At 40.5% G+C, this 112523-nt stretch overlaps 2 protein-coding genes across 4 annotated transcripts; one reads left to right on the top strand and one right to left on the bottom strand.

Moving 5' to 3' along the window:
* Window positions 1-16219: 16219 nt before the first annotated feature.
* On the top strand, window positions 16220-55045 carry EMILIN2 (elastin microfibril interfacer 2). Its single transcript, XM_075084770.1, has 8 exons — window positions 16220-16439; window positions 16589-16711; window positions 30802-30977; window positions 33550-35484; window positions 41573-41905; window positions 42475-42513; window positions 48776-48910; window positions 49700-55045. Exons 1-8 carry the CDS (start codon window positions 16315-16317, stop codon window positions 50035-50037), a joined length of 3204 nt encoding a protein of 1067 aa, XP_074940871.1. The 5' UTR covers window positions 16220-16314; the 3' UTR covers window positions 50038-55045.
* Window positions 55046-62529: 7484 nt separating this feature from the next.
* LPIN2 (lipin 2) lies at window positions 62530-105643 on the bottom strand. 3 transcript variants are annotated; one of them, XM_075084768.1, is made up of 20 exons: window positions 105179-105643; window positions 91684-91884; window positions 88528-88623; window positions 84797-85095; window positions 80684-80791; window positions 76776-76899; window positions 75799-76120; window positions 75458-75557; window positions 74138-74325; window positions 72861-72954; window positions 72424-72493; window positions 72223-72312; window positions 71376-71458; window positions 70110-70254; window positions 69096-69244; window positions 68557-68643; window positions 66617-66769; window positions 65516-65630; window positions 64735-64838; window positions 62530-63814 (listed from the first exon to the last, which is right to left on the bottom strand). In XM_075084768.1, the coding sequence occupies exons 2-20, from the start codon at window positions 91873-91875 to the stop codon at window positions 63670-63672; spliced, it is 2664 nt and encodes an 887-aa protein (XP_074940869.1). In that variant the 5' UTR covers window positions 91876-91884; window positions 105179-105643; the 3' UTR covers window positions 62530-63669. The 3 variants fall into 3 exon arrangements, with proteins under 3 accessions (XP_074940869.1, XP_074940870.1, XP_074940868.1); XM_075084769.1 differs by lacking the exon at window positions 105179-105643 and adding an exon at window positions 101481-101560; XM_075084767.1 differs by lacking the exon at window positions 105179-105643 and adding an exon at window positions 97630-97998.
* Between the last annotated feature and the right edge of the window lie 6880 nt (window positions 105644-112523).

Below are 112523 nucleotides of genomic sequence, written 5' to 3'. Positions count from 1 at the left end.
CACTGCACAAAGCCAAAAGGGTCGCTACCTTTTCCTCTTAACTGTTATTGGGAGTAAGCTTGTGACACTTGTACAGTCTTTCTCTCCTGTACCAAACTTTGCCACTCACATGGGCCAAGATATTTCAAATACAAACAAGAGCCCTCAGAGAAGTCTGAATGGCAAAGTGTGTGGCAGGGAAGGGGGAAGTGTGGAAGCAATGGAGAAGGTGTAAAGAATCAGGCACCACTGGCTTTGAAATTTGGGTCTGAAGCTTCACATTTCCCAGAAGGAGACCTGACAGTTTGTTGGGCCTCTCTCTGTTGTTGGTCACTTACAAGACTGAAGCGGCTCAGGGTTAGAGATGAACCAGCTGTGGAGGCTACTGGCAGATGACTTCAGGAGCCCCAAGACTCAGCTCTGTGGTAGGAGTTCCCTACAATTAGATCCTGACAGTACAGAGAAGACAAGGAGAAAACCAGAAACGGCTGGAGTTCCTGAAAATAAAATCCCAGGTAAGTATGCAAGAAGTAACGTGAAAGCTGAACTGAGACAGACACATCCATCAACATGAGAGAGAGCTACTGTGGTAGATTTATGGATGACCTCACCAGTGAGGCTCCTAAAGCCTATTTCTGTTTCCACACTGACAGGCAGGCATGGATTCAGGACTCTAATGCTTATACAGTGCAAAACCTCTATGTAGTAGATTTGCAATTTATGTGAAATACCCTGTTCCAAAAGGCTTTTTATGGGTCGCTTTTCCTCATGGTTGTGATCACGTAACTTCCCTGGGTACCTGAAAGGTCACAGGGACAGAATCAATTTTAAACAAGGTTTGGTAGTACAATAAGCCATTTTTCTCATGAGAAAGAACACACTGATTTTTCAGATTTCATGTCTTACTTGTGGGGGTTTTTTGTGGCTCCCAGAGCCATCTAATCCCCAGTTACTCAACCACCCACTGAATCACAGCATGGGAACATGTGTTCTAGGCTATGCAAGTCCGAGTCATTTTTTATGGTAATATTTCAGAAGCGCAAGCAGTATTTTCTAGGAAATGAAGTTAAGTGGGCTTGGAGAAAAAGACATGACCATGGATATATGCAGATATACTTCATGTGCTTTACATACAAAATATCAGGTGTTCTGGAGAAGGGTTGCTCCTTAGGTATTGATACGCTGATTCTTAAATCCTGTAAATACATTTTAAATTATCATTTTGAATTTTTTTTTTCTGAAGTGCTTTACTTTCTCTTACCTTATAATGGTAATGTGTATGAGTTGTGGCATAAAGAAAGCTTGGAAACATTATTTTAAGCAAATGTGTTGAAGTGCAAATAACAAGTGAACTTTTGAACTCTTTTTCATTCTCTGGGGGTCTGCAGGGGTCTCTGCCAGGCTTGGAGAAAGAGCAGAACGTGGATGCTTTTGTTAGAGTTTTGGCAAATATAATTATCTGGAATTAACATGATTTATTCAGATTATATTTATTCATTTATATTCCACCTTTTACACTCGGGATGCTACTAAGGAAATTCAAACCTCATTCATGCTTCATAATGTTGAATCAGATGGTATATTTTCACACTTTTTTTCTTTTTGCTTTTTCAGATGGATCTTTTCAATAGCAAAACCATGTTTTCAAGTGGTCTCTCAGAATCGTTTCATATTTCAGACCGTCTTGTACTCAGCAGATAAGGAAACTAGCATACCCATCAAACAAAGAATATGTGCAATGTATTTGTTTTAGGGTCCAGCTTATCACTTCCAACTGGATTTCTCTTGAATAAGCGTTACTCAGTTTCTCTTCTGGAAGTTTCCTGTATGTAAGACAGTAACAGTGACCCTGTGTCAAATGCACGATAACATTATCAAAATAGAGGAATCTGGGGTGAGAGAGTTTGCTGGTTAGCTCTGTTGCCAAGACTGACTGTTCCAGAGCCTTATAAAGACATGCTGACACATCTATGTAGTGTGTCAAGGACCTGGTGATATGCAACATTTTCCACAGCACTACTTGAAATGTGAGCCTTCCCTTTGTTGAAAAACCCTCCTGCATGTGAAAAATAATAATGAAAAATATGCCATCTTTTTTGGGGGTAAGAACTGGAAAGAAATCTGGGCTCTTTTTCCGGAGTTGGCAAAGCAGAAAGCAGTTCAGTGTTCTGCATTAAAATGCAATTTTGCAAAACATTTACAATGCAGTTAGAACTCTGGAAAACAGCAACTTTACTAATTGTTACCTCATTCTTTTGTTCTCAGCTTTCAGAATGTTTCTGAATTTCAAAATCACAGCTATTGCTTTTAAGTCTGCTCTGTCTTTGGAACCTATTTATCATATTCTGCATGCACACTGCCTGCATATCTCCCTTCCCTCCTTCCAGCAGTGCTCCTGATTCCTGGGAAAGAAAGTACTTTGTGAGAACATTCCTCAGGTTTTAGGCAATGCCCATTATTGCTCTTGGAACACTTTGACAAAGGAACTACACAAAGAGAGAGAGATACAGAAGTAGTAAAATCCCGTTAAAATTCACTTAGGTGAAAAATAAATAATGCCAGCTCAGAATCCATAACATCTAAAGTTTTGTCTGCATAATTTCCTCTGACGGCTTACCTTTTAAAAAGGAACTATTTTCTAATCTTCTGAATAGATATATTTAATCAAGATTGAGAAAGATTTGCAAGTGGTAAATGTAAATTTCTTCTCAAAAGAAAAGAAGAAAACCAGAATCTTGATGATGGAAAAAAAAAGAACTATCAGATTATCTCTGCCAAAGGGTATGAAAGGCTTTGAAGATGAATTGCTGGATGTCACTTCACATGATCAATTCTTTTCTTTCCTAAACTTCAGGTTAAGTCTGCTGGTATGAACTCCTTCAGGATGGAAATTAAAGATGATTAAATAGGATTCATTCCTGTAGGCAGCGATGCAGTAGAATTCTGTGGGAGCTGCTGGCTAGTCTGTACTACTGAAAATCAAGCCAGTGGATTCCACCCTCCGAACACAATATGGTGGCTCTCTTTCAGTACCCATTTCTGTACATGATGGTGACGGCAACTAGACTTGATCTGCTCATCGTTGACTGTTATAGCTGCAGAATCTGGCTGTTTTGGATAATCTGTCATTTAGTAACCTGCATTCAAAGTTAATATTTTAAAACCAAATACTTTCTCCCTTTTTCTTTGTTTAAAATATCAGAAAAAGAACCAAGGTTCTAATAATTACTAGAGAGCAGCTGCGGATGGGTCTTGTCTTTTTCAACAGTCTGGTCCTCTACTACACTGGATAAATGTATTGACCAGAGGTAGAAGCCATCATTCATTTGGGTGTGTACAATTTTTAACGTTCCAAAAGTCTGTATTTTCAGCAGCAGCAGGTCCATGCAGCCACATCAGATGCTAACACCTTAAAATGTGGACACTGGGGGCCAGAATTCAGGCTTCTCATCTGAAATGGCTCCTAGGGTCTACCAGCCAAGACATACTCTGTACAAGTTGATTCCCTGTATTGTACAATCAAATGCACTGTCTGGTAGGAAAAACAAATACAAATTATTTTTGTTGGTATTTTGCCTGGTTTCACAGCAACTGCCCGCTTTTTCCAATACCCTGCAGACCAGTGTGCTAGTGGTCTAAGAACCACAAATGGATATATTGTGCATTATCAACAATCTCAGCTAGGGCACCAACCGCACATGCCCTCTGCAACTTCGTACTTAATGCTTTTGCTCACTTTCACAGACCGCGAATGCTTCGCACAGAGCGTGGAACTTGCAGAGGCCCCTCGGCTTCAAAAGGCTGCAGCCAACCTTGTCCTTGACAGCAGTGAGGTTTTGCTGTCAGTGTAATATCTTTTATAACCATTTTTTGCCAATTGCAAAACAGCACCAGGCCCTAGAGACAGTATGCAGAAAAGGATTGTTTTCTTTCCACCCCTGGATGTGTGTCCAACCTATGTTGCAATGTTTGGCTGTGGACTTTTGTCTCCCCCCCCCCCCCTTTTTTTTTTTGTTAACTGCCTAAAAACAAAATAGTATATCCATGCAAAGGATCTAGGCTTGAATTTTAAGCTGAGCTCCTCACACTTAGAATCACTAAAGCCTGGAAGCAATTATGAAGCCTGAACGCTTACACATCTCAGAAGAGTTTTGCAAGTCACCAAGAAATGAGTCAGGCAGGAAGCGCTGTTTGTAGATTCTGGGGGCAGCTGAAATATAAATACCCAGTTACCACCAACTGAATTGAGGGAAAAGAAGGGAAATTGCCTTTTACTCTAAGTCACAGTAAGTAAACTGTCATTGTAAAGTAAAAAGTTATTGTAAAGGAAGGCTGAACCATCAAATTGAAGAGTGAAGAACTCTGATTCCATAATTGGATAGAGAAGGTAGTTAAAGTCTTTGTTGCCTTTTAATATGCCACACAGCAAACAGTGCTTTAGAATAATCTGCATTGCCAACTCCAGAACAGCAACTCCAGAGGACTGCTGAAAGTCAGAAGCCGTTGGATAAAGAGAATAAGTTACTGCAAAGGTCCAGCAATAAAAAAAATCAGGAGACTGGCTTAAAAGTCAGGAGATTTAAAAAGTATACAATTCTTTGTACTTGCCTTTTTGTTTCTGAGCCTGTAGAATGGTTCCGAGTCAGGTTTTCAAATTACTCTCTGCAAAGGAATGCCAGAACTAACTTTTTCTTGCAATACAATCTGAAGAGCTCAAATCACACTGGAATTCCAGGAACTGGAGCTTGAATGAAAAAGCAAAATGTATGAGATGCTGCAATACTGAAAAAAACGTAAAGACAAATGAAGCACAGTAGTTGCACAAATTATTTTTGTGCCTCTATTTTTTTTAAAGAGAAGGCTGATGTTTCAAAATACATCCCATAATCTAACAATGATAAGACGTTCCTACTCCTTCAGGCTTTCACTGTTGTAACTTGTAAAGTCCGTTGAACGGATCAGACCTCTCTAGGAATAAAGGTCTTGGAAGCATTCCCACTTTCTCAGGGCAAAAAGGACAACTCATGCATGAGGCAGTGAGGTTTTGGCTGTCCCAGGATACAGACAGTGAAGTGGCTCTTCTGTGTTATCTAAAACTAATCTAAACATCTTCAGTTACACACAGTTGATGTTTCTAGACATTTGGCTTACTTTAAATGTCCTGGATAGAGATGTCTTCTTCTGTGAAAGAGAACTGTCCCCATAATTTGTGCTAATCTTCTGCAGTATACTATTTACAGTGAAATTACAGTGTAATAATTTGCAGTGACTTCCTCGACCTCCCATTAGGAAACATCCTAATGTGCTTCAGACAATTTATTTTCCCCTAGTGCAGTTTGAAAATATGTCTACAGCTTGAGGCTCTGTGGTGTTGTTTCTTTATTAATGACAAACTTCAGGGAAACAGTAGGAATGAGCTGGTGTAACTTACTGTTTGCTTTCCAGTGGCCTATTGTTGGTAACATTGGAAAACTGTTCAAACTGAATATGTAGCCTGACATGAAGTAAGGCAGCATCTCTCAGCAGAGGTTGTCCTGTTTCTCCACAATTAAATTTGAAAGGAGAGAAACTATAGCCAATATACTTCTAAACAGCAATGACAAAGGTAAGCTTTTAATTTCTTTCAGAAAGCCACACAGCATGGAAGAAAAGACCAAAACTCCCTACCCCTTCTCCTCTGCTTCCTTCCCACTGCCTCCCCCTCCATCCCAACCTCAGCTGGCCTACAGCACTTAGCGTGGGTGCTGTTATTAATGGAATATGGGGAATTTCATCTGGTACAGGGTTTAACCACTTCCCAAACTGAAATAGCCAATACTGGTTTATGCACGATAACCACATCTGTATCTGCAGATCTTTTTCTGGCTTTAATACTGTTAGTGTAACTGAAGTGGCCAAACTCTCTGTAGAGACGAGGCCTTGGCACGAAGCTTATGACTGTATAACGCTGAAGACAACAGAGATCTGACTTTGTTCAGACCCTCTAGCATCACTGACAGGTACCTATAAAACAACAGGATTCCTTCCTTAATAATGTCTCATCCTAGAGCAGTAATGACCCCACCGTGGTGTTCTGTAAATGGCCAAAGGGAATAAAAAGTCTAACACCAACAGGCACAAAAATAATTAACAATCCTTGACAGAGTTCATCCTGAAGTTTGGGTTCTCTTTTAACTGTCATAAAAAGGTATTTTAAATAACATTCTACAAGCCTGAAATTCTCCTAAAAGTAAAAGCGAATGCTGTAAACAATGCCAGATGCCCTGAACTGAGTCCATGACTGAGTTCATTCTTGAACACATGCTGCTATACATAAATTCTTCATATCTTATATTCTCTTAAGTAAATTCTGAAACCATGAGCTCATTTTACCACTACTGCATACAGTCTTGTTCTTCACTGAAAGTGTTACAGTCATTTGATCCACTGGTTTTTCAGTCCACGGCACAGGAAGCACACCAGCAACGTTCATCATTTTTAGCTTCTTCAACCATCAGCCCTGTAGATGTTACTCTTCCAAAATGATATAAAAGACACACCCTACTTTGGCAATGGATATTTCCTTTTAAGAATAAAAGACAAATTAGTACAATTCCGTGGCTGATCAAGAACACTCATCTGTACAGCCTGCAGCAGGAAGGGTGCTGAAGTCTAGGACGTGTCTGAAAGAATCAGAGGAAATGGTGTCACCACAAGGTTTTGATCTTAAGTGGAAAAAGGAAATTCACAGCTGAGCTGGATTCATCCCATAAATAACTTACAGATACTACTGAAATCCCAGAGATCTTCTAAATATTTATCAATATTAATAAATACTTAGCTAAAGGATGTTATGATGCAGAATGGAAACTTCAGTGGATAGATACAAGCCAGTTTAAATATACGTTTACATATTCCTCACTTTCTACTAATTGTTATTAACTACAAGGCCTGCTACTTGTTAGGAGGCATGTATTCAAACCTACTTACCGCTTCTCCCAGTACTGGGAAGAAACAATCAACAAGACCATAGGATGTGGGAAACACTTCTGTACAATGGGCGGGAGTGAAGTACTTACCTACTTTAAGAATCTTGCCCTTGGCTCATTTAGATTGCTTAACTGATCAAACCAGAGCACCGCTATCATCAGCTTATTGAATTGCAGCCCTGGGAAACTCAATACAAATGGTTTGCGCAGTCTGATTAACACATGATTAGATGCACAGTTAGGACTCAATGCGAAACGTATCTTGAGAATAATTTCTAGAACAATCTCTAGAATAAACACATAATTTTTGTAGACTCTGTGAACAAAATAAGATATAAACTTTCCCTTTTCTCCAGTTGAATATGCTCCTTGGTGTATTTGTCTTTGCAACCACACATCCCTTCAGAAGGTATTTAGGGTTCAATAATGGAACATTTACAGACAGCCTCTCCCCAACATACAGGGGGCCAGAGAAAGAACAAATGTTTTCTTCTCAGCCCCAACTAAGAGAAATTCATGTTAGAGTACATGAAGTACAAGAAAGTAGAATACAATAAGACATTTGTTTGAAAAATGACATTTCACAGGATTTGAGCGTATGACCAGAGCAAGATGCTGCCCATCCTTACACCATGGAGCTCACCACCTCCTCTTTCCACATCTTCTTACCTCCAATGCCTTTTTGTGTCTTATCCCCCATTACACTCTTGTGCAGCCTCTTATATTTTACTTAATCTTCTTCCTCCTTTTGTTTAACTTCTCATTGTTTAAAATTGCCTCCTCCTTTGAAACTCTCAAATTGAAAACAGAGAATCAAAAGCAACTGCAAAAAATGATCAGATACTTTCCTTTGCATTTCACATTATGACAAAAATAAGATACAGTTTGTCACAATACAATACTGGAGCTTATAGGTGTGCTGAGAAACAGGCAGCATATCATTTGCTGCCTGAGTCTGATTTGACTGTAAACTCTTTTGGGTAGAAGCTACGTGTTCATTTTTATGAGCTGGATTGTGATAGCCTTACTATTTTACAGGAATTCCTGCTCCTTTAGTAGGTCTGTGCACATAAAAGTATTACAGCCTCATCCTGAATTTCTCAGAGGTTGCCAGTGTCATTCTACATGAGAACACCTTCCGGTGCTGTGTAGGGGGAGGAAATTGCCTTGGGGAGGATTACAAGAGTGATCTGCTAAAAGGGACTCTCCTCCCCACTTCCTCCCCACGGTTTTGCATTTCTGGTGAGCAATCTCACTGGCTGCAGGCACCCGGGCCTGGAGCTGTAGTTTCTCTTTCTTCACCAGAAGCTGTAGTCATATGTTTTGAGTTGTAGTTTTTGAGATTAAGGGTAGCCACATACCATCATTGTGCTGTGAGAATATAAGATATGATTGGAGAATCACAGGATCACAGAATGGTAGGGGCTGGAAGGGAACTCTGGAGATCATCTCATCCAACCCCCCTGCTTGAGCAGGCACACCAAGAGCACGGGCACAGGAATGCGTCCAGGTGGGTTTTGAATGTCTCCAGGGAAGGAGACTCCACAGCCTCCCTGGGCAGCCTGTTCCACTGCTCTCTCACCCTCACCGTAACTAAGGTTTTTCTCAAATTGAAGTGGAACTTCCCTGTGTTCCGACTTGTGCCCGTTGCCCCTTGTGCTGTCACTGGGCACCACTGAAAGAAGTCTGGCCCCATCCTCTTGCCACCCTTCAGATATTTATAAATGTTGACAAGATCCCCCCTCAGTCTTCTCCAGGCTAAACAAACCCAGGTGTCTCAGCCTTTCCTCATAAAAGAGATGCTCCAGTCCCTTGATCATCTTTGTGACTCTCCATTGTACTCTCTCCAGTAGTTCCCTGTCTGTCTTGAACTGGGGAGCCTAGAACTGAACACAATACTCCAGATGTGGCAGATGAAAAAAGAGATTTTGGTTTTGTCTTGTCCTTTATTTGTACCTTCAAGCTGCTGTTACATTAATGAGAATTTACAGGACAAATAACGAGCAGCACCTTCTACCAGCAAGAAACGAGGGAGAAACTAGAGAAGCGGAAGGAATTTGCTCAGTGTCCAAATGGCTGAATCAGAAAAATGAACTAGCCTATATAAATCCTCTTCTACAAAGAGATTTGACTGCAGAGAGGCATGAAATATTTGCAGCCATTGCCTTTACCTAATGAAGTCTCATTTAAAATATTCCTGGCATTTTTGTGTTTTCTTAGCTCACTTTGAAACACAAAATTTCTTTAAGAACCCTAAATCTTCTTTACAGTGTGCAAGTAGAGCTGAGTTAAATTTAGCCTTGCTTTTGAATGCAAAAATAGGTAAGAATCAGAAGAAATGTAGAGAAGGCTTCCTTAAAACTGGCAATCTTTTTTTTTTTTTTGATTGGGAAATAATTAGCCAGGAGTTATTTTTTCCAAGGAAGCAAGAACGATGTTGTGAATTACAGTATTAGGTCTTACCTATATCAAGAATTGTTACTTCTTGTTTTCAGGAAGGGTTTCTTATTTTAAGTGGACTTACTGCATTTTTAATCAATTCCTTGAAATAACCCAACACCTATTATGCCTAAACTGAGATTATAATGTCTGCAAAGCAATTTACACCTGTTGTGGTTAAACTCATTTAACTTTCTTGCTTAGTTAAAACACCAGGAACTTCAGCAAGAGACTCAATAAACTGATGAACAAGGAATTAAAGCTTCAGAGTCATGCAATTTTCTATCAGGAACAATGTAATTGTTTCAAAATCTGTTGACAACTTTGTCCCAAACACTGTAAAGTCATGTGCCACTCCCTTTCTCTCCTTTCCAGCTCATCTCTAAAAAATTGTGAAAGCTGAAATCTGACACATTCAATCAGAGAGAGGCATATTAAGAAGGGCAGTGCATGCCATGAAACTCTGGAAGCTACCCTGTATTGGAGGTAAGGACTGCACAATAATTTATGCCCTCAGTTTTATTCTTTATTCTGAAATATAGCACTACCATCAAGAGGTGAGATAACCAGTATGTCTGTAACCAAATATGACAATCATTGATTTTATAACAAGCAAGATTGGAAGAAACTCTTTACAGCAAGGGTAAAGAATGCATGCAGTTTCAAACTCAGTCTTTAAGTACATTTCAGGAATTTGCCTGCAGGTTTTTTGAAGGGTCTGTGCGCAGGTAGCTTTGTATGAGCCAACTCTGTCCTGCTGTATGTGCAGGTTAGAGCAGCAGCAGCTGTGGAAAGAACAAAAGAGCATTATGCATCTTCTCCGTTGAAGTCACTTGACAATTCCACCGAATCACCAAATCAAAGATAGGCAAGCACAAAAGAAACCTCTTCCCCATACCTCTTCTAGCCTTCCAACCCAGCTCATCTGCCAGGAAATGCTGATCTCCTCTGATCTTCTTTCCAGTGCTCTTTAACTTCTTCCACCTTTGCACATGTGTTGGCCAGCCTCGGGCTCTTCTCCAAAAGGTCTTGAGGAGGACTGAAATGTTTTCTTCTGACTGTCATCCTATGCTCTAATATTTTCTCTCTGCACAAGCTCCAGACTTGCTGTGTTCAGAAATTGATGGTAACAGTGGATCATTCAGTCCTCTCGCATCATATAGTAAGTCATATGAGAGCGTGCTTCTCTTTCCTATGGAAGCAGTGTAGACCTTAATCACTATTTCTTTAGTTGTCATGACTATTCAGTACAAAGTAGATAGGACATTCCATAAGCGTGGCATAGTTGTGGTTTACGATGAGCCAACACTCAGGCAGATCATTCTTCCTGGTGGAAAACAATGTGTATTGATCTCTGCTGTCCTGCCTTGAAGCCCTGAGCAGATTGTAATAGTGTGCTCAGATAGCTGTTCCCAGGGACTAGCCCTTGTTTATTTTGTTTTCTAGCCAAAAACATAACTATGACAATAAAGATCATCAGTTTTAATACAAACACTTAACAACACTTAATGCATGCCACAACTGAGCAATGCTTGGGCTGTTTGTAATACACTGAATTGTTTTTCTGTTCAAATAAGTAAACTTAGCACAAATGTTTTCCCTCAAAGAGAAAATAACACCAAGGAAGAAAGGCTGGAGTTGCCAGGTTGCCCACCCATGCACTGAAATATCCCTGAGCCTGTTCCACGGAGCCCACACGATACCACACTGTCAGCACCTATATAGGCAAATACGGCACTTCAGCTACATGAAGATATGGCCTGAGCACTGGTCGGGACCACATTGGCTATTTCTTGCATACTCCAAAGCTGTTAAAGTGGATCTCCGCTACAGACTTTTTTTGTGGAATTGACAAAATCTTCATAGTTGTGTAACTGCTCTGGCCCTCCAAGGTGGCTCTCCAGTAAAAAGGAAATTAAAATCTTCTGCTCTCCCTCCACTCCTTTGTTAATTTATTCACTCCTGACTAGGTCTTCAATTTTTTCTTTAACATGTTTACAAATAGTAATTTTATTAACATCTGCTATTTACTTTTCATTCAGTCATTAATTTTCATCAAACATGTACAGCTAAATATCTGCCCGGCTGACTTTAGGGAGCTGATTACACATAACAATTTAAAAATTGAAACCTGACTCTTGCAGTGGAGAATAATTTTTGAAAAGATATTGTGAATATCCAGGAGTGCAGCACAGACTGGGATCCACCTGGCTGGAGAGCAGCTCTGTGGAAAGGGACCAGGGGGTCCTGGTGGACAGAAAGCTCAACATGAGCAAACAGTGTGCTGCTGCGGCCAAGAAGGCCAACAGGATGCTGGGTTGCATCAAAAAGGGCATCACCAGCAGAGATAAAGAAGTCATTATCCTGCTGTACTCCGCACTGGTCAGGCCACACCTGGAGTGCTGTGTGCAGTTCTGGTCCCCTCTATACAAAAAGGATGTGGACAGGCTGGAAGGGGTCCCAAGAAGGGCCACCAAGATTTTCAGAGGACTGGGAAGCTGCCATACGAGGATAGGCTGGGACAACTGGGTTTGTTCAGCCTTGAGAAAAGGAGGCTCAGAGGGGATCTCATCACCATGTACCAGTACTTAAGGGGCAGCTACAAAGAAGACGGAGACTCCCTTTTCACAAGGAGTCACATGAAGAGGACAAGGGGGAATGGACACAAGTTGCTCTTGGGGAGATTCCAATGGGACATGAGAGGAAAATTTTTCACAGTGAGGACAGTCACCATTGGAATAATCTCCCCAGGGAAGTGGTTGACTCGGCCACGTTGGACACCTTTAAGAGTCATCTGGACAGGGTGCTGGGCCATCTCGTCTAGACTGTGCTTTTCCTAGAAAGGTTAGACTAGATGATACCTGAGGTCCTTTCCAACCTGCGATTCGGTGATTCTGTGAATAAAGCTTATGATCTGATCTGAGAGGGGAGAAGTTGGAGGACAGCAATGCTAGACTTGAATTAGAAACATTAATGTTAATAATAATGTTAAGATTACTAAGTAGTAACATATGCACCAGGCCAAATGAATGGGAAAGGGCTGTATCATGTCTCTGCAAAACAGTATTCAAACTCCTCTTTCCCCACGGAGTGCTTTTCCTGGTATATCTGAACCAGCATGCGTCATACAACTCAGTCCAAGTTTCCCTGTTAGCCTGGAGTTTCCTACAGCTTCCTTTCAAACTTTTTCTTTGTTCCCTAATACCAGTTTCATCTTTCCAGAGGGACACTGTGACCTGCTCTGACTCATGGACGGAGTTAATACAGCACCAATTGTAAAGCCAGACTACACACAGCTGTAGGCTGGCTTCTCACGTCTGACGGCCAGGTGAGAACTAGGTGGAAGACCTTCTGTGCCACAGACAATATTCCTAGGCGAGAAAGCTTTTTTATTAAAGAGAAGAATCAAGGGAGTATAAACACGTCCCTAAAAACCACTCACCTCAAGTTATTGTGGCAATTTTTTGAGGCGGTGAACCTGAAGCAAAGGAACCTAGAATTCACAAGGCAATTTATTGCTGAAATCTACAGAAAGAGCTGATATATGAGAGGTAAATTGCAGGGAGAACACCATTTCCTCTCCATCCACCACACCATTAAAGACAAATTTCTCTTTTGGGGCTCTGCAGTAAATAATCCGATAATGTTTTTGCTACTTATTCCGCCTGCCTGCTCTGTGTACCTTTCTCTCTCTGGCAGACCCTTACACATGGCCCTAGTTGTTTCCCCATCATTATCCTGTTATGAAGTATGGAAGTGCGGTTGATCTTGGTGCAGAAAACACAGCCAGACTGCTTAGTAAAGAAACAAGAACTTTAAAACAATTTAAAAGTATTTATGGGCTCATGTCTGTGATCTCCATCTCCCAAGAACACGTGTACTGACCTCGCCTGTTGTCGAAGCCCTCCTCAGTGCACTCGCAGATTACAGGCCCCATTTGGAGGGAGGGGTGGAGGGATGCTTTCCATGCACTGTAAGAATCATCTGTCTTGGGATTTCTGTGAATTTTAGAGATGGGAGGAAATAGCACAGAAAAATAAAGTGTGAACATTGCTGTCTCCTTCAGAACACTATTAACCTTCATACTTACACTCTGAAATAAAACTAGTTACACCCATAGAAAAAATGCAGCCATAAGCAGAGCTTAGACCGCATGTTCAGTGTGCACCTGAGCTGAAGATTCTCCTGGCAGAGCCCAGTTTCTGTTCTGGTTGTTGTTGAATCAGCTGATATCATAGGCCCAGTGTGAATATCAGAGGAGTTGAGGTCAACCCTGTGCATCTGCCCAGATTCATCCATTTCTGTTCAGCACAATACTTCTCAGCACAAGTCATCCCCTCCTTACTGAGCCATCATGCAGCCACGCATAAAACCTCACTCCCTGCAACAGCGCTTGCATTTAAGTTCCCACAGAGCTCTGGTTTCAGCGAGAAGCGAATGGTCCTGCAGGATTTTGGTTTTCATTGTTATGGTTTATTTTAAATGAAACAAACTCAGAAATACACTGTGCTTTGCAGTGGAAGAAGTCTCACATACCCTTTTAAAGTAATGGCAGCAAATACTATCAAAGTCCTGTTTCATAATATTTACAAAGTAGTTGATCCAGACAGTAAAGGGACAACTTCTCTATATCAGAAAACAGGAAAGAGACTTTCTTGCATGGTTCTTGAGTGAGCAAGCATTTATCCATGGACAAAGTCCTGAAGTTACAGGCAACTCTTGACTCATTATCTGCTGTCTCCATGGGGTAAGAAAAGGCTGTATTGCCTCTCCTTACAGTGCCCCAGCTTGTGTTTGATCACACAATCGAGTCTGCAGTTTGCAGGTTAGAAACGTGCCCTCATGGCAAATCGAGTAACATCTGCTTTACCTCCCTTCACCAAGGTATAAACTCAGTTCTTTGCATATGGAAACATACCATTGCTTCATGCTCATTTTGTTTAAATCAGCCTATTAATTTTTGTACTATGCAGTCATTCTCAAGATGGGCATGACCTCAGTCTTTCATTACTTAATGACTTTCCCTTTGTGGGACAACGTACAGCTCTTCCATGTTGCTCATCACTTTTGGAAAAGGACCAACTTCATGAGTTCCTTGACTGGATGAGGAGGGGGAATAAGGAAGAAAGAGTATTCTTCATTGCTTTTTAGGGACTGAACCGTAGTCTTACTTTCTTTGGGCTGGAGAAATTCCAAATAATTTCCGCTGGCACAAATAATGACGCCTGAATGGCATGCTCTTGTAAATATAACAGTGGTACAGCAAATCGTTTAACGTTTGCCTGAAGCATAATTTCTTAGACAGTGAGGTGCTACCCTCTCCAAAGCAGCTGCAGAGTGTTAGGAGGGCACCTTTTTTTTCAAGTTAAATGGGACAGGTTGAAGTGCCAGTAATAATCTCACATTTTCCCATTGCTACTTATCACCAGTGAAGTGTTCCTACACATCTGTAATGGGACACACTTCTCTTGGGGGCAGAAAGCTTTATTGTATGTTTCCAGTGAAACTACTACTAAAAAGCAGTCTGAAAGCATAATTTTGACCTCAGCACTTAACACTTATTTCCCTGCCAGGCCCGGAGGCCGAGCGAAGTTGTTGGGCGAGACAGACTGTAGGACTGGCAGATGAAACCTGCCTGTTCAGCAGGTCGGGGCAGACAATGAGGTCCAGGTCTAGGTTCAGCTCAGGCAGGCTGCTACCTACAGCAGAAGAAAGGGCCCGGCCCTGCTGCCTGCTTTGCCTGCACGTGAGACCTAGAAAGCCTGAGTGGCTGCTGTGGCCCTGGGAGGCCCCGGGGGGCCTGTGGGCAGGGTTGGGACTGGTCAGGCTCAGCAGCAGCAGTAGGCACTGCTCCCAAATCTCCCACCCTACCTCTTCTCCACCCAAGCACCGCTCTCTCCCTTCCCTGCCTTCCCTCTCACAGGAGCAGTCCATCTTGGCCCAGCCTTGACGCTTTGCTCAGTTTTGTCTGAACCCAAAGCAATCGCTTCAAAAGAGCAGGGGCTGAGGAGGCCTGAGGGGTCTCCCTGTGCTCCAGACCATGGCGGGACCCATCACAGACAGCCTTGCACAGGCAGGTCACCCAGTCAAGGTGCCCAAGATAGATCTTACACCTGAGTGAATCTGAATACCCATTGCTCTCCCTGCCCAGCGAATGGTTCTCCTTACGCATACTGGCCTACTGTGCATTGCTTGGAGATGTAACCACCAGCAGCCCTCCCAGGCCCGGCAGTCAGGATGAGCCCTTGAGCCACGCAAGGGAGCAGTGACCAAGGCAAGGCGGTGGCGTCGAGTGGGACCATGGTGCCGCCACATGGCAGCAAGCCCGCCAAAACCTCCCTCACACGTACCCGCAGTCCATCGAGCCCACGCCAGCCCCACCTGAAGGCAAACCCGGTGCCCCGCACGGCTGCGGTTCGGGGACTGTCCTCTGCCCCAGGTCCCCGGTGAGGGTCCCCCACCCACCCCGCTCTTCCCCAGGGGCCCGGCCCTCTCTCCGACGTCCCCTTCCAATGTGAAAAACACGCAGGACGGCGGCCGGCGACCGGCTCGGGCAGGGGGACGGTGAGCGGGGGCTGCCCCCGGTGGGCCCCACTCATGGCGGCCGGGCGCCATGTGGGGCCGGCGGCTGCCCCTCCGCCTGCGCGCTGAACCGCTCCTCCCCGGCTGGGGGGCTAGAGCGGGGCGGGGGGCCGGCAGCCTCCGAGGCCGGGGCCGGGCGGGGTCGGAGGGGAGCGGCGCCTCGGCCGGAGGGGGGTGCGGAGCCGCCGTGGAGGGCGGAAACGGGGTGGGGGGGACTTGCGTCAGTGAGGGAGCTGGGAGCGGGCGGGAGCGGGCGAGGGCGGGCGGGACGGACGGAGGGACAGACGGACGGAGACAGCCCGCGGAGAGGCACCGGCCCTCCCCGCTCGCCCCGTTTCCCCCCTCCATGGAGCTGTGCCCGGGGCCCGCGGCGCCCTCGGGCTGGGCGCTGCCGCTGCTCCTCGCCCTGGGCGCCGGGCTCAGCCACGCCACCCCGCACCTGCGGTACACCCGACCGGGCTCCCGCAGCAAGTGAGTACCGCCCGCCCCGGAGGGGGTTGCGGGAGCCGCTGCCGGCGGCGGGGCGAGCCGGGGCGGGCTGCGGGTGTCGGGGGTGCCAGGGCGGGCGGGCCGCCTCATGCCCCGTTCCTGACGGGCGTCGTCTTTCCATCCCTCCTCAGGAACTGGTGCGCCTACATAGTGAACAAGAACGTGAGCTGCTCGGTGCTGGACGGGACGGAGAGCTACGTTCAGGCCCAGTACAGATGCGCCTGGAACCAGTTCCCCTGCCAGCCCACCCCGGTGTAAGTAGCCGAGGAGGCGACCTCGGGAGGGAAAGCCCTTGGCCACCCCACTGCCAAGCCCCGGTGGAGAAGTGGTGGCCACAGCTGCGCGCGGGTCGTCCCCGGCACCCCAAAAAGCATACAGCCAGGGCGGGAGGGCGTACTGCCTTGTGCTCCCCATCACGCCCCGAACAAAGCGCGCTCTCTTATTGCAAACATAAGGCTGCCGAAGCTAATTAGAGCCAGATTGAGTGTGTTGTTGGTCCGTACAGCCAGTCTGTTGCGCGCAGTGGAAAGGGAGCTGCACTGGCACACCTCGTCACGCCGCTCGGCACAGCGTGCTGGGGCTTGCGGGGAGGCGGTGAGCACGCAGGCTGCTTTCCACAGGCGGCAGGAGCACCAGCACCTGCTGGGAACGCACCTACGCACCGTGGGCCAGATTTGCCAGGGTGCAGCGGCGCTCAAAACCGGTTTTATGATTGCTGCGTGTTGCTGGATCGGTGCGTAACAGCAAGGGAGAGCCAGGAACGTGAGCCGAGTCTGTGTATCCCTGTCAGTTGTCCAGCAAGGAGAGCAGCCAGTGCAGAGATTTTTACAGGGGGTAATACAAAGTTACTTGTTTGATTTTAAGCTTCATGCTATGGAGTGTGACCACATGGTAGTCCATAGAGCGACCACCTACAGCACGGTGTGCTGTAACAAGGCTGTGTGAGACCTCAGGTACAGCAGGAGTAAGGCAACAGTTGTATCTCACTTTTGGCTAAACTCAGGCAAATCCCCTTTCCTCAGTTTCCACACTTGAAAAACAGTAATATTTGCACACTTCTGTTTGAAAGCTGTAGGTGATAAGCGCACTGTGAAACCATTTCACCTCCCCCAGAAGCTGGTGGAAGGACACCCATAGATTTTTGTGGGATTAGGGTCAGAGTTGGACTGAGGTGGTAGTGAGGATTCTTTTACAGCAAAGAATGACTAGTTTTTATTTTGACATGAAATGGTAAGGATGAGACTGATGCTGCTATGTCTTGGGTGCTACTGAAGTAGACTGTGGACATCGATGGCGCTGCCACCCTGGGGTCTGTGACAATAGGTGTTGGGCGTTTGGCATTCAAATGCACCATTTTCTGTTTGTTTGGATTGTTATTTTTGTTTAAAAAAAAAGCTTTTCGCTATTGGAATATATAAACACTGGATTTTGAGGGAAATAGCAAAGGCAGCAGACAGCTGAATAACACCATCTTGTGTAATTTGCCTTGTTTCTCTTTGGAGTGTTCAACTGGCCATTTTGGCCTTCTGAGTTTACGGGCTGTGTAATGGGTTGTGCCCTCTGTTGTGCGGAGTCTTGGTAGTGGAGCTATGGAGGAGTGGGAGAGGGTTGAAACTGAGCTCTTTGAACACATAAATCACTAAGCATTAAGCTAAGGAATTTCAGAGGTGGTAAATTAGGATTTTCTTGGACTATCTGATAGTAGATAATGAAGACAGTGCAAGGGCATTGCTTCTAGCTCAGGAAATTCCTGAACCAAGAATTGCTTGAGTGGGTGAGATCTTTGGCAGGAGTTAGAAGGGAAAGCCCAGCTTGAGCAGGGGGGCTGGACTGGATGACCTCCAGAAGTCCCATCCCTTCTAGATTACTCTGTGGTTCTGTGAAATGGCATTGTCTGTTCTTGTGCCTCTCCCAAACATCTGGAGTTGGCTGCTGGCAGACAGAGAACATGGGGCTAAACAGACATTTGGTCTTGCCTGCTGTGGCCAGTCTCATGGGGTTTTTTTGTTCTTTTGAGAATGGAATTAGATACATAAGCCTTTGTTTCCTCAATTTGGCTTTCTTTGGTGAACATCACTGTTATTTTCTTCATAACTGTAATGAAAACTCAAAATAATTCCTTATTCTGAATGTAAAATATTTTAAGTACCTATCACAGCACTAGCCAATTAACACTGAAAGCATCTGGAATATCAAGATATTGAAACGTTATTATGTTTGAAACTCTCTGTTTGTAGGCTATGACTTCTATTTTTCTTTCTGTAGCTAGTATACAGATTCTCTTAGTGGCAAAGTAATAAAGGAACTAATCCAAAGCGTTTGAAATACATGGTTCAAATCCTGCAAACCCTGTGAACAGGAGGAACTTCATTCCTGTGAAAAGTATTGTTTAATTCAGTAGGAGTAGTGGTCTGAATAACAAAGTGTGTTTATATACGTTTATTAGCTAATGTTGACAAAAATAGGACAGGAAAGAGCTATAAAAGCAACAAAGAAATGACTGTGAGGACTTTTCTGGAATTATTCTCCTTTTTCCTTTATACACTTACATAGAGAAGATAAAAATGAACTAAATAGTAGATATTCATTGGAATAAACTACAGTCCCTGTGTAGCCCTCTTCTCATACGCATGGTTCATCTTAGAGCTCATTCTGCTGCAGACAGTGGGGACAGTGAGATCCAAATCAAACAAAGAGTTTGTTAACTGTATCATAGATGTATGGGTTTTATTAGTGCTTAAGTACTATTAGGGATTTTTTATCAGTCAGTGGATTTACTGTTGGTTTAAATTAGTTTAAGACTAGGTTTAAAGAGCCCTTCTAGTGTTTAGGTACAGTCTAGGTTATGCATAGCAATTACTTAAATTAAAAAGCTCACTGCATTTTGTACGGGAGTGTTTTACTGCCTTAAACATACACTGTACTCCTGAATTCCACGTGTTCTTCACATACAAGAGAATATATATTGCAGATATGGATTATAGTCAGCACTGGTTTAAAAAAATTTTTTTTTTTAGAAATAGAAAGCTCTGGTAATTAAGCCTAAAAATGATATACATGCATGAACCTTTTTTATCTACCCTTTAGGCTGATTAAAGTATCATTTGTTTGAAAAAAAAAACCCAAAAAATCTCAAACCCAAACCAGTGTTGGAATGACTGCACTTCAAGGAGTGTTAACTGTAATTTCAGTTTGGCTACAGGGTTTATTTCCTGAAATGTTAAGTTGATATTCAGGAAATTATTACACTTCATTGTTTAAGTGTTTTATAGGTATTTGGGCTTGATAGTGCATTTTCCTACTGAAAAGTTAGTGAATGCTTTGGCTGATTAAGGTGTCAAGGATAAATGTGAGTTGAAGTGTGGCTGCTTAAGAGATAGGAAGAGAGGGAGTAGAAAGAAAAAGCAGGCGGACCCTTTGAAGTATGTTCCCTTTGAAGTATGGGGAGATCCTGATTTATTTTTCGTAAAACTGTGACTAGCAAGGGAGGGAGGAACTTTGCTATTAGTGGGTCACTGGACTGAAAGACACTTATACAAAAATATTAGTGTGTTTACCCCCTAAAAAGAATTTGTATGTTTTGAAATCTAATATTACTTAGTAAATAACTGACCCCTCCCCACTTCTTTTGTTGTGAATTTCCTTTCCTAGCTTTCTTATGAATGGTTGAGTAACTTAATTAGCATTATTCGCAATTTGTAAGTAATAGTGTTGTCTGATTCTAAAAGAAAAATGTATTGCCCTTCTGGATAGATCCTACACACTCCTTAGGGTTGTGGCTTCTCTTGGACATCCTCTGGTCAATGCCACCACTTCGGGGTAGGATGTTGTTATACCAGTTGTCTGTTTTGGTTCTTGTGCTGTAGAGTATGTTTGGACACTTGGCTGTACCATAGGTGCTCCAGTTTATGGTCCAGCATTTTTGGGCAAAGCTGCTTTCACTAGTAAGGTTTTAATTTTAAAGCTTGCAGTGAACTGAAGTGGCTGAAGCAGAGGGATGTTTCCTGGCTTTCCATATTTGATATGGAACTGGTAAATGGGACTTCCTCGTACAAGGTAGTAAACCAAATAGAAAAAAACTTAGATTGGGAAGAACCTGTGGAGCTTATGTAATCCCCCCATAGCCCCCAGCTAACAGCAGAGCCAGCTTGAAAGTTAGATCAGGTTGCTTAGGGACTTGAAGAAAGAACATTTTATCAAATCCCCTAATTCAAGTACCAGCCCCCATTAATTCTGCTCATGTGAGTAAAGATACTTGTGTGCTCAAGCGTGTAATGAGTTGGGTCACCTGTCCTTAGCTTGTGGGGAGTGGATTTCATGAGTTGGTGTGAGCTTCTGATCTTAACATTAATGTTAAATGCAAAATAAGCAAATCCATTATTTCACTAGATTGTGCACACATAGAAAATGGTCAAGAAAATGATGAATGAATGAATAGCTAAATTAACAAGCCTCTCCAAATCTCTCATTGAGCAATATTTTCCAAGTTCTTGTCATTTAATACTTTCAAATATCCGTAAATAAGCCCAGTGCCAAACTAATCACAGTTTTCATCATTGCCAAGAGGAAGACTGAGGCAAAAGACTGAAGTAACTTTAGAGACTGTTACTGCCAGTTTTCTGCAACCATAAATATCAGGATAGATGACTATATTTATGAGTAACACACCGCTTTTAATAAGCAGTATTCAGTGTTTATTAATATTGGGTAAAAGTGGAAATTTTATTACTGGAAAACAGCATATCAAACTTCCAATTCAAGTTAAATGGCTTCATCAATTTACCATTTTCTGGCAACCCCAGAACGACTGAGGTGGAGCACATCAGCCCCGGTCTAGGAACATGTAGGAGATCCACATGTAGTTTTTAGCCCTTCAACAGACCCAGTGTAGTTTTCTCTGAGACCATTCAGTTGCTAGAAATTAAGCATACAAACCAGTGTCAGAGTGCTCAGCACCAGGCAGGATCAAACCTAAGATACACAAGTCAGTGCAGATCCGAGCCTGTTTGCCACTGGCTTCTAGCAATGCATATCTCATAAGAAAAACTTTCAGGATGCACAAAAACTTGAAGGGAAAGTGAGGGCTGTTTAATGTTTCCCCTCCAAATATGTAGAAAGGTCTTCAGGATTTTTTTTTCCTGCTCAGTGTATTTTGTATGAAGCAGAATTTCTTTGTACAGGCTCCAGCTAGCTGACTACACAGGGAGGTTAGCCTAAGGGGTTGTGCATTGAAAACGGTAAGGAAACTTTAAAAACTTCAGAATGTACTTCAGTTTCCTGGAGTGCTTGTTTGAAAATCTTTGAGTGCCTGCTGGGTGTGGTAAAGTTTCCTGGCTGTCTCCCTGAGCTTGCAATTGTTCATCTCTGCCTCCCCTCCATGCACTGAACGCAACAGAGTCTTTCTTCTCTGTGAGCTGGACAGGGAATTTTCATTTCACACATCATTCGAGTTTGTTGCAATAATCCAAAAAAATCACAAAGTGCTCCTCAGTTCACCTTAATGTAAATAATTAGAGTATTTATGCTTTTCTGGTTTGAGAAATACGTGACCTGGAGGTCTGGGGCCTCTTTTGTTAAGAACCAAACTGTTTTCAAAACAACAAATAGTTAATTTTAGGGAGCTGCTGACATGTTTAAGGCCTATTTTGTCATAAGTCACCCAAATAACCAAGGAACATTCTGCACCATTAGAAAGTGAGCAATGCCAGTTTTACACATTGCAGATCATTACTCCCATCTGACTTCTTTTTTGCATTCACATATCATCTTTCCTCTCCCCTATGGTTCACTTTTGATCTGGTGTCTTGAAAAGTTCTCAGCTCTCGAAACAATGCTGCTTTTTATTCTCAAAGTTGGAGTCCCAGCTGATCCCACAGGTAGCTCTTGCATTCATGAAAGTATTGGCTATCTTTTCTCTGTGTTATGTTTTCAAATAACCTGTCAACAGGAGCTCTTTCTTGGAATGACCCTAGAAAGAAGCTTATTTCATGGGCAGAGAAGCAGAAGAGCTACTACTAGAATTCAGTTTCTCAGGCAGCTTTATCAGGGGCAGTGCTTTGCATCCTCACTTAACCTTTCCACTGGTGTAAGATGGGAAACTTGGTCCCTGCTGCTGGGCAAGGCAGGTGCGAATGTCGTTAATGCATAACCTGTTGCAAAGTCACACCTATTCCGTCACTGATAGAACACACCACAGTGCTGCTCTACAATTTTTTTCTGAAATCCTTTTGAAAGGACTGCATTTTCAGGGTTCTCCTAACCCATTTTATTTAGTGGATTTTTTGGGAGCTTACTGTTGCTCTGTCAGCATGTGGTTGACTGGTACAGGTTTATCTTGCAACAAAATGCAAGGAAGGAACCATGTAAGGTAATTCAAGATTGTCAATCCCAAGAATGAAGTTCTGCTTTTAGTCTTGCCATAGACCGACTGTGTCTGTAGGTTACTTAAATGGATCCTGTGTCTTGTTTTCTCTGCTCACAAGAAGAGGATGCCTAGCTAGCTTTCAGGAGTGGTAATTCATGAACATTAAGAGTATTAAAACTTTAAACCTGAAACTTTTTTGTTTTACATTTCCTACTGGACTTCAGTGGTCAGCTTTTAAAAAAGTAAATCCTTGGGAGCTAAGAGAGAGAGAGAGTTAGACAGATAAATAGATATGTGTGTGTGTATGAGGGGAGAGAGGGAGAGATACGCACACCCCAACTGGAAAGAACTAGTATAAGACGTGGGGGCGTGTCTCAGACTGTGCAGTCCCTTGGTTGTTTCTTCCCAAGAAGAATCATTTCTCTCCCAAGAGAGAAAATTGTATTTTGAATCTTAGTTTTCTGGATAGAAGAATTCTAACTGAGATGAGTGGCATCAAAATTCACTGTATAAGTAATGAACAATGGCACTTCTGGAGATTTTGAATGGAGCTACAAATGAAATCCTACGGCATTGTCTGAGAAGTGTTGAGCATTTTTGTCTTCTACCAGTTCCTGTAATCTTCTGCCACTCTTATTGGAAAAAAAAAACCGAACTCTGCAGTAAAATTAATCCAGATTCTCTCAGAGGTATAGAATTAATGTTTAGCAGTAAAGATGACTGTGTGAGAGAGACCAGGCCAGAGTGAGCTCATTTGGGCACCATAATTCTCTGCTCCTTCCCTAGTATCAGAAGATGAGGGGACAGTGTTCTTTAGGGGTAAAGGAAAGCAACTGTTCTCCCTCCATTCTGAGGCCTGATATGCTGGGGATGTAGTAGGAGGGAGAAATACAAGTCACCTGTGCCAGATCCCTGCCCCCTGGCAGTTTCTTCCAGATGGAAGGCAATCTCTGCTGCCATCATGCTTCCCAGGTGATGTGAATCCACAGAATAAACAATAAACACCAGAAAAAGTACTTACTCTCTAATGCTCTTTACTGTTTCATGACACATTTAGTAAAATTAGAGTGCTTTCATAGTCTGATATTAAAGCACTCTTTGCAGCAACCTGGATGGGTGATTTCTTGGTTGTGTACACAGCAGGCAGTTGTGTTCCTGCAGATGCATAGTGCTTTGACTTGTTCTCTTGCTTTCCTTCAGTGTCAGTCACTGTTAACACTCACAGCCAGTACCAGTTTTTTAATTCAGGATTTAGCTCAGAATAGATCTGGTGCAAATGTTGGCCATGCTATACATTAGTGCAAACTTTATTAGAAGTGCCCTCGTGTGTGAGCCCAGAGAAGCTGAGCCTCCTCAGTAATACGTACAGTGGGGGTCGTCAGAACTTTATGTATTCCACAGGGGTGCCTCAAAATTGTGCTTTTTCCCAGTGCAAACAGTTTTGAAACACTCTGTGCTTGCTTTTGATAATGTATATTAGGACCTGATCATTGTGTTGTATAAAGACCTGACCGCGGCTTTTCAGGAACTTCAATTGAGATGGCTGTGACTGGGCCAGGCATTGAGCTAGCTGGTAAAGTCAGTGGCAGTTTTTTTGAAGTAAAAGTAATTCTCCAGACCCCAATGCCTGCAAACACATGTACTGACCTTCTTTATATAAATTTTGGAAGGCAGAAATGCTAGCTAAAGGAAGAGTAGCAGTGGAAAGATGAGGCTATAAGTCCATCTGTAAGAAGCAGCTTAGTGTCTCTAATGCCAGATCAAAATGAAGAACTATTTTGGGGTTCACTAGAATCCTTTTTAAATAGATTTTTGCTGCAGCATATAATAGGGATTTATTACCGACTGCACGGCTTGCTTTCACTGGTCACCTAGACTTCTGTAGGCTAATCTGGTACTGTCAAAACATCTTTTCATTGCTTCCCGTAAATGCCTTAGGATATAAATTCTTAGTAAAGGCATGTTTTTCTCAAATTTAACTCATCAGTGGGCTGGAACACAAGCTAGCTGCCAACGCTGCCATGTAGTAGCAAGGTTATAAAAGAACAAAATCCAGAGGTGGGATTCGACTCACCCTAATTTCAGTTGTCTGCCATATAGAGGGATGAATGTGAGCATGGGAGCTTAGACACCTGCAGTAGTGGTGACTCAAATGCAAGTCAATGGTGTCCAGCATGCTCTTTAGGTAATCAGATGTAAATAATGACTTTAGGACGAGATTCAGCCCTTTTTGGACTCTATTGGCTATATCAACTATATTTCTGTTGGCCGTGATGGAAATACAGAAAACTAGTGCTTGTCCATACCTACACTGTAGGCACCTGAAGTTCAGGTGTGCTGAAATTCACTGTTACAGATAACAGCTAAAAGTCTCTGTGATTTCAGTGGAACTAGGATTTCTGCCTCCATTTGTAGGGGTTGCAATTAGGCCTGCACTCTTGGGAAGCAGAAAACTTGGGATCAACTGGTTCTAGTTCAGTTATTGTGTAGTATAAATGGCCAGCTTAGGTGTATTTACAGTGGAAACCTTTTGCAGCCTACAAAATAAAAAAATGCGTTGTCAAAATATGATTGCATTTAATTATATCTTCTAGGCAGTATTTTTAGGGGGTGTCTGTGTGCTGCTTCAGCACTCCCATTGCAATACATAGGAGATTTGGATGACTGGAACATGCAAGGACAGACTATATAATCTATGAAGAATGGATCTACAGTCAATAAAAGCATTAAATAGTGAAGATGTGTTATCTTCTATTCAATAAGACTGTGATTTGCAGGCTGCTAAAATTATGGGACCTATTCCAATGACTACAGAATTTTGGACCAACCTTGAAGTTTTGTGCTCAGAATAAACATTTTATACACTGCTTATGTAGAAACATATGCTGATTCTGCAGTCCCTTCCTCACAGGGAGGATGTGGTGGCACTTATCTTCTTGCATTTCCCAAAAGGCTGAATGTTAGTATCTAGTTACAGGACTGAGCCATATGTTTTCCCACCAATTTTGTCCAAATGTTTCTGATTTGTTTTATCACTATTAGGTGACATTCCAAATATCAGTGCTAACTGCTTCCTTCTGTGGTTCAGCACCATGAGAAAATTATCGCTCATTCCCTAGTCGAAATGTCTAGCATTTGCAGCAAACATGTATTTTTAATTAAGCATTTTCCCAAGAAAATACTTTTCTCTCAAAGAGGAGGAATATTTGAATGCTATTGCCACACTGTACAACTTTATTTCAGCTGTGAAATACTTAGATATTAAAAGTGGAGGATTTGCATTAGCGTTCTGAGTATGTTTTCTCATTTGATCAGCATGTTGAATTCATGGTGAAGGCAGTCGGCGTTGGTAGTTATAAGCCCGTTGTGGAGAGACTCCTATAAAACAGCTGTTCTTATTTTCTCTGTTGCAAGGAAAGATAAGACACTGTTGAACCCTTTCTAAAAGAATTATTGTAGTATTTAGCGCAAATCACCAAAAGGATATGACCATCATCTTGGGCTGGAAGACCACAAGAGGTTGGGGTGACTAGGTACGATAAATGCTGGTGTATTATATGTCACTTAACCACATAAGAATTTTTTTTTAATATCTTTGAGACTCTTGTAAAAATAATTGTGTTTATTAACACTTACTTGAATAGCAGAAATCCAAGTCAACTGGAGGAAGATTTAACCTTGTGCTATTCTTTAATTGCATTCCAGCATATGCAGGCATTAAAGCGGAGCCTCAATTCTTTAAGATACTTATGAAACTTTTGTGAACCCTTTTGACCAAATTGCCTCACTAGGTAACTGTGCAAAGATTCATACCTACAAGATAAAAGATGTGAAACTTGGGCATGTTATGTTCTGACAATGCAACTCTACCCAGCTGCTTGGAGAAGCAGCATTTCATCTCTCTGGCTACACTGAGTGCATTTTGCATGTTTTGTATCTTTGAGTTTGTATGTTTGCTGTCACTGTGAGTGAGCAATTGGATTCAGAATACTGCAAATGTAAATAAAGACATGTCTGATCTGTGTATTCTAGTAGCTCCCAGTCCTATGTCATTAAAATATGTGGAACCACAAATTATTCTCAGGATGCAGTCTCTAGCAGAAGGTTATGGTTTGTTTTGTTAGAACCGTAACCAAGAATATAATTGTGTTCAGTGCTGTTAGACTGTTGTGTCCTGGCAAAATCCTGGAAGTCTCCAGCTCCTCCACTGAAATCCACTGAGTGAGCAAAGTTCTGGCTTTAAAAAACTTGTTGTGTGGTTGAGAATCTCCCTTGGGCTGGCTGTGTGCTGGTGACTGGCATTTATCAGGGCATCTGGACGGTGCTGGCAGAGTGACACCATTCCTTCCATGGGCAACTTTAACAACTGTGTATGAAGCATATAATGGGTAGAGAAGCTGCAGCAATGAAGCTGAGGTTTTTAAGAAACTTCCATGTGACTGCATTCAAATTAGAAAAGTGTTAGGTTAAGTTCCTATTTCCTAGCCTTACACGACTAGCCTTGCTGAAGTAAATGGGACTAGCGGTGTGATTCATTCAGCTGGACTGGCGCTGTAGAGGAGCAATAGTTCTTGGTAAGTGAATCCCAGTTTAATTTCTGACCCATCCTTGAGTGTAGCCAAGTTGTTACCATAGTTCAAGATGTAAAACATGAAAGATGTTCTACATACAGATTTTGAAGCGTTTTGATACTACCTTATTTTTGCTGTAGGAGAATTGTAGTTTAGTATTCAGGTTACTCTGTATTTGATGTACCATAGCTGAAATCAAAACAGATCCAATTTGTGTATTTGCTTGAGCTCTCAGACTTGCAAGAATTTGTAAGGAATAGACTGCTGTGACATTGTAAAAGTGTAGGTACACAGTGTTTATATTTCATAATTTAGAATGGGAGGATTCTTCTGCATTTCAACTAATTTTTGTATTAAACCATATTAAAATATTTTATGCCCATTAGGATCATGAAACTATAAAATATAAAAGAGTGAGAATGTCAAATATGCTTATTTTTTATTTTTAAGATGGTGTTTGGAAAAATTTTATAATTTGCCCATATGAAAAATACTGCTTGGTTTCTTTAATTTATTTATATTCTTCTTTTGTATTTGGTTGTGTCTTGTGATTTGTCTGAATGGTGAAGTCATCTGAAGGTGTCGACATTGATGAACATGACTACAGAGAAGGTATACAAAGAGAAACTTGTCAAAAATATGATGGGAATGGCAGAAACGGTACAAGGAAAACCATCGTTCTGTAATTTGAGCAAAGTAGTGCACAATTTGCATGAAGGTGGTTCTTACTCCTTCTATAAAATTTGTTTCAGATGTATTCTTAAAACTGTTAGAGAAGTGTAATGATGTTTGAAGATAAACAAAATACTCTAATTTTCAGAAAGGAGTTCAGCCCTGAAACTATAGAGAGGAACACACACAAAGTTTGGAACCGTTAAGTGTTTTATGGAAATCAGAGAAAAGTATGTAGGACCATTTCCGGCATGTGAAAATTGATCTGGAAGTTCAAAGTTTGCGTTTCAGTAATGTGGTGGTTGTGAGAGAGGGTGTAATGACTCTCAAAACCACTTCAAAACACTAAAGCATCTAGCTAATCCTGTCACTCCTCTGACTCTGGCAGCTAGTTGGAAGGAAAGGAATCAAACCCAAATTACCTACACAAGATGTGGTTTAATACTTTAGATAAAGGAGAAGGAAGAGGAAGTTTCTGGGTGGCCGGGTTGTTGTCCTTCCCAGTGGTGCCCTCTGCATTGCACTCCTCTATTTAAGTTTTAAAGCACTTGACCTTGAGGGTGTCTGTACTTTACGTTTGTAAACAGGATTCAGCAGATGTTTCACTGAAAATTCTAAAAGAAATGATGAGCTGGAGTGCAGTCTGCAGCTGTTTCATATATGCTGTTGCGAAGGTAAAAAAGGGTTGGAAACCCACTCTGAGTTTACGTGCTCCAAGTCAGAATCTGAAAAGCTGACAGCCACAGCAAACCACTGCAGTTATAATTAGCTAACAGCCAGTGTTACAGCCTAGACTGCCCCTGCCTTCCCATGAAGATTCACAGGAGAAGGGAATCCAGAGACACCTACTGGAATAAACTACTCTTTGGCCCCAAAATAGTTGGAAAAAAAAATGATGTTGTCTCTAGTCAAAGTAACTTTTTCCCCTTAAATGAGAAGTCATAGGTAAAGCAATAATGTACAAGAATACTGAGCATTTCCCAAGTGCAAGAATTAGAATATATCGTGGCAGAATTGGGAAAGATATGGTTGGAAGAGAAAAAAATTAATAATTAGTAGTTAACATTTCGACACACCACCCGCCCCAAGTTTGCTAAGCAACTTACCAAAAAGGGACAGCAAATGGCTATCAGATGTGGGATGTTGTATTAAGATTACATCTCTGAAGGTGAAAGATGCTGAATAAAAAAACAATACAGAATTATTTCAGCAATTACTTGCATGCACGGCAGGAGAAGCTTTGAAAAGTAACAGTTAAACTCTTACTCTGTGACTTTCCATAGAAACTATTTTACAGATGGTGTAAGATTTAACGCTTTCCATTTGGTAGCTGATTACTGATTATTTTTAAACAATAAGGAATTTTGCATGTTAATACAAGACAAAGTTTAATGAAACATGTAGTTGATTGTGTGTGATAGCGTGGCTGCTTCTGGTGCCCATTCTGTACTGTATTCTCTGTGTCCCAAAATACACTCCTTATGAGCCCAGCCAGGCTATGAGTGAAATATGCCGCAGAGCTCCTCTTGAGTCCTTCACTGCTGTCCTGAATTTATTCTGCTGGTATTACTACTTCAGGGTCACCTCAGCTGTGAAGTGAGCCTGTTGTTCTTTAATGGATGCAAACTGTTCTAGTCTGAAATAATCATAAGAAAAAAAGATCTGAAAATGCCATAGGGAAGTTAGTAGTATGATACTAGTTTTAGTCAGAGAAAGGAATTCACTTGAGAAATTGGGGTAATTTTTTTGTTTCTTTGTGTTCCAAGTATACAAATTTATAGAGCTCAGGTAGCAAATCCCTGTTTTACTTATTTTCCTCATCTCTCAACTGGAAATCATTTGTACCTTAAATTGATTTAGTTTTTATAAAATAGCACAGCCTCTGCTTATGGTCTGGTGGGATACCATAGTGCCTGACCGCAGCTGAACATGTGGTACATGTACTGGAGAAAAGTTACAAAAGAAGTCTATGGTTAAAGAAGGTTGTACAAGCAGTATCAACCCATCATTTATTAACTTCTAAGTGATTAATGGGGAAACTTAAGGTTGTATGTACATAATGTGTGCATAGGTTTGTCTGCAAGACTCTCCTCAACATAACTAGTGAAGTAGGAAAGAGTTGATTCCTTCATTGATTGTAGCCTTTCATCTGACTCCTTCTTTCATGTCCTTATCTGACTCATGCTTTCAGCCTTTGTCCTTCCCTGGAATACTCCTCCTAGCTCTGACTGCTCTGTACATACAGATTCCGAGGAATGGTTTAAGTGGAGACTGTGGAAAGACAAGTGGGACAAAGCAGGCAGAGACATTTTTTGATGTCCAAAAGAGTTGCTGCCAGAGCAGCCCTGTGGGTGGGTTTGCAATGAAAAGCAGTTAGTTAGAGGAAAAAGGTTTTGGATTTATAGAGTTAATACACTGGTGGTCACTGTTAGTCTCAGCGGAGTCTGATGAGTTGAACCTTCACTTCCCACAATATCTTGTCCCTCTGCTTATACATGAAAGCTTCTGTTCTCTGGCCATATTTGCTCTCCCTGACATGACTGTGTTGAGTAGAAGTAACCTAGGCAGAATCATTTGTTCATGTGAGGTTTGAAGGAGAAAATGAATCAGGTGAAAGTAATTGATTTTCACTAGGAAAAAAAAAAACCAAAACCAAAAACCAAACAGCCCTGTTTTAGCTTTAATCTGAATAGCAGATTAGGTTATGGATTGTTTAAAATGCTTTCCGTTTTGGCAGATACCGAATGAGTTTCAGACCTCGGTACACAGTTGCGTATAAGACAGTAACAGAACTGGAATGGAGATGTTGTCCTGGGTACAAAGGGGAAGACTGCAGAGAAGGCCCGGCAGAAAAGCCAAGCACTGCTCGTCGTCCCACAACACCAGCAAAAGCTGTTGTCAAGAAAGGCTTGGGTAACTTTTTATTTGAATTTTGGTATGCATGATCATGTCTGGATTCTTGTTTTAAGTATAAGAACCATTATGGTTTCTGTTAAACTCAACTACTGGCAGGTACAACAGTCATATGGAAGACACTGCATGGTGGGAAAATAATAGCCAGGCAATAACGGTCTTGATACAGAGAATTTCCTGAAGAATAACGGAGTGGTGGCTGTAGAACACTGGCCATAAATGCCAGCTGGCTACTCAGTGTTCAGGAAAATCTTTGTGTTAAGGTTGGTTTTTTTGGTCAGAATTTACAGGGTTTTTTTGTTTTTTCTTCAATGGTCAGCAAACAAAGATATATTTGAGAGGAACTATTATTAAAACAATAAACTAATTATAATGATACGTAATGCTCCCTAGCAGTTTCACAGTATTTTGTTTGTTCACAGGTTTGTGGAGATTTTACAGATTTGTGTTAGATTAGCTGCCTTTATACTATGGGGTAAGGCAATGATAAGCCTTGATTTCTGAAAAAATATCTTAAAGAATGAATGATGTTTGTATAAGATACTGTCTTTTGAAAGGGTAAGAAGGAATGCTGTTACTGCAGTATTTCTGCATTAACAAAAAAAGATGAACAGATGTTTCCTTCTGAAGGACTTTTTCTCAACATCATTGGAGATCAGTATCATGTATAGTGCTTACTCAGATTTCCACTTCTGGCTTTTGTGTAGTGGAATGTATTAGGACTGAATACATGGTTTCAAACCAGCCCTATAAATCGTATACCTGCTTTAAAAATAAGCTTTTATAATATTGTTAGCCCACCTAAAGTATTATTTCCAAAAGATGATAATAAAACATGGTGATATATTTAAGTAAGTTGTACAGTGCTTATGTGTAGAGATTTTCTTTCTACTCTGGCCCTAAAAGAACTGTAATTCAAAGCAAAAATAGACTAGTGTGGATGTAATATCTACACTCTGTGTGTGCATACTTTTTTATTATTAAAGGAATTGGACACCCTGCCAGTCTTGAAGAGTACATTTGTGACTTCCTACTTTCTTCGTAATGTCATTAAGCTGAAGTCCAGTGCAAAACTAAGAAAAATTTCAATGGTGTGCCCTTCAGACCCTATCTCGTTGCTCTCCACTGTATATCCAGCATGCATAGCTTGGAACCAGTGCTAAAATTCTTTTGTCTGAAGATTTAACTGTTAACACCACTTGTCATCTGAAAAAGTTACTCTAATGCTAACAATTTGTGTGCCTATTTTTTGTCACGTTCATAGAAGTATATTTTCATCTTCACTTCTGCTTCTTAACTTTATTTACTTTTTTAATGTCTGCAATAGTAAGCTTTCACTGTGCAAAGGTCTTTGGATTATGCATTGTATAAAAGGTATCATACAAAATCCCAATTAGGATTTTACATGATGTATTTATAGAGTGTACCCCTCTGTGCATAATGGCAAAGACATATGGGAGTATGCAAATAAATATGGTTGTATGGATCTACACACTGAAGTGATATTAAATATTTGTTAAACTAAAACAATTGGTGGCTTAGCAGCAGGTTTCTAGCCTATTCTTCTTGTTCTGTCCCATCAGTAGCAGATACGGAAAATTGTTTATTCCCTACCAGTTAGCAGATATCTTTCAGAATATTACTCTTCATCCTCCTCTCCCCTAGCCTAAGTAACAAATTACTTTGACTTTTCCTGCAGTTAATACTGTCTTGACCTCTGATAACGTTTGTTTCTTTCTTCTGGATTTTCTGCAATTGTTACACATTTTGCTTGAAACTGAACATCCAGAATTGTACATGGCTCTGCGAATGAGATTGACAAGTGAATTGGAAGGATGGTTTCAGATCCATTAATAGATTTGTGCTAGGTAAAAAGGAGACTGTAGCTAAAAGCCTGCTTTTACTTTTTTTCATTCAGTGAAGATAATACTGGTGTTATTTTAACCTAAAGATTTTGGATGTATAAAGCTTATGCTTTTATACTCATTTTTATTGCCTACTTAAATAGGTGGCACCTAATTAAGTATTTTTGAAGCAAGTGTGATAACTGGAATATCTTGCAGAACCCCTTCCAGTATATGCATTTGGACCCTAGTTCAGCAAAATACTGGAGCACAAACACACTTTAAGCACATAAATTATTGCCACTTAAGTTTTCAATGGGAATTCAGGAGCAGCACCTCCCAAATTATTATTATAGGAGATGTAGTGGCTCTAAGGTGATTGCGTTGTGAAGTGAATGGATCTATAATGGGCTGCTATATATGCTGTAGCTTAGATTCATTGCTGAACAAGAAGGGGGAGTTCTGGTTGCTAATTTATTTATTTATTGTCATTGTATCATTGTATCTTGGCAGAAATTGGTCAACATGCCAAAACCTTTAGTTTGGAGCATTTTGATAACATTTTACTTATAAACTACTGAAAACAAGAACAGAAAAGGGAAAAAGCATTATGCAATTTAAATCATTTATTTGGCTTTAAAGGAAAGTGAAATTAGCCTCAGCTGATTAAAACAGATACCACTGGGAATACTTACATCCAGACTTTGTCTGTTTTTGTCATGAAATAGATGCAGAACCAACAGAAGTGCCGGAACCTCCACCATATGAGAAGAGAATGCAGTTTTTTGAGGACGAATTATTTAGACTTACACGGTCAGTGCTTGAACTTCAGTCCTCCGTGGCAGGTGTGAATGAAAACCTAAAGCTGACTGTCCAAGAAGATGCTAGTAAGATGTTGGTCACTTGGCTGAACAACCTTTATGACCGCCCAGAGCCTGATAGTGCGGTTGGTGGTGAAACAGACACTATTCATCTGCCTGGACTCCTCAGCAATAAAGATCAAAAAGACCCCTTTATTGATTTTGAAATGGAGGATATAAAGTCTGAGCTAGCTGAGGTCAAAGAAGCTTTGAAGATGAGGAATGACAAGCTGGAGGAACTGAATGGAAAAGTAAAAGGCTATGAAGGACAATTAAAACAACTGCAGGAGGCTGCACAAGGACCTATAATAACAATGCCCAGTGACAATATATATCGGGATTATATAGACTCAAAATTTGAGTCCCTCAGACAGGAAGTACTGGAAGGCTTTGAAAAGAAAATGGCAGATCTGAAGAACTCCTGTGAATACAAACTACAGGATATCCAACAGCAGTGTGATGACAATGAAAACAACTGTTTAGGAATAATTGATGTTATAAGAGGAAAAGAGAATGACTTGAGGAAAGAAATAAATACTCTCCGAACTCAGATTCCATCAAACAAATCCAGTTGTTGCAAGGAGGGTGAGAAAAATGACTTTGACCAACAGATAAAAGATTTAGATAGGAAGATTGACAGAGTTGTGGAAGCACACAGGATCTTGAACGTCAGAATAGATAATGAAATCAGTCGATTGTCAACTCCAGATCTAGAAGACATGTTTGGTGAGAGGTTGGAGGAGCTAGAGGCGAGGATGAATGTTACAGAACGAAATGCTGAAGAGCATTGCTTTTACGTTGAGGAAACTCTCCGCAATGCTATAGCTACTGAGGTAGATGAATTGAGAGACTTGTTTGATCAAAAGCTGCGGGCACTAGAAGACAGGCTAGGTGGCACTATTTTAGAGATAGCTAACACCACAGACCCGGATGGGATGTTTATTAATCCTGGGCCCGTCTTGCCCAGTGATGGAGGATTTGCAAATGAGCAATTTACAGCAGAGATTAATTTCCTGAAGAACAAACTACTGTCACTTGAACACCTCTGTGGGCAGAAATGTCAGCCTGCACCACAAGGTATGGAGAACCTTCAGAAAGAGCTAGAAAATTGTAACGACAAATTCAATCACTTGCTTGTGAAAACAGAGGACAACTCTCTTCTCCTGCAGTCTCTGAATAGCTCTTTTAATGAGAAACTCAACTTAATTAAGGGTAACCAACGTGACATCCAGAAAATGCAGAGAGATGTACGTGTATTCCGGTATAGTCTAAATGTCATGGATAAAGATATGAAGAATCTTCAAGACGGCTTGAGTAGCTGCAAGGAGCAGCTTCTGGGTGTCAATTCTACCTGTAGAAAAACACAAAGAGGTGTCTTCCGAAAAATCGATCAAATGCAGAGGACATTTGCGAATCAGACTGCTCATCCCAGCGATAATTGCTGTGGTGAAGTGAAAGAGAAACTAGAACAACTGAATGACCGTATCCTGAATGATCTTAGCAAGTGCAAAGAAAAGACCCAAGGTATCCAGGAGGGCGTTTCGGATGTCGAGAGCAGAGTCTCACGTGTTGAAAAAGTTTGCGGCAAGCTGGACTCTGTTTCAGGTAGCTTGCAGAAGATCAAAGAAGGTCTGAATAAGCATGTGAGCAGCTTATGGAACTGCCTCCGTGAAATGAATGGAACTATAGCATCTCATTCCACTGATATTTCTGGCCTCAAAAATTCTGTCCAACAGTTTTATAGTCGGGTCTCCAAAATCACCACGGACATTGAAGGCGTGCTGAAATCTCAGTCTGACACAAGTAAGTTTTTTTGCCTTTTTAAATTCTTTTTTTGTTTGGTTTTTTTTTTTTTTTCCAACTGGCTTCCTTTTCTGAATCATTTATAAGGGAACTAAAAATGAGAGGAAAAGTTTAATGTTACACAATTTCTAATTTGTTTTTACAGTGACTCTAATTTTGGCTCTCTGCTCTAGAACACCATAGAGGACTTACAGTGCTTTTAAACATATTCCCAGAACAAAAAAACCCAGTTATTTTATATGCTTTTATGTTTACTTTGAGACAGAATAAAGCGAGTGGGAAAACTAATATTTTTGGATAGTGAGTTTAAAGTGAGTTTTAAGTAATAATTATCTGTGGGTGTTATTCCAGTTCATTTGATTTGACTTTTTGTTTTGTTTTGTTTATTTTGTTGGGTGAGATTATTCTTGATTCCTTGGGGGAAATTGAAAAGTAAATGGAGAAAACTGAAGTCAAAGGAATTAAAATTTATGATAAGAAAGATTCCCTTCAGGTTTTATTCTTAGCATGAGGTAATGTTTATAATTCAGCACCATCTCTTTGATTTAGGAATTTCGCAAACAAGCACTGGCATATCGTGGTGTGGCAATGTAAGACTTCTGCTTCATAGCTCTCCCAGAAGTTTGCATTCCCACAACGTAGCTGGCAAGTTGGCAAGAGGTGCACACCCCAGCTGGCAGTGTGTTCACACCTCAGCTGCTTCTGTTAGTAGTCCAACATGTTAGCACAAATCTAGCTCCATAGATGGTTTAAAGTTTGCGTTAGAGTGGCTGAGAAGCAGAGGCACATTCCCTTTGGCTCAAAATGCTGTGAAATGGTAACCTCAGCATGTTGGTGAACCTTGCCATGAAGGTTTAGAGACCTTGCCGAATGCCGCTCAGTTCCCTCTGCAGCTCTTGCTTCAAATTTCAGCAATGGATTGTTTTTCTGAGAGAGTCAAAGTTTACAAAAGGAAGCTGAGTTCCTGTTTCTGTTAGCATGATGCAAAAACTTAGGACTTGGAGACCGCTTTGACACTGCACTTTTCAGTTGTTTGATGCTTCTGGTTTTAATTCTGTGCACGTATAAGATAAATAAGATTTCTGTGACTGGCCTTAAATCAGAAGAAGAGGTGCTGAGGGAAGAGCCTGTGGGCTGTTGCAGGTGATGGTTGTTGGGGGAGATCAGATGCAGGACTGAGTGCTCTTGGATGAATGGACAAGTTGTGCTTCATGAAGGGTCTGAAAGATATTTCTTCAGGAAAGAATATCCTTCTCACTCCAAGGCAGAGAGACTTGCGAAAGCCTGTGATGGATGTGTTTCTTTAGAGTGTTTAATTGTTTAAAACCAAATGTATTGCAGTACTTGACACAAAAATCCTTCTGAGGCAAGAAGCTCTTGTGTGAAATTAAAAAACCCCTTTCTCTTCCTTTAAAGGAAGAAGTGAGAGGGAATGTGGGGGATTGTAATTCTCAGATAATTCTTTTGGTGAAATCTTAACTTAAATTCAACAGGGTTAGGACCTTCATCCCTAGATCTTGCAGAAGCAGACATGGTCCCCATTAAAATGCAGTATGATGTATCTGTGTAATCCTATTTCTCATCCATCTTGCCCAAAATAAATTTGCACTAGGGACCAACATTGGAGAAAGGTCCAAGATACACACAGTAATCTTTCTTCTGCTGTTTAAAGCAAGTCTTTGAGCAGCCTCATGGGTTGCGTTTATCAGCCCCTATTACAATGCTGCAAAGCATTAAAAAGCCTCAGCACCTCCAGTTTTCCATAAAATACTGCCATTTCAGGGCAGAGCTCTCCATCCACCTTTGGGTGTTAAGAGCCTGTGGAAGGATGCTGCTGCTGGCTCTGGGGTGCAGGCTCTCTGAGCATCCCTCGCTGCTACAAGGTGCCTCTGGCCTCGGAAGGATTTACAAAGCACAGGCTTCAGCTGCATAATGTTTCCAATTACAATAACACTCTCTGGCACAGCAGTCCAAGTAGTTTTGATGGCTGGAGTTGCAGAAAGATTTTGGCAAAAGAGCCTTTTTTGGAAGTAGTTTGGGAACCCTGTTACATGAGTTGAGGTATGGCTTTAACTATTCTTACATTCATGATCTGCAGCATTGTCTCTGATACCGATGTTATTTGAAAGGAAGACTGTCAGTCCTGGCTGTAGATTGATGTAGAATTTCTTATGCACTATTTGCCAGCGTACGTAGCATTAAAATGATGTAATTTGACTTCAGAAGGGCTGAAATAGAAACAAGTTGTTACTAATGACAGTCGTTGAGGGCAGTAAGGCAAGGATACGTTGCAAGAAATAAAACACAAAACCTTATCAAGCAGTGTAAGCCCAGCGCACTGTAAACCTGAGCAAAGTCAAATGACCCTGATCTTAGGAATATGGCTGAGTTTTCTTCCAAATTTTTTATTAAGGGGTTTTAAGTCCCTCAGTCCAAACTAACAAGCCAGGTTAATGAATGATTGTACGTCAGATATGGACCCAGAGGCCAGAAATCTAGTTAATTTGTTAGAATTTGTGGTGAAGGTAGTACGGCATCCTGCTGTACACAAGGTGGTGGTGGCGGCAGGCAGTGGTCTGCTCTAAGCATGTAGGGGACCATGCACAATGTGCTCACCAAGGTAATGCAATCCAGCAGCTCTTCATGCACATTAAATGGTGACTGCCCCCAGCTCCACGTCTCGAGGGTTAAGTTGTTTGTATTGCACTCCATGGCTCTTTGCAGGCAGGTTTGCTCTTCAAATGGCGGGAAACTACAAGCCTTGTTAAAGTTAGTGGTATCTTTTAACTTAACTGCCTATTCATATAGATTCATGAAGTTTTCCAGGAATCAGAAGTGTGGTCTTGCAGCCCAATACTGTGCTGGGAGTGCAGATTGCTTTGGTTATGGTTATTTGACCTGAACTGCTATTCCTCTGGTAATTGCCTCTGTAGCAGGGTTTTGAAAGCAACAGCAAAATGTTGTCTGCTGAAGACATGGTCAAAGAAAGCAAATGTATGCTCTGCATTACAGCATCAATAAAGGGCAACATAAAATCTCAGTGTTATAGTGCAAATAGTCATACAGTTGATTCCTCTAGGCTCCCTGTGAGCTTGTGCAAAATGGTACTTTGTAACTTAATGGGTATCTGTGAGAAAATTCAAGTCAGGTCTTCTTGGCTTCTTGTGAATGCAGTCACAGACTCCTTTACTCCCTAGTTTGTTTTATGTGCTTTGTTTCTCTGTGTTTTGGGGGCTGAGAAGAGCATGGTTGGGGCAGAACAATGCTAGACACATGCATCCTCAAGATCCAGCAGCCTCATGCACCCAGGTTGCTGCTCATCTTCCTTCCCAGCAAATAATTCCTCCTTCAGTGAAGTAAACTGGAGGTTAAAGCTGCCTGGCTGACCAAACTGAATAAAATAAAATAATTTTAAGAGGGGGATGGGAACAAACGCATTCTTATTTTCAACCAAGGTGGGAAACCTTTCCTTCTGTTCCGGTTGCGGATGGGCATCTGCAAGCAGAAGCTGTTGTGTGACATGGTAACCGAGTTGTCACTTACACCAGTGATGACAACTGGAGCAGCAAGGACATTGCTGCTGAGGACAGTGTGACTGCTCTCAGCTGTGTAATGATCTCTTTGCCTTCCCAGATAGATGGGAAGATGATGGGGAAGATTTCTGTTTTGTCCGTGGCAAAGCTTAAGCAGGTCCAGCTAGATTCACCCCAGCCTTTGTCAGGGTTTCATTTTCTCATTGCCTTGTGAATTGAAAACATGTGTTATGGAATTCTGCATCAGGATAGGGTGGCTCCAGTGTTATCACCTTTATTTAGTGATTTTTTAATACTTTGTCTTGCTAAGATGCATCTCAGTAGAAGAGGCCAAAAAGGTTGGCAAAGATGGTGGACCAGATCCCTCTCAACCCACACATATCTCATCACTGATGCTTTAAGTTGAGCTTTAGGCAGATAATTTTTTATTTAGCTTTATGGACATGTAGTTGAGTAATTCTGAATATTGCAATATTGGTGTGCATGCAAGCAAGCAGTTTGCACAGGATATGGGATTTGAGCTGTTGATTGTTATTTAAAGGTTTAGAAAAGCTAGCAGAGAAATGTATTGATTTTCCTTTTGTCAGCCCAAGTCATTGTCTTACTAAAGCTTGGCTTAATTGACTAGAGAAATGGCAAGTACGTGTATCCCAAGGTAAAGTATTTTGTCAACTTGTGTTTTGAGTTAGGTTAACCTGAAGATCTTAGTTGAAGGTCTAAATCTATGCCACTGTGGACTGAAGATGTCTCACCAAGTTAACAACTCTCTTAAATAATTCGCTTTGATATTTTAAGCCTTTTTTAAAAAAAAAATTTAAAGATTTTTTTTATCCTGGGATTTTTATGAATATAATTTTAATCTGTATAAAGTGAACGTTTCACTCAATGTTTCACTCCTTAGTCCTCTGCCTTGTGGATAGAGTTACCAAGTAAGCTTCAGTCCAGCTTTGTGGTGCATTGCTTGTGTAAGTTTCAATTCTCATGACAGTTAAATTCAGCCAGCAGAGCTCAGGAAGAGCCTAAAAATGAATGCAGGTGGTGCGAGACTATGACTTCAGACAGCCTCTCGGTACTCTTGAAGGCTTATGTGGACTTTTTATGAGGCTGAAAACAAGAAACGAGATTGACAAGGGTAAAGTGCAGGTGTTGATTAGTCACGAAACAGCACATGGGTTGCCAGCGACACCGTCTGGACCCCAGCCGTGCGTCACAGACAACACCTGCATGACTGTGATTTTGTGACTTGGTTGTAAGCTCTCACCCAAATGCGCAGGGTAAGGCCTTCCTGGGGGTCCCCAGCTGTGCAGCAGAGCCAGAGGAAGTCTCACACCACACCTTCTTCTAGGCACAGCCATTTGGTTTAGCCCTGGCCTCTGATGACTTTACCCAGGCTGGTTTTGGACCGTGATGAATTGAAGTGCATTTTTCTGACCACTGACACCTCAGAATGATGGGTCTCCACTGTGGGCCGTAGTAAGCATCTCTGGTGTAACAAGTTGCATCAGATAAATTTTCAAGGGGATGTTTGTCCATTTCCCCCGAAACTCACTTCCATTCCTGCACCTAAAGCCACGCATTAGTCTGAAAATGCAACCAAAATAACCAATGCTAATGTTTAATTTAGAATGAAATTCTAATTATTCTGTGTAAAAGCTATCATTGCATCTGCTGAAATGTACACCACATTTGTAAATTCCCATTCTTAATGTACATGTAATTCAGCTTCATTCTTGGGAGGACGTTGCATCCTTAAATGTCACCTAGGACTTCATTTTTATGAATAAGCCATAATTCCTATAAAGGGCTTAGAACTGGACCAGATACACAAACGTAACCATGTCAGCGCTGTTCAGCCCTGATGTCATATGTGTTGGCCGCCCTACTGGAAAAGTCTATTAATGGTATCTCTTTAAACAATAAAGGCTTTTCTGGTAGATTATATCCTAGGGTTCTGCCTTAGTAATCAGAAAATATTAGTAATGGGAGTACTTGGAATTTTAAGTTTGTTGCTTTTCGAAGTAGGGAAAAAAATCTGTAAGTCAGTGTGCATTTACTCAGTTTTTTTGCTGTGGATACTTTTCTTTATGGTAGTGCTAAAGGGTCAGTCTTGTGCTAGGTGTTGTGTGAGTACAGAGGTGAAAATAGGAGCGATGGGTGGGAGGTGTTTAGGAGACCTGACGTGAAGGTGGAGAGAGAGCACGCAGTGGAGATGGAGGCATTGGTGGGAATAGGTGCGATACACAGCCCGCTTGGTGCAGAAAGTCAAAGCTGGACTAGTGGGTGAATGTTCACGGGTTATTTGACTGCTGCTCGTCCTGTCTCCAAGCTGTCTTCATTCCTTTCCCTGAGTCACAGGCTGGGAAAGAGGGGAGTCTGTAGTACTGCGAGAGAGGAACAGAGTTTTGCCAAGTGCAGTCTTGGGTCTGAGGGGAAAGGTGGCCTCAGATTGAGTCCTGTTTTATTTTAAAGTACATTTTTTTACAAAAATAGGCAATTTTATATACTATTTTAGGCTAATAATTCTATATCTTTCTTCTTCTCTCATCATTTCAAAGGGCGATCAGAAGTACCACGGCAGCCGTTGCCACCGAGACCACCCCTGCAGCCCCAACCTGGCATACCCCTGCTGCCATCATGGCCGAGGATACAACCCCCGCGACAGAGGACCCCCGTCCAGCCACCACAGCTGAGACCTCCTCCACACCCAGCACTGCCGGGGTCAGGAGTTGTGCCTTTTCAGCCTGGAACAACCGGGATCATCTTGGAGACTGGAGAGGCGGGGCCTCCTGGCACTGTTTTAATGTCAGGAAGAGGGCGGCTTAGAAGTGTGGATGGTCAGGCTGGTCAAAGTACCATGCCCATTGCTGAAGGCTACGCTGGAGCACCAGGTGAGAGAACCAAACTAATAGTGAAGTACCCCCGTCCGAGTGCAATGGACGTGCCAGGTCTTGCTAGAGGAGTAACACTGAGATACGCTGCGCTTTACCAGCCACCTTTCAGCCTTTTGTGGACACCCATTATAGCATTTGCTGTCGGGAATGGGCTTGCAGCAGAGATGATTTGTGAACGGGCCTTTGCAGCTTCCAGCTGGCTACAGAAGTAGGGGAAACACATTTAGTGCCAGTTTTGTTGTCTTTGCCAAGGCTGCACAAAGCATGACGTGAACGGGGCTGCTGTAAAACCTGTGGTAACTACAGCGGTCTTTGCCGCTAGGGAAGTTTAAATTATTTTTTTCTTGCCATAGTCCTTGCAGTGGATTTAGTACTTTGTAGTAAGGTTTTGGTTTTCTTTGCCATGACCACCCCAATTTAACAATAATTGATCATTTCATAGGAGATGCTATTTGGTAGCTATTTTTGTTCAGTAGCAAAGGATGCTTTTTAGAAGACTGCAGTGATATTTTGTCATAATGTATTCCATTATGTACTGTGTCACATGTACTACTTTTCCTTTTTAGGATATCCAAAGTTATCTCCTCCTACCACAGACTCGCAAGGTAAGGCAGTTGTTTCCTAGAAATTCTTTACACAGGTATTTAATGTTTATTTCAGTCCTGGAAAGTCTCGGTTGAGAGAACAAAGTGTTGATTTTTAGTATTTAAGTTTAGCATTGAGGAAATTCTGTCACATTTTTGCTATACCTAAGCATTAAAACATAAACTACATCCTTTGAAAAATAGTTCATTTTGGGTTATTGTTACTTACTTCACTGTTTTTTTTTAAATACAAAGGGGTTTCTATTTCCTAGCAAATGTCAGTACTGACCTTTTTTCTTCTTTTAAATGAGAAAATACATAATTCTTTCTATTTTAATATTTCTTTAATAAGATACTAGTAAGGCCAAGACTAAGATCTTGAAGCACTGTTAGTATCTGAGCTAGCATATGAGTTGGTCCTCCTCATGGGAGAGTTTCTGGCTCTGGTAGAATCACAAGGGCTCGTGTTCCAGACTTCAGTGAAAGCAGCAGTGCCGCCACTGACAACCACAGTTTAAAAACATTCAAAATGCAGTTTTCTTGGTTTGGTGGTCTTTTACTTTTTGTAATTATTAATATCACCATTCCTTTATGCACTTGTATGATAAACAGGTATAAATCTTGTGTGGGACATGCTAGTTGACCTTGATAAATACGTTGATTGGGTGCTGCCTGCCCTACAACCTCATACTCAAGATGATATCAGACCCTCGGGAATGGTATCCTGGATCAAAGTGAATATTCCCACACCCTCTTCAAAAAGAATTATTTCATCTAAATTTATTTGAGGAAATATGAGAAATAGATTAAAATGAAACATTAGAGCTTTATGGCATCTAAAATTCTACCCATGGGACTTAGTTTGATGTCCCTAATAAAATCACAGATACCCATCCTGAAGACTGGTGTGAGGACTGACAGAGGGAGTTGTAAAGAGGTTCACACTGTAATTCTGATATTTATACTTTCTAATTAAAAATCTGTCATAGCATTAAAGCAATCTTTTTTGCATTTGAGATTGTGGTGGTAAGAACAAGCAGCAATAGATGAGGCTGCTGGAAGAGGATGAGAAGTAAACAAATGTTCATTTATCTTCATGCCAGCAAAGCCAAGATAGATGTCTAGATTTCTGTGATAAATGGATTTCCTGGGGGTTTTCTTCCACTTTGTACAGTCTATTGCCATTTATAGCCAGCAGTATTTTAATAAGTTTATGCTAAAACTGTGAAACGGTAGGTGAATGTTAAAAGTGTTGAAAAGGCAGGGTGTGGCAGGTAGCGCACCTGTTTGCTGCTTGGTGGAACATGTTGCAAGACACGTTATTACCCTGGGATCCAGAGAGAGGTAGGCTTGACCAAGGAGTTCCTTTTCCTGATCCATGTCCCTGAAGACCTATCTAAATATAAGATACACCTGCTGATCTGTCCTTTAACTTCCCCCAAAATGCCTTGCGAATCCCAATGGTAGGTAAAGTCATAGAAAAGAGAGAGGTAAGCATGGTGCAAATAGCTAATAGCTTTCTGTGGAGTGAGAGCATTTACATCCACTGTCCCTAATTTGTCAATGTCTGCTTATAAACAGCAAAGAAAGAGCATTCTGGGGCAGAATCCAGCAGTCAACAGTGTTGTGGAAATTAACAGCTGCGTAAGGGAAGATTTTTGGCTTATTGGAGGAGGAACTTAATGCTTAAATAAGGCATCAGGGAATTCTTAATATCTGATTTGTGCAGGGCCACAGTTTATGATGTCTTTGCCAGTCTTCACCCAGTACATTTTGTGGTACTGAACTTCAAAACTGAAAGGAGAGCAGACCTCCTTGTACTAGAATTCATGAAATAGGAAGTTTGTACTATTAAATTGGCCTTTTGAGTACTCCCTTTCATTGCTGTTTCTGAATAGCTTCTGTTATATAAAAGCACTGCGCAGGAAGAAGTTGAGGGCTCCGATTCTGTCCTCTGAGATTAAACTAGCCCACTTTAGCACTCTTCTTGAATGCTGAGGCACAATTTGCATACATTCAATGCCGAAGTATTTCTTGAGTCTTTCAGATTCAATAGCTATCTGTTTGCATGCATCTCACAATATAATGTTGTAGGTGAAGATCTTCAAGGTCTTACAAGTATTAATGGAAGAGTATAAGGTACAATATTACATATTAGGTCTGTTTTCACAGGCAAGGAGTTTATGACAAAGGTGAGTTAAGTGTCAGGACCTAAGTGCATCCACTTAGTCCCTTTTGATACAGAAAGAGTTGAACCAGTTGTTATTTAAAGAAACACCAGCAGCAAATGTTATTGAAGCATGGCAGTTCTACAGTTATGAGAGTTTTTGTTTGCTGGGTCAAAGAAAATTGCAGAGGCAGAGTAATGAATTGGCTGATGAACTGGTCTGGGAACTGATGAGAAAATGCTTGTAAGGTCCCAGGTCACACAGCTAGGCAAGGACAGAGCCAAGAAGAGGATTTGGACGTTCTGATCAGCATACAGAGGGTCACAGTGAAAAAAATTCACTGAAAGCACAAATTGCCTTCCCCACCCTCCCCCTTCATGCAGTCTGCAGTGTTGCTTGTGTCCTTAACCCTGCAGCTCCAATGAAGGGTGGTTGCTCCTCTCTAAAAGAAACTCGTTGTACAATGTCATAAAGAAAACAGCTGAGCTAGTGAGCCCTACCGCTGTGCTAACGTGGCTGTATGTATCTGTGCAGATGAAGGGCTAATTTTGGTTTGGGCTTTTTAATTCTTTCTATTTGTCTGATACTCAATCATTTTTACTTTCTCCATGTGACTCTGAGCAGCAAGCCTGTAGGACACATTTCAAATATAAAGGCACAATGTGATTGTAATGCAAGATTTATGTTGTTGTATGTTCCTTGATTTGAAGAAAGAGTTTACTGAATACATAAATAACCCTGCCATGTTTGTGACGGGTTCTGCTCCATGTTTAGCTCTTCCTTTTGATCATTGGACAGGGAGCAGTATTCTTGTCAGTACAGCAGTGGTCTAGCACAGGAGAGCGTGCTTACTGACTGAGGTAAAGAACATGATCACCTGCAGTTGCACCAGTGGTTGTCTTTTCCTGCTATTTGTCTGAAAGAACAGCCCAGTTCACAGACGCACACCAAAGGGGGGGGTAGGAGATGGGCGTTTGTGTAAGGAGCAGTAGGTAAGTGCTAGGGCAAACCTTCTCTTCCTGTGAGGTTAAAGTTAGGAGCTGTAAGAGCTGTTACTAACAGACTCAGGAGAAAAGTAGCTGTGTCTTCATAACACACTGAGTTGTCATCCCCATCAGAAACATTGTGACTTAGCAGAGCAGAGCTAATGGGCCCATGAGCAAAGGGAACATTCCTGAAAATGAGATGTGTTAGGGTCAAACTGAAGAGTTAAACAAAACAAAAGGCAGGGAGGTGATAAATTGCTGATATTTTTGTCCCATTTCCTGTAACTGAAATTATAAACTCTGCCCTCATTGAGATTTAGGAGTATTGGCCAAGCAGAGGAAGTCTGACATATCCTCCATACTCCTGCCATATGCAAAGGAGTAATAAGTACATACTGCCAAATCAATTACATAGCTACGGTCTCTCTCCTGTGTAGATTCTTGAAGAGTCCTCATGCCAGTCACTGAGCAATTGTCAGAAGCACCATCACACTATGTTATTTTTTTCTCCTTTAATCTTGATAGAAAATGCCGATGCTGTGCAGTTGGGTTTTGCTTGACTTTCTTCTTCTTCTTTTTCTCCTGGCCCTTGGGCTCTGTGGGAGGCATGAGCTGTGCTGGGAAGTCAAAAGAGAGGGGGAGAACCAGAAATACAACTAGCAGATAGGTGGAAGTAGATGTAACCTAACAAAGGCCACCCATGTGTCTTCTGTGGTCTTCTGACTCCCCAGAATGCATTATACTAGCTTAGATTGCCATGAATGTGCATACTTGCTCCTGCCTACATATATATAATATATATCTCAAATGTGAGATAGAATATTATTATTCTTGAATATGTCTAAAGTCAAAGAGCTTTTCCTCCCCCAGAAGCTGTAAAACTGTGGTTGGATCTTCTGTGAAACTTTTTGTCTGCCTAGCAGTTTCTTCATCAGAGCTGTGCATGTAGTTCCCAGCTTCTAAATGCTTTAAAACTTTTCTTCCTGATTTTTATAATTCCACAACACTAACTGCTTAAGTGAAAGCAGTTGCCAAGCCTCGATTTTGCCTGGGGAAGCTGAACTTTGATCTTTGCATGAAGAAAAGTGTTTGCAAGCGGGGACATGTAAGAGAAGGTGGTTCACCTCTCTGTAAGGGTCTACAAAAGCACTGCTGAGAGCTGTTGGTAGGACTTACAAAAGCTTCAAACAGGCACAGTTGCAGCTGGAAGCAGGGACAAGGATAAGAGAGCACAGACATATTGCGTCTTTGCTGCGCCTCTTACGTTGCCCACTGAACTGATCTACAGGATATTTAGATGGGTTTAGGATTTCTCCTTTGGTCAAAGACAGGTGGCGTGCTAAACTGGGCTGCAGATCTGAAGCAATTTAAGCAGCAAACTCTAATGTGCAGGAAAATTTTGAAGGAAGCCATGGCCAGCCACGGCAGGAGTCGTGCCCTTTTTCAGATGACACCAACCTGAACAGAGCTGCAGCTACTCCAAACAGAGAGAGCAGCATTTCTGGGCAGGCAGCAAATGGTTTGTGCCATCTGTGCAGTACGACTGCAGGGGAGAGAAACTTTTCCAACTGAGCCAACAAGAAGTTAGTTGAGGTGCATTTTCAGTTGATTTGAGACTCAGGGTAAGCTGAGAATACCAAGAGACGCTTTCTGTAAGTAGCGTGGTGTTGAGGTGGTGGAGCTTTACAGAAGCTGCTTAAGTAAGTAGACTTCTGGCAATTAATTTTGGTCCTTTCAAATAACCTAATTTTAGCTTGCAGGAGCACTTGCAGGCGCACTGGCAGGTAGAAGTAATGAAAAAGGGCTTCTGTCTGTTTTCTGAGCATGAGACAAAATACTGAATAAGGAGATTTCCAAAGATACATGAGGCAGCTGGTTACTAGCCCCTGAGGGAAATCAAGGTAGTTATTTGCCATTTCTGAAGTTGCAGGCGTGTCTTCCCCTCCCACACACCCATGCCACGTTATTAAGAAAAAAAAAAAAGGATAGTAGAGCATTTGTATATCCACTTTTTAGATGAAGATTTGTCACTTTTTAACTTCAATTTTTAAGTGATATAATCTGAATTGAACATTGGTTGCTGATGGGCATCTCAGATTGGAAGGAACAGAAATCCAAACATTTATTTTAAGGAAGGCAGAAGAAGGAGCCGGTGAAACAGCATGGAGTAGACGTGGATCCTAACTTGAACAGGGTAGAACAGAAAGAGGAAGTGAGGACAACTCTGAGAGTATTTGTTGTTTACCAAATTGCCCAAACAAAGCAACAAGAGTTGACTGCTTCTAGTAGTGTGTCCTGCCTTAGGGGAAATGGTTAGAGGGAAGGGAACTAAAATGGAACTGATAAGTGGTTGATTACTAAACACTTGCCATTAAATCAGTCTATTAAAAGTAAAATTTTTTCTTAATTCTCCAAATTGTATTTCATCCAACACCAGAATAACAGCACTGTTCAGCTAGTAAGCAGATAGCCACTATGAAACATCTGCGTGTCTGTCTGATCTGCTGAGAAAAGAAAAAAATAATTGTGGAGCAAAAAGTCCCCCAAAAGAGAAGTGCTAGAGAGAGATAGAAAAACCCCAATGCTGATTCTCTTTGCTTTAATACAGAAGTGTTACTTCTTGTAGTTATTTTCGTTACCCTTCATCAGAGAATGTAAGAGATCTAAAGCTGTGCGCAGCTTTTCAGCATGACTTGGAAAGCTGGCATGAGCTATACATCGAAGTCAACAATGTTGTCATTGTGATAGTGACGGAGAGCGGAGATGTCCAAGGGCAGCCTCAGTCCTGAAGGAGGTCTGTGGCAGAAGCATTGTTGAATTGAAAGGTGGCAGGATTTCCACTGCCAGCATTTACAAGCCACGCGCCTTTTCCTTAGAAGGGAAAAGAAAAAAAAAAAAGGGAGGCGGTGGCCAAGGACGGGATTTTATGGTGCTCAGTAAATTGTATGGTGAGACACCTGGGACTTGGGCCAGCAATACGTATTCTGCTAATTCTGGCATCCCTCAAGTGACAGGGTTAGTCCAGGCGGAGTATGTGCAGGAACAGAGACACTGGATCATAAACCATCACAGGGAGGGGCTGTGTTGTCATCCTGATGTGACTCTGACTCACGTTGTTACCCATTTTAGGACCTGCTGCTGCTGCGGCCTCTCTGGTATCGTTTTCTGCTGGGCTCACGCAGAAGCCTTTCTCCAGTGATGTTGGCGTGGTTCACTTTAACAAAGTGCTTGTGAACGACGGGGACTATTATAACCCCAATACAGGTAACAGCCAAAGAATGGACCCACGGAGATGCCAGATGGGCAGTGGCATGAGTTACCAGAGTTTGATGCTATCTCAGGCCTTGCTGGCACATTGAACAAACAAAATAAGTCCATCTAAACCAGACATACCGAGGTAAAAGCTTCCTGGGGATGTGGACAGGCACACGCTTTGCCACTACTGGTTTTCCACAACTGCCCATAACACTGAGGCCCAGCTCACCGCTACCTCTGCTCTGCAGCACAGCTGGTTGCGCTCCTCACCCCACCTGAGGCCAGCTGAGCCCAGGTAGCAGAGGTGAGGTTCCCTGCGAAGCCTCTTCGCTGCAGCTTAGCCAGCTGGGTCACCTCGTGGAGAGGAGGCAGGGAGGTGGTACGTACTGCCTCCCCAATAGCAGCAACTGCCGGCTGCTGCCTCCTCAAGTGGAGTGTCCTGTCACTTGAGGGTGTCAGGCATGCCTTAACCTACTGGGGACTTCTACAGCATGTGGGTGCCTCTCACCTCCTCGCCCAGAGCTCAGTCAGAGCAGCTGCTTAGGCCAAGAGCTTTCTGAATGTGGACAAGACCTGCTGATGTCCTGAAGGACTGGTGGGCTTTAACACAAAAGCAGCAACCCTTTTTTGCCTTCATGACTGCTCCCAGTTGGCCTGCTGCCCAGGCTGACCGTGTCACAGTTATCTGTACGTAGCAATGGGTAGCCCATGTCGCTTTATGTTTGTCGCCATGCTTAGAGCAATCACGTCTCGCCATTTTAGTAACTCCAAAAAGCTCAGTCTGTCTCTCTCCTGCAGGCATTTTCACATCACCATATGAAGGGCGCTACCTGATCACTGCTGTGCTGGCCCCGGAGAGGGACGAGTACGTAGAAGCAGTGCTGTCCGTCTCCAACGCAAGTGTGGCTCAGCTCCACACAGCGGGGTACAGAAGGGAACTACTGGAGTATCACAAACCCTACTCAGGGAAACAGACTTGTGGTGGTCCTGGGACATTCCACCTTGTTCTTCACCTCAAAGCAGGAGATGAAGTAAACGTCGTCGTAACAGGAGGCAAACTGGCCTACACAGACTCTGACGAAATGTACTCCACGTTTAGCGGAGTTCTCCTTTATCCTTCCATTTCTCATGTTTAGGTTTACCTTGAACAGGAGAGAAGGGTGAGATATTCAGAAGAAATTAAGTGTAATAAAATTCAAAGCTTTAATATATTCAGTTTATATATTTGATTTCAGGGATGGGTTTATAGTCTATACTGAGACCTTTTCCTTGTCCCGTTTCCAGAGGTAGCTACAAAAGGGATGTTACTGTAGCTAAATTAATGCCTTCCCAAGCCCTTGTTTACCCATGCAAGCAGAACAACTGTTAAACAACAAATACGTTTGCAGTAGATACTTTTCCAGTCTCCTCTTGCTATTCCCTATTAAATTGCCTTTGCAGTCTTCTCCCTAGTTTATCAAATTGTCCCTAGTGTATCAAAGTTTACATCTTCACTGAAGTTTACAGTTGTGGCCAGCTATTTTTATGTTTTCAGTCAAGTAGGGGCAAGAAGATGAGGCTGTATTGGGCATTGTTGATGACGTCTTAGTCCTTGTATGATATAATAATATCTTGGGTCAAGTGCATTCGCATAAACAATTTGTTCAAAGCAATTGGTAACCACGGTGGTGCAAAGCAAAATGATACTGATCTGCAGCAGTTTTCTTTTTTCCCCCATAAGGGCCAAACACAGTGCTAAGAGACAAGAATTCCAGTCAAGTGGAAGCAGCTGTGCAGGGAGAAACTTACCTCACCTCAGCTTTGCACTGGGCAGACATGAGAATAAGGTGCAGTTGCTACTAAAAAAAGATTTAGAACAGTTGTTTTCAATTGATACAGTAAAAAAAAGACAGTTAAGCATGATGCTCTTGAGATTAAAGCTTGGTGTTTGAAATGAATAAAACAGGTCAGAAAAAAAATTGGAATTCTCTGCACTTAGCTAGAAAAATGATAATTTTGAAAAGTTTAAAAAAAATGTACAGAGTTTGTTTCTGGCGCTCCTACAGTATTTATTTGCATTAAAAAGGAAGTTTTCTTCTTTGTTGCATTGCAAAAGACAAATCAGAGGAGAAATTGGTGATGCAGGAAAATAGCCTTATTAGCCAATACTGTCAAATGCACAAACCAGCCACTAAGCGCTAAACGCACTAAGTCTTTTGGCACCAGCCTGCTGCACTGGTGCTTTTGAGTGAGGTTTGTTTTAATATTCAGCATCTGTTTATATGGATGAAGCAACTTTCTTAGCTTAAACAGATAAACACAGTTGGGGCAACACTATTTTATTTCTCATAGTAGCCACTTCTTGGTGGAGGTAACAAAAAATTACGTTTTGGCTCTTTCAAGTTAGCATTTTGACAGACAGGCTGCCCAGGGAGGTGGTGGAGTCTCCATCCCTGGAAGTATTTAAAAGAAGGGTAGATGTGGTGCTTGAGGATATGGGTTAGTGGTGGACTTGGCAGTGACAGGTTAGCGGTTAGACTCGATGATCTTAAGGGTCTTTTCCAGCCTTAACGATTTTATGATTCTGTTTTACTGAGAGCAGGACTATTCAGCTGTCTCCTATATATTCTTATATAAGCTGATCTTTTTAATAGCCTATTCATGCGGCATAGAGTTGTATTTATCCGTAGTGGTTTGTGTAGTATATTTTCCTTCTTACAAATCCAGAACAGCTGTTTATAGCCTCAGAACAAACAATTCCTTTAGGTGAAGGAAGAACTCCCCATGCTGTAAGCAGCACCGTGCATTTAGCTGAAGCCCTTCCCATCTGAGGAGGTCAGATGAAGACTCATGCCTTTGTTGCTTAGTTTTGGAACAGATACTCCCAAATCCCGCTGTTTCCAGGCGATGAGATGAGGCATTCCCACAACAAACTATCACATCGTGGAAGTTGAGCTGCTTTTGAGAAAAGCAGGTGGAAAAAAAGCTTTCTCTCCACAGAAGAACTCTGAGTCAGTCCCTGTGCAGCCAGGATTGCACTGGGGGGAGTCGCGAGCACAGGAAGGAAACTGCGAGTGGAGTTTTAAAGCACCTGGTTTAGGAGGATCTCTTGGCACCTGATTTTCAGAAAAGACAGTGTTACCGATAAGCAGAAGCTAGGACTGGATGTATTTTGTAGCAGAAAGGCTGTTTCTGTAAGAGCAGCTGTTAGTCAGTAGCCACAGCTGTACAGTGAACTTGCACTACACAGCTTGATAAAGGGGCCACCCCCGACTCATTTCCCTGCACATTTGTCACGACCTGAGCTGGAGCGCGAGGCGTTAGCGTGCAGTTCGCAGCCGCGTGCTTGTTCAAGGGGAACTTAGTTTTATTTTGTCCTAAATTAACAGCCCCTTGCTGTCCCATGCCTTTCTAGGTCTCAAAATTGAAGGGACAGACAGGAAAGATTACTCTTTTTTTAGATGTAGCTTCTTGTTATTTATGTACAAAAGCTGGAGAGGCACTTCTCCTTTTAGGATATTTTTCACTCTCCTCAAGAAAGCTGTGTTCTCTAAGAAGTTGGCTCCAGACTGTGTGTGACTCAAGTACTGTTAGATTATTGTTGCCTGTTCTAAAAATGACTCATGGAAACAAACAAAATGAGCTGAGTGCACAGGGAGACCCAGCTGGCAAACACCACCTTTGGTTTTGGTTTTTTTTTGGTTTTTTTTTCTCCTCCCCTCCAAGTCAAGTGAGACATTTTTAAGAGTCAGCAGTGCAGGTTTAGTTGCAAAAGTTATCGCATCCAGTTCTTATCTAGCTGCTCCAGTAGATTTCTAAATCCAACCCACAAATCTTCACAAGCCCAGTTCCACTAATGGGACAGGGCCATCTTCTACCAGAAGTTTCTCCTTGTACCCAGGATCTGCTGCTGCCGACGCTGAGATAGTTTGAGCCCTCGTAACGCAGCATAGCTGGTGTTTGTACACAGGTATAAAGCATTCCCTGAACCATGTCTCGGCAGGGCCCAGTCTTAGCGGTATATTTTGAGGAGACTTTTCAGAGCTTTCAGGGATAGTTTCCCATCCACCATCTCCAGCAGCGCAGTGGCTAAAGCTATGACCTTTGACAAGGAACCTCTGTCTTAGATTCCTGCCTTTGTTGAGGGAGACTTGAACCTTAATTACCGCTTCCTTGGTAATTGCTGTGACCAGGGTAGGTGGCTCAGTTCCTCCTGATAAGGTTATCTCTTTTCCTGGAGCTTGCAAGGTGGAATATTCACCCAGCTGGGAAGACCAAAATGCCGTAGCCCCTGAATAGCAAAGGGATGTGGGAGCCTGAGTTCCAGTCTCTGCTCCAGTGAGTGCACGCATAAAATGTTAATTAAAGCAGCAGCTGGAACAGATGCGTTTGTGGGCCTCCTGAGGGTTTGCTCCATACAGACCAGGCCAGCTTCAACGGGAGCAGCAACAGCCCTGCTCCAGAATACGCTGAACCTGCTGATGGAGCATTTACATCTTCAGTGAGAATCAGCACGAGAACAAGAGAATACCAGCGTTGAAAGGAACACTTCACGCTGGGGGTTCATGATTTGACCACCGCATCCAGCAGCATCCACCAGCTCAGATAGGCAGTATCTGTTAACCTTAAAAAAACCCCAAACCAAAACCCTGTAAAGTGGGAGCTCCAAGGCAGATACGCTGCCTGGTTCATAGATCACAGTGCTGCCTTTTAGACCTGTTTTGTAGGTAGCTTTGCAACACAGTGTATGAGGAGTGCAAGGTTCTTAGGCAAACCAGTAGCTGTTGTGCCAGGTGCTCCCATTTCACATCAAACCAGGAAGAAAACCAAACCGTACTGGGTGAAGCTGTACAGACGTGTGTCTGGCAGCCCCTTAGCCAGGCACAAGGCAAGGTGGTTTCTCAGGGACTGCCCAGATATCAAAACCAGCAGCGTCTCCAAGGCAGCATCGCTTGTGAGACAGGTGACTTCCCATAGCCAGGCCATTAGCAGCAGAACATCTGAAGACACATAGGTATGCTGACAGCCAGAGAGGCTCTGTTCTGGCCAAATGTGGAAGGTGTGTCCTAGAGCAGCTATGGGGAGAGGCAACAGAGTGACATATGCATCACACATATCCCCAGGAAAGCTCGAAGCAAAGCAGGAATGCCAATTTTCACCACAAAAAAATGTGTGAAAAACTACCTCATTATTTTAATTTGCTATTAAGACTTCGGAGACAGTGGAGACCATTTCTGTACTGCTCTCTCAAAGCAAAGAGGATGTTCTGTGGTATTCCACCACGTATCCTTTCCACGACCCCAGGTTACTCGCAACAACTTTGTGCGGTTTCACTGAGAGGCCCTAGTCGGCTTGCTGAAGCCAACCAGTCATACAAGAAAAATTACAAATAGTCAAGGAAAGAGCGCGCGGGGTAAGCGGGTGGCGTAGGAAGGCAACCTGAACCAAAACACCCCTCACCACCCAATGCAGATTTAAACCGTGCTGGGCATGTAAGGTAGAGGGCTCCCCAGCTGCAACCAGGAGATTCAAATCTGGACCGAACTGTTTCCTGAGGATACATGGTGCGTTTGGAAGTGAGTTTTATCTGCTGAGTAAGTTGGTCCTTATGTTATAGCACAGTAGTGGAACTATTTCACCAAAAACCACAAATGCATTTACAGTTTCAGCTTGGAGCCGGGAGCAATATGCACCCCACTGAGACTTGATCAGCAGGTACGCTTTGGCTGCTAGTTGCTCCCGGATAATGGCACAGAGTTCAAATTACCAAGTTACCAGGAATACCTGGGGGCTGTGTACTGTCATCACAAGACAGACTTGCACGCGAGCCAGCACCAACCCTCCTGCAACGCACCCTGCAGGCTTGCGACAAGATGCAGAAGAACATCTCTGCCAATTCTTTGTACATGGGAGACTTCAAAGAACACCTTGTAACATGTTACTACATAAACGGGTTTTGGCATTTATCCATTTTGCTATCTCAATTGTGAAAAAAGGAACATTACTATAATTTTTCAGCAAAGAACACCGCATTTCAGCGTACGCTTTATGTGTGCATGTGTATACATATATTCATGTATAGCAAGCAAGAGTAATATCCAGGAACATGAAGAAAACTGTGTGGTGGAAAACAACTGCAGATATGTCCAAATAAAGCTTACCTGTTGTGTGACATCTTGACGCTCTTTCACTTTCCGGTGAACACAGCAGGACTGTAAGCCACAATTTTTGCTCTCTCTTCCACCACCTTTAAAATTGCAATTTCTGGTTTCTCAGTCAAGTTTGAATGTATATTCTAAGTATTTATTCAGTGTCAAGCACTTACGTAGGCTTTGTGGTACACAGAATTTCTGCCAACACAGTTCTTACCCACCTTAGTTGTCCATTCAGTGCCCTGATTTCTAGAGAATAGAATAGCTTTCAGTTGGACGGGACCTACAACGATCTTCTAGCCAACTGCCTGACCACTTCAGGGCTGACCAAAAGTTAAAACATGTTGTTAAGGGCATTGTCCAAATGCCTCTTAACCACTAACAGGTTTGGGGCCTCGACCACCTCTCTGGCAAGCCTGTTCCAGTGCTTGACCACCCTCTCAGTAAAGAAATGCTTCCTAATGCCCAGTCGACACCTCCCTGGTGCAGCTTTGCACCTTTCCCCTGCGTCCTACCAGTGGGTACTAGGGACAAGAGATCAGCACCTCCCTCTCCACATTTCATCCTCAGGAAGCTGTAGAGAGCAATGAGGTTGCTCTTCATACACCTTTTCCCCGAACTAGACAAGCCCAAAGTCCCCAGCCACTTTTCATAGGACGGTCCTTCCAGCCCTGCCACCAGCTGTGTTGCCCTCCTCTGGACGCATTCAAGGCCCTTCTTAAATTGTGGGGCCCAGGACTGCACGCAGTACCCAAGGTGAGGCCACACTGATGCTAAATACAGCAGGATAATCACCTCTTTTGACCAGCTGGTTGTGCTGTGTTTGATGCACCCTGGGATGGGGTTTGCCCTCTTGGCTGCCAGGGCACGCTGCTGACTCACACTGAGCCTGCTGCCGACCAGTGCCCCCAGATCCCTTTCTGCAGGGCTGCTCTCCAGCCACTCCTCTCCCAACCTATACTTGTGCTCAGTGTTACTCCATCCCAGGGGCAGCATCTGGCATTTGGACTTGCTAAATTTCATCCCATTAATCATTGCCCAGTGCTCCAATCTATCCAGATCCCTCTGCAAGGCCTCTTGTCCCTCAGGAGAGTCAACAGCACCTCCCAGTTTGGTGTCAGCAGCAAACTTGCTAATGGTGCATTCAGCTTCTGCATCCAGATCATTGGTAAATATACTGAACAGCACTGGCCCTAGAATTGAGCCCTGAGGAACACCGCTGGTGGCTGGTTGCCGGCCAGTTGTAGGTGCTTTTACCACAACCCTTTGAGCCCTGCCCTTCAGCCAGTTCTTGACTGAACAGTTCAGGCTACATTGTTTATTTTCACCAGAACATGTACACGTGAACTATCATAGAATCATTAAGGTTGGAAAAGACCTCTAGGATCATCAAGTCCAACCGTCAGCCCAACACTACTATGTCTCCTAAACCATGCCCTGAAGTGCTGCGTCTACCCTTCTTTTAAATACCTTCAGGGATGGCAACGCCACGACATCTCTGGGCAGCTTGTTCCAATGGCTGACCACTCTTTCAGTAAAGACATTTTTCCTAACATCCAATCTAAACCTCCCCTGATTCAGCTTGAAGCTGTTTCCTCTCATTGTATTGCTAGTGACCTGGGAGAAGAGACCAACACCCACCTCACTACAACATCCTTTCAGGTAGTTGTAGAGAGCAACAAGGCCTCCCCTCAGCCTCCTCTTCTCCAGGCTAAACAACCCCAGTTCTCTCAGCCACTCCTCATATAAGACTTGCTCTCCAGACCCTTCACCAGCTTCATTGCCCTTCTCTGGACATGCTCCAGCACCTCAAAGTCTTCCTTATACTGAGGGGCCCAAAACTGAACACAGTAGTCGAGGTGCGGCCTCACCGGTGCCGAGTACAGGGGCACGATCACCTCCCTGCTCCTGCTGGCCACACTATTCCTGATACAAGCCAGGATGCTGTTGGACTTCTTGGCCACCTGGGCACACTGCTGGCTCATGTTCAGCTGGCTGTCAACCAGCACCCCCAGGTCCTTCTCCACCGGGCAGCTCTCCAGCCACTCTTCCCCAAGCCTGTAGCGCTGCCTGGGGTTGTTGTGACCGAAGTGCAGGACCCAGCACTTGGCCTTGTTGAACCTCATACAATTGGCCTTGGCCCATGGATCCAGCCTGACAAGGTCCCTCTGTAGGGCCTTCCTACCCTTGAGCAGATCAACACTCCCGCCCAACTTGGTGTCATCTGCAAACATACTGAGAGTGCACTTGATCCCCTTTGTCCAGATCATTGATAAAGATATTAAACAAGACTGGCCCCAACACTGAGCCCTGGGGAACCCTGCTCGTGACCGGTCACCAACCGGATTTAGCTCCATTCACCTCAACCCTCTGGGCTTGGCCAACCAGACAGTTTTTCCACACAGTGGAGAGTACACACGTCCAAATCATAAGCTGCCAACTTCTCTAGGATCAGAAGTGGGGAAACACAAGATTAGAGAACAGCAAAGTAGGAATGAGAAGGAAAAGAAGGCAAGGAAAGACTAGACCAAAAGGAATTACTAGAAGAAAACATGAGGTGCACCAGCCGTCAGTGCTGGGGTGAGACTGGCAGCCACCCAGTCCTTAATGCAAAACTCAGATTAATTAGGACTGAAGATGAATGTTTAGTCAAAACTCTATCTATCTGGCATACTTCCTTACAAGCAAAGGCTTGTGTAGCGCTCCCAAGGAGGTGGCTTAGCATCGGCTGTAATTATCCCAATGCAGAGTTAATTGTGCCCTGTTCAAAGCACCATACAAAAAGCCATTAACGCACGCCCTCGCTCTCGTGCAGCCCGACATGTGCTCTCCTGCTGCGCCGTGCTGCCGCCAGGGATGTTTGGCTGGGAGGCCCTCCTGCCGCACGCCAGCCTGGGGCCCCTGCCAGGCGGGACATCCTGACGAGCCCTTGCTGCATCCAACAGCGAAACCTCCAGAAGCTCTGAACCATCCCCCCTCCTCCCTCCCGTGCAGCAAGCAGGACATCTGCCCCAAAAACCCTTCCGAGCTGCCAGCTGTGTCACAGCTCAGCTCGCCACTGCTCCAAGAGCCTGGCCAGCAGCTGCACCAAGCGGGAGCGCACACACCTCCGTCCCAACCAAACCAGTGTGAGTGCCGGGGCCTTCAGCGTACAGACTCCACGATGCAGCTCTAGAAATGGTGCCCTGCGCACACACAAAGCCCACATTCTTGGAAACTGATTCTATGCTTCTGTTCTTTACACAGCCAAGACAGAAAAGTCCATCCACTGCGAAACAGATTACTCCATTAGGAGTCCATTAGAAGATGGACACGGGGGAAACACCACCAGCTCAGAAGTGTTTTTGCAACAAATCTGAACGTTTGGCATCGGTAGGACACGCCACCCTTCTATCGATTCCACTGGCACAGTTGCGTGCTGCACACAACAAGCAAGTACCGAGACCTCGGTGTGAAAAATGGGCGGTGAAGAGAGTGCGGTGTGAAGAGTGAAGCGCCCCAGGTGCGAAGAGAGGGGTGTAGCGTGTGAGCAGAATCACGGGGCAAACCCAGCAGAAACGGAGCCTGCTGCTGCGGGCGAGGTGACAGAACTCCAGCGGTAAGCTCTGCCCCTGGGCACAAGGGGAGCAAACAGGTGCCAGTGGCAGCAACGCAAACGACACGCGCTGCAGGAGGGTCAGACAGCACAACGTAGTTTCCACTTTCATGCAGATCCATCGCACTGTCACAGAGTTGGATTTTCTGAGGTAGGCTGCTAGTGAGTCGCATTTACCAAAACCAGCAGGAGACCAGGAAGAGTAAGTTTCTACCGAAAGCTTGAGGCTCCCTTTTCAAGACGGTCTCACTGTAATTGCCCAAATAAATTTAACTGTCATGGAAGACAATGCTCTTTGCCTTGAACAGAAAAAGTAAACATTGGTGGAATTCAGATAAAACTCCAAATTAGGGCAGATTTACAAGAGCTCAAACTACGCGGTTGCAAGATTTTCTTCAAGGCAGTTTGTGCGTTCCCAATACGTGCATCTGTTACCGGATAGTCTGTATGATTAATGCATGTTTCCTTTTCATTAGAGTTATAACCCAGTATTGATACCAGCACATAACGTAAGTTTGATGACAGCAATTATTTATTGGTTGTATAAATACTCTGAAAAAAGTAAATTGAGTGTGAGAGAAAGCAAATGTATCCTAGTCCTTAGACGAGCAACTTGAATCCCATGTAAAATATTAATACAGTTTAAGTAACCCCACATTTACTAAATTAGCGATACAAGAATGGAATTCTCAAGGACAAAGTGAAGAAACATTTTCCTTTAAGTTTGTTTATTGTGATAACATTGTTCTGAACATCAATAAACATTGCACTGAAGTGTGGGTTACTGTACCCAAGACAGTCTAGTCTTAACAAAAACCACTGTATTGGTATGATCACAGATCTGACAATTTTAAACGCGCTACCTTATTAGTGATTGGGTTGCTTAACAATCAAGTATTCCACATCTTCAACATAAAAATGAAACAAATGATTGAAGAGAGTTTTCCCACCCTCAAAATAAACCAACATTTTGACTTTCATCTGGAAGTAATTAACACCGTAAGAAAATCCAAAACAATTCCATTCTATTCAGCAGAATTTAACTTTGGAAATGAAAACTTCTTCAGGCAATAGTGACACTTTAAAGGCATCTCGAATTCACCATGTATTTTTGATGTTTTGTTCTGGATTTGCATTACAGTCACATAAACAACTCTCATTCATATGACAGCATTGCCTAGAAGACTTGTATGAAATATTAACATGAAATCTCATCTCTTTTGTCTTTACCTTAAGTGGATTCAGAGTTTGCTTCAGAAGTTACATAACGGAGTTGACACAAGTGTTAAAACTTTTCCAGTTGAAAATAAAAGAAGTTTTAGGAGGAGGAGTATACCGACAACAGGAAGCTAAGGATACACGAGCCAAGATTGCACATGCAACTGTATACTGTTAGGGATGACAGCCCAACCTTTGGGAGTACAAACATGCTTGGTACAGTAAAAAAAAAAAATTAAAAATCCAGAAATGTGTACCACTTAAACTACTGATCTTTAAGTAATTTAATTCACTAACAAGTTTTGAATTGCAATGTTCCTCATTTATTCCCAGACAGGTATCACTGACAGCCTTTGACACGGTCCCAGTGCTAAGAGGATCTGCATCTTCAACAACACAGTCTCAACAGGGGTGTGCATGCGCCTACAGACACACACACTTAGAAGTTCCTCTTTCATAGAAAGAATGATTTAGCTTGCGCTAATTTTAAATAAGTATAGCACAACTTGTTCTCAAACATTAGTTTCAGGCCACTTCTCTTGACTAAGGTAAGAAAGGACAGGCTAATGCATAATTCTTATTTACCCCACTTCATATTAATATTGCAGCACAAGCCCACAGTTTGATAGCAATGAGATGTCTTTTCTAGAGTCAGTAAAGTGCCCAGCAGTCCAAATCACATAGGTATGCAATGACAGGTAGAGCGCCCCATATTCTGGCCCTAAACAGGGTTAACAAACAATCTGAGAAGCTTCAAATACCAGCCAGATTTAGAAAAACAAAACAAAACCCCTGCCCCACTCATATCATAAATACTCAGGAACACTCATATTTTATCAAAAAAGCAAATATCAAAACTGTAGCTGTTACAGAGCAAAAAAGCAAAAGTTTTAACTACGCAATGTTTTAGCCATCCCTATAATGCAGAACGAGCAGCGCTCTGCAACCGTACAACCCCCGTGCTCATACCAGCTTAAATTATGTGCATTTGGAGATACACTCGATACTGTTTTTCCACATTGCTCATTTACTCAAGTCCCCACCTTAAAATCCACAGCTTATCTTTATGACAATCTGAAAAGATGAATGGAACTGAAGACAAAAAATGAACCAAGTAAAAAAAATAAAAATAATAAGAAAAATAAACCAAGAAAAATACAGCCAGACCTTGGTAACAATCTGTCCCAGTTGGAAACATATCCCAGTTTCATGAAGTGCTTTTATTTTTAGAAAACTGGTGTAAAACCAGGGCCACCAAGGATAAGTTAAGCATGGTAAAGAAAATTTTGACGTCCACAAAGGACTATTTTAGGAGAGGCAGCTTCACTCCCTTTATGTAAAATAGAATCTTTAGATAAAGTATTTTAATTACAAGATGAAATAATCTATTATGTTGGATTCTTATTTGTTTTAAACTATTTAAGTGACTTAAAAGCTCAAATCCCATCGATATTCAAAGCACTTGGTGATCACGAAAAATTCAGTTTCTAATTAAATCTATGGAACAAACGGTAAAAAAAGGAAAAACATTACATGGAATGATGTTTGTAAGCTTCTGATAGTAAAAACACCAACCAACCAAACAAAAATCAACCAACCAAAACCACAAAAAAAAAAACCAGTAAGAGCAAAGTATCTTTTGAGCAGAATCCTGTGAAATCCACTTAAACACTGAGTAGATTGGTGATAGGATCAAGCATTTGCTGAAACAGTCACAGAAAGTACTCTTCTCACTGCACAAGAACAAGGATGCCTTTCAATGCACTGACATGCACGGCACACCGTGACAGACAGGTGTGCTTTCTTCTCCACTCTCATACTCCTGCTTTGAAGGAGAGGTTCCATGTTGATTTTGCTCGCCCCCACTCTTTAATGTTTTATAGACACAGGAATACACTAGGGTTTTATAAAGAAAAAAAGTAATTTCATTTATCTAATGATCTAAAAATTATCCTCCTCAAGCAGTTCTCCAACTGTCTAGCATTAGCTGGCGTTACATGAGAACTGTGGGTTAAGACTACTCAGCCTGATAAAGACAAATATTCCTGCGCGGGGGGGCAAAACCCTCTAAATGTGCTCTTTTGCAGGCAGTGAAGCGGAGAGCGCCCCTCTCCTACATTCAGCCCAAGCAAGCCGAAGCAGAAGGGCCTGCCCAAGCTGCTGCTGAGAGCAGCAGCCCTGGTGCAGGCACCGCGGCAGGTAGCCACACACACGCCTTCTGAAGATCACTCACGCTTCCCTGCACACGTCCCTGCTCCTGCCTGGAGCCGTGTACGGGGGAGCGCTCGCCCCATACCTGGGTGGAAATTCTGGATGTTGCTGTGGAAGGGTCTTTAACGCATGGCCCCAGGAACTTGCTTAAGGAGTGACAGCCAAGACTGTGTGCCCAGAAAGCCCAGGACTGATGTTTAAATGACTGTTGTCCTTAAGCCCTGTGGGCTAGTAAAATCGTATATTCTCACCACAGATTTGTCCAAAAGAAGTTACGTGCACTAACTCAACTTAAAAAGCAGAAATACCTTTGCCTTCAAGTATTTTTTGGAGAGCAAAATGCTAGCTGCTTTTACAGCTGATAAACACTAGACTTGGAATGCAGTTTGTTCACAGGCTCTGATCTGAACCTGAGGAATGACCAACATGATATTTATGAATAACCCAAAAGTTTGAAAAAACAGAAAAAAAAGAAAAAAAAAAAGGTTTTATTCTGCTCTGCAGCATTTAACCATTCTCATACCTGTAATCTCACTATTTAGCTGCATTTCCTTCCAGCTACTTGAAAACCTGCAATACAGGATTCTGGAAAGACCTGCAGCAGACAATTAAAAAATTAAATACATCATTTTTTTTAGTATTACAATTCCCTGAATATAATCTGTACATATGTTTTACTGGCCTACACAGCACACACACGTATATGCATCATCTCTGTGTTGAAAAAGGAAAAAAAAAAATGCCAGCTCCCCAACTCTTACAGAAATGTTTAAGGTGTTTCTTGATGGGAATTCAACATGACACAGAGCAGCCTGAAAACAACAAAAGCCATACAAGTATCTGAAGACAACTTTCATTTTAACAAGCTCATGAAATAGTTTCAGCATTGCATGTAAAAAAAAGAAATAAGCAGTTAGAGTGTGAATTGTACAAGAACAGTCTTGTACATGTGACAAAGGCATATTTACATTTAAAGAGGAAATTTTTGTCTTCAGAGTCTGTCAGGCTAGTAATGTCTACACATTTCCTGTATTTTAGCTGAGAAAGAGCACACTGGTCTTAGGTTCTGGCTCCTTTCAAAAATGGCCTAATTACCCATCTGAACATTAGACCACATTTTTTATTAATAGGTCTGACATTCTATTTGGCAGTTTCCATACACTTTTTGGCTTCATTTTAGAAAATATACTATTAAGATTATTTAAAAAACAAACAAAAACAAACAAAAAAAAACCAAAACACCAACCTATGTTTACAATAAGGTCTGTACTGATGAAAATGCAAAGCCATAGTTTACCTCAGCATTTAGTTGCCCTGAAGCACTTGGGTACCGCGACCATCAACAACAGGCCAATCTCAAGTGCCTTAGAACAGGTATATAAAGACATGCACTAAAGAAACAAACAAACAAAAAACCAAACCACACACACAAAAGAATAGACAGTAGCTTTGCATTTTCTTTGTTTTAAACCAACAGAGTTAAAGTGATTTCTTTAGTAAGACTTACGGTACCAGTATATAAATTAGCATCTTTGTTAAGAAAGTTCTTCACATTTAAACTGAAAAGTTGAGTAGCTGAGTATGAAATTCCATCTCTAGGTGAGAAGTATTTTTCAGGCCAGGTCGTCCATGTTAAGGTCAGGAAGAGGCCCTCTCCAATAGCAAAAGGAGCTGAATTCTGGGCACGGAAATGCAGAACTCTGTTCTTTATTAAGCAACGGGAACACATGTTCCACAAGCTCACTTAGTCTGTAATACCTACATTAAAAAAGAAGAAATACCATTATTTAACAGTCTAGTCGCTATTCAACTGCAGCCAAAAAGGAGCTTTAAAAGTCTAGACGAGAAAGCTACAGTCAAATAAGGCATCACTACTGCAGAAGCAATATTCAATTTTATTCCGCCAGTTTACTTTTCTTTTTGAAAAGTTTCAGTTAAATATCTGTCATGGTTTTAGCTGGGATAGAGTTAATTTTCTTCACTGCAGCTGGCACAGTGCTGTGCTTTGGATTTAGTACAAAGACAATGTTGGTAACACACAGATGTTTTGGCTGTTGCTGGGTAGTGCTTGCACTAGACAAGGACTTTTCCAGCTTCCCATGCTCTGCTGGGGGCACAAGAAGCCGGGAGGGGAGGGGGCACAGCTAAGAGAGCAGATCCAAACTGGCCAAAGGGATATCCCATATCATGTAACGTCATGCCCAGTATGTTTACTGGGAGGGGCTGGCCGGGGGAGGGAAGCAGCAATCGCGGCTTGGGGACAGGCAGCGTCGGGCAGCGGGTGGTGAGCGGTTGTATCGTTTGTGCTTCTGTTTTTTTCCCTTTTTCCCTTCTCCTTTTTATTATCATTATTGTTATTACTATAATAATCATCATTATTACCATTATCTTACTATTAAACTGTTCTTATCTCAACCCACAAGTTTTTTTCCTTTTGCTTTTGCTCTTCTGATTCTCTCCCCCATCCCACAGGGGCGAGGGGAACTGAGCGAGCTGCTGTGTGGTGTTTAGTTGCTGACTGGGGCTGAACCACAACAATATCTGAAGTTGTTAGTCTCTGGCAAATAAGATTATCACATGTTGTATGTAATAGAAGATCGAGTCATCATCACAATTGCAATTATTTCAGAATCTCATCCTAAATACTTTCTTTAGCTGAATAACAAAAATGATCTTACGAAGATTTGTTTCCCTTAGTTCGTTCTTGGATCAGTTCACCCTTTGGATTCACAGTAAATATTCTGCAGTCTGGAACTCCCACTTGCATGTAAGCATATACATCCTGCAAAAAGCACGAACAGAAGTACATGCTTCAACATCTCCTTATTGAATGAGATATAACAAACAATTCCTTGAAGGAATAAGTAAAACTGATCCAAAAAGGGTACAGTATAACTGCCCCTTAAAAAAAAAGCCCCCTAAACAACAGCCAAAGAGCAAAACAAAAACCCCAGAACACATACCATAACAAAATATTCCCCCTACCCCCAACCCCTTAATTCCTGTTCCTAAGCCTGGGACCACAAACACGCACAAAATCTGTACCACACATTCCTCTTAGAATATCCTCTGTCTCTCTAGCTCAGTTATAACATTGATCTGCAGAGAAAATACAGGAAGCATACAATAGGAAAAAGGACTCAAGACTGAGGAGTATTGAACTTATACCCTTAGGTTATAAAACTGTCAAAAATGCTAAAAAAGAATATGGAAATGTGGCACATATTGAATAAAATCCTGAGAATACTGACAAATCTTTGTAACCTTCCTCATATAAGCAGTTCTAGCAGCTTTTATTTAAGGTATCTGCATGTGGGTTTTACTAACCAAACCCATAAAAGCACCAGTGTCCCATTTCTTGATTCAAATTTAAATAGACACAAAAAGAAAAGCCTATTTCTTTTGCTTCCCAAGTGCTTCATGTATTTTAACCCTTCAATTAGAAAGGGGCAGACTTACATTGGGCCTGTTTCCAAAAGCAGCATAGAAAGGCTGTTTACTGGGAGCAAACAAATTCTTGATATCATTCAAACATTCGATTTTGAACTTTTCAGGCTTCTTTTCTATTACTTCCCTAAAATAAAATTTCAACAGTCAAATTCTAAATCATGATTTGATAGAGGTTATCCTCCTTTCCCCATTTATCTGGTATTCCTGTTGCTAGTGTTGGTAGTTACATAGACGTTGGTCAGCAGTTTTCCAAGAATGATAGAAGAGACAATAAAACAGAAACATTCACTGTTTTCCTAGATGTGTAGTAAAAAAAATAGGTGAATAACCTCTGCCTAGGCTAAGTAAATGGGATGAAATTCCCAGTTGTGAATACAGTTCATGAACTGCTTTTATTGTAGATGACCATATGGACCAGGAGACTGAATCAAGTACACATAAGCTTGTTACAACTCCTGCCTCTGACAAAGGAGTGCATAAGGCCTATTGGTGACCTTATTGGAAGTTGCTATCATTGCTAGCCATGAATCAGTTGTTTCTACTAAAAACCAAAGAGACTTTTCCACTGTTAGCATTTCCCATCAAGAACAGGTAGACTATGGCTGGTTCAAAGATACTGAGTTGAACCACAGCTAAACTCATATATTGCTTTTTAAGTATTCGTATATGGAACACTCCCAATACCTCAAGACCATTTAGTATGAGAGTCTGTATTCCCCAGCTTTTTTTCTTTTCCCTCTATCTTGCATAGCAGCACTGCACTACAGTCCTTGCAGCTATACTTGAAAAGACAAAACTGTACTGATATAAACAGAACCTCATAGTAATAAGTCATGGACTAGAGGAATGAAGAAAAGGGAAAACAAGCTGCTCTGTGACTGATACTTTGTGTTTTGTAGCCACTTCTAACAGAAGCGTACTACAAGTGAAATTCAGACAAAATAAATAGCTTATAAATGATCACTAGAGGGACATCAAGTCTTAGTGGCAAATCTAGCACAGAGTGGAATGTTTGGTTACAGCTGTATTGGTCTGCATGACACATCTTTTTAATCTGCTTCTTTCTCTGAGATGGAGAGGGAACGTACGTATGAAATCCCACCTGCTTACCTGTGAAAGGCAGAAAACAAACTGCTAGGGGATAACATGAGGGGGCCCCTGGGGAGAATCGTTCCTTTGTCATTCACCCAGTGTAGGTATCCTCTGGTCATATCTGCCATCCCAATGGCACGGGCGGAACAGTACAGAAACTTATAGCCATTTCTAGAAAAGAATTATCAACTTAGTTTGTATTCCTGCTGAAGAGTTTCTTTCCAAAGATAAGTATATGGTTATAGCAATGTCCAGAGGCACCAGTTTAGGTACTGACTCGCTGAAGTGCTCTGCACACACACAAGGAACAGACTGTTCCACTATAAAAAAAATAATCTGCAAGGCATCTAATAGTTTAAATACACGACTCAAAGCTGGGAAACAGGAAGTGCAAAAGAACAGGGATGGTTATACTCAGATTACATAATTAGATGGACTAGATTGTGTTTAAACAAGTGCCACATTGGTTTTATCCAGCTTTTTTCAGCTCAGCTGCAGGATGATAGCAATTATTTACATTATCTGCATCACATCTACATCGCATCACAAGATCTCTTCTCTTGGTCTTTGGGATTTTTTTCAAGCCGTTGATACCATTTGCAGCACAGAGTGAAGGGCTGATAATAAACAAGCATTCATTAAACCCCTAAATTTTTCCTGCAGACTTTGTATGTTCACCTGTTATACAGATTTGTACACAGTTACTGCATGCACAAAAGGCTTGGGTGTTTATGTGTATTATCAAAGACCTGATTCAATCTAGTAAATAATTCCCAAACTACTCTTCTATTATGCACTGAATAACCTCAGCTTGGTTTTGTAGCTCCCATGGACTGCAAGGGACCACAGATGAAATTTAGCTCTATGTAACAGAGAGGACAAAAGATTCCAAGACTCCACATATTTTTGAGGAAGAAAAACTACTAAGTTTAAAAACAAAGATAAAAGTGGATCAGGAAGTATTTAACAGTTGATAATCTTGTGATTCTCAGTAGCAAGAATTATTTCTGGCATCACTATATTTTCAAAAAATAGTCTGCTAAACAAAGGACCAAATCTGAAAGGGGAGGAAAAATGTAGGTTTATTCTTCCCTAGGTTACTGGACATAAATATTATAAGGCTAAATACCTCTTCGATGAACTGAACATTTATAAGGGTGTAGTTCACAACACTTGAACTAAGCAAACACCTCACCACTGCTGTAAGGGGGAAGTCATCCTTCCTCTCCTTCCTCCCCTCCTGCTGTGATGTGGGCTGCCTCTGCAGGTTCTTGCAGATCACAAGGTGAGCATGTTCAGTTGACTAACCCAGAGAGGGGAAGGGGAAACTGCCATTTTGCTGAATTATTTTTCTACTGTTTTATCAAACTGCATCAGCTTATATCAGAAGTGCAACGAAGTAACATAAAACTTGAGCCAGGCCACCAACCTTCCCTTTGTGGCAGTGGTAAGTTGTAAATTAGGGTTCCTTTAGAACATTAAATCTATCCTAAGGAGCATTCACTTGAGTTTGGTAGCAAACACATTAAAACACAACATATTTATATATTGGAAGGCCACTACTAAGCTGTGAGCATACACTGTACCATGTTTGTAACAGGCTTTGTGATTAACCTGAGCTGGTGGAAACACACATATGCACGACTGTTTGAGAAGTAATTGCTATTATGGTTCTCTTTTGCAGTCATAACAATATTACACACAGATTTTAAGAACTAAAATACAACATCAAACATTTGAGAACTGAACTAGTAAAAGTGGTGGCTTCCATTCCTGTAAAAACATACACCCGGGGAAGAAATTTAATTTTGTTTGTGAACGACAGAAGTAGCTCACTTCCCAACATTTAGACCAACAAATTATAATAGATTGCATAACTATTAACAACAATCCAATCTCCTGTCCATTAATTCCCAAATTCCAGGAAACCCCAATTGCTTCATAGATTACATACTCACTCATTTATGGAATGATAGAGTTTTGCAATGCCCTGATGAGTCCAGTCCTTGCCAAGCTGAGGAAGGATCTGTCCTAAAGCATCAGACCTAAAAGCAAAATCAGAGATAGCTGATACCAACTATGAGTTCTGTTAAAGATAACCACTAATGAATATACAGTTTATAATGAGAATTTACAGAAATATCTCTGCAGAAGGTCTTAAGCATTTCAAAAGAGAATTAGTGGGGCCATACAGCACAAGTCAGTTTCCAAGTTAACCTACAGCTGTTAAACCTGGAGAAGTGTAACTGAAAAGGCAATAGTCATACGGTAAACATTATCACCTTTGCATTATTCTTTTAAAAGACATTTTCTAGTATGCTGTAAATGGAAGTACAAATTGAAATCAAAGCCAAAAGTGTTTTTCATGACTGTTAATGAACATCCTCTAATAGTCGTCTTAACTCAAGTTTCTTTATCTTATTTTGGAAAGCAGGATAGGATCAATAAAGCAAGATAAAAATATCAAAGAAAAGAAAAAAACCCCAATGATACTTACTTGGTTATTGTTCCATCAATGTCTGATATGATGATTTTATCATTCCAGTTCCAGAGATATATTGTTCCCGCACAACGGCAAGTCCCTTGATATTGGGTTGTAATACTAAATACAACATCATTAGGGCCATCTCTGAGCTTCAACTTTGCCTTTAGAATAAATCAAAATAGTTGAAAATATAAGTTGCCCTCACTATAAAATATTTAAGAATCATAAAGGAGCTACAGAAAATGGCTCATATATTCTTCCTCACCTATTTTGATTAACTCATCAAAAAGCGAACTACAGTTTAACACCAGCAGTTTTGCTGGTAAAGCCTGCTTGGTAGTCTGGGTACATGTATTTGTCCATAGCTCCTAGAGCTGCTTACAGCAGCACTGACTGTAGTAGTGATAAAAGATATATGACTCTCCCCTAACTTTAATTCTTGCTATTACAGTAGACTTACAGTACCATCAAATGGAACTCCCAGTTTGCTATAGTATGCGATAGCATTTTCTACTTAGTGGATGCTTCCTTCAAAATCCTTCCCTGATGACGATCATAGATTTAGACAGTAGCAGAACTAAATTGTAAATTAGACTACAATGAGTAAACTGCATACCAGTTTAAATGTACATTATTAGTCTGTTAAGATCCTAGAATATCCCAACTGCAGAAGCCAACAATGTTAATTTTTTGGAAACATCTCAATGCAGAAGTTTAATTACAGAACTTTGTACAAAATTATTATTATTTTTTAATCCAAACACGAATTCTTAAGAAACATACACACACCAAAAAAAAAATCCCTGGAGCTGCCCACACTAGCCCTAGAAAATACTTTTAAATCCTTTTTAAATTTTAAGTTTCCCCATTCCTTTTTCCTACGGCTAGAAAAGTAACCCAAAGATCATTTTTTACTTTCTGAAATGTATTTCTGCGTTATTTCTAAAAAGCAGCAGAAGTCCAACTTTTAGAATCAAACAGTGGGATGATGAAGTTCCCTATGTACAAGAAAGGCACGCCACCTACTATTTGGTCCGAAGATAGCCTAAGTGACTTCTTATAAGATGTAATGTTCCCATGGGCTGGATGCTCTACTGAGGCAGAATCTATTTTCAGGGATTCCTTCAACTCCTGCGATGCTTCATCACTAGAAGAATCATCTTCCGGAGGTCTAACATGACATCAACCAGAATAAGTGTAAGCTACAGAAAATCCTTCTTTAACGGTGTAAAATTCTTATGCAAGACTAATTTCTGCTTTTGTTGAGGATTTGCTACTAGCCTGATAACACAGATTAATGAAGTCTAGTGAATGCCCAGATAAAGCTAGTAGATGCCAATAAGCAAATAAGACTTGTAATGCATGCTCGTATTGGTGGAGCTCTAAGTATTACTATTACTAGCTGGCTCCACGCATGATGAGTTTAGTAAAGACACAGTATCAAGGGATCACTAATACTGTGTGATGAATTAGGTAAACTGCAGATGAAAAGGGATACTGAATGAGTAACAGTGTTTTGTTTTTTAAAAAAGCTGCCACAGCTACTATATAATTTAAACTGTAGGTGATAAGTTAGTGGAATAGCTCACCTTTTAAGGTTATTCACAAACTTATTTCTCTGCTGATTAGAGACTTCAGGATTAAAAGCAGCATTTAATTTCTCTGAAGTATTCAATCACGATATATTTAGTTTCTTAAATCTTTAAGACACCAACAAAACTTGCAAGTATCTTTGTAAAACACTGGCAAAATATGAATTTGCATAAGAAATTATATAGACTGGGCCAGTTTTGTGCTAAATACTGCTAGTTTTTAACCACAATCTTGGGCAACTTGTGCACGCTAATTAATGCTATTTTATTGTTTCAATTATTTAATATTACAAAAAAATTGCACATGGTTTAAATTATTCATACAATATTAGGCTTCTGGAAAAAAAAAGAGACAAGCAATATCTCATAAACAATACCACTATATTTACAGAGCAGTGGCCCATTGATAACAGTTATTATATATGTCTTTGTTGTTCTGTCAGTTATGTTACAATTTAAGAAGTAAACACAATGGGATTTAGGAAATAATTGTAGTGTTTGTAGTTCCTACAATGTTTGCTGCCGCATTATTTTCTGAATTGTTTGCCAAACACATCTGGTTTCTCTTCAGTAGCTTAGAGGAAAATGTTTCTTCCCACAGTAAATTCCTACTGAGTTCTTCATTTAAAAAAAAAAAGAAAAAAGACAAAAGGAAAACACACTATTCAGTCCACAAAATAGTCTTCAGACAGGAACACACCTACTGTTAACTTGCTCTTTTATAGTTGCTGGCAGTTCATTTGCTCTTTGCGTCTCAGTTTTCCCCTCTTTTGCCTCTGGTATCTAAAGCAACATGATAATGAAAAACATTGACATTTTAAGCATTTTAAACGGATCCAAGTGAATTCATAGTTCACGCTTAAGCAAATAGCTACCAATATAGTACATAAACCATATTAAGTCTCAGAATTGCTCATTCTGTAAGTTATTTAACAAAAGGATGCTTGTGAATAAATGATCCCTTAAAGCCTTTTATTATTTCAGGAAACAAAACTCTGCATGCCACAAGTTGAGAACTACTAGTCTAACATGACGAATATAGCATTAAAAGAGCTGTCAACTTCTAAGCTTATAAAATTCACTTTTTTTTTTTTTTGGGGGGTGGGTGGGGTGGGGTGTAAATTTAAGGCACATACACAAAGTTTAGAAAGCTTAACTTAGTCTAAAATGGGGTGTCTCAGCATAACATCTATTATGCTGCACAGCACCTACTTATTTGTGTATACATTCCTTAAACATACTGCAGTGACTGAGGAGTAGCTCTGACAACTGCTTATGGCTTAGAAGAAATAATTTTTAAAATATCGTGCAACAGATCAATACAATACATTTTGCTGGAACAACTAGTACTGGCAAATAAAGATGTGGTATTTAAGACTAAATACACAGAAGCAGCTGCAGCTACTGCAACATTGAATAACTCTCAGCTGGCAATTAGTGAGACAGAGCTGTGTCAGCAGTCATCTGAGGCACTTCAAAAAAATTTGTCAGTTTTTTGACAGCTGAGGAAATGAAAAAAAAAATAATTGCAAATAGGTCTCAGTTACCTGTTTAGTCATGCTTTCTCTCTTGCGCCAGAACCACCACCTTCCAGACTTCTTTGGCATCTTTTCTTTGACCCACGATTCAACAGTAGCCTGAAAAATTAGGCGTGTTTTTAATTTGTGTAGAAAAACAAAATAAAGAGATAATAATGTGTTACTACATAAAAAAAATCTTAAAAAAAAAGTACACATGCATCTATTTACCTTAGGCAAACTCTTCTGAAACACCTGCAAACTCAGAATCATTGGAGCAGCCAACGCCCAGTTATAATACCTGTTTTAAAACATGTTATTGATAAGATATTATAAAACCTGACTAGAGGTCAATAAATACCAGTGTGCAAACTGCCCTTCTGTTGATGAAAATATATATTTGCTGCCAAAAACTAATATTGAAGTTTTCTCTAAGCAGAGTTATTTTCATATATACAATTCAACATCAGTGGTAATCGCTGAAAAAAAAAAAATCTCACTTCAGCTAAAGCTATGTTTAATGCAAATCACCAGTACGGTCTTTGAGACTGAGAAACAGATCCATCAAAAACACAAATTCCAATGGAAGCTGCGAAATGCACTCACTTTAAAGGGTAAATTTTAGCTGATATCTTCTATGACCTAATTACATGATATAGAGAGTTTACCTGTTATAAATCCTTATTACCAAATTGGGATTGTCTATGAGTCCAGGGTTTTCAGCAAATTCATGATAAGTAATAATATGTTCCATGAATTTTTCTGCAATAGAAGCAGATTTTAATTAAAAATAATATTAAGTCCCAAGACGTCTGATTAGTTTGTATGTAGGAAAATGCTTTCTGTAATTTCAAAGTCTTTGCTGACCTTGCAACATCACTCAAGGCATGCTAATATGGCCCACCTGTCAAGTGTCTTGTGACTGCCTCCTCAGCAACAAGGAAAGCCTTGTACCACTTCGTCAGTCACAGTAATGAGACTTAAGAAATTAGAAGAGGGAGGATAAAGAAGAGGTAGGAACTAATTCAGTTCACAGGCTGGAAAGAGCGAGCCATGCTTGTCTAAGCAAGTTTTCTTTAAAAATTATTATGGCAGGTGAGGAGCCTACATACTACACTAGAAGGGGAAGGATGTTGTCAGCTTTTCAGGTTTGTTTAATCACTGACTACTAAATAGCATTTTCATGACTAGTGACTATACCAGTTTGCAGAAATTCATGATTTAGTGTAAGGCCCCTGCAAGGAAGACAAATTTTTCAAATCAAATCCAATATTACTACTGCATTACCATGAGAGCTGTTCTGAGTCTTCATTAATAAGCATTTAAATTTCACTTGATGCATTAAAGACTGGATGACCATTAAAAAAGGCTATACTAAACACATGCAGTACATGTTTGTGAAGATTATGTGCTCCTAGAAGCTCCCTCAAAAATGCATACAACTCCAATATTAAAATTAAGCGGAGCATTAGGAAAGAAGAATCAGCTTGTAAAAATCTAAAGGTCAACAAACATTTAGGACAAGAAAAGCAGAGCAGGAGAAAAGGTAGTCCAACAATTTTTGTTAATAGTTTTTTTTCAAACTAAAGAAAAATTATCAGGCAATTGGAAAGGATACGAACTGTGAAGATTTATATAGGACTAAGCAAGTAATTGCAGCCAAAGCCAAGAGTGTTGGTCAGATACGCAACACATAGTGCAAAAAAAGGAGACAAAACTTCTCAGGACATCAAGTGCACTTGATTAATTTGAGGTTAAATTCTGCTATCTCTGCTTAGCAAATCCTTGAGAATTTTAGAAAGTGGAAGATTATCCATTTCCTTTTCTCAACATGAGCATAATAATAAGCCAAAGCTTTGCAAGGTAGAAATCAGAGCATTCAAGACACTTCATTTGCTCAGCTGCCTGAGCTTTATTACTGTTTATGTTTTAATCTTTCACATACCTTTAGAAATCTCTCCATTTTCATTGAGACCTCCACAAAGTGAAAGTGTAACATCAGGCAAGTCCATAGCAGAATCAGACATGCACTCTGTACCACTATCAGCAGCAGCACTTCCTACTGATTGGGGTGACTGGGAACCCGAAAGGGTATCTGACTCTGTCCACTGCCTGAAGCCTGGATCAGAATCACTAAAGAAAAGAAGTCCACATTTTCCATAAGCATTTCACTTGCAAAAAATTGTAAGATTTGAGGTTACAGAACACACTATATAATTACTCAAAAATCATCTTGCTGTTGCAGTTAAGTACGACATCATTTTACAACATAAATTTAAAACCAAACAAAAAACAGACACAAACACACATCCCAGCCCTTCATAATACTGGCAGATTGACAGTTTCCAGTCCTACTAACATTTATCTAAATTAGGAGATAATTACATTTCTCTTGCCTGCAACAAAATTGGATTTAAACAAGGAAAAGATCCTCTATGCTCTGTTTTTGCAGAATAATACTATGTTCCTCAATCTTTACCAGAAAGCTGCAGAAGAATAATAAAAGGGAAAAGAACGTTGCTTGAACACTCTGTGTTTGGAAAAACTACAATAAAAAAAGGTGGCCTTCTAAATAAAAAAAAATAATACAGTCATCTAAGGCTACAGTTATTGGTTCAATCCCAAGTAACGTAATAAGTACTGAAAAGTTTACAATCTTAGTTTTAACATAAACCAATAGACATTTCTTCCTTACTAAGCTATATTTTTGCAAAGGCCTTCCCTAGCAGTTACTCTCTTGGAGGGTGTTTTAGGAGTATAAAATGCTTTGATTTCATTTAAGAAAAAAACCAAACAAGAATGAATTTTGAGACTTAGCTGCTTTGCATGAAGACTTTGTGGGATTGTTTTTGTTGGTCTTTGATATTAAAAATAATTGGAAGGGATGTACAGGGCATGCAAAAAATGAACTAATGTGTGCTTATCTAGAGCTAGCAATATGGCAGAAATAGAGTACTGGTGCAAAAGGAGTGTGCAGTTTAAACTTATACCCACCCACCCACCCCCGTATCTGCAAGAGCACACAGGTTCCACAAAGATGAAAACTCTCAGTAATGACCCCCCATGCGATCTTTCAGTGTGTTTCTTGTCAAATCAGGTTTTCATGGCAAGATCAGTACTGATTACTCCACAAAAGCCCAGAAACCTGACATCCAATTCTTTTTATCAGAGCCAGAGCATAAAACACCTAAACCATACATGTAATAACTCATATAGTGCAACTGCAATATAAGCCTAGATCCACAGAACCTTAATTCAAAGTTACCTTTTGGGAAAGTAGAGTGCTGCAACCTCAGGTTCCAAAGCCTTTAGGTCCTCCAAGTAAATATCGTCAGGCCCCTGGTGATGACTTCGCTTGTGCACCCCTGTAAATTTTAACAATTAAGATTACTAAGATGAAGCCATCCCGACACATTAAATACAAATGTAACTGTGGAAGATTCAGACTTACTTGTAGCATTTATAAATCCAAGACTTTGATTACTGTTTTAGACAGATAAGACACTAAATAGCAAAAATTGAAAAGGCACATTTATACTTTTCCCACTATGGCCTCAAACTTGGTAGATCACACTGAAGGAAAGAATCAACAGCTTTATTATATACCTTTCTTTTTTGAAGGAGAGTCAGTTTTTGCTGTTGGCTTTGTTTCTGGTAAAGGGTCCACCAACAGTCTGGAATGATGATTGGCATCTAATGGCAATGGATCTTGCGGTTCTATGATTGCAGAAGCAAGAGAATCTTTAACATCCATCTGTTTAAGCAGAGGATGAGTTCTTGGCTCAGGTTTCAGTACTGTACAGACAGACTCTTTCACATCATCATCATCTTCAACTTCATCAGAGCTGAGGATGACCCTAAAATGAGTCTTCTCTGACGGAGTAATGGTAGCTGTTCTGGGATGTTCCAGTTTCTCTTTCTTGCTTATCTGAAAAACAACACTCTAGTCAATCCTTTCACTTCACATGTTTGTTTTATTCTGGTCTAAACATTAAACTTGTACTCATGGTACAAGTCCCGGTCACAAGTAAACTGGGTAAGAATTTAAACACGTATTTTAGCAACATAAAACATGTCCCACCTCATCAGCACAGTTCCCTGCAACCGAAGCTTCATACTAGCTTATTTACAAGTTCAGTATCAGAGCAAGTGCTAACTTGACCAAACCATGGCAAGAAAAAACAAACAAAACAAAAACAACCATAAAATGTGGATGCACCAAGGCTTCTGTCACTAGCTGTCATGTTAGATACCAAATTTATTCTATCAAGGCTACAATTCTGGAATTAACTAGAACTTAGCCTAAAATAAAGGAAATTAATTCCTAAAGTTGCTTTCTTCAGTTTCTAACTAAAAATTCAAATATTTCAGATTTTTACTCCCAGGTTTTCTGGGATTACTTTGCTGACCAACTTTTGAACTCAACAAATTCGACTATCTGCCAGCCACAAGGTGGGGCTACTTTCCTATTTCAACTGAGTTATTCTGAAGAACAGCAGACTTCCAACCCTATCTTAGGACACAATAATAGATATGCCAAAACACAGTTCACAAAGTTAGAGACAATAACTAAATAAATTTACCTTGGTTGATTCTGGGAATCCTCCCCATGTCCATTCCATGTGAGATTCAGATCTGAGCAAGCTCTCAGCAGGTTTAACTTCCAGTTCTGAGTCACTTTTAGGGCAGACTGGCTCAGAGAAAGGGCTAGCAAATCAACAAGAACAAAAAAAAAAAAGGAAAAGAAAAAGCAAGCTACAGTGTTTAAAATGCATTTGTTGTGCAGCTACTGTTGGTAGAGTTTTCTACAGCTTAACAGAGCTTCAATTATTCGGCAACATGGCAAGAAGCCCAGCAGGGTTTTCAGACAGTGAGAAATTAGGTTAAAATGAAAATCACATTAAAGGGCTTACATAGTAGTTATCACCCTAAACAGATTCCTCCACTATATCTGCAGTATATGTATAGCTTTCCCCTCAGCCCATATTCCATTTTTCAAACAAAACAGAACAAAACAAAAAAGTATAGATAAAAGTAAGACAGAAATTAGCTTTAAGTTCCTTTTCCCTGTAAAAATACAGCATTTAAGCTTGCTACGCCAAGACTTCAGTAATAAAAGTCCTCCAAACCTAACTCACAAATGCATGAAACACCGCCAATTCCTGATGCGGGGAAAACAACATTAACAAGATAACTTAGGAGAGGGAAGGGAGACTACTTGAAAACTTCCTTCAGATGTGTTTGGACTACATGACCTTTTAAAGTCCCATCCTATTTTTCCTAGTTATTATCCACAAATCAGAAACAGACCTCTGAAGTTTACTTTAGTCAAAACTACTTTTAAGCCAGAAGAACTCACTCTACAAAATGCTACAAATGCGAGATTTCAAAATCATTTTGCTGTTATGATCCTAGGGAGGAAAAGAAACGGAAGAGGTTATTCTGAAGCAGCATTTAGTGCTGGGACAGGTCCAAGTCTATCCCTTCTTGAACAGGGTAATTATATTGCAAATTATAGAAATGCTCCTCTTTTTACACTTTGAAATTCATAATGTATTTTAGTTTTTCTTCATATGTTTATATAAAAAACCTTCAATGTTTGAATTTGAATTGTAGGAACCAGAACTGGACACAGCACTCCAGGTGTGGCCTGACCAGCACTGCGTGGAGTGGGATGATCCCATCTCTACCTCTGCTAGCAACGCCCCTGGGGATGCAGCCCAGGATCTGATTTGCCTTCATTGCTGCAGCGGTGCTCTGCTGACTCACGTTCAGCTTGCTGCCCACCAGGACCCCCAGGTCCCTCTCAGCAAGGCTGCTGCCCAGCCACACAGACCCAAGCCTGTACTGGGCTCTTTGGTTATGTCATCCTAGGTGTAGGTCTTTGCACTGTTGCACCACAAGAGCTTTTATCTTGATATAAGAAATAAATTTTTTACAGTGAGAATAATCATTCAGTGGAACAGTCTTCCCAGGGACATGGTCCCCACCACAAGAGGAGTTCAATTTGTAACTGGATGGGGTGCTAGACTAATCTCATCTAGTTTCCCTTTTCCATGAAGGGTTGGACCAGATGACCTTTTGAGGTCCCTTCATCCAGGGATACAGAAAGGAAACCATTTAAAGATTTCCTCTCTCAGTTCTCCTTTAATAATTTCCTACAGAAATTACATTTTCTGTACTGTTAGAAGGGATTAAAGTAACACATTGATGAAAATACATGCAAGTTTTTGTTTTCAGGAGGAGTATGAACTCATTTTCCCGACGTGCCAAATAATTTGTTCCACCTATATCACAAGTCAGCTGGAAGCCATGCAGGCATATTAACCTGTTTCTAAGCTTAATTCTTAATATTCAGCAGTACTTGCAAAAGACTGACTACTTCCGGGCTTTGAAAACCTAAGTCTGTTCCACTTGACCCAAAGTATGTTTCCCATCATCATTCTCAGGGATAAGTCTTTAGTCAAAAGGCCCATGCTTGTAATAGTGATCTAGTCATGCTAACGTTGCTTGTTAAAACAGGAAGAACATTGATGGTATCACATACCAAATAGTTAATGACTATGCTTTTTTATTTTATTCTAGTGAGTAGGGCAAACAGAAATGTTCCCACTGAAAAGACTTAGGCTATTACCTTCCCTTAGCTCCCTGCAAGGGTTCTGAAGAGCAAGATGACAACCTCAACTTAAAGACAGATAGCTTTTCCAGGTCTCCAAAAGGGAGTTTATTAAAACCTCCCATTTCTCTTTCTCTGTACAAAGGCTACATTATAGAATCTTCCTTTGGTGGCTTAGTAGAAATATTTTCATGCAAAATTTCTCCTAGATGTCTCGTGAGAGAGAATCCCCCACCCAACTCCCTCCTGCCAAAGAGGAAAGGAAGATTGCCAATTTTGCTGTTACACTGCAATCTGTACTGGATAGCTTCTTGTAAAAAACCAACCAACCAAACAAAAAACCCAACCCAAAACTATAAAGAGCCTAGGTATCTCACATGATGCACAAACAAGTTGTTAGAGCAGACTATCCCCTAAATACGTAAACAAGAAGAGAGGCATGAATCATATTTCCCAGATGTTGCCTGCTAGTCTATGTTAGCTAGAGTTTTATAAACTGGAAAGGAATACCAGCCTCTACGCTACAATTATATAGGTGATATAATCCATACAACACCATGTCAATCCTCAGGGTCAAATGCGGTGACTGCTTTTCAGTCACAAACCACAAACCTTTGGGGAACATTTGAAGACTACATCTCATCAAGTACAAATGAGGATGTGGTTGTCAGCCCAAAATGTAAGAAGGAATGATAATGGGATTTCCTGTCCAGCTGCTTCTGTTCATTAACAAGGTATGCACTGAGGGAATTAGCAGGCACCAAGCACGGTGTGGTACATTCAGACTCTACTGAGGCCAAAGCCCTGGAAGCACCCAAAGCAGAGGAGTGCACTTCAAGAAGTATTTTCTGAAGTGCACTCTTCTATTCTGCACGGTCATCTACTGATACAGAAGAGGCACCTGCGCACTGAGCAGCCAAATGCAACAATGGTTATCCAGACAAGGCTGACCAGTACTCTGCACGGACACTGCATCTGCTATGAGGTAGAATCCTCAAACTGAAAAGCAGTAGAACTAGACACTCAAAGAGTTAAGATGAATCAAGATACTGCTCAGCATGCTGTGTGCTGTATATATGCCCTTCCCTATGCCCAATGTTCAGGAGAAGTACGAAATTTACCTCAAGGTCTACCACATCTGGACATAATGCTTTCTTAGGTAGAGACTGATGTTAGAGTGGTGAAATCCAAAGGGTGAGCCTTCAAAAATCTAGAATCTGAATGCAATTGGAATATAATAGAATGAAACTGAAAAGCCTGAACGTATAAACAGAAGTGCCTTAGTCACTGTAACTGAGAACTGACTGGTGAGCTGTATTATGCCATTTGTAAGAATCCACAATCAACTGATACTGTTTCTGGTACCTCTAGGTTAGTATGCCAGTAATTATCAAATCCTCTGTTCTGAAGTAGAATACTATTCAAGGTGAGGACCTAGCTTTACCTCAAGTAATTTGCATTATTTCATCTGGCAAAATCTAACTTACAAACTTAACAATTCTGTTTTAAGGCATATCGAGTGCTGCTTACACTAGGGTAAATCACAGGGAACATATTTATTTTCCATTTCCTTTCAACCTAAGGAAATCTTATTAACTGTATTTTCTTTCTTTAATAGTCAATTTTAGTAAGAAGGTTTTTTTTTCACTTGAGGGGGAAAAAAAGGAAGAAAGACAGACACAAATTTTGTTTAATACATAGAGTAAAATGGAAAGTTTCCAAAGTTCCAAGGAAGTATCAAATGCTGCATTTGTTATCACAAGTTAGGCATGTTTGATAGTTTTACAGATCAGGGGGGAAAAAAAGAATAAAAAAGATAATAATTATTTTAAAAGTTATGCGTTATATACATGATGACATTACAAAATTACTTACTTCTCCAGAGGGGACCAGTCTCCATCAGATAAGGGGTAATGATCCTTCGAGTGATAAATCAAAGATTCTTTTTGTTCTTCACCCTTTGGTGATGAATTTGAGGATCCTCTGTGGAGATACATGGGACATTAAGTCAGCTATAAGAAATCTGCATTGCTAATTCAGTTAGAAAAAGTTCCTTATATGTTATTAAAAATCCAAGATCAAAAGAAATAAGTGTATAGCTTAAAGAATTCATTGTTTGCAACACACCTTTATATAACTCAGAATGTATATAAAAACTATTATTACTTTATTGCAAGTTTAAAAATCTAGACATAGAAATAACATTTAAAAATCTTGACACAGTCAGCTAATATTGAAGAAGCCATGACAACATAAATTATATCACTCTATACAGCCAGCTAATATTATCAAAATGCAACAACAGAGATTTACCCATAACCTTTACTACGTAAACCTTAGAAACTCTGAAAAAGTTAAACAGAAAAGGTAATTTTGACAATGCGCTTTACTACTGCACATTTAAAAAATTAAAACCAGTGCGAAAATAGGGGTAGGTACCAGCCTCATATTTACCCATGAGTTTACAAATTAACATAAACTAAAACAAATAGCTAGAATTACTGTACTTTTCTGAACGGTAGGGTTTGTTTTGCACTAGGAAGTCTACTCAATATCTACAAAAAAAAAAAAAACCTCAAACAACCAACAGTAAGACCCATTGAGCAGGCATGCATTATATTTTACACAGAAGTCCCTTTTAAACATTTCCATCAAGTACTTCAGATCTTTTTGCAGCTTTCTGAACTTAATTGAATAAATAGCTACTCTCAGGATACAGCTAACTTGTTTTGAGGTTAGATCAAGGGCATCATGGCTACACGGTGGATAGAAAACAAGGAAGATAAGTCTGGAATTTGAGTGTAAAATGCAATACAAATTGCTTTAAGCCATTTTTATGAAAGAAAAAAGAAAAAGCATTTTTCTTCCATTAGCAGCATGGTTGCGCTGGACTTTTTTTGGAATGCTAACACTAATTGCTCTTATGGATGGAGAAAAGAGAAGATTTTAAACATTATCTATTAAAATACATAAATATTTAGAATTGACATGCTTACTCGATACAGCCCATTAGACCCTAAGCAGTTACAGTAACCTACCTCATTTGCACAGGTCTCTCATTTCGAAGACAGTCTACACTATGTTAAATACTTGAACCCTAAAAATATCTTAATAGCTCCACTTCTTATTCAGAAATACTATTATTATGAAACTTGATGATGACAGCTTGACTTGATGACAGCTACAGACCATACATCCTTTGTGTACAAAAACCAAGTTAACTGTGATACAAATAAGTTTCATACTATCTTTCTCTCAATCCAGTGCCAAGCATCTCCAAAAGAGGAAAAAGATATTATTGAACAATTAAGCAAACACATAGAATTATTATTACAGAGAGGTCCTCAATATGACTTCAAAGGGGGGCAGGATGACTCACAGGTAGTACTGAACAGATTTTATTCACTGTGAATTTGCAACCAATGAGTTCTTACGAAGCATCAAAACCATAACATTTAATCCGTAAGTGGGTAAATTTGAAGGTTAAAAATCCAAATGTAGTCAAAGATTATTGAAAATTAGAGGGGGGGGGGGGGAAATCAGTATGCATCAACTGATAACTTTGAGTTGCAGTATCAATTCTAAGCTATCTATTTTGCAACATTCATTAACAGTGCTTCCACTTTTTCTCACCCTTATCCACTATATACATGGTCTAAATAAATATATAAGTTTTTAGAGACAGATAACTACTTTAAATCTTTAACACCCTTAGTGCTGGAGAAATAATGCCCTCCATCTCTGAGTATATGCACAGTAATCTCAGTCCTCTGGGCCTTATTTTAGGGAAGTCAAGCACTACTAACATATCTAAGTCACAGCTAGAAAATACAAAGGACCTATTTTTTAAAAAGTTCCATAAACACTTGGAAATGCATTTTCCCAAGGAACAGGAAACAGCTTGTTTTTCACTTCATAAGAATAGAACTAGATAAGACATACGATACAGGCTGAATTTTTGACCTTCCTGTTGGAACATCAGCCTCCCTTCTCCTTTCCCCGTTTCACTCTGAAATCTGAAGCTATGTCTAATAAGGTAGTTTTCTATTTCTAGTTAAGTTTCTAAGAGCCACACATTTATAACTAAAAAAACAACCAAAACCAAAACAAACCTGCTGATATGACCTTACATCCCCACAGGATGTGAAACAAGAGCTTATGAACATTTTTTCACAACCATAACTTTAGCCAGGAAGAAAGCAGCATATGTCTATTGCAAGGCATTTTATCTCCTGCCTTGGTGGGCCACTGGATGCCTGCATATGAACTCCACTAACAGATACATAGCCACCAACCTGCTGCTTCTGGACTTCCATTACTAGAATGTATTTTTTTCAGTCCTGCATTTACTTGCTATTCACAAGAAAACAGCATTCTTTTACAAAAACTTCTTCCTTTCACATCATAACAGTCTTCTCTCACAGAGAATTCATTTCTACAGACTTTTCTGGGTTTTTTTTGTTTTGGGGTTTTTGCTTGTTTGTTTATTTGTATTTTTTTTCATATATATAAAGAGGTTTACAAATAAAAAGGCTTTTCAATTTTTCATTCTAAAGGGTACAAAAAAAGCCCCCAGAGTAACCTTTATGGAAACACCATGGTCTCTTCAGCTATGACTAAACATCTGACATTTCAGTCAAACCTACAATTTTTTATTAATCCCTAGTCAAATTTGATTTCTAAACACTGGATGAAAACAGGCATTACTGGTGTGAAATTCCCAAATTATTACAAATATATGAAGAATTTATTAAATAAAGAATAAACAATTCATGGGTTGTATTTTCTTTCTTCCTGTACTTGATGGTTATTTTTATTTTTGATGGTTTCACTATGACAAGTTATTGTTGTCTCACACTGAAGACTGAACAAAGATCTTGCTTTTCTGAAACTAGAAAAAAAGGAAAAACCTCAAACCAAACCAAATTCCAATTCCCTGACTTAGAGCAGTGAATATCTAAATGTCAATTCATTGACATAAATGACAGTGAAAAAATAAGGCAAATGAACTAAGAAAGCCACAGACATGCTAGAAAACACTTTAAAATCCTAATTTTCTTTGTTGTGTTTTATTGGTCATAGGTGTGAAAGTTAGATTCATGTTTTTCTGTTGCACTAACCTTTTTGACTGGTACTTACTAAACCTAAGACTCCCTTGAACACCCATACCAATGGAGTTTTTTCAGTTATACTTTATTGTCTTATACCAAACCATTCTTTCATTTCCCAGACCAGATCTTGATTATTCTGACAGTAATGCATTTAAAAGTAATGCTGTTCAATAAAGCTGCTAGTTTTGTCTAAAAGCTAAGTCCACTTCTTTTGTTAAGCAGCCTAAGAAACTTCCCCAAAACTGATGAGTAGGCCTTTCCAGACTTTTAAGCATTTATATGCTTGATACTCTATAATCTTTCCTGTACTCATATAAGCCTCTTCAGCTTATTAGTATGTGCTACCACTTTACCGCAAGATCTCCTTTACTAATAGTTTATTCTCTTCAAAATACAGAACTGCTTTTTTTTCCTCCTTTATGACTATACACATGTAAAGATTTCTCTTTACTAATGCAAAGGAGCATTCATTTACATAGTTTTCAGTTACCAAAGTAAACTTCAAGTTACAGAGAAGTCAAATTCAGATGTGGTGTACTACAGATATTCCACACTGCTGTTTATGTAGAGGTTACCAACACACCAGAAGACCACTCTGTCTCATCAGAGAAATGACACTGAAACTTTTTCTCAGCCACACAACAGATCATGACAACACTACTTTACTAGAATGAGCTTAACTGGATTTCATGTTCATAACAAAATGGCCATGTTGTAAAGTTGGGGAAGATAACGGTTTGGAGATCTGATTGTTGGAGGGAAACCTACCCAGACTCTATTGAACTTATGCATTAATTGCATAGAGGAAAGGTACAAGTCCCCTTTTAAATGGTCAGTGATAACAGTGAAAGCAATCAGCAAGTATCTGACACTTTACCTTAGGGGTTGAATACTTTTTTCATCCTCTGAGCTTATTTCCATTTCAAAAATCTCTTCTGTCCCCGTAGAAGAGATCTGATCTTCCTTCCTGCTATCTTGTTTGTATTTCTTTCTTCTTCTTTTTTTCTTTTTCACAGAACCTGGGGTGAACACAGTCTCTGTTTCCACAGAGTGTGGGATTTCTGAGTTTACACATGTCCTCTCATTTTCACCTGATTTCAAATGATTGCTCGTGTCTTTAAAAAACTGGTCTTCAGTGGGTATTGGAGATGTTGCCAAATGCGCAGGAACTTTTTCCTAAGCAAAAAAAAAAAAAAGAACAGACATTTTTTTCACTTTGTTTTGGGTATGCAGCATAGTTGTCAACTACAGGTTAATGTCTGCATCTATATTTAGACACGACACCATACAACAGCCTAAACCAAGTTCACTGGAAGAACTACTAAAAGTTCAGAAAAATAAATGTATTCTTACAGTTTCAGACATAAACAACTGATTTTGCTAGCAAAACAATGACCCAGTCAGTGGAATATTTTTTAAATTATCTGCCTTTGAGCATACCAGTTCCATCCATGCTTAGTAAATGTATTCATAAAAATAGGCTAATTAAATCCACTGCTGTCTATTTCTTTTGAAACAGATTCATAGAAAGGTGTAGGTTGGAAGGGACATCTGGAGATCATCTGGTCCAATCTTTTGCTGGAAGTAGGGTCTTGGCTTAGGTTACCCAAGGCCTTGTCAAACCAAAGGTTGAGTGTATCTAGTGAGGGAGAGTCTACCACTTCTCTAGGCAACCTATTCCCGTGTGAAATTGTTCTTCTAGTGAAGGATTTTTCTTATATCCAGATGGAATTTCTCCCTTGTGGTATCACCAGGCATCCTGGTGAAAAGAGCGCCTGTCTGCTATGTAACTACTTGTAGGTATTGCAAGACTGTGGTTAGATCCCACTGAGCCTTCTCTTCCCTAGGCTGAATGCAGCTAATTCCAGTAACCTTTCTTCCTGTTTTAACTTCTCCAACCCTCTGATCATCTTGGTGGCTCTCCAGTGGATGCCCTCCAATTTTCCATGTCCCTTCTGAACTGAGACGACCAGAACTGTGTTCCAGGTTTGCCCTGACATGTACTAGGCTCAGTGGGACAATCCCACATCCCTCCATCTGCCGGCTGTACTCCAGCTGATGCAGCCTTCACTGCTGCCAGGGCACACTGCCGGCCTTTACAGCAGAAATGCACTTCATCCAGTCAGACCACAGCCTGTACTGCTGTGTGGGATTCTTCCTACCCAGATGCAAGACTTCACATGTATCTTGGTTAAACCTCACATGAATCTTGTTGCTCCAGTCTCCCAGCCTGCCAAGTTGGCTCCATGTGTGGCTCTTTTTCTGGCCTGCCTACCTCTCCTCCCAGTTCAGTGTTACCCACAAAACTGGTGAAGGTACATTCAGTCTTGTCATCCATGTCACACACTATTTATGCAAAGTATCTTTCAAAAAGAAAAACTCAACTATAGTTTACTCACGTTAAAACCAACCAACCAAACAACCCTCAATTAATTACAACTCACTCCCCTTTGAAGGAACAATTCAAATGAAGGAAAAGCTTTATGAATGGACCGCCTAGGGTTTATTTGAGTCATAACAAGAAACTTAAAGATATTGACACCTAGACTGAAAGAAACACACTGTGAAGGGACAAAGTGGAACAAAAGTAGAAGAGCATGAAATTTTCATAGCGAGGAGAATGATAAAAAGTTACAGAGCTCAATTTCATGGTAAGAATAGAACTAATAAGATGCCTGATATTTTACAGGGCTCTTATGCAGAAGATTAGTCAGGAACTACACTGTGATCAGAAATAGCCAGAGCACTGATAGTACTTTTGATGTGTTCAAAGTCTGCATTGCTATTATTTAATATGAAATTCAATTTTTCCATTAAGAGTTACAGACCAAGTTTTGTTCCACTGGTTGTAAAGTAGAGAGACGTGAAGGAAGGAGAAAAAATACAGCCTTCAACAGCACTAATTATGTACAGATTTTTCGTTGTGGAAAACCTCAAAATAAAACCACAGCACCTAAATAGAGTTAATTTTCTATACAATTAGTGATAAATAATCCAAAGTAACAAGACAAAATTAAAAAAAAACCCAAAACACAACACAAAAAAACACACAACAACCCAAGAGGAAGAGTTAAAAGACGACTGGCTAAATAATGCCTGAAAGTTACATTATAATAGTCCTGTTTTACATGGATTGAGACATGTGGTGTTACTTCTGAATGTCAAGATGTGACAACAGCAAAATCTGACCACTTGAAACAACCTTTCTGAATCCATCGAGAACTCAATAAGAGCTTTATTGTTTATACCTTAAGCATAGCTTCAAGAGGTGACCACAAAGACATGTTGATCAGTAGCAGAAATACTGAGGGAAACAAAAAAAGGTCTAAGAGCACTAAAACCAACTCAGTCCCCTGCTTTGTAGCTAACTCAATCTATAGTTTTGGCATGAACTACTAGCTTTCCTGAACACATGATACACAGATAAGGCACTCTTGTTATAAATTAAAATTACTCAGCAAGTGCAATAGCTCCTTTAAAACATTGTACTGAGGACAAAGGTAGTGGTTATCACCCTTACTTTCTGAAAGTCTTAAGACTGAGCAGTTCCCACCAATGGCTGACGCAGCCTACATCTATACACAAAAACCTGCTTTTAGTTTTGATTTTAATCATGGATATGCTAAATCACAAACCAGCCTTCCTTTCTCTTAAATGTTATGAATCCCTACCCCAAGTTATCATTTAGCGTCTTAATGCTTATTTTCTCCTTCCACTTTAAATTATATTTAACTCCTCTCAAAAGGAAAGATTCCTCTGATCCCTCACAGTAAACAAGGAGGGCCCTAAACTAAAGAGAGGATCAAGCTCATTTCCTTGAAAGACTCTGGTTCCTAATAACAGGAAAGTAACACTTCATCTTTTACTTCAGTGAGACAAAATTTTTTCTTCTCTCTCCTCTAAACGATGATTTTCATTCAACCTTTTGGAACTCTGTATTTAGAACGTCTTTCCTTCTGACTTGCTGAAAAATGTCAACAGATTCAAAAGCAATCAAAACCAAAGCTCAGAACTGACAAATATTGTTATTATATAGGTCCCATATCCTTAGGAAATCAGTCTAAAAATGAACCATTATTCTTGTTTTTCAGAGGCTCATTAGCTTCCAGCTACAATTGGTTCTTGGGAAATTAATTACTGTATTATAATACAAGAAGAATTCTCAAGTCAAAGGAGTTACTGTTAACTGGTGAAAGTTTCATAGATAAGTGTGAAAAATTGTGCTAAAAATTATATGATAAATTAAAAAGATGCCAAGATAGGCAACTTTTATTAGTACAGAGGTCAGTAGCACAAGCTGTAAGAACTTAAGGCAAAAATTATTCTAAGGCATTACAACCTGTATAACTGCAGTCAACAAGTTAAAAAAAATTCAGACCTTTCAAATAATGCCCTAATAAAAAAGAACTAGTTACTTTATTATCACTGGTAGCAGAATTGCACAAAGCACCAAGCATCTTGGCTGCATATGAAAGTGATGTTAAGATGCAGTCACAGAAAATCTAGCTTTCATAGAAGTTACAGTATCGACAACACTATATTAAGCATTTTTAACACATTACTCCGTTAATACTGCATTGTAGCCATCACAAAGCACAAAACCCTTACATTTTCTTCCTCAGTTTCTTGTACAAAGAAAGCTTCTCCATTGTCACCCAGTTTCATATGAAGATCAACAGCATCGCCATTAATTTCTATATCAATCTGCGGAAAGAGACAATTTAATGTTAATAACTCATCATAGGGGAAAGCACCTCAAGGCCCACTTATCTGAGAGTAAACTTTGTTCCATTGTATAACAATGTATCTCTCTCCTCCCTCTGCTTTTTCAAAGAAGTCTGTTATAAGAAGTCTTTATTTTGTTAACCTGCAAAATTCATCATGCTCCTAGCAGAGAGCTTAACACCTACAAGAAAAATTGGAAAAAAATAAAAAACATTTGAAGACTGAATCTTGTTCAACAATTTTGGAGAGCTAGAAACATAAATAATAATCACTGATCTAGTCTTTATTTCCTGCAAGAATGATTGAGACTGTTCATGTTCATATGTTTAAAGCTCAACCTGAACTGGTATGAATCTGAGTCCCAAACACCAGAAGTTCAAGACAACAAACTGGAAGCCCCCTGGAAGCAGGCTTTGTTTCACAGGGTTAAAGATTTGCCACAGTTATTTCTGCCACTTGGTTTACATTGTTTCAGATTTAACTGCTTCTGAGTTTATGGGGATATGACATAGTACCACAACCCTTCTACAACCGTGGTGCTTTCCTCAGAGGAAGAATGTTTTTATTAAGTACTTTTTAAAAAAGGTATTTTAAGATTCCATTGCACAGGAGGGAGAGATTACCCTTCCCCACATGAATGAAAGAAAAAACCAAATGTCTTTCTAAAACCAAGATACAACTATTTTACTCCCCTCCTCTTTTGAGCTCTTGGGCATCCAGTTAAGTTCCATTCAAAATTTTTCCAAACAAAATGTGTTCAACATTCAGATAAATTTACCTTATTTTTCAGTAAATCTGCTTATCTAATGGTACCTGTACATCTGCATTTAGCCTAGCTAATTAAAACTAATTTAATCCATGTCAGATAGAAACACAACAGACTTGGCTTACTGCAGAAAATGTCAGTGGCATTTCAAGTTATATATAGTTTAGACACTTCCATCAAAAGGAGACCAAGTTAAATACTGTAACTGCTATGAGATATCCAATATGTACATTACTCAAATTCTAGTTTCCTGCCAATAAAAAAAAGAAAAAACTACAGCTCAAGCCATATAGCTAGTATTGTGATATGAATACTCATATTTTAAGATTAGCATAAGGAGTGCCAAGAAAAAAAAGCCTACCACTACAGTGGTATTCACCCATTTATGAGAATAAAATCCTTAGCCAAGGAAGCCCAATCACAGGAGATGATAAATTACAGGTAGAACCAAACATGCATGGAGACTATATCCAAGTCCTTAAGATAAGTTTTTCTTTTTCTTTTCTTTTTCCCCCACAAGAACTGAATTATTTTGACCTGAAAAGCATATTTATTTCACTACTGAACATAGTTTATTATTAAAATATTTTCCTGAATTTCCAATTCAGTAACATGAGTTTCCAAGAAAGAAAAATTTCCCTTCGTGGGTTGTTTGTTTGGTTTTTTCCCCCCAACCTTTTCTGACGTTGATTTAGACAGACAAACATCCCTAATTTTAGTATCTATACCCCACGCTGGTTTCTGGAGACTTCAGTATATATCTTAAGTATAGAGTTGAAGCACAGATAGGCTTATTTTGTGTTCCCATACTTCTTGAGACTACCAATTGATGGTAGCCTCATAACATGCCAGAGAAAAAAAAATGCGTATACAACACAGTAATAAACATTCAATTGACTATTGAGAGAACACTCAAATGTAGAATGGCAACTCCAAGGATTAAGGGAGCAAGAAGTAGCAGCCATCCACTCGAGCAAAAGCCAAGAACTATGCTGACAGCCTCGTACAGCAGGTACCCAGAGTAGATGTTTCTACTAATCAACAGCTTTTTAGAGTTATTGAAGCTGAAACCCTCTCAGATTTGGTTCAGCTTCTCAGAACTGTAATTAAAGACATTTAGCAAGCTCAGGTTTAAGGTCACTCCTGTGTTAAGTGTACGTCACTTGCTTAGACATTAGAAAAAAGTACAGCTATACCACCTCTCTTGTACCTTGCCGAGAAACTGATGTAATCTGTTGCATAATTAAGGAAAATCAACTTTTGTCCGTGCTCATTAAGAAAAACACTAGCAAATGGGAAATCAAAACAAAAAGTGAGAGTAGAAAACTGCTGCTAGCCTGCGTTACTGCGATAAACTTACAACTTTAATGCCCTAACGTAACCACTCTTTTAGCTGCCCTTTATTCTCCTTTTACAACCAACACAGAGATAGGGGTAGTTTCCTGCAGTGTCCTTCCACTTCTTAGAAAAGCAGCATATAATCCTGAGGTTTTACGATCTGTTTAAATCAATCCATCCTTTGGTAGCACACCCACAGGCAATACTGTCATACTGTCAGTAGGGAGTACCGTGTAATGTAAAGTCCTCCCACAATAGGTCAATTTTTCTGTCAAATTTTCAACCCAACTCACTCCCTAGGCACAATTATTAAAGCTTATGGAAGCAGGACAATCTGCTCGGGTAGCATCACAGTCTGATACTGGCTGGACAAGGAATTATACCAGGTTCACTTTCAAATACACCCACACAGGAATGCAGCTTCAGTCCCAGGTTTTATTTGCTTGTGGGTATTAATAACTGAATATTCTACTGCAAATCAGCCTTGAGCAGAGCTGATTAGGAGTAATATTTATGATAGAGCATGTCATAAGGACTGGTGACCTATTTGGCCTCCAGACATTCCAAAACTAGTTGCTTGCAACTTCAGTAATCAGTTCAATGGCATTAAGCATTTCCTTCCCAGCATACTTAAATAAATGGCCATGTAAATGTTTTAAGACTGAAGTCTATAGTTCGTATTATTCTTTTTTGCATAGCGCAAGAGCTGTGAAAGCTTTTCTTCCACAGTGTTTTTTTGTAGAGTCTTAGATTACCACAGGAACTTCTGTTCTGCATTCCAGAACTATCACTCTGTACAGCCTATGTGAGAAGCTGCTCTGTAGTGAATCAGCCTGCTAACTGGGTATGCAGGGCAACTGGGGAAGGAAGGAAGAGGGGAGAAAAAGTATGCACTGGTATTCAAAACTTTGGGTTGTCCCACTTTCTGAACTTACCACTTTTTCTTTGGAGCGCAATACACCAAGCTTCCCAAATCGGACATGAAAAGGAGAACACTGGTATGTACCATCTTGTTGCCGGACCACAATGACATCAATGCATCCTGAAAGGGTTGCCTGATTAATGCCTTTGTACAGCTCCTTCACAGTAACCAGGACTTGCCCTGCAAGTTGTCCTACGTAGTTCATAGTCTGAGACTAAGGGAGAAGAAGAAAAAAGCGAATAAATTTTAAAAACATCAAAAGACTTTTAAAATCAATTTTTTCAAAACATCTAAATAGATGTACAGTGTCATTTATTAATTACTGATTATTGTAACAAGCTTTACACAAAGGCCTTCAAGTGTCAACAGAATTTTGAACCAATTCTTACATTACTAAGAGCCTCCAGAGTTATAAAACCTATTCTTTATCACTTATCAGCTTGAATCTATGATTATTTAAATTTTAAAGTAAATTTTGAAGCATGTACTTTTTAAACCCCAAAGCCTAGATTTAAGTATGATTACTCAGATAAGCTAAAAGTACAAATTCATTCTTTGAAGACTGCCTACTTAATACAATTGATCCTCTGCTGAAAACAGAGGTAACTGTACATACGGATGAAAGAAAAAAAAATCTTAAGTCAGAATGAGTTATGTAGAGTGTATTACAGGTAACTCTTCCTTTACAGCTCTACATTTTAAAAATGGCTGAGTCACCTTAAAGAAATTATCAGAAGATCTAACATGAGACACAGGAGTTTGAGAATGAGTATGGAGAAAAATATGGAAAAAATCCTGTTTTCTTCCCACGTAAGGAAAGCACACCACCAGTGAATTTATTTGCCATGAAACAAGTACTAAAACCTCTTCCAACATAAAAATCATGAGCTTGTAAAAACCTTTCCTGAAAAGCACGGCCGTCCACCTACAGGAGTTAAAATTGAGATAAGCAAGACTTCCACCTGTGGCAGCTGATGCCAGGTACTCAAAGTTACCAAGACTCTCCCACCAACATTTGACTAAATAAAACTACAATAAGTATCCTCTATAGTTACAATGTATACTTCCCTTAACCCATTAATGACGCTTGTAGGTACTTATGTTTAAAATGGCTGCTGAATCAAAGTTTGCTCTGCAAAAACAGTGAACCTAGCAACATGACCTTATGCTGAACACACTTCTCATCCATGAGAAGCAGATGACTTACCAGCTAACATAATTTCCACAGAAATGATACCTAAAGAATTAGCACTAGATTCCAAATACTACATTTTCATATTTGAAAAGTAAGTCTTAACCAAGCTTACACACTCAAGCAATATTATTTTCAGTATCAAGAGTTATCTTGCCCATTAACTACCTTCCACAGGTTTCACAAAGTTTCAGTCAAAAGAAAACAAATCTTTTACAGTTTTTTTGTGGTTGTTCGTACTCCTGACATCAGAAAATTGATAAAGAGCAATATGTAGTCTTGGTGAAGGAATCTTACTAGATGAGAGTGGGGACTTTAGGACAGAATACAAGGAAAGGAAGATGCACACAATAAGAAGATTACGCTATAGTCAAAGATAAATGAAGAACACATAGAATCACTTTTCGAACATTCCATCTAGTCCATTACTAATACTTAGGTGAATTAATTTTAAATGACAAAGTCTTTCAGGCTAAGAATACAATGTGAACTATGACTGCAATAAGAAATTAAGACCAAAGATTTCTGAGAACATCTGAGCTTTAATAGAAAGGAGGGAAAACCGTGGAGGTGTTTTAATGGAAACCTAAGTGCAACCCTTCCTCATTCTGCCATCTCACGCCTCCCACCCAAGACTGCTACAAGCTCTTTCAAATATATCCAAGCAACTGCCTACCTCTGAAGTTAAGGGTATCATCTGGGAGAAAAAAAGAGCAACTGCAAACAAAAACACACACCAGTGAACACATAATGGGACTTAAATTGTAAAAATTCTATTTTGGGATAATATTTCTACAAAAAAAGTCTACAGTGGATTCTTTTGTCTACTTGCTAATCTATTTTTATCAGCCTCTGAGCAAGGTTGGGGATTTTTCTTAACGCCTCTAAACAATACTATATTGCAGAACAAGAGTTCTTCCTCCTGCTACTGCTTTCATTATCTAACGAAATCAATTATTTCTGTTCTGAGCCTTCAAAGTCTTCCTTACAGTAATGCAGGGTATATTGCATTCATTCCAAAGGAAGCTACTTTTGTAGCACCTAACAGTACCAATATAATTGTAAATATGCAGGAAATCTAAAGGTACTTTCACAGACTTAGAGCAGCTACGGAAGTGCTTTTCTCCATCTCAGGCTTCTCAAGCCTAACATATTACCTAATCATATCTAGAGTTTTGAAAAAAAATTGCTTCCTCTCCACAAGACTTAAAAAGGAAGACAGGGGTTTTCCAATACAGATTTAAAACTGTTTTGAAATTATCTACATAATTACTATGCTAGGTAACATGCTATACAATTTTCTCCCATAGTTTTTGTACACTAAGATTGATGAAGGCAAAAAGAACAGAGTGTCATTGAATGACTAATGAGATTAGCAGAATGGACTACCTATCAACATTAGCGATTAATAAAATTCATCTTCCTAAGTATTTTCATGTACAACTATAAAATTGATTGCTTGCTAATGAAATATTAGCTCTTGCTAAAAAGGGGAGGTGTCACTTCAACCTTTCCTCATCTGACCCTCTTAACGAGCTGATTTTAGCTCATAACGTAGCTGGCAGAAGTCAACCCACTTTTTTTTTGTTGTCATTGTTTGTTTTCAGTGCGTTAGTAAGTTCGATTAGCTCACAAAGAACATGACAAACACCAGAGTCTTTAGGCACACAGCAGCACCAGAGAGCAAGAAAAAAAAAAAGGGATGGGGCAGGAGACTGAACATCTTCCTTTTGACAAGTGAGATATTTGCTGCATCTCATGGAACTGTAATCCAACATAGAAAGGTAGCGATATCTCTGCTTTACTGTTTAAGCAATTAGCCTTCCCCTACAATGACAGGCATCTTAGAAAAAAGTCTCTAACGCATAGTCATTATCATTCATGGCTGTCTTGGCCAACACTCCAAGAGGAGCCTATGGTATTGGCTTACAAAGAAAAGTTGATTTCATGTCACAAGGAGACTGTATTTGTTAAAATAAATGTTTGGCACAATCAGGAATAAAAAGTCTTTAGTAGGGCCTCCATTCCATATATTTAATTTCAGAATGAATTCTTCACTTGAGAAGTGATCATCAGCACAGAATTCTATCATTTAAGTAGCAACTGTTTAAAAGATCAGAATTTCACAGCAACTGCTAAGAATTGAGTTCAGTTGATAAATAGTCTAGTTTTCTTCACATACATGCTAACTGACCTTGTCTAACCACAAAAAAACCTCAAGACTGAAGCATTCACCTATTTTACATACATTCTTGCTTTCCTGTAGCAAAAGTTCTTTCACAGACCTCAGTTACATTTCTGTAGCTCACAGCACAGCCACTTTTATGAACTTACATTAACAGAGTAACATTAGGTGTGAAAGTTACAAACTTTTGAACCTACTGAGTATTAAAAACCAATGTTTAGAAGGAAAGAAGCTTTTTATGATCCAATTCTTAACACAAACATTGTTTTGTGCATTGTCAGTAAACAAAATTGTAGATCAGAAACTAACACGTATGAGTGCTTATCAGGTTGTAGTTCAGCTTTTAACATAATGGTTCACTTTGTAACATAAACATGTTATTTAAGAAGGTTCAAACTGTTGCCAATAAAAAATCAAATAGAAATAAAGTGTCACTACGTAACTGAGAAACACTGCATGTTTAATTTACCTCAAATCTCAATAGAACCCCAGGATATTTTAAAATTTTGGGGATGGGGGATGTTTGCTTCAAGTTTTATTGTATATTGTTGGAAAACTTGTGGTGATCAGTCACTGCATCTGACTATAGAGAGGAACAGTGTAAAATGTTACTGTCCTAATTCTTGCAAATGCAATAGAAATAGCCTGATCACAGAATAACCAGTAAGACAAAGTATTTCATTGATAACACTCGCTGTTTCATGCTTAGTAAACATTTGTTAAATGTCATTGTCCTGCAAGCAGAGAAAAGCAGAGAGCAGTATGCTTTCGTCACCTGCTATAAGAACCTGAAAAGCATGACAATTTTTGTAATTCAAGACAGAAGTCTGATGGACAAGACAAGCTAAGAAAGGGCAATGCAGCAATATTTCACACCGCTGGTTAGCTTTTAAGTTTTATTTATTTTGATATCCAGGGTATATACATTACTTGATGCAGTCAAATTCCAAACTCTGCATAAAAGCTAAAGCTCATGTAGCTCACTGCTACTTACTCTTCCAGGATAGCAAAATAAAAGGCTATCAATACCTAAGGTCTTACAGCAGAAAAACAATTTTTGTGACTTTTGAGCCTCCAGAGATATTGATTTTTATATGTTTATGCAATACTACCTAGTTTGCAAAAGTTCTTATAGTTGACTATATTAATACTACTAAGCTGAGTGCAACCATAACTGGAATGGGGGAAAGGATCTGTCTGTCCTGTTATCATTAAAAAAGATTTTTTTTCTGGCAAGAAGCCATTACACTGCAAAAAGCAGAAACTGAAACTGCTTTTTTTCTCTCTTTTCCTTTTTTTGGGGGAACGAGAGCATAAAAGTAACTACAAAATAAGAAAAAAAAAGTACTTTGGACGAACTAAAAATCAAATCTTGTGCCTCCATCTATAAAATACTCAAATCAGTTAAACTAAAATTAACCCCACATAGGCTGGTTGACTGTCTCACATTACGGCAATGGGGATTAGAATGGCTCTCAGAAATAATGATTAAACCAGTACTACAGCTTGGATTAAGTATCTAACATACCCCACATGGCAGCCAAATTTTCAAAACTCATCACCAGGAAGTGCTTACATTACCATAACTTGAATGGAGGTTTTGTGGATAGGAATTATACCTATGTACCATTAATGAAGATGTTATTTTGGCTGCTACAAAATTAATGTATTTTCTTGAACAATTTTTTTTTAATGTTATCCAGTAATATCCCTATACAAGTGCAAGATATAATCAAAAGTCTGTCCACAAATTTGTGTCTTCTGTGCATTTGGAGTACTGCTTTAGTAGAGGTAAACTGCGGTTTTTGTGTTCTTAAAGCTACCACCTTTTATGCAGGTGCAGCCATATGAACATGAACACTACAAATGCCCAGTTCAACACCAGAAAAAGGTAAGTGCAAGTTACTTACTCAAAGGCAAGCTATCAGATTGTTCTAGAGATATACAGCTTTAGAGGCCATGAATTTTAACTATCACTGTAAAAAAAGGTACTTAAATGCAGATCTTAGCTCACAAGAGAGCAGATATTTATACATCCCATTTATTTTGAGATACATTTAGAGGATTAAAAGATAGTCTAATGCCACATGATGTAAACAGTAAAGGAGTTGCATTTGTTTCAAGACATTAGACAGAAAAACAAAATAAAAACATGCATAGCAATGGTTTCCCTCAATTTATCTCATCTTGTCTATATTTGCATGTATATATATTTGAGGCGGCAGCTTTTCCTTAATCAGACAAAATCTTTAGCTAGTGTTTTACTAGTTTCTATTTTGCACCCTGAAAAGACTGGGGTGGGGAGGAAATGGCCATGGGAAACAGGACCACTGTAGCATTAGGTCTACTTGGCAAAAACAAGCAAACAAACATCTTTGCTCCTAAGTAAAGATTTTAATTGGGTTTTAGGATTGCTCCTACTACTGCACAAAGTACTTACGGAACAGAATGGGAAACAAAGTCAGTCTGCTGAATGTCTAACTAAAGTCTTCTACATACTAGTTAAAATACAGACAGTCAATTTTTATATATGCTATAGGAAATTATATACCCATACTTAGCAACAAATCTGTCAAACTCACCAAGATTCCTGAAGGAACCTTTTCATGGGCAGCAACAACACTTCTATTGAAGTCATCTTGAAAATCATCCTTTCCCGAGAAATGCATCTCGGAAAACAAGAAACTAACTTTCCACAGCACAGGCAAATGCAACGCTTACAGCCATAACGGAATGTTGTATCAGCATTTCTTCTCTTTCCACAGAAGCAAAAGAATTAGGTAAATCGTCTGGTTTCCTAGAGAAAAATGTTTGGTATACCTTCCCACGCAGTACTATGATTAAAAAGCAAGCGCTTCTTTATGAAAGCTTACACAGAAACTCCCTCACCAATAGGCTTCGCCTGAAATGTCCCAGCCCCCTTGTGCTCTGAGATAAGTAATAACACAGGCAGACTTTGCCATATGTTTGCACTGATAGGTAATGATCTTGTTTCACATCAGGTCACATGACTTTGGCCGATGCTCCCACGAAAAGAAACTGCGATTTAGTTAATGATTCTCAAGCAAAGTCTACGTTAGCTCACTTGGAGACTTTTTGCCCACTGTTGCAACTCTACCACCTGTAGCAGCATTCAAAGTCCTAGTTCAGCCTGCTGCACACCTAATTCAAGAATGCCTGCTGCCACTCCACGTCCCTGCTCCCTCCGCTGATGGCTTCACGGGGCTAGTCATGTTTCGTAGGGCAAATTTGATGACATTTTAGGGTCTGGTGTTTGTGGGCTATTTCCCCCCCTTTTTGAAATTGCATTGTAATAGTAAAGAGACAATTGTCTGGGTGTCAAGTTTATACAGAACCGTACAAAAACAACACACACCAAAATAAACATATTTTCCTGTGGAAATTTTCCTACTTTCATTAAACTGGATTGTTAAAGCAGTGTAAATTGGGTGTGTGGACAATACATACGAGCTTACTGTATACCTAGCTCCATGACTGAAAATAAGAATTTTTGATCTGAGAAACTTTGAAATGTCATTACTTCTCTAAAAAGCATCACAGACAGGTGAAATAACTGAGGAAGTGTAGAAGTGTGAGGAAACAATTCTACCCTGAATGGGAGAGACATTCTCTGAGGGCCATTCATATTCCCTCAACAGAGACACATTCTCATTACCTTAAACCCACCCCACTACAGAAGACTGTAGAGGACTACTACTTAAATTACAAGCTAAGAAATAATCTAGGATCTTATTACCATCTTCTCTCTATCCTCCTCTAAGTTTCCTAAATTTATGCATTAGGGTCTGATGCAGGGACAATGAATCACATTACTGAATACAACCAAACGGCTTGCAGGTTTCCAAAATAATTAATGAACTCTGCTGAAGGCCAAAACTAAATCAGTCTTGATGAAACACTCCTAAATTGAGTGTTGGGATTGTGACATCTGTGGTAAGGTTGCAATAACCTGCTACCATCTCTGGGCCCTTTTCTATACACTGAGTAAATTCGTATTTAATGTGGCTCTTTGCAGGAAAAATTACTGGTTTTGTTAGCAGATGTGACAACTGTTTTCATATGATATTAAGAATTACTAGACACACTCAATTTTCCTCTGCTTGTTCATCATTCCTTTATCATGTCTGTTCCATTAAAACATGGTAAAAAACCACAGTTATGAGCAGAATGGAAGCCAGCTTTGTGAGACAGTGCTTCTTTTCAAACACTTTTGACTTAGCTGTATGGGGTTTTTTGTACAATTTTCTGTTATATCTATTCTATTTCAGTATTGTTCAGTATTTCAGATTGACATTATTTTCTTCACAGCTTCTGAAAGTGTTTTAGAAGACAGCCTTTCTAGAATACAGATAAAATTGCAGTCACTGCAGTAAGGCAAGATTTAGACAGGTAACAGGTTTGCACATTTACTAAGTCTCCTTGTCTTTTACTTCTCAATATTAATAAGGTAAATAAAATATAATTCCCTTTCAATAAGTTTAAGTACTAGGGAACTGTAGAACAAGAGTGGCCAGAACACAGGATATTTCCCCAGCTTTAACCAGTACGTGTCATTCTAAATTCTGGAAGGACAGAAGCAGTATTTCTATAGACATGAGCTTCTATCAGTACACTATCACAATTCACTCAGAGATCAGGATAAATATCCTAACATGAATGAATTCAGCAAATCCTTCTCTGATTAACATATCCTAATAGATACAGCAAGTATGGGACAACCTTTGTTCATGTCCCATATGTCTCCTTCACCCCATCCTACCCCAAATCAATTTACTGTCAACTAAGACTTACACACCACAGTTCTCAGTCTTGTACCCTATCCTGACATTGGAAAAGGTCCTTCCTCCCCAAGCTTCAACTCAGATTCTTAATTTCCACCACACTTTATTTTCATGCACTTTTTACACTTTGTCTTTTGGATGCAAACAAATTAGAAGAGTTCCCAATTCTCCTATAGAGATTATGAAAAAGAGGCTGGGACTGAAAACACTTTCCTGTGCCTAAGTTCTTGATACTAGCCCTGATCTGAAACATCTGTTTACTGGAACTGCAAATAGAACTCTGCTCATTACAGCTAGTGGTAAAATACATTCAATACAGCATCTCTGTTACTTTTAACTGCAAAAGTCTATCCATTCTCAATGCGGACTTTTAAACCTAACTCAAAGGCTAATAACTTTGCCAAAATAAAAGTAAATTTAGACACGAATAACAGAAGACATACTGAATGAAGACCATCTGCCTCAGATCCCTTCTGAAAGAGACAAGATAATTCTTCTAAGAGAAAATAGCTAGAGTTTTTCCTCTAGTAGAGTGGAAACATACCATCAAGTTTCACTTCTTATAAAAAAGATGAATATCCTTACTAAAATTTTCCATATAAAGGCTGAAGTTGGCCAATATATAACTTGGAATGAAATTTTCTATTTTAGCAAAGTTACGTGCAACTAAAAACCAAGTTCTGTTCAAAAATTCTGAAAAAGGATAAAAGGCAGTGAGTGTTACCTTCTTTTACCTGCAATTCCCAGCTGTGTAAAAAAATAAAAATAATGAAAAAATTCTATCACAAGTAATAATAGCATGGTAGAAGAATACAAGCAGGTAACAGATGTTGGAGAAACAGCAGCGATACAAAAACAATGCATTGCCCACCAAACTGGTGGTTAAAAATTAATAAAATCCAATGCCTAGGTTTCCATCAAAAATGCAAGATGGTAAATTCAATGCCTTCAAGATCTCCTGTCATGTGGCGTCAAGAGCCATTCAAATTAGAATATTTTTCAGTGCAGCTTACGTATTTTTTTATCTCCAACACAACAATAAAAAAAAGATAGCAAGAAAGCAAATCCGCAGTTTATTTGGACTTGGCCCTTTTGCAGCATGTCAACACATCTGTATGATCTACTATGAATCATCTGATTCTGGTATTTACATCATCTTCCCTTGTATGAATTTGAGCATTTTTTTTAAGTTACCTTTCTTTCCCTGTTTACAGAGGAACTTCAGTGAGAAGCAAACTTTAGAGCACATAAAGCGAGTTTTACTGTTAAAATGATCAGTTTAATCAAAAACTTAGGTTACATGCGCACAAAAAGTTCTTATGTACGTGAAGACCTTAACTTCTTTCAAGGTACTGAAAAGGAGTAACTGGCTAATCCAAGAGTGCACCCCTTTGGAATCTGCATGGCCACATCCCATATGCCACGCTTGACATATCTATTTCCGGCAGCATAGACTCTTCTACAGCCACATCGTCCTTGGTTGAACTTAGTTCTAGACACACACCACAGAAACCAAAGTTTCTGAATAGGAATTCTATCTCATTTTTACATGAGATGAGAGAAAGCAGATGAAGCATTTCCTGTATGTTTCTAGAATGCACTAATCATTTCCCAAAGGAGCAATCCCTTACCTTTCTATTTTCTCCATTTAAAAAGGTTTCTTTCCAGGCACCGATCTGCTTCAGGTGTATTTATATTTTCTTACAACCTTCCAGGATTTAAAAGTCACAGCAAAAGAACACAGTCACATATTTAAGCATGAAATGCATCCTGATCTATTAGTGGTGAATAATTTGGTTACCCTCAGAATGGATAAATGGATATAAGATCTGAGACTAATGCGTATCTTCAGGCTGACAAGAAAGAACAGAAATGTACTTTTTCTGAGAAATACATACATGGAATATCCAAAAAGTTCTAAATATGGTATATGTAAACAATAAACCTTTTTACTTGCTAGACTCTCCATGTTGTTGAACTGATGAGTATGTACCAAAATAGAAGATCCATAAATTTAATTTGTATGTAAGACTTGGCTATTTTATTAGAAAAATGGGTTAAAATGCTAGTCTTACAGAATTTCCGCACAGAGGTATTCATAGCATGAGATCTTGGGAAGGGGAATATTAGATATAGCTGAGCAAGGGAGCATATGCTTACTCATCCACCAAACCCAATCTACTTGCATTATTGAGTTTTAATGAACACAGAGATCACATCTGTCTGAAGGATAGACCTGCTCACCCCTAGCACACAATAGCATGCCTGCACCATCTATACGGGACACAACAAACCGGTAAAGCAGCCTCAGAGATTTGTTTATGTTAAGATGCACACTTTTCATTTAGAGAATGAACAGTTTTAAGTCACCACCAAGAAATTTTTTTTAATCACTGTATTTCACTTCACATCACAAACTAAGTTCTGTTGTCAGCCAAGTGAGATTTATTTTTATTTTGGCAAAGTTATCAGCCTGCCTACACAAACTGAAACATAAGCACCAATGCTACTACATACTAAAGCGTTTGTTACAATCAAGATAAGATAGCATCTAGGCAGAATAAAGACTAGTTTTTAAGTGAAACACTCTTTGCAAAAGCAGCAACATTTTTACTACGCTTGAAGTGGATAATTTTATTTACAATTTTAAAATATATCTGCTTACCTATATAACAGTGAGATATTTACAAGAGATGACATCTTTGCATTGCTGTAGAACCTTAAAACGTGACTTCAATGAGATCAAGGGTTCATAAAGAAAATACTCCTGATCAGCACTGCCAGATGCAAAAATCATTGGGGTACAGTATGCTACTACATTATGTTCTCATCTAATGGATACACTCAAGACCTGAATTTGATCATAAACATATCACCCACTGTTTTGTATAAGCCTGAAAGCTTTTTCACTGTGGATATATGTAACATGCAGCACTGAATCTCACACCAGAAGGTGTCCTTTCATCCCTTTTCAGACAGTTATGTACAAAGTATTTGCAATTCATGACATAAACAATGATTAGAAGTTATTTTACATATAAGCCAAAGCTATCTAAAAAAAAAGTTGCATTCTAATTCAGCACGGATATTCTATGATCACAGATGGTGAAGATCTTGCAATTAAGGTACAAAAGACTGGAAAAGAAGAAAATTGTGATCTGGAGTATTAACCATGTGAGCATCTTCCCAGAAGAGATAAATAAATGCAGCTAATTTAACCTCTGGCTTTGACAGAGGTTCCCATGTGTCTTTGAACAAAATCCTTTCAGCTTTATCTGATCTAGATTGCTAATTCTCTGGGGCAGAGACCAAGCCATAGAGCATGCAATGCAAAGATGGGTATTCTGGCCCTCAAGACACATAAGGAGGTGTCAAGTGCAGTTTATATTTCCCCATAACTGATCATGGCTTTACACTAGTGGAAAGAAATGCTGGAAGCAGGGAGAAAGGACAAAGAGTTCTCTGCACCGCGAAACTGGAACATTTTACATGTGTGTGTTCCAAGTAAATAATAACAAAGAACTAAACTTAATTTTGTAACAAACCAAAATGTTAAGTACTAAGAATAAGACAAGTTCAAACACCACCTCTTTTACATGCCATTAAAAGACCCGAACATTTTGTTGTGCTTAACTGAAAAGTTATGCTATGAGCTTAAAAATTAATATTATAATTGCTTATGAAAGCTTTTCACCACTATCTAGTTATTCCTACTGTAATTAACACCAGATAATACAGCACTTCATTCAAAGTTCCTGGCACCCTGAGTCCATTTAGAAACTTTTAGTTTAATATTCTACTGTATAATATTACTATGTTTTTACAGAGCACCTCACAATCATTCCCTTTACTCAAGTAAAGAGATCTTCCTTGATCTTTATAGGAGCTGGTGAAGTTGTTCACCTTCCTGTATGTTCTGGGATGCAGAGAAACAATAGCAGGGGCTAGGAGAGAAGGCACAACTGATGGCCCTGGTCAGAGCTAGGTGCCTCGTAATGCACCCAAAAAATGGTTAGGTGTCTACTGAATAACTGACAGGCCCACACTTCTAGTAGCACAAAGTGAAGGCATATTGTGACTTATGATTTTTCATTCTGGCTAATGAATATCTGCACATTCTGAAATATGTATAAAACCTATATATGTACACTTTTTTCCTCTTTCAATATATTTTGCAAATATTAAGACTTCAGTATTCAAAACTGTCCTGAGAAATGCTATTATAAAGTATAAAAAAACAAAAACCAAACAAAAAGAAACTCCAAACAAACAAAACGAACAACCCGAGTTCTGTAGGATTGTCTATCTATCATCTTCTCCTCCCACGGTATCCTAAATAACACCATATGCCTCTATGGGATGGGGCTAACAAATTATTCCTCGTAATAGCAACGGAACTTTGTTTGGAAAAAAGAATAACCAGGCCATGTGCACAAACTAAGTGCAGCCAAAACACAGGTATATTTATGACATCGTTTTGCTGGATGGAAATGCACACGTATAAACAGCATATTGTCTTGCTTTATTTAAAAAAAAAAAAAAAAAAAAAGGCACTGACATGCAGTCAGTAGCCACTTAAGGAGAGGAAAAACGCAGCTCACACAAATTAGTTTAGACGTGAACTTGGCAAAAACTCAAACACATACACAAAAAACCGCAGACAGTGTTACTCGCAGCGATTAGCAAACACTTCATGGTCCCTACACCAGCAGGGATAAACAGAAAACACAAAGGAGAAGTGCCCCGCAGGCACGCAAGTTAACAGCCCGAGTTGAAGAAATTTGTACGTCCGCACAGCGGAAGGGGCCGGGGCGGCCAGGTACGCATCGCGATTTGTAACAGCCACGCGCCGCAGAGCCAGCGAACCGAACCGACGTTTCAAAACGGTGCGCGGCCCGGCAGGGCTGGAGAGCAGCGCCCGGGGCTGGCCAGCGGGGCGGGCAGGGTCGCGGCCCCGATCCGTCCGGCACACCTGGCCGCCGGGAGGCGGGAGGGGAGGCTTCCCCGTCCCCCCCTCCCCGCACGGCGGGGCAGCCGGGCTGCCGCCGGCCTGGGCTGCGGGGGAAGCCGGGGCAGCGGCTGGGACCGCGGCTGGGACCAGCGCCGGGCGGGCGGGCAGGGCGGCCCCGCTTCCCAACGACGGTTAAGGGAGGGGCTCAACGGTCGCTGCTCGGAGCCCTCCTCGGGGAGGGGAGTGAGGCCCTCCGCCACTCACCGCCCTCCGGGATCGCTCGGCGCCCCCCCCCCCAACAGGCAGACATCTCCCCCCCCCCCCCCAACCCCACACCACGCCGACCCGGCGGGGCGGCGGCCGTCCCTTCTCGCTTACCCGGAGCGAGGCCCGGCGGGGCCGGCGCCAGCCGCGGAGGGACGGGCGGATGAATGGAGGGGGGAAGCGAGGCGGGAGAGGAGAGCAGGGAAAAGCCGCGCTCCGGCTGCGCCGCCAACTGCGCCAAGCGGCTGCGCTTGGTGCAGCGCGGGAGCGCGCGCACGTCCTCGCCCGCCCGCGGGAGCGCGCCGGCGCCGGGAGCGCGCCGCTTCAGAGGCGCGGTCACGCCTCGCCCCAGGCGCCACCTGACCTTGGGGCGTTGGGGAGGGGGGGAAAGACGCGCCTGCGCCGGGCCGGGCCGGCGGGCGGTGGTGGTGGCGGTGCTGTAACCGCCGGCAGCCCAGGGGGACGGAGGAGCAGCGACTGTGGTGACGGCGGCCTGGCTGAGGCAGTCGCCTCCCCTGGGCCGGCCTGCCGTCTTCACCCGCCCTCCTCCTCCTCCTCCTCCTCCCCCTCCCCTTCCGCGGCGCCGCGGAGCCTCTCAGGGGGCGTCGCGAGGCCGCGGGCCGGCGCCGTGTTGCTGCCGCAAGCGCAGAGGCGTCACGGCTCGCATGACGCAGCGCGGCCGCCCTCCGCCGTGACCGGGGTCCCCCCGGCTCCTCGGGCGCGGGGCGGGGGTGACCGGCGGCAGAGCGCTTGCTGTAGCTGTTTATAGCCGCCGTCGGAGCTGGGTCTCGGCACTAACGCCTCGTGACGGGGATGTTTCTTAAGAAACTCGGCGTTCGGGGTGTTCGCCGCCTTATACGTTTGTCACTGCATCGTTTTGTAATTTATCACTCTACCCAGAGGAGGCTGGAAAGTAATTGGGGTTTTGTTTTTTTTTTTCCTAAATAAAGGTGTAGAATTGCAAAATCAAAACGTGTCCAGCAGGCTGGGTATGTATTTCAGGTCAGCGGCTTCATTGCCCATTGCTTTTGTGATTCGCGCCGCTGAAGTTGGCTTCATTACATGTTACTCTTCACTTGAGTCACGCTGCTGCCCAGAGGCCCAGGATGATATTGAGACATCATACGTACTAAAACAGGACAATATTCCCACCCCAAACAACTTAAAATATAAAAAAGGGAAAAGAGGTAACATAATTGGAAGTACAGTTTGGGTTTCATGAATGTGAATTGTTTTATCAATTTTACTTATTTGTTTTACTGTACTTCTATTTGTCTACCAATTACTTTTTCATCTGCCAACCTGTTGACAAGAGTTTTGCTAAAAGCTGGCTTTACCCCACTTGGTGTTAGAGCCATTTTGGACTCTCACATAGGCTTTATATTATTGTCATGTATGAAATCAGACTAGTTAAGAGAGTATACAATGCAACTGATGAAAAGACATGGTAGCATGCAAAATAGTGTGTAGACGAAGTTTACTGTGATAGTCCATGTATCTCTGAAAGGTTCCTTGATAATCTTTTGTGCAAGTCCTACAAAGAGATAAGATCTGTTTATTCATCTGCACCTCCTGCCTAAAAGATTATAGTCAGCAAGTTTGCTTATTTGCAAATAATATATTTAAATCCCTTTGAGCATGGAACTGAACAAAAACAAATCTATCCCTGCGTAACATGCAGGCTGCATTTTTAAAGAAAGCGGTTCATGGAAGAAGACACAAACACAGAATTACATGGGTAGGGGTGCTATGTTATACATACGTAAAAAGAAAGAAAAGTCAGATTTCACACCTTCCTGTTTTGATCATGTTTTTGTCATGTCAGAAATTCTGAGTCAATTTTGGAACTCTTTCCAGGACTTGGGGATAAATGGGTGCAGCACAGAGTAATGGAGCAATTTTCCACCCTTCAGTGGCGCCATGTTTCAGCTACAGCAGTTTACTAAAGAGGCCTCCTATTTGAATATGATGTCGTAATAATAATTACCTAGCCACCTTAGCATAACAACTGTTGCAAACACAAGTCTGCGCTTCAACTAATAGATCATTTCCCTGCTTTACTGAGTCCCTTATATGACATCTTAGTTGCTTAGGTTGCGAGGGTAGCCACATTGGTGGTTGCTCTAACAGAATCCTTTTGTGTTCGCATGATCTTACCTTTGCTGGTCATAGCAGCAAGTGACTTTTTTAATTGAGTGAGTTCTCCATTCCAACACCAGACAGCCCTATTTGCAGGAGATAAGAGGTAGTGTCCAAATCTATCATATGTCCTCAAATATCAATTTTAAGCTAGATCCTATTATAAAATTAAGACTAATCCAAAAGCAGGGTAGCATCTTAGGTGGGAGAAAAATTTTTACTGGAAAAGTGGTAACAAATTGATAAGTCATACTTTTCTATTGCAGACCTGGAATAGGCGCTTCTGATTAAAGAGCCTTTATTTGAAAACACAATGTTTTCCCTTTAGGTAACCTTTTCCATTCCAAAATTATCATCTCCAGACAATCAGAAGGCTACAGAAGTAGACATGCCTCAGTAGCTTCCTTTTGTATTCTCTACTCTTTTGCACTTACACACAGAAGATTACAATCAAGCTGTAAAAATGGCTTGCATTTTCCACAGCTGTACCAAATGAGATTTGTTTCCATTCTGATTGCGTGGAGTTACACTCTGTGGTGGCATAGATAGGATCTCTCTACATCTATGCATGATTTGCGGTCCTTGTTGAACCATAACTCACTGGTTGTTAAACCAGGGCCTCCAGGCCACAGGAAGCATGCCACCTCATTTATGTTCATTTTGCCTTTCCACCACAAGTGTCAGGGACAGAAGAGGGTGTGATGAGAGCAACTGCTTACTTTTTATTTTGGTGGAGAGGAAATGATTTGAAAGCATGTTACCTAGTGCCATATGTAAATCACTGGCTCTCCAGCAGTTCAACTGCCAGATCATGTCTAGCAGCAATAGTATGAGAGAGATGTAGCATGCTTGGGGCTAGACAAGAAACCATGCAGTGTCTCCAGCAGGTTGGGATACAGAGTGCCAGGGGTAAATCACAGGTCTGGGAGGAAGGAGGGTGCTAGGCATGGCTTTAGTGAAGTCTCAGAAAATTTGTGGTTCTGCAGATAGTACAGAGCTGTAGGTGCAGGGATTTAGTACCAACCCCCAGCTTGCATTGGTCCCTGAGTGTTCAACAATTTGTGGATATTTGTAGATGAAAGAAAAAATGGCCTTTGCTTAATTATTACAGTAGTTTAAAAACAGAGTCTTTGGCTACATAAGGAAAAAAAAGCTGACATTGGTGGTGAGGTACTGTTATGTCATTTTGCCTGCTGGTATGCATACAACACCCAGAAACCATTGTTTGGAGCAGTCATTTATTCCATACCCACCGTCACCCCTGCTCATATCACAGCAGTCAGGATAACCTTAAACTTTTTTTTTTTTCAATTGTTGTCTATGTTATGTCTTACCCCAAGTAAACCCGAGAGACTCCTTATCTCTGCAGCTTAGTCACAACTAGCACAATAACTTCTCTGAGATCAGAGTGACATTATGACAGGATGTAGCAACTTAGTTTATTGTATCTTTTTGATCCCATTTAACAATTGGGAAAAAAATGAGGATAATTAATTGCAAGGATACAGGGCTGTAAGGAACTGTACCCTGAGCCACCAAAATATTTAAGCACACCCGTAGTCCGACTGTAGTTGATTGACTTGTTTGTAGGTTTAGAGTATTAGTTAAGTCAGCATACTCGCATCAAGTCTCATATGAGCAGTATTTCTCCATTCTTCGTCAATCATTAGCAGGTGTTTCACAAACCATGTTCTGATAGTAGATATGATAGGGTTTCGGGCCTCCTGTTAAGAGGTTCCTTATCCTTGCCAAAATCACAGCCTAATTAAGGTTTTCTTCTGCTCTTATTAGTATGAGTGATGAAACAGCAAATGGAAATGGCCGTATCAAATGGGATGGAAGGTAGAAGGTGCAGGGTGGGGAAAGAGGGAAGGAAAGGTATTGCATTCAAAAATGCGCAGAAGGAGGAAGATTACAGTAAAGACACCTCAAATAATGAAATGGGAAATGAGACAAGGGGAAAAGTCAGAAGATTGCAGCCAAATCTGGTGTCTTCCTTCCTCTCCTTGCCATGGGTCTCATCCCCTCACCCTCTTTCTCACAGTACCTTCATCTCCAGAAGCCCTTGTGGGACGGAGCAGTTTTCGCTAACGTTTTTGTCTGTACAGCTTTTGTTGCTCTTTTCCCTGGCCAACATTTTGCTTCAGTTCTTGAAACTTACTGTCCTTTTAGCAAGGCAAAAAAAATTGTGTGGAAAGGTTTGTTTCACATGTCTGTCTGGCCAGTGTAAGTGCATCATTCATACATTCACCTTATAGTTACTGTTCAAGGATACAGAGCAGAAGTCCACCCTACACTAGTTTAAGGATGATCTCACTTTTTAGCTAGCTGCTTCAAAGATTATGGCTTTATGTATTACCAAATTATGGTTTGTCAGTCTCAGACCACAGACAGATCTTCCTCGATAATTGGTTAGCAAATGCAGAACTAATTCTCAGTAGAACTCAAGGACACTTTACTACAGTGGAAGGCAAAGCCTATTTTTCTCATCTTCTTTCATCTTCAAAAACCCCCCCTTTGTAATTTTGGAAGGTGGTTAGATAATACAGCTTAATGCAACACTTTCCCACACTGTTAAATATGGTTGCTATAACACAAAAAGATGAATTTATAACAGAATTATAAATTTGAATATAAAGAGTAATGTGTCCTGTAATGGAATATGTAGGTGAGAAGGAAGTTATTGTCCTGAAGTGGCACTTCAGATAAACATTGCAACCAGTCTGATTTTAAATGTAGTCAAATGGTTCTGTGTGTTTGATAGGAGATTCTGTTGCTTCAGAAATAATTTGCATTCTGTCCTTATGTAATGGACAGACACTGAAACAATTTTCATAGTTAAAATGGAGAGTATAAATTACACGTTTAGATTGTAAGAAAAAATTATTCCACCATGGTAACATAATAAACTTTAATATACTCAAGAATTCTGATAATATTAATTTTGAACATTTTGTTACACATTTGTGAGCAAGTACAGCTTAAATAAGCAAAATGAAAAAAAAGTTTCTTTTTAATCTTTGATATGTTTATTTGTCTTATTTCATTTACCACGCGTAACAACGCTATGCTTCTGGATAGCAAATAGTTTCCAGATGTGACTGCATTTCCAGCTTTTTGAGGAACCATCCAAACTTCACAAAAAAAAAAACCCCAACCCTAATGCATTTTAGTTTAAATTTTTAGAAGTATTTTCACTATGTTTTAATTGAAATATCAGGAAAATACTGATTTTTCTTTCAGCAAAAAGCTAAGAGTTCATTCTGCTACAATGACATAAAAGAGAGTTCTACCATTGGCTTCATAGTGAGCAAAATGGGCTTTGTAATCTGAGATTTGGGACATTTTTAGAACATTCTTCTGAGATCCAGCTTGTTTTCTATTAAAACTAGTGAAAAGACCTCTGTGGCATTTTGCAGGAATTGGATCAGGCTCTCAGTGGTACAATCTGCTCTATGTATAACTTACACACTGCCATTGATGTTTGTGAGGGAGAGACTCCCAGCCTGAAGGAGCTGTAAGAAGCGATGGATTTTTAGAGAGGTAAGGCAGGTTGAAATAATTGCCAGGGCAAAGAGCAGTTAAGAGTTGTGTGAAACAACCTGCAGCTTTGTAACGTTTTGAAAGGCCAGACTCTCAACTCTCTGGCAGGGTGATGTAATCACACATCTGTAGATATTTATCGTTTTCTGTAACAGTTGCCTGAGAACCTACATGCATTAAGGTTCACATTTAACAAGTCTCCTACCATGGAAATGCTCCTTCCTGCGTTTCTGTGCAGGACCTATGCTTACATCCTTTGCTGCTGGGCTACTCCAGTTTCCTACCGATTTAAACTGTAATACCTAGATGTAGAACAAGATGTAATGTAGAACTGAATCAAGCTCTACATGTCAAACAGTACCTAAGTCGAGTAGGATGATTTTAGTTGTAGTTCACTCTGTATTTTAAGTTTCTCCCACCACTTTTTTTGTGTGGCAGTCAATGTTTTGACTTGCATAACTTTTTTCTCTGTTGCATGCAACATCTTTCTGTCACTCAGAATAGGTCATCGAAATCCTTCACCTTGTTTACAGAACTGTTACTCCAATTGCCTCCATATAAGCTCTCTAACTAGGATTTCATCCATCAGGAACCTTTCTGATGGTTTTAAAAATTGTTGAGTAGAACCCTGCTGGAATTCTTCTGGAAGGAAATGTATTTCTTTCCATCAGAAATATCAGTGTCTCAGGTGTTACACTTTTACTTACTATTAAGACTCTTTCTTTTCTCATGCTATCAACAATTCTATAAGGATCAGTTTCTAATCAGAAACTGATATTTCTTGTGTTTTCAGTATTTCTGCATTTGTCGTAGATCTAACACCCTAGAAATATCAGTAGAGTTTAGTAATCTTTCATCAATAACCCACCTGGAAAAAGCCAATATAATGTGATTGAGCCTTCTAAGAGCTGAAATCAATAAAAGTATTTTCCTAGTAGTTAAAATATCTTATTTTTATTTCTTGTATTTAATGAATTCTAGTCACTTAAAGGTTGAACTTAGCTTGTGTATTAACAAAATTAATTCTGACCTCTGTTTTTATTTGTTTTTCAGCTTGAACTCTGCTTCTTCCAAGGTATCTAAGCATCCACAAATGAGTCATATTTTCTTATATCCTCAGCACATAAACATGGGAATGAACACAGTAAAGATTTAAAGCAGAGATTCTTGGCTTGTGTTTATTCCTCATTTCCATGGACAATGAAGCTACACTCCTTTATAAGAAACCAGTGGGTCTGATCCTAGTGAGGGGAAGAAGGGAAGCTGTTGCTCTGAGTCATTGAGGGGAAGGAAGACTGTGGGTTTAACAGGTCTTAGAAGCAGAAATATGATTGCTGTAGCAAAAAGGGTGGAGAAAAATCAGCATGTGGGGCAGTTGATACTTTGTGGGTTAATGCTATATGCCTAGTACTTCACCAAGGCCAGGAGGAAATTAATGAAGAGGACTGAAAAGCAGTCATGGGAGTCTCGGTGATAAAAAATGTCCAGATGTCATCCTGATCCACCTGATGACAAAGGTACGCATGAAACTTGCATCGAAAGAAAACCTACTTATGGTCCCCCCCCATCCATAAGAGATGGTTCTGTTTCTGAAGATCTTCCCTTGTGGCCAAATTGGTCATGGTGAAAAGTCCAGCCCACATGGAATTAAGAGGACTTTATGTGTGGGTTCCTTAAGAGAGTAGGTGGGGTCTGCCTCAAGCAGTGATGACGTTCAAATATCAATTAACAGAGCCACATAACTGATGACAACATTCTTTTACAGAGTAGTAAATAT

This window comes from Phalacrocorax aristotelis, chromosome 2 (assembly GCF_949628215.1).
Source record: "Phalacrocorax aristotelis chromosome 2, bGulAri2.1, whole genome shotgun sequence".
Classification (NCBI taxonomy): Eukaryota; Metazoa; Chordata; class Aves; order Suliformes; family Phalacrocoracidae; genus Phalacrocorax; species Phalacrocorax aristotelis.
This window is presented reverse-complemented; position numbering and strand designations above follow the sequence as displayed.

Coding starts and splice junctions, on each gene's coding strand:
- LPIN2 (XM_075084767.1), bottom strand. CDS start 97,716: ATGCATTTCTCGGGAAAGGATGATTTTCAAGATGACTTCAATAGAAGT. Junction 91,885..97,629: donor AGGTTCCTTCAGGAATCTTG/GTGAGTTTGACA, acceptor CTTCTCCCTTAG/TCTCAGACTATGAACTACGT. Junction 66,770..68,556: donor CTCTATCATTCCATAAATGA/GTGAGTATGTAA, acceptor ATTCTTTTCTAG/AAATGGCTATAAGTTTCTGT.
- EMILIN2 (XM_075084770.1), top strand. CDS start 16,315: ATGGAGCTGTGCCCGGGGCCCGCGGCGCCCTCGGGCTGGGCGCTGCCG. Junction 16,712..30,801: donor CCCTGCCAGCCCACCCCGGT/GTAAGTAGCCGA, acceptor CCGTTTTGGCAG/ATACCGAATGAGTTTCAGAC. Junction 42,514..48,775: donor TCCTACCACAGACTCGCAAG/GTAAGGCAGTTG, acceptor TACCCATTTTAG/GACCTGCTGCTGCTGCGGCC.